The sequence below is a fragment of the Sturnira hondurensis genome, unplaced genomic scaffold (assembly GCF_014824575.4).
Source record: "Sturnira hondurensis isolate 20B ecotype Veracruz unplaced genomic scaffold, ASM1482457v3 Scaffold0001872, whole genome shotgun sequence".
Lineage (NCBI taxonomy): Eukaryota > Metazoa > Chordata > Mammalia > Chiroptera > Phyllostomidae > Sturnira > Sturnira hondurensis.
Genome location: NW_028074503.1, coordinates 13446051 through 13555049, shown reverse-complemented (window position 1 = coordinate 13555049; position 108999 = coordinate 13446051). Strand labels below are relative to the sequence as shown.

Genomic DNA, 108999 nt, shown 5'->3' with positions numbered 1-108999 from the left:
CTAAAGAGAATCAGAAGTAATTGGATGAGACCCTATACCCCACCTAGGGCCTACTGAAGGACAGCTGGACTAGCATGTTGTTCCCCAAACCGAATGAAAGGGGTGGGTGTGGGTAACAAGAATTTCTTGGAGTGGGGGGTGTCTGAAGGATGAGACAAAGCACCTCCTCTGGCTGGCTGATCACTCTACTGCTGATGTCCACAGACCTACCCTAGTGCCGCTGCCAGGTCAGTGCAAGGCAAGGGGGTCTGGAACACCTGGAAATGTTCCTCGAGTCTGGGGAACACAGAGTTTGTACCTACCCCTTTCACAAAGATTCTCAAGGTGGAAGGTGTGCTGGATCAGCCCACAAAATAAGATGAGTAGGAACAACAGCTCCTACTCCAGTTTGAATTCATTAGTGGACATGTAGAAGATTTAAGTAGTAATTAGTTCCCATGGTTCCGTGTGGGGGAAAATGGAGATTAGAGGAAAAGGCAGATTAAAATATGGACCAAAAGCTTATCCTTGAGGAGATGGGTTGGGGGGTGCAGACTGATAGAAAAGGCATGAAAAGAAATATCTTCAATGAAAAAGGAGGCATAAATAAAGATACGAGGTAGGACCCCCCCCGCCAAGGAAAGCCAGAATCATCTCCTGGATGGTGGGCCCCATTGTGGTACTGGCTTCCCCCACTAGACTTGTGATCCAGAAACCCATCCATCGGTGTACCCGCTGGTAGTGTGAGAGGCTGTTTAGCTTCAGGGAATTTTTTTTGAAGACTTTCAACATACTTGCCTATGTCATGCTGGGTGATCTCTGAGCACACCTGCCAACACTACTCTGAGTGTTTAGCAGTTTTTGACCAAAATTAGCATGACATTCATGCCCTTTTCTCCCTAGTCGCCAGATCTCATCCTTAGCAAATTTCTGTTGTTTCCCCAGAATAAAAAAAGCCCCCAGAGAAATGTTTTGCCAACGTGAAGAGATGAAACATTTTGTAAATAAATTCTGTTTTTGGGGCCCCCCCTCATATACAATAGTATTGAATAGATTCAAGAAATCCTAAAAGATTATGTATTTGAGAATTTTATGGATTAATTTTCATTCTGAAAAAAAGTATGAGTGTTAACATGGTCACCATACCAAACTTCTCCCCTCCTTCCTCCAAAACAAAGCATTGTTTGCATTGTTTACCAAAACTTCAACACATAAATCCCTAGAAATATTTTCTGGGATTAGAGAAAAAGAACATTCATTGTGTTCATTGAGGTTAGTGTTACCTTCATATAAAATTATGGTGAAAAAGACAGACTAGCTAGGACTCAAGACTCCCTACACATTTTTACTAGCTATGTCTCACTGTCGGGGCCATTTATCGGTGAATGACCTTGAAGAATGAGGTCTGAGACAAAGATCAGTCCTTGTATAACAGGTGAGTTCTGCAAAGCTCAGCTGCCTCAGAAACTCTCTTGTGCTGCATCCACCTGAGACCTTTTATTCTGCTTTGGTGGGACTTGCAGGGAGGCACTAAAGAGGTCCTGATGCAAATGATGCTCGCACCACTTGCTATGCTGTGAGTTAAAGTCCTCTGTCCCAGGAGTCTCATGTCTTCTGCCATTACCCATGAAATAGTAACAGCTAACTTGCAGCTTTAAGTTGTATGAAATCCCAGAACCTCAAAAAATCAACAATACAAATGAAAAGTGAAAGTGAGTGTAGATACAAGAATCCTAAATAGCAAATCAAACTCAACAGTATGTGATATGTTATGATCAAGTAAGGTGTTCTTAGGGATGCAAGAACAGTTCATCAGAAAACCCATTACTATAAGAGACCAGGTCAACAGACTAAAGAAAAAACAGAATCACAATGAAGTCAGAAATAAAATAATTCAGGCCTAAAGAAAAACACTTTTGCATAATATTAAAAATAGAAAATGTTTACATTTTCTATTTAAAACTTTGTCTTCTTGCTCTGGCTGGCATAGCTCAGTGGATTGAGGGCGGGCTGCGAACCAAAGGGTCGCAGGTTCTATTCCCAGTCAGGGCACATGCCTCGGTTACGGGCCAGTTCCCAGTGGGGGCCACAGGAGAGGCAACTACACACTGATCTCTCTCTCTCTCTCCCTCCCATCCCCTCTCTAAAAATAAATAATTTAAAAAATAAGTAGATATAAATATCTCAGCAAATAAATAAATAGATTGTCTTCTTGAATATCCCCATCCTATGAAGTCAAGGGTTTAAGGAAAGCAGGAGGAAGGGATAAGGTGCAGAGAGAGGAACTCATGAAGACCAGAAAGAGAAACTACAACTCCAAAAATGGAGTGACCTTGGGCGTCCCGTATAATACTATGAAAAGTATAAAAATTGAAAGAGGTAGCAAAACTGCCATAATTCCATAGGTTTGGTAAAATACACATAGAATTTACCATTTAACCCTTATTATATGTACGATCAGGGGCATTACATTCATGTGTGCAACCATCACCACAATCTATCTCCAGAACTTCATCATCCCATACCGACTCTGTCCCAATGAACAGTAGTAATTCCTCATTCTCCCCATCCCCCGTCCCTGGTAGCCACAATTCTACTTTCTGTCTCTATGTATGTAACTATTCTAGATACATCATATAAGTGGGAGTGTTTGATAGTTTTCCTTTTGAATCTGGCTCATCTACTTAGTATAATGTCTATAAGTTTCATCCATTTGTAGCGTGTGTCAGAATCTCCTTCCTAGTTCAGGAGGCTGAACAATATTTCACTGTATGCACATACCACATTCTATTTACCCATTCATCCATTGATTAGGAAGGGTTTCTCCCACCTTTTGGCGATTGTGAATAATGCTGCTATGAACATGGGTGTGCAAATATCTGTCTGAGTCTCTGCTTCAGTTCTTTAGAGTACATACCCAGAAGTGGAATTGCTGAATCATATATATAGTTATACTTCGAATATTTTGAGAAACTACCATACCATTTTCTATAGCATCTGCACCATTTTAGATTCACACTATTGTGTTTTTTTAAAAGCCCAAAACAAAGACATTTGCATTTGGAGAAGAATTATATTTTTAAATTATTTCTTAAGTTTGCTTTAAATTCTGTACTTCTGTTACAACTAATTTAATGGTAAGATTTTTGAACTGATTATAAAGTTAACCATCATTTGTAAAGCTGTTTCTAGGAAGGAATACCTCATAGATTTCTTGTGTTGGCTTAGAAAGTTTTTTTATACTTTGCAATGCCAATACTAGGAATATCTAGAATGTGTTTCAATCAGTTCAGTAAAAGCCAGATCAAGTGGAACCAGTCTGCCGCCTTGTGGAATTTTAATGAAACTTCCAATTTTACAAATTGGAAGGATGATTGTAATTTAGAAATGACGCTACTTGTGTTCAACTATTAGTTTCTTTTAATGTCAACTTAAAAAAGTTTTATTTAACATATCTATGCAAGATCTCTATGAGGACAACCAAATAGCTACTAATGGACACAAATATTTGAATAAACGTAAAGGTATTTCTGTTCTTGGCCAGGAGTCATGCACAAAAGATATGAATCCAATGGTCATGAAGAAATATGTTTTGCAGGATTTCTCACTCATAAGAAAAATTCACTTTAAAAATATAACTGTCTACAATATAGATGAATCTTGAAAACATTATATTAAGTGAAATAAGCCAGCCACAAAAGAACAAAAATACTATTGATTGTATTTTATTGTATGGTGTTACCATAAACTTTTTACTTTTGTTGTATCTTAGATGAAAATATTTGGCAAATGAGAAGGGGTTATAAAGTCAGAATAACAGCATTTATTAAAGTCTATCGTAGGCCTCTATACCAGCAATCTTCAACAGGCGTGCTGCAAGAATTTTTAAAACGTGCAATACCTGACTATCTTGCCAGGGACACTGACCTTTTTTCCTAGATTGTAAAATTAAAAAATGGCAGCAGCCAACACAATAATAGCTGTCATCTGGTGTAAATGTCCTGTATTGAACCATAAATATATAGGTCATATGACAGAATTGCATCTGATTGGTTAATTCTTGGTAACCAGAAATCCTTATATACATGTATAGGCACCTGATTTTTTTTTCAAGCAACTCTGAAGCAAAAAGGGTAGGTAATTACTTTTTTTTCCCATTTTGCAAAACAATCAGAATTATACCTATTTTTTGTCAGATTTGCCAGAAATAGTTTTGTGTGCTGAAGAATTTCACTAATTAGTGTATATGTGCCAGGAGATGAAAAATGTTGAAAATTGCTGCTCTACATAATTCTCTCAATCCACAGGAGAACCCTGCAATATAAATCTTATTAGTTACATATTACTGATGAGCAAACTAAAGCTCAGTAAAATGAACCAGTTTGACAAAGGTCCCAGAGCTAGTTCATGCCACAAAACAGCTTTAAACTGTCTGCTGGTCTCCAAAACCAAAAAATGTGAGTTCAGGTTGGGGACGCCCCATCTTAAAAGATTTTCCAGTGTGATATCTTATATTTGTTTTCTCTATTTCCTTTGAAACATGTTATTCCACCATCAGAAACATGGCACATATCTCGAGATCTGTGATGCTGTCTTGTTGAGTAATGGTGATTTTTTCCCTACTAAACAGGCTGGGCTGGCTTGGGCTGCATCATAATATGCCAGGCTTTCACCAAAGGAGAACCATCCAGTATTCTAGGACTTGGCTAGAATATACTCTATAATAGCTTTAGAGAAACCCTGCCAAATGGGCGTGTTCATAGATGTCAGACCAACATAGCCATGGCGCTGAAAACCATTCACTAGACAAATACTGAGCTTTTACTATGATCAGACACTGTTCTATGTAATATTTTGTAAATTAGCAAAATAGATAAAAACTCCCTCCCTGACAAGAGTTTCAAGCTTGTAAGAATAGGCAGACAATAAGATGAAAAGGTAAATTATATAGTGCATTAGAAAGTGATATGTTAATTTAAAAAATTACAGAATCAGAAGCTTCTCCTGAAAAGGCCCAAGGAAGACATAGGTAAATCTGACAGACAATTCTCATCCTCATCTTGTGTGAAGGAGCTTTGCCCACAGAGTCCCACTCACTGTCCGAAGCAGATTAGAATAAATCTACCAAGACATGATCTGCCTGGGAAGGAAAGGTGGCCACTCTCTCAAAGGAGAAGGACCAAAAGCCTTTTCCTCAATGGGTTTTTATTGGGTTCATTTTGCACATGAATATAGGTAAAGCTCATTAATCATTGTCAGGCAGTTGGATCAAATAATAGCATACAGAGAACTACAAGGGCTTCTTCTGAGTCTGGGTCTGTTAGCTAAGGGACTACAAAACTTTGGGAAATAAACTCATTTCCTACTTGGACCCTTATCATTTAATTGAGAGCATTCTTACCAAGCATGTTTCAAAGGATTTTATGCATTCTTTTTTAGGCCTGATTGCCCCAGGAACCCACCCTTTCCAGCACAGGGTGGTACCACCCTCTGTCATTGTTTCAGGCTTAAGTCAGGCAGGGGAACTAAAGCAGCCAAGAGATTAGGAGACTTCTCACAGACAGAATGAGGACTCAGGCTATGTCAAAGCTGAGGGGTGAGGGTCCATCACCCCCTTTCTCTTACAGCCCCCCAAGTCCTTCCCTGCCCCCCCATGATTGTGCCTATCTCAGGTCATCCCTCCCTTGAGGAATCTTACCCATCATTGGCTAACCTAAGCATTGGGGGCCAGCAGGGTGAAGTAAAAGGGGCAGAGGTGATGCCCCTACCAGGGAGATAAGCTTTGTCTCTTTAGTGGCTTTTGGTCAGAAGGTTGCTCACTCAACCTTTGCCATGGGGGGCGGGGGGGTGGGGGTGGGCAGTTACAGCTTCTGAAACCAGGCAGGGCGATTCCCAACAATCTTGGTTTGTTACCAGCATTTGACATGAGTGATCATTTCCTCCTCAGATGTGCATTCTTTGGGGTTCCAGGATGCCATACTACTGGTTTTCTACTAACTCAATGGCTATTCTTTTGGATATTTTTAGCTCATTCCATCTTATTTCCCCAACTTTTAAACATAAGAGTGCCCTTAACTCAGTCTTTCATCTTTTCTGCCAGTCTGCATTCCCCTGCTTGGTGATCTCGTTCAGTCTCAAGATTTTAAATATTGTCTATAGTCAAAAGATACAATGCCAGCTGAGACATCTCCTCTAAATTGTAGGCTATTCAATTACCCAACAGTTCCACTTGTAACTGCAAATTTAATATGAATTCTTGTTCTTCCCCCCGCCCCCCGCCAAAACCTGTTCTTCCACTGTCCTCCCTGTCTCAATTAACGGCAACTTCAGCCTTCCAGCTTCAGCTCGGGCTGAAAACTGAAAAAACCTTAATGTCTTCCTTTACTTCTCTTTGACCCTTGTCTCCCCACTAGTAAATCTAGCATGTTCTGCTTTCCAAATATATCCAGAATCCACCTGCTTTTCACTTCCTGTGTTCCCAACCGAGTTCAAATAATCATTTCTTGCTGGGTTGTGACAAGTACCTTGTCTCCCTGCTTCCTCCTTTGCCCTCACTTGCCCAATCTCTTCTCAACATAGCAGCTGGATTGTTTTTTAATTAAAAAGTAAACAAGACCATGTGACTTTTCTGTCAACACTGCCCCAAAACTCCCCATCTCAGAGTAAAATCCGAAGTCCTAGTAGTGGTTTGCAAGGTACTACGGGATCATTCCCTCCTCCACCTTGTCTTATTCTCCAGCTCCTGTTGCTCTTTCTCTGATTGCCCCACTCCAGCCATACGCGTTCTCCTTGCTGTTTCTTAAGCCACACAAGGCACACTACTGTCTCATAAACCTTTGCATTTGCTGTTCCCTCTGCTTGGAGCACCATGAAACAGCTGCATGGCTCATGCTTGCCTTCCTTTTGATCTTAAAATGTCATCCCAGTAAGACTGTCCCTGGCTACCCTCCACTCCCTCCCCGCTTGCTTTTCTTCATGGCACTTAACCTAACATGACATGTATTGCACTTAATACATGGTTTGTTTCTCACCACCATATAGATTGTACAAGTGGCAGGGATTTTTTTTTGTCTGTTTTATTTTTATTGCTGTATCTCCAGCACCCGGTTCATACTAAGTGTTCAGAGTGTCAATGCCATCCCACCTGAGACCACCAGAAACACACCTGCAGTTGAACAAATTGGGTTTTTGGATTTATTGCAATGAGGGAAACTGTACACCAGGGGGAACCATGCAGCGGCTCTAGTAAGGGGGGGTCTTGGCAAGAACACGGAGCATTTAGGCTTGTTAGGTGATTTGGGGATGGTTTCAAGGAAATGGGACTTTGCACTGGATTGGATGCTGCCAGGAAGCAGAAATAATGGTCTTATTGGTTATCTTAATGAATTTATTCTACACAAAAGGGTAGAAGAATGTGAGGTTAAAACTGTAATTGGTAAAGAAGTCACTGTTTTAGGTTGGTTTGTTATGCTTCCAGAGATAACCAGAGCACAATGAATTGAGGATGGCTTGCTTCTCTCTGACAGATTTAAATCCAAGGATCAACACATTGGAATTTTACTGTTATGTAAATTGAAAACAGCACTTGCTTAAGGTCTGTTCATTGACGTTATTTTCCGAGCTCCTGAAGAACCTTAAAAGTTCCTGGTTTAAGATCAGGTAGAAGGTGATTAGGTGGCTGATAAGGACGTGGCAGTTCACACCTGTTAGTGATTACACTAAACAGGCTTTCCATAACTTACTATATTTAGTACCGTTATCAGAATAGAGGATTCATTTATAATTGTCCTAAGAGTATTAAAAACATCTCCCGAGCCTTTAACTTAGTCCATAAGTGATGTTTTATTGTACATACCATCTATTTACAAGAATATTTAAACCCGGAAACCAATAAGCAAAATCTTTAGTAGGCTGCACATGAACATCGCTACCCTTCTTAAACCTGAGAAGTGCAACACCATTGAAACATATGCATATTAAAAGTTTACTTATACATAATTTAACTTAGAAAGATTGAACTTATTTTTTTAGCTTATAAGTTTTTATCCTAAGTTCGATAAACATAAAAGCCCCTATGGATGAATTAAAATATGGAGAATGTGAAATAAATTTAATAACTCTTATTAGACTTACCTTTTTTGTACTGAGGTAAAATGCACATAACATAGAATTAAACATTTTAAAGTGTACTGTGTAGTGGTATTTAGTACTTCTACAGTGTGTCGTAACTATCACTTCTATATTTATTTTCAAAACATTGTAATCACCCCAAAAGAAAATCTCCATTAAACAGTCACATCCCCACCCCCATCCCCTAGCAACTACTTTTTGTCTCTGGATATTTCATGTAAATGGTGAAAATTTATGGTGAAAAATATGAAATGATATTTCATATATTGTGTCTGTCTTCTTTCACATGGCGTAGTGTGTTTGAGGTTCATCTATCTTCTACCATGTATTACTATTTCATTCCTTTCTATGGCTGAATAATATGCCACACTATTGTGATTATTGTAGCTTTGTATGAAGTTTTGAAATCAGGAACTCTGAGTTCTCCAACTTTGCTTTTCATTTTCAAGTTTGTTTTGGTTATTCAGTGTCCCTCTCAATTCCATATAAATTTTAGAATCAGCTTTTCCATTTTGGCCCAAAAGGCCATTGGGATTTCAATATGGATTGCACTGCATCTGAAGATTGCTTGGGGTAAAAGCAACATTAACAATATGTCTTTTAATCCATGTCTTTCCACTTACTTAGGTCTTCTTTGATTTCTTTCAACAATGCTTCGTAGTTTTCAGTGTGTACCTCAAAATCTCCTTGGTTAAATTTATTCCTGAGGGCAAAAATAAATAAATAAACAAACAAACAAACAAATAAATAAATCTATTCCTATGTATTTATTATTTTTATGATATTGTAAATGAGATTGTTTTCCTAATATCATTTTTAAATTGTTCATTACTAGTATATAGAAATACAACTGATTTTTGTGTGTTCGTTACATGTCTTCTATTATGTTGAGAAAGTTCCCCACTATTCCTACATTGATGAGTATCTTTCTTATAATGAGAGGGTGCTGGATTTTGTCAAATGATTTTTTTTTTTTGCACCAGTTGCGATGATCATGTGTTTTTTCTTTATTCTATCAATATAATGTATTATATTAGTTTCTGTGTTTGAACTACCCTTGCATTCTTGGGATAAATCCCATTTAGTCATGACGTATAATACTCTTAACATGATGCTGGATTTGGTTTGCTACATATTCTGTTAAGGATTTTTGCATCAATATTCATTAACAATATTGATATAAAGTCTCTTCTTGTGATAGCCTTCCTTTTTTGTTTTGTTTTTTTACTTCCAGTAGTCATTCCAGGAAAGCCAAAGCTTGTTTATGAAAAAAAAGCATTATTCTAACTTTGAGACCTATATACGGGAAGACAGAATTAAGAAGTATAATCAGAGTATATAAGATATGAAAATGTCATAATTATCTAAGGGCATAAACCATTACAGTCACTATTTTGAAAACAGCAATAAGTAACAATGTCAATAAATGCACATCTAACAGCCCAGTGTGGAAATGCATGGTATAGTCATATATGGAATACTACGTGAGTCCAGAGCAGGGGCAGCCAAATTAGACCGAGGACCAAGAAAGACAGAAGACTTGGTGCTTTGGCTGAGTCATTGAGAGCAAAACTTAGCTGGGGAGAGAAGATATGAACACAATTATAAATAACATAGGCTAGTAGTGTAAGTGCTACATAAGGCATTCAAGTTGGTAAGTGACACAGGAAGTAACTTGTTACATGCATTAAAACAGTTGGGAAAGAAAAGAAGGTAGAATTTAAGGTGGTTTATAAAGTTCAGGTAGAACTGAGATAGACAAGGGAGTGGGAAGGATTGGAGTCTCAGGTGAAGACATAATTTGGGAGATGATATGTAGAAATCTTGGTGGCTGTGGATCATGGAAGGGAATAATACTGATGATACATTTAGGAATACAGATTAAACTCTGACTAAGTTAAGGTTGAAAATTAGGCTAAGTAGATCATATAAACAAAAGAATGAACAATAAGGGAAAGAGAGGAGTGTGGAGACAAATACATGTTGGCCTGAGAGGAAGAGACAGGAAAATTACTTGAGGTATCTCCAAACCTCAAGTTGTAGTGACATTAGAAATAGGAAAGATAAACCAAACTTGTAATCAAACTAGTAAATAAATAAACATATTTGATGCCTACTTGGTGCAGAGTTCTTGAACAGTGCTTCTCAAAACATGGTTTTGGAATTTCTGTGGTTTGTTATACATCTTTCTGGAAGTTTCCTGTATTAATATTTAGAATGTGACAGTAACTATCTGTTTCCACTGTGAATATCATAGACAAGTATGATGTCAAAATGTGCTGGATTCATTGAGATTATTTTTTAATTATGTAAGTGATGCATGACTATGTTCTTGTAAAAAAAATGGAGACAATATAGACACAGCTTAAGGACTCCAATTCTGATCCTCTCTCTGACACCACTATTGATATACTGTATATTCTAGACCTTTTGCAATGCATTTACATACTTAAGAATTCATAAAATTTTGTAAAGTATACTTTTATAAAACAAACGTTATACCGTACTTTTCCTTGTGCAATTAACAAACAAAACCCTATCCACCACTCGATTTATTTATCTTTTAAACTCTTCATAAGTACCACAATTAATTCAGCCGTGTGCCTGCTCTCAATGCCCCAACTCTTCACCGTGACTGAGCTGGACAGAACTAGTACATAAAGAGCTCCTTGTGCAATCACGCTGGTGTTTCCCTAGCATCGACAGCAATTAATGAAATTGCAGGGCCACAGGAAGGGGTATTTTAAAATATGTCATTCCACATAATCTTTAAAATGCCTGAACCAATTTACACGCCTATGTAGAGATTTTTAATCACCCCTTTCTCAGAACTGATAGTTTTCTTCTACTGAGAGCTCCAGGCCAGGCAAACCCCGCCCAACCGCCTGGCTCAGACTCCGCATGCCCCGGCCCACCCCGCCGGCGCCGGATTCGCCCTCCTGCGCCTCTCGGAGGTCCCGCCTCTCGGCCTTGCCTCTTCCGAGGGTGGACCGTGACGTCACTGCCGGACGGACGCCATCTTGCTGGTTTGCGGCGGGGCTTGGATGTAGAGTCGGCGGTGGCGAGGGCGTGGGGAAGGGTGGGGTGAGGGGGCGAGGCTGCAGCTAGTGCGGCGAAACTCTCCTCCCCTCTGCCCCACAGCGTGGGACGGCGTGAACCGGTGTCGGAGGCATGTCCGCCTTCTCTGAGGCGGCGCTGGAGAAGAAGCTGTCGGAGTTGAGCAACTCGCAGCAGAGCGTGCAGACCTTGTCCCTGTGGCTCATCCACCACCGCAAGCACTCGCGCCCTATCGTGACCGTGTGGGAGCGGGAGCTGCGTAAAGGTGAGTCGCCCGGGACCCCCAGCCCACCTCCTCGGAAGCCCCATTCCCCCAGTGACCCCAGCTCCGGGCCGCCTGCCACTCCCCTAACCCGGTTCCCCCGGCTCCCAGGCTCCGGTGTCCCGGGGGTTTGGAAGAGCAGCGTGCACTGCGCTTCCCGCAAAGTCGGCACTTCGTAGGTATCGCTGAATAAAGGAGCAAACGAGTTAAAAAGAGCTATTGATTAAACACAGAAATAGTAACCAGGGCCTCAAGACTCCGCACCTAATTAGGGCCAGAAATTCAGGCAGTCAGGTATTTTTTTTTTTTCATTCTGCACATCAGTAATGGAGGCTGGGTAAGGAGAAAGGTAGGGGAGTGTGGAAAGGAAAAGATCCGTGTGGGCTTGGGAGTTACTGCCATCATTTCTGTAATACATCGACTCAGTCGTGTAAAATCAATAAAGGGATCGGAGTTTTAGAACTGCTGGGGAGTGTACAATAAGATGTGTAATGCAGTGGAAGGACTCCTGAATTTGTAGGTTTTGCACTTGGATTGGGCAGATTTCTTAATTCGGTATTGCATTTTGCCTCACCTGAATGTGAGAGTTGGATTAAGTGATCTAAGGGCCTTTCTTGCTCAGTGATTATATGTGAGTGAGTCTGGGGCAGTGCCTTAGTTTGCAGAACCTTCGATAATGCTTCTGTAGATGAAGTTAACTTTTGAGCAGTAGTCTGCTGTCACTAAACGATCCAGAATCATTTCACTTCTGCACCTTTATCTGTAAGAACTGATTGTTTGTTAATGCGGCTGGAGTTTTTAAAAATTCATTTGCTTAATCTGGGTTTGTACGTTCTTAACTCATTGGGTAGAGAGAGTGGGCACTCTTCATTGCTGTTTCAGATATTCTGATGTAGGGAAAAGATTGTTATTTATTAATTACGGGGTTTAATAAACCATTATGAATCAAAACATGCCCGTTTACGGCCCATATGAAAGCTCTGTGATTGTATTAATATGAGAGCCAGTGTAGCATTGGCTATATAGACTGGAGACAAATTATCCTTCTCTTATGTGATTGCTTGTGGTTGATTCAGTAGAAGAAATTGATTTAGAGGTCCATTTTTTAGTTCATATATATGTGTATGTGTATTGACTCTCAAGGAGAAATTTATTTTCTGTGAGTAGCCAGAAAGGTTTGAGAAATCTGGATATAAAGATCTGGAAAATAAACTATGAACTTCGAGAAGGCAGGAATTATCTTTGCTTTTAAAGCTTACTAGATTTCAAAATCAGCAACAGGCTTATCCTCTTTTGGGGGCGGGGTAGAGCATTTAGAAACATATGTAATCAGTAATGGATTGATACCAGACTGTTTTGAGAAGTACCACAAGTCGACAGAAAAATGGTGTCAGTAGAAAAATGGCAGTGCGGTTAAAGGCATTTCACATGATAGGAAACTTGAAAGGCCAATAAGTGATACTCAATTTAATCAGAAAAAAAAAATAAAGCAGTGAAGTACCACTTTATATTCTTTAGCTTGCAAAATTTAAAAGTATGACAATACTAGGAGTTGGTGAGAATGAGGAGAAACACAAACTTTTTTATGCTGCTGGTTGGAATGTAAAAAGATCAGCTTAACAACCTCTAATAAAGTTGAACGTAATATATCCTTTGACCCAGAAGTTTTATTTGTTTTCTTTCTAGGAATAATATCCTAGAAATTAGTACTTGTGCTCAGGGAATTATGTTTATTGCAGTCTGTTAATAGCTAAATTAGTTATACTATGGACAAATAAACATATTGTGATATTTATACAATCTATACTGTCCAGCAGTTATCATAAATGAATTAGAGCTACATGAAACATGGTGGTTAAAAAAACAACAATAAACAAAACGTTGAGCTGAGAAAGCAAAGTGCAGATGGTATTCCATTTAGTAGTTTGAAACAGGAGAAAAAACCACTATGGTTTTCAGATATCTGTAGTTTCAGTTACACGCATACTAAGGATTAACACTATATTCTAAGATAGTGGTGGTGACAGAAACATACAAACCCATACAGAATTTTTTTTAAGATTTTATTTATTTACTTTTTATAGAGAGAGGGAAAAAAGTATGGAGAGAGAGAGAGGTAGAGAAACATCAATGTGCAAGAGATACATCCATCAGTTGCCTTTCGCCCACCACCAGGTACCTGGCCCTCAACCCAGGCATGTGCCCTGACTGGGAATTAAACTGATGACCTTTTGGTTTGCAGGCCAGTGCTCAATCCACTCAGTCACACCAGCCAGGTCCCTGTAGAGAATCTTTATTAGAGTTTATTTTAGCCAAACTGATGACATAGGGCAGAGAGCAAGATCTAAAATGCTCTGGGTAATAACAGTTTTACAGCTTTTGTGCATTTGAAATTCAGGAGGGGAAAACAAGGCAGGAATTGGATTACAGGATAGTTAACAAGATTATGTGTTCTCTTGAGGGTTATGTGTTCTCTTGAGAATACCCTTTCAGGGGTATTCTGATATTTCAAAGGTTTGTCAATTTAGCTGCATTAAGTACAATGCGCGGGTGGGGCTGGCTGAAAAACCTTCCGTTAAAGAAGTTACAGACCTGGAGCAGGACTCCCCACCATGATCTGCCTGGTTAGGAATTTATGATGAGATCACCCTGTGAGGTTACTTCCCATAGACCCCTTTTATTTGTCTATAGTGTTTAGAAGAAATGAAAATGAATTCATGTTATCTTATAGACCACATAATTTTAAAAAATTGATACAAATGTCAGAATGATAAGCTCTGTTATTTCTTAGCTGTGTTGATGTTTTCATTATGTATAAATGCTTATAATTAGAAAAGTTAAAGACATATAAATAGGTGCTTTAGGAGGAAAATGATGTTGGGTGATGCTGGTAGTGATTGTAATAGTGGCGGGGAAGGTCAGGATGCTGTGCCGGGCAGTTCTCAGTTCTGGGATTTTCTGCCAAGGGCTTCCTTTCTTGATTCATGACTGTCTTTGTAGGTGTAGCCTTTTCATCCTCACCCCTCTCTCCAGTTTTGCCAGTCATTTTAGGATTCTCCATCTCCTGTGGCTTAATGATAATGGCAGTAATTTACTGAATACAAGACATTGTTTTAGCCATTTTAATGTGGTATCTTGAATGCTCATATTATATCTGCAAAATAAGGATTTATGAAAGGAATAGATCAAATTTAAAATAAATAAACTAAGGAAAATTGGTTGAACATTTTCTATTAAGTTAGACCCTCTTTAGTTGCTTGAAGTGTTCAAAGAAGACAAAAATGTGACATTGGAAGGAAACATTACTGTTTAAAATATAAGAATGAATATGTAAAATATGTCAGACATGGTACTCCTTCAATTATGAAGATTTCCCCTCTTTTTCTACCTGCTTTATCTTTGTCTCCTGAAAGAATTTCAGTTTGGAGGGATATACCCAAGGCCTTTATGAAGACCAAGTAGCTGTACTACTTTCCCTGACAAATGCAATAGAGTGTGATCAGAATTGTAAGTGACCATTTTGTTGTTATGTAATGGCTTTATTGAGATATAATGAACATGCCACACAATTCACCCTTTTAAAATATACAGCTCAGTGGTTGTAAAACCATCACCACACTCAATTTTAGAACATTTTTTATCCTCAAAAAGAAACTCTATGCTTTTTAGCCCTCATCCCTCAAACTCTCCCCCCACCTTCCCTAGCCTTAGGCAACCGTCAGTTTACCTTATTTTACCATGTATAATGTGCACCCATGTTTTTGGCCTAAACTTTGAGGAAAAAAATCTTTAGTTCTAATTTTTTAATTCAATTTTTATTTATTTACATTAAGAAAAAATCAATTATCATATTCCAGGGTATTGTTTTGCATACAGGTTTCATTATTGTTTTCTAGAGTTACACTTTTAATGCATAAGCATAAATAAAAGAATTAAAAACATTTATATAGATATAGAATTAGTATTGCCCATGTATAATGCGCATCCTCATTTTCCCTCAAAATTTGGGCCGTAGTGCACATTACACATGGCAAAATATGGTACTTTGTCTCTATAGATTTGCCTGGTCTTACCATTTCATTAAATGGAATCATACTATTTGTGGTCTTTTGTGCCTGGCTTCCTCTGATTGACATGTTTTCCAGACTCATCCATGTTGTAGCATGTATCAAGTACTTCATTCCTTTTTGTGGTGCTATTATAACCCATTATATGAATTTTTCCTTCTATCAGTTGATAGACATTGGATTGTTTTCACTTCTAAGATGTTAAAAATAATGTTGCTGTGAGCATTTGCACACAGGTTATTGTGTGGATTTGTTTTCATTTTTCTTAGATAGATACCTAGGAGTAGAAGAATTAGGTCATCATATAGAAACTACATACAACCTTTTGAGGAACTGCCAGACTATTTTCCACAGTGACTTCATCATTATACGTTTCTAATAATGGTGCATGAGGATGCAATTTCTCCACATCTCTGCCAACACTTATTATCTCTTTTTTTATTATAGCCCCTCCCCCGTATGTAAAGTGATATCTTGTGATTTTGATTTGCCTTTCCATGATGACTAAAGATTTTGAGCATATTTTCATGTGCTTGTTGATTGGCCTTTTGTACAGTCTTGTAAGTGTTCTTGTAAGTATTCTACGTACATGTCACTTGTTGCATCTGTGACTTACAAAGATTTTCTCCCTGAGTAGTCTTCTCACTTTCAGAGCAGCAGTCCCCAACCATTTTGGCACCAGGAACCTGTTTCATGGAAGACAATTTTTCTTCAGCTGGGGTTGTGGGGGTGGTTTGGGGATGATTCAAATACACTACATTTATTGTGCACTTTATTATTATTACATTGTAATAGATAGTGAAATAATTATACAACTAACTCAGCCACATGCTAGGGTTAGCATGTGGGCTTACCAAAACTGTGACCGAGATAAGTGTGCAGTGCAGGAAAGAGGCGCAGATGGAAGTGATAAATAAAATAATAAGTGGGCCACGAGCAGACTGAAGTAAGTGTCAGATTATGACTTAAAGCCAGCTACCATGGCAGCAGTACAATTGAAGTACATCAGCTCACCTGCCATTGTGAAGTCTGCAAGCAGTGGATTTATTATGGCCTCTGTGCAGCCAGACCTCTCTGCTGGAGATAATGTGTGTTTGCAGCCGCTCCCCAGCACTAGCACCACTGCCTCAGCTCCACCTCAGATCACTAGGCATTGGATTCTCGTAAGGAGCAGGCACCCTAGGCCCCTCGCGTGCACAGTTCACAGCAGAGTCCCCACTCCTATGAGACTCTAATGCTGCGGCTGATCTGACAGGAGGCAGAGCTCAGGAGGTGACGGGAGTGATGGGGAGCGGCTATAAATACAGACAAAGCTTAGATGCCGTCTGGTCCTTAGCCTGGGGTTTGGGGACCCCTGCATTAGAGAATATTAATTAACTCTACTTAGTATCTTCTTTGTGTCAGGCATTGGATATTGTACTGATAAAGTTTTTGAGCCCTGGCTGCGCGGGCCTGCGAACCAGACATTCGTGGTTCAATTCCCAGTCAGGGCACATTCCTGGGTTGCAGGCCAGTTCCCAGCAGGGGCCAGTTCCCAGCAGGGGATGCACAAGAAGCAACCATACATTGATGTTTCTCTTCCTCTCTCCTTCCCTTCCCCTCTAAAGATAAATAAATAAAATATAAAAAAGAAAACAAAGTTTTTATGTCATATATTTTAATAAAAAAAAATAACAAGGAAAGCAAGTTTGTTCCTGCCTTTATAGAACTTATGGGAAGGGCAAAAAGCAAGAAATTTTTCATTAAGCCCATTTAAGGAGGAAAACTGTAAGTAGTTAAGATGGTGAGGGGAAATTATCTCTTTAGACTGAGTTTTACTAAAAAAACAAACACAAGAACCTTTTTGACCCAGCTATTCCATAAGGAAAGGGGGCATTCAGCCACTGGGAATATATGAAAATGCTGAGGTGAATTTCAGCCTTTGAATGTTTGTTATTGTTTTTCTCCCAGTTGGCAACTAAATGTTAGATTCTTTAAGGTGAGATTTTCCTTGTATTGTAATCATTTGTTAAAATCAGCACTTTGTTTTCAATAACACTATATTATACATTTTCACAGAACTAATTATCACTTTTTAAAATTGATTTTTAGAGAAAGAGGGAGAGGGAGAGAGAAATCGATTTTGCATTCATTGGTTGAATTTTGTATGTGCATTCATTGGTTGAATCTTGTATGTGCCCTGACCAGGGATGGAATCCACAGCCTTGATGTACGGAGTCAACAGTTTAACCAACTGAGCTATCCAGCCAGGGCCCTAATTATCACTTATAGTGAGTGCATTATTGGTAAGGGGGTTATGTGTTGGTTAGCAGTAGAAAGTGGGCCCCTTCAAATAGTGGTTTTCCTTTTTCAGTTTTTAGCCTCCATACCCCAGCCTATTGCCTTTGGTGAAGTTCTTAAATATGTTGAATTAACATTTATATTGATGAATATGGTTCGAGGTTTGTAAAATAATTACTGTGGTTTGAGGATTGAAACAATTACTGTGCATTCTTAACTTACTTGGTTTAAGAAATTTATTCTTAATTTATTTGGCTTTAGAAAAACAGAAAAGGCAAAGAACATTTTTGATGTTTTAAATACGTAGCGGTATAATCCTTAAAATGAAGGGATTCTATTTCGAATTGATACTTCATTAGCTTTAATACTGTCTGGTACTGTTACTTGCTTCTCTTTTAGGGTTAGAATTGAACAGGTAGATGGAATTTGTGTTTCCCCAGTTCTTAAACCTGAAAGTGTTTGGTGTGCTCAAACTGCATGGCTCTCATGAACGCCCATGTGGTCATTAACTAGCTTCAATTCTTTGTTAACAACTAAACAAAAGTTAATTTCTTAAAATATCATTAAATGTCTAGCCAGTATATGTTTCCTTGATTGTCTCCCATTTTATTCTTTTTTAGCCATTTGTTTGTATCAGGATCCAAGTAGAGTTCATTTATTGCATTTGATAATTGTATTCCTTAAGTCCCATTACATCTATGGATACCCTTTCTTTCATTTTAACTTATTCTTTGAAAAAAACAAATTGGTTGTTCTACAGGAATTCTCAGTCTAGAGCAGGGATTCTTAGACTGTATGATTTAAGGAGTTTTACTCTCTTAAATATTACTGTTATTTATGTGGGTTTATGTCTATCTGTAGTTACATTAGAAATTAAGATGTTTAAAAATATTTACTTATTTTAAATTCACAATACCGAATTGATTTTATGTTAACAAAATGATATTTTTAGTGAAAAATAACTTTTCTAAAAATTATTAGAGAAATGAGTAATTGTGTTACATTTTGCAAATCTTTATGTATCTTAGTTGAAGAGAGCTGGATTGTTATGTCTGCCTTCACATTGTCTTTCTGTATTATGTATCGCATGTCCTCACTGTATGCACGTGAGAGAATGAGAGTGTTGTGAAAATAGTTCTGATTTCATGGACCCTGTGAAAGAGTTTTGAGGACCCTAGGGATCCACAGACCCTATTCTGAAAACTAGGCAGTTTCCTATAAATTGGTGGAAATTGGTTTATCAAGAGGCTAGGACACATTGCTTTGCCTTAAGCAGACATGTTTCTTCCAAAATATTAATTCCTACTCATTGTGAACTTAAACTGAATTGATATTTACTTTTGGCCTATAATGTAATTTACTTTAAGTTCTCTTATTACAACATAATATTTTTTAAGTTAATGTTTTCATACTGGTTTTGCTGCTGCAAAATTTAATTTAAGCAATTTCCCTAACATTTCTAATAAAAATAAAGGTAGGCTCCTTCATTAAACAAACATAACTTGATAATCCCTAATTTTACAGGTGTATTTTGAATAAAATGAATTTTTCATTTGAAATCTATAAGGAAGAGTTTCTGTTGGTTTGCTTTGTTCAGCAAGTACGTATTGAGTTCCTGCTCCGTTGCTAGATCAAGGATGATTCAGTAGGTGAGAGAGACAGCTGTCTTCTTGGAGCTTACATGTCAGTCATGGAAATTGACTCTACTAAACTAGTAACTGCACAGTGAAACACAGGGGAAATATAACTAGGAGACTAACCATGTTAGGAATTAGGGAAAGCATCTTTGATTTGAGATTTGAAGTATGAGTAAAATTTACTAGGATCTGTATAAAGTATATAGACATAGTTTTCACTGTTGCTTTAATTGTTCAGGTGTGGTCTTATGTAGAACAGCTGTGTTTGACATTTTAAATATAAGATTTCAGTTCATAACTCCTTTTTGGACTTAGGCAGGATAAACTTAATGTATGTTTTTTTATGTTACTAAATACTCTAGTTATTTTATTAATGGCCTCAGCTAGTGATTTTAAGAGACCCTATTGATAGAAATGGTAGGTGTTAATTTATCACAGCCTTTTTTTGAGTTCATTATTACCCCCACCTATTTGAAATGGCTTCTTATCATATAAGCTTAGATATTTGCTGTATTTCTAGACTTATCATTCTGTTCCATTAGTCTATTTGTACCGCTGTATTATGTTTTCACATATGGTAGGACATTTCTCCTCTACCCCCACTCCTACCCTGCCCCCTGCAGATTGCTCTTTTTTCCCCCCGTTGAGTATTTTTATTTTGTTTTTCCATGTAAATTCTAGAATCGTCAAACTCTAGGCTTGTCAAAATCAGTATTTTTGGAGTTACCACTTCAGTTTACACATTAGCTTAAAGTGAATTCACATTTTTATGATGGCTAGTATTAGGCTGAGAATCGATAAGTCTTACTCTAATTGTATTTATTGTAATTATTATTTAAATAGTAATTACAGTGAATATTTATTGTAATAAATAATGGCTTTTGAACTTGTTCAGATGTCAGTTCATGATACTTGCAAAGCTCTGTAAAGACGACGATGAAATGTACACTTAAGATTAAAGTAACTGTTTAACTTTGCATCTGTCTAGTACAGGCTTACCAGAAGGAAGTGTCAAAGGATTATGCTAAAAGACTTAAAACTGAAAATGTGCAATTTTAATTAATGTATTTATTTAGTAATTTAGTAATGTGATTTGCATTGCTGATTTTTTGTAATGGAATACTTTGGTCCTGCTCAAGGAGCATCTTTTTGGTTCAAGAGCAAGGTTTAAAACTTTAATTTATTTAACAGATTTTGTCTACATCTTTAGTATTTGCATAAATCATATGTTCTATATTCTGTTTGATTGCTCTTTAAAACAAGTGAAATTTGCATAAGCAAGGACCATATTTTTGCTGCCTTATTATAAAAAATTTTAGATAATATCAAAATATCAAATAATATAATAATATTAACATATCATCAATAATATATTGTTAATATTAATAATAATATATTATCAATATCAATATTATTATAATAATATAATATAATAATATCAAAAATTAGTGGAGTGTAAAGAAAAGTATATCAAGAAAATGAGTTATTTTCTTAAACAGTACTTAATGATGGTTAATATTATATATCGAATTGACTGGGCTGGATATTTGGTCCAACAGTAGTCTGGGTATGTCTGTGAAGATGTTTCTGGCTGAGTTTTGAGGGTTGTTATTTATTTTCAGAGGGAGGGGAGAGAGAAAGAGAGGGAGAGGAACATTGACCGGTTGCCTCTTGCAGGCCCCCAGCATGCCTCCAACCAAGGACCTGGCCCCACAGCCCAGGCATATGCCCTGATAGGGAATCAAACCTGTGAACCTGTGCTTTGCAGACTAGTGCTCAATCCAGGGCTCTGGCTGAGTTTTAGCATTTGTATCTGTGGACTGAGTAAAGTACATTACCTTGCCTCTATCAGTTGAAGGCCTCAATAGAACAGAGGCTGACCCTCCCGTGAGTAAGAGGTAACTCTTCCTACCTGACTGCTTTCTTTCCTACCTTTGCACTCAAACTTTACTGGGTGTTGAGCCTGCTGACGTTCAGACTGGAATTACACTACGCTGTCAGCTCTCCTGGGTCTCCAGCTCACTGACTTTAGATCTTGGGAGTTGGCAGCATCCATGATCACAAGAGCCAGTTCCTTGTAGCATTATAATTTCTTTATCTGTACATACAAACCTTATTGGTTCTGTTTCCCTGGAGAAAGAACCCTGAGTAATATAGTGCTTTATCTAGATTCACTATAGTTTAATTAGTAAATTAATATTTATGATAGATTTAATTAAGTTATTTTAGAATTAAAAATGCAGTTGATATGCTGTAAGTAGCACATAAAAGATGCTTAATGTTTAAAGTAATTTCACTTTATATATTTATGGTTTGATGCTTTAGATTTTACTTCTACCATCCATATTTTGATGGCTCAGTGATCCTTTTTTTAGCCCTAGCCTCTATCACTGAATTGTATTTTTGGAGCATCTCAAATTCAACTGTGCAAAGCAACTTTTTATGTTATTTTTACCCATTCCATTTCACTTCTGTTACTCATTCTGTCTTTGCTAGTTCAGTGAAAGGCATTACTGTCTACCGGTTGCCTAAACTCAGAACTTCAGAATCATCTTGACCTCTAATACATACCTCACCTTCAGCTTTTTTATTGGTATTTTAGCAATATCTCCTTTCCCATTCATCACCTAGGTCCTCATTTTTCACTATCACTCTTCTAGTGATTAGTCTGTAATCCTGTTTGGGGGGATAATTTTCTTCTTTTGAATTCCAGTTAACATCTTAACTTTATAAAAATCTAATTTGAATTGATACCCACAGTAGCATGCAAAAAAACATTCCGATACAGCTTTCTCCCCCCTTTCTGTTATTGTCACATTATATCTTTATATGTTGTGTGCCCATTAACAGACTTATAATTATTGTTTTATGCATTTGTCTTTTAAATCAGATAGGAAACAAGAAGGAGTCACAACCAAAACTATAGTTAATACTTGCTTTAATATTTCCTTTTGTAGTTAGCTTTACTGGTATTCTTTATTTCTTTATATGGCTTCTAGTTACTATCTAGTGTCCTTTCAGTTCAGCCCGAAGGACTTCCTTTAGCATAGGACAGGTCAACTAGCAACAAACTCCTCAGCTTTTGTTTAGCTTGAAATGTCTTAATTTCTCCTTCATTATAGAAGGATAGTTTTGCTGGCTATACTAAGTGGACAGGGTATTTTTTGTTGTTGTTGTTTTTTCTTTCAGTGGTTCAAGTATGGTATCTCACTGCCTTCTGTCCTTCACATTTCTGGTGAGAAATTAGCTGTTGATCTTATTGAGGCTCCCTTATACATGACATGTCACTTCTTATGTTTTCAAAATTATGTCTTTTGATAAGTTTGATTATAATTGATCTCAGCATGGGTTTCTGAGTTCATACTTGGAGTTCATTGAGCTTCTTGGATTTGTAGATTCATGTCTTTCCTTAAGATATGGGGAGTTTTTGACCATTATTTTTTTAGATGTTCTTTATGCATGCACCTCTCTCTCCTCTTTCTGGGACTCTTAAAATGTGTATGTTTGTCAATTTGCTGGTGTTCTACAGGTCCTTAGGCTCTGTTCACTGTTCTTGATTCTTTTTATTTTTGCTCTCTCCAGACTCCATATCAATGGTGTTGTCTTCAAATTTGATGATTCTCCCTACTCTGACATTCTCCATGGCGCCACCTCCCAAGTACTTTTAACTACTATTACTGTAGCATTTATTATACTGTATTTTAATGGTTCTGCACTTAGTTTATTATTAATGAAGGACTAGACCTATTCCTTTGTTCCCTCAGAAGCCAGCTCACATTAAATATAGATGTCCAATAAATGTATTGAATAAGTTATTGCATGAAAGTTGAAAATAGGTAGAATCTGAGACTTTTAGAGCTGAAAGAAGTATTGCAGAGTATTTTGCTGTTTCTCCTAAAGATTTACCTGATTTAGGACCTTCTGATGTCTTTTTCAAATATTGAACTGTAGCCCTGGCTGGTGTAGCTCAGTGGATTGAGCGTGGCCCTGCAAACCAAAGGATCGCGGTTTGATTCCTAGTCAGGGCACATGCCTGGGTTGCAGGCCAGTTCCCAGCAGGGGACGCACGAGAGGCAACCATACATTGATATTTCTCTCCCTCTTTCCTTCCCTTCCCCTCTAAAGATAAATAAGTAAATATTTAAGAATAAATAAATAAATAAATAATGAACTGTAGTTATAAGCATTTCCTTGTTTTAAGAAGGACTACAATTTTTCAGCTTTTTCAGTCATTTTCTATATATATTCGCAGAGAAGGGGTTCTAAAGTGTGGTCAGCAGATCCCCATTGGCGGGTCACCAAGAAGACCCTTTAGAGTTTGTATGGGTCCACAAGATAAAAATTATTTTCATAATACTACTAAGAGATCCCCTGCCCCTACCTTCACTCTGTTGACATACACTTTGATGATGAAAAAGCAAAGGTGGGTAAAAACTGGTAGTGTCTCATCAAAGCAAAGCTAATAAACTATACTAATAGTCATGGTATTTTTTCATACCACATACTCGCAGCCAAAATATGTTTTGCTACTTTTCTGACTGTGCTCATCAAAGCATTTCAAATTATTAAATTTTATTAAATCTAGACTTTTGAGTGCATGTCTTTTTTATGCATGTTTTTTTCATCATGGTAAATTATACACAACATAAAATTTAATGATCTTTTAGCTCTTTATTTTTATTGGGATAAGCATAAAGTATAATCTTCTCCCTTGTAACCATTTACATTCTAAAGTTCAGTGTCATTAAGTCCATTCACAATTTTTTGTGACCATTTTCAGAACTTTTTTCATTTTCCCAAACTGAAACGCTATACCCACTAAACAATTTCTCCCCTTCCCACCCATTTAATGGTAACTCTCCATCCCCTCTTTCCCAGTCCCTGGCAACCAGCCTTCTACTCTATGAATCTGACTACACTGGGTAACCCTGATAAGTGAAATTACACAATTTGTTCTTTTGTGACTAGCTTATTTAATTTAACATGAGGTCTTCAGGGTTTATTTGTGTTGTAGGGTATGTCAGCCTATTTAAGGCTGAATAATAGTCCATTGTGTATATTTACCACATTTTATTCATTCATCCGTGATGGTAGGATTGTTTCCACTTGTGTCTATTGTGACTAATGCTGCTGTGAAAATGGGTGTACAGAAATCTGAGTCCTTTCTTCAGGTCTTTTGAGTATGTACCCAGAAGTGGAATTGCTGGTTGGTATGGTAATTCTGTTTAATTTTTATACCGTTCATAGCGGCTGTAATGTTTTATATTCCCCATTTTCTGCACATGCTTGTTTTGATTTATTTTGAAAAAAGTTCACCCCATTGGGTGTGGGATGGTATCTGCTTGTGGTTTTAATTTGTGTTTTCATAATGACTAGTGTGGCTCTATGTGAGGGTTTATTTCTGGGCTCTATTCCATTCCATGGTCTATATGTCTATTCTTACATCTGTATCATATTACATTTGACCCTTGAACAATGTGGTGGTTATGGGCACCAACCCCTAGTGCATGAAAAATTGGCATATGACTTTTGACTCCCCCCAAACGTTGCTAAGAGCCTAATGTTGACTGGAAGCTTTACCAGTAACATGAACAGTCAATTAACACATTTTGTATGTATTGTATGTATTACATACTGTATTCTTAATACAGTAAGCTAGACCAAAAAAAGGTAAGAAAATCATTCAAAAAATTTATTGGTAGTATTTTTTTTAAATTAGCATATAAGAGCACTCATGCAGTTCAAATCTGTGTTGTTCAATGGTTAATTTTATTCTAATTAGTGTAGTTTTATCGTACATTGAGATTAGGAAGTACAAGTTTCCAATTTTTTTTTAAAGATTTTTTTGGCTGTTTGGGGTGAGAATCTACATGAATTTTAGGATGGATTTTTCTTTTTCTCCAAAAATGCTATTTGTAGTTTGGTACTACATTTACTCTTCCAATTCATAAACATGGGATGTATTTCAATTTCTTTCTTTCATTTCTTTCAGCAGTATTTTGTATTTTTCAGTGTACAAGCTTTGATTGAATTTATTCCTAAATATTTTATTGCTTTTGTATAACTGTATATGCAGTTATTTTCTTAGTTTCTTTTTGGATTGTTCATTTTTTATTTAAGACTACAGTGTTGATTTTGTATCTTGCAACTATGCTGCATATGTCTTATTAGCTCTGAAAGTTTTTATTGTGAAATCTGGAGGGTTTTCTAAAAGTAAGATTGTATCATCTGTGAACAGAGATCATTTTACCTCTTTTTGTGTGTGTGTGTGTCTATATAGAATTTCCAATAACAGGTTGAATAAAAGTTGTGAAATTGGACATCCTTCTCTTGTTCCTGAATAATAGGGGGCAAGCTTTCAATCTTTGCTTTTAAATACAGTGTTAGATGTGAGTGCATATCTTTTTAATAATCTGTAAGAAAACAGGAAAGACACATATGTGTAAAGTACTGTGTGCTGAGCATTCTGTAGGAAATACACTTTTGTGATTGTTAGAGTATTGAGTGAAACCAACTGCTTTTTTCATGGAGCACCATTTTTATTTGGAGGGGGTGGGGATTGACAGCCCTGGCCCAGTGGTTAGTTGGTTGGAGCATCATGCTTTACACCTAAAGGTTGCAGGTTTGGTTCCTGGTCATGGCACATACCTAGGTTGTGGGTTTGATCCCTGGTCAGGACATGTATAGGAGGCAGCCAATTGATGGTTCTCTTTCATATCGATGTTTTTCTCTCTTCCTGGCTCACTCTCTAAAATCAATAAAACATGTGTCCTCAAGTGAGGGTTAAAAAAAAAGACAGGAACTCTGGTTATTCCGACATGGGTATTTGGCAGGTGTTTTCTCAAAAGTGAGTGTAGTGAGGCCGTTTTGTTGAGGAAGAAAACTGGCAGTATTTGTTTCCTGTTATGAAATTCAAGGTTTCAGGCAAAAGTTCAAAATTTGGAAAATCTGTATCTGTCACCATGAGCATGAAAACTTTCCAATACTTTTTAACTCTCTGCCAGTGAAAGCGATAGTGATATTTACAAATGTGATTTTTGATACTGCCTAATGTAATGTTTCAACAATTGGAACGTCTCTGTAACTCAGGGAACCATTTTTCAAAAGACCAATGCATGATGTGACAAAATTATGCATAAGTGAAAGATCCATTCAAAGAGCATGGCAGGCTAAAGGATTTTAATGTGACAATGTGTTTTAAAGTTTGTCGATATGTTTTCAGATTTTACATTATAATTTAGAATCTTAAAAACCACAATGTGCCCTGACTGGTGTAGCTCAGTGGACTGAGTGCAGGCCTGCAAAACCAAAGGATTGCGGTTCGATTCCCAGTCAGGCTACATGCCTGGGTTGCAGGCCAGTTGCCAGCAGGGGACCCACGAGAGGCAACCATACATTGATATTTCTCTCCCTCATTCCTTTCCTTCCCCTCTAAAAGATAAATAAATAAAGTCTTTAATACCGCCCCCCCCCACACACACACACAATGTGTTGGGTTTTGGAGTGGTTTCAGAGAAAGACATCCACAATTATCTGTGGAGGCTATTAAAATACTTTCCTCTTGACTGGCTGTATATCTGGGTAAGGCTTGCTTGTTTATTTTTTCAATTACATCCACCAAAACAATACATTGTGGGTAAGTTTTAGAAATTTACTTGTTTAACAAATGTTATTTATGTTAATATAATATTTTTCTGTTTTTGCTTTTGCATGAAATAATACATATTTTAAAATTTTCAATAAGTTAGGCATGGTAGGTATAGCTTGTGTGAACAAAAGCTCTTTGGAGTTCTCAATAATTATAAGAGAATGAAGGGGAATGAGACCAGAAAATTTGAGAACTGCTGTCAGATTAAGAGAGACCATGAATGTTTTACATTAATTTTGTTTATATAATTTTAACTTTGCCTAACTTATTGTAGTAACTTTCAGTTTTTAAAACATTAGCTTTCAGATCTTTTAGTTAATGGAGTGAAATGACTATTAATAATCTATAAAAATAGATAATGTCTGGAGTTTTTTCCAACCACCCTCTCTGGGAGTGTATACATAGTGATTCACATTAAGAGGTCTTAATGTGAAATTTAAAAAAAAAATACTGTTTGTTTTTAGATAATTGTAGGTTCGTACTAAGTTGTAAGAAACAATAGAGAGCATGTGTACCCTTTGCCGACTTCTTCCAGTGGAAACTGGAATCATGCAAAGCTAGTTTTCTATTATAATTTTTTAAACTAGATATTGCCAAACAACACCACAGCTGTGATATTGACATTGATATATGCAAGATATAGAACATTTTCATCATCACAGGGAGCCTTCATGTTGCCTTTTCATAGCCACATCCACTTCATTCCTGGCACACCTCCTACTTATCCTTGGTTTGCCAAATATTTTTCTTTCTTTTTTTTAAAGTATTTTGTTGATGTGTGTGTGTGTGGTTTTTTTTTTAAGATTCCATTTGTTTATTTTTAGAGAGGGGGAAGGTAGGGAAAAGAGAGGAAACATTGATCAGTTGCCTGGTGCACACAGCCCACAACCCAGGCATGTTCCCTGAACCTGCAACCCCTTGGTTGGCAGGCCACACTCAGTCCACTGAGCCATACCAGCCAGGGCTGGGTGTTAACTAAACTTACTGCAACAGTCACTTCACAATCTATGTCATCACTTCACCATTATGTTGCACACCTTGCATTTATACAGTGATGTTTGCCAATTATATCTCAATAGAACTGGTGGGGGAGCAGCTTTTTTAAAATTGATTTTTTTCTTCTCTTTTGTTTTCAGTTTTATTGATTTCTGCTTTTACTTGCTATTTCTTCCTTGTGTTTGCTTGGGTTTTGCCCTTATTCCATGTCCTTTACGTGGGGGCTCAGATTATCGATTTGAGATTTGTTTATCTCTTGTTTCTCAGCACTGCTTCAGCTTTATCCCACACATTTTGATACGTTGTGTTTTCAACATATTTGTATATGCTAGTTGAAGTGTAGTTATGAAGGCTGCCTTAAAAGCTTGGTCACATCATTCTACTATCTCTGCCATCTTCACGTTTGCATCTGTTCATTGTTTCCTAAAATTCACTTTGAAATCCTTCTGTTTCTTGGTATAATGAGTGGTTTTTAATTGACCTATATAGTTTTGGGGGGGGTGGTATTGTTATGAGGCACTGCATCTTATTTAATCTCGTTTAGCTGTATTCTCTAACACTACCCCATCAAGGGATGGAGATGCTTGTTATATTGATGTGTACAAGTGGGAGCCGCTACTCCCCAGTAGACTGCCTTTGGTGCCACAGCGTTGGGGGAAGGAATGGAGAGAGCCCCAGCACCATTGGGCCATGTGAGGGTCCTAGCTCACCACTGGGCCTTCTGCCCCACTGGGAAATGCCTCCTGCTGTTGGGTGGGGGTGGAAGCCCAGGCTCTCTGCTTTGCCATCTGTGACACCATTCTGGAGAGGTGTTGGGGCCCACATTATAGCCTTGCTTTCCATTTAGCCTTTGCTGGTGTGGATTGTGAGTGTTTACCTGGAGTTGATTAGTTATTGTCCAAGTTTTCCGTCTTACTAGGCTGCCGTTTTCCTGGTCTTTTGGCTAGACGGAGAAGGCTTCAGTTAGAAGTTTTTATGTCTGCACCTGTTACGATTTCTGGGTTGCTGGCTTCTTCAACTCCCAATCTGAGATAATAGGGCAAAAATAAAACCCAGGGGACTTAATTTGTGTTGTTCCTTGGCTCCCAAGGCCCCTTGCCAGTGTACCTTCTTTTTTTTGTCTGTAATTTTATTTATAATGCCCACAGTTTGTAATTGTACTTTGTAGAAATACTGGGGAAAAGTACGTCTGCTTTGTATTCCTGGAAGCAGAAGTCCCTACAAATGAGTCTTTATATTGGAATTGGGACACATCATTTGGAACTTGGAGACCAGTGTTTTCCAATAGTATTTACTTGTCTTTGATATTGTAGGATACTTTCTGGTTCTCATGTTGTATTACTATTTTAACAAGCTTACTTTAACATAACTGTGCTAAACACTAACTTTCTGTTGGTTTAAAATTTGCATTTGTTATAAAATTTAAAATAGAACAGTAGTATATAAAATTGATAAGTAAAAAGTTCATTGCAAAGGGATCATTTATGCATCCATAAATTCAGGGTAATCTATAAGGAATTTTGTTTGTTTTTATTTTTTAACAAAACTTTAAAGCTAATTCTAAAGATCAGTGGGAAAGGTAAATGTGGGAAAGAGCCAAGGCTGTTTTTATCTGTGAATTTTGACAGTTTTGAAGGGAAAACAGTAATGAAGGTAGTGTGCCTTGTTAGGTTATCATGCAAACTTCAAAGACTTTAAAATCAGAATAGCCCTGATTAGTGTGGTTCAGTGGATTGAGCACTGGCCTGTGAACCAAAGGATCGTGGTTTGATTCCCAGTCAGGGCACATGCCTGGGTTGCAGGCCAGTTCCCAGCAGGGGACCCATGAGAGGCAACCATACACTGATATTTCTCTCCCTCTTTCCTTCCCTTCTAAAGATAAATAAATAAAATCTAAAAAAATAAATAACACTTTTTTAGAATTAAAAAATAAAATAAAATCAGAACAGTATGGTGTTGATCCAGGAATAGGAATACATGAGAAAGGATTTATGAGGAGACCCATTTTATATGGGCATGTGGTAAACCAGGTACTTTAAATTCATGAAAGAAGGGATGAAATATTAATAAATGCATCTTAGATTCCTACCTAATACCAAATATAAAATTATCCAATTGAATTAAAGATATAACTGAAAAAAAATTAACTTTGGAATTATATAAGACGTGTTAGACATTTATAATTACTTCTAGTCTTGGATTATGAAAGGACTTTCTAGAGATCCAGGTCAGGAATCATGTAGAAAATATGTAGATTTGGCTACAAAATCCTGAATGTAGAAAAATACCAAATTTCTATGTAAAAAGCATAGATTCAGAGAAAATATACACAATGTACAACAAGGAAAAAGTGAATATTCATAGCTTATAAAATAGTCCTATGAATTAATAAGAAAAAGCAAACAGCATTGTTGAGAGACAGGCAACATGACAGAAACAGGCAATTCACATAAGATGGAATATAAATTACTAAGAAATCAGCTTCAGTAATAGTTAAGGATTTTTAAATAAAAACAATCATTTTACTCCCAAGAAGTTTAAATGTTAATAGTATTGTGTTGATGATGATGTAGAGAAATGAGCATTTTCGTGTTGTAGTTCAAACTGCCTTTTTGGCAGGCAACTTGATGATGTTCGTTTATATTTAATTGCATACTTTTTAACCCATCTCAAAGTCTGTTCTTTAGAAATACTTGGTCAGGTTTAAAAGTATAAAAAGTGGTGAAGATTTGGAACAGTTTATATATTATGTGACTAAGTCACTATTAAAAGGAATGAGACTTAAAAAGAGTTTGGTAAAAAAAAATTTATTTATGAATACAAAAATGTCCTGGATGTAAGAAGTATAAAGAAAGCTGTGAAACACTATGGGGAGCATGATCTCATTCATGAAAAAAATCCTAATATGTGTATCTGTGTAGATGTAAATAAGTATGTAATAGTTGCAAAGGTACATAAAATGATCCCAAAGGATGTATTCATTAAATAATTAACTCATTTATAATGAGAGGATGGAGGTGAAAGATTCTGCTGTTTGTTTACACTAAAATTTTACTTGTTTTTAAATTAACTTTTTATTTTAGATTTCTAAAATTATACACAGAATTGAAGACAGCAAGATACTGAACTTTCATGAACCCATCACCCAGATAGAGCGTTATTAACATCTCATCATCTGGTTTCACCTAAATCTTCCCCACTCTGACACCTCCCTTTTTTCCAGATTAGTTAAAGCAAATACTGGACCTCAGTTCTAATAACCACATATATCAATATATTTATTATAGATAAGTCCTGTATTCAAATTTTAATGTACATAGTCTATTAAACCTAATAGTTGTCTTTGGTTTCTGATTATTTTAAACCAAGTTCACATTCAGTATGCTGGATTCCCTTAAAGGTGTCTCATTATAGATAGTATTCAAAGTACCATCCATCTAGGTCCACTCATGATATCTGCTTAACAGGTCTCCTAAAATCATGAGGCTCCCCACCCCCCCATTTTTCGTGCAGTTTATTTGTTGAGGAGATTGTGTCACATGAACTGTAGAGTTTTCCTCCTTTGCATTTGGCTGGTTCCGTCCTAGTAGTGTCATCCCTTTGGGAGGGGTGTGCACTTACGAGATGTACCATGTGCACTTCATGTTTAAGGGAAAGATTGATCGATGGGTTCATTATGAGTCCATGATAAAGTTCGCCGTCACCTTTCACCCAGTGATTTTAGCAGCCACTGATGATGGTTGGTTTGACTCTTTATTTTATCAGGGGTCACCAAATTGTGAATTTCTAGTTCTTTCTGGTTCATTCTCCAGAATTCTTCTATAGCAGAGGTTCTCAAGGGTGTGAACCCCAGGCTACAGCATTAGTATTACCTGATAATTTGTTGGAAATGCAGATTCGTGGGTTATATTCTAGACCTACATCAGAAGTTATATGTATAGGAACCAGTAATCTATGTTTTATTTTTATAAATTAATTCTTTTAATTGATTCTAGAGAGAGAGTAAGGGAAGGAGAAAGAGAAGGAGAGAAACATCAGTTGGTTGCCTCTTAAAAGCGCCCTGAGTGGGAGACCAAACCTGCACCGCAGGCATGTGCCCTGACCAGGAATTGAACCAGCGGTCTTTGGGTTTGCAGGATAGTACCCAACCAAATGAGCCACACTGGCCAGAGCACTAATCTATGTTTTAACAAGTTCTCCAAGTGATTCTGAGGCAAACTGGAGTTTGAGGATTTGTTGTATGAGAACTTTCTTCAACTATTGGTAACTGAAATACAGTTCATACAGGCAAGGGAGAGAGAATAAATGCTTAATTTTCCCCCTTTGTCAACTGGATTATTACTTTAGCAACCTTTTTAAAGTATTCTTTTTGAAAAAATTATTTATTTATTTATCTTTAGAGGGGAAGGGAAGGAGAGAGGGAGAGAAATAATCAATGTATGGTTGCCTCTAGTGTGTCCCCTGCTGGGAACTGGCCTCCAACCCAGGCATGTGCCCTGACTGGGAATTGAACCACGATACTCTGGTTCACAGGCCTGTGCTCAATCCACTGAGCTACGCCAGCCAGGGCTTTAAAGTATTCTTAAATTTTTTTCTAAAGATACTATTTATTTATTTTCTGAGAGAGGGGAAGGGAGGGAGGGAAACATAGTTGGGCAAGAAAAACAATTGGTTGCCTCTCACAAGCCTCCAACTGGGGACCATCACATGCCTCCAACCCAAGTATGTGCCCTGACCAGGAATCCCAACAGGCAATGTTTTGATTCACAGGCCCTTGCTCAATGCACTGAGCCACACCAGCCACAGCTAAAGTATTTTTTAAAAAGATTTTATTTATTTATCTTTATAGAGGGGGAAGCAGGTAAAGAGGGAGAGAAACATTGATATGTAAGAGAAACATTGATTGGCTACCTCACATGGCCCCAACCAGGGATCTGGCCCAACCCAGGCATGTGCCCCAACAGGGAATTTAACTAACAACCTTTTCCTTTGCAGATTAGTACTCAATCCACTGAGCCACACCAGCTGGGGCTTTATGAATTTGTGGATTTTTGTATGTTTGCAATTCAGACCATTGGAGTCATTATTTTTAATGCTCTTTGTCTAGTGCCAGTCTCTTGGAGGGTTGCTTGTGTCTTTTGGATACAAGGCCAGTAGTGTTTGGTTTTTGTTTTGTTTTTTTAAAGGTTTCACTTACTTATTTTTAGAGAGAGGGGAAAGGAGGGAGAAAGAGAGGGAGAGAAACATTGATGAGGGAGAAAAATATCGATTGATTGCCTCTTAAACATGCCCCATCTGGGCACTGGGCCCACAACCCAGGTACATGCCCTGACCAGGAATCAAACCTGTGACTTTACTTTGGCGGGGACGATGCCTAACCAACTGAGCTAACAGGTCAGGGTACAATGCCAGTAGTTTCAATAATTGCTATATTGGTAACTGGGGATAACAACTTACCTTGTAAAGTTTTTAAAAAATAGATTTTTAGAGAGAGGAGGGGAGAGAGAGAAATACCAGTTTCTTATTCTGCTTATTTATAGATTCATTGATTGGTTCTTACATGTGCCCTGACCAGGGTTTGAACCCACACTTTGGCACACTAGGATGACACTCTAACCAACTGAGCTACTTCGTCAGGGCTGTATGGTTGTTTTAAAGATTAAATGAGGCACGTAGACTTTTAGACTTTTAGGCCATATTTCATTAAAAATTACTCAGTATTACTTTTAAAATATTCTTCAAAGCACAAAATGTTTTTGTCTTGATCCTATTCTAGAAGCGTGATGTGAATAAACAGTGGGATGTATTCATACAGAACTCACAGTTGACATTGCCTTCTATAGTATTCTGGTTTAGGATGAAGTTTGTTCTTTTCAAGATTTTAAAAATTCATTTGTTGCATATATCAATGTATGGTTGCCTCTCATGCATCCCCTGCTGGGAACTGGCCTGCAACCCAGGCATGTGCCTTGACTAGGAATTGAACTGCAATCCTCTGGTTTGTAGGTCCACGATCAGTGCACTGAGCTATACCAGTCAGGGCTCAAGAGGGTTCTTATATTTATATATGACACAGTAAAATTTTAGCTATTTATTCTATTTATACATTTTTCCATCTACTATGGTTTTAAATTTCAGTCTCTGTGGGAAAATGGGGAATTAAGTTAGATTTTAATATCTGCATTATGTCAAAATGAGTAGGCATATGGTCTGTACAGTATAAGAAATAAGTAATGAACTTGCCACTTCCTGATTATGAATAAATAAGTCTAGATTATAAACTGATCATGCATTAGTGAAATTAGATGCCATTTCTGTAATCTGATTGATTGTTTCATATTATTTATCTAGTATCCCTGACTCTGCTTTATGAAGACTGGTAATTGATCTTTTATTTGAATTATTTGTGAATTACTTTTAAAAGGCTGGATATCATATAGTGCTTACAAGTTTTAATGACATTTGTACAGGATAAAGTCACAGAGATGTGTTTTTGCATAGACACAAGGATCCCAGTGTATAGAAGTATTAGTTTGGGAATAGCAATAAGGCGAGCAATCATGGAAAAGTAGCTTGGTTGTCTTGGTAAAATTGCAAGGAAACAGAAAGATGTCTTATTGACTACCTCTGCTGCCTCTTCTCTTTTTTCCTCACAGGATTGACCTCCAGAAATCACAGAGAAATTATCTTGGAGAGTTGAAGAATAGTAACTTGATTTTGGTTGTAGAATGAGAAGCTAGGGTTGAACATGATAAATAATGGTTAATAGGTTTGTTGTAGTTCTCAAACTGCTTAATGGAGGTGTTGAGAGAGTTTGTCCAAGTTAAGTGAGGATTGTTTTAAGTAGATTTTTAAATTTTTTTATTTTTCAGCCAAACCAAACAGGAAGCTTACTTTTCTCTACCTAGCCAATGATGTCATTCAGAACAGCAAAAGGAAGGGGCCGGAGTTTACAAAAGATTTTGCACCGGTTATAGTGGAGGCTTTTAAACATGTTTCAAGGTATGATCTTTGTTTTGGGTACTAGGTAATCTGTTTGAAATGTATAATATGCCCTTTTGCAAAAATTGCCTTACATTTTTAAAACCCAGGGAATAATTTTCTTTGAAGTTTTTATTTGAAAAGACTTACCTATAAATGGCATTTGTAAATGTGTTACATATTTTCTGTGAAGGAAGTCTTTTGGGAACTATTGTTAAGGTAAGCATTTGGCATAATTGAATTACAGCTTTTTTAAACAGACAAAGCACCTTCCATAGTGGAATGAACTTTGTTTAAAAAAAAAAAGAGAGAGAGACAGTGAATTTGTTGAACTGAAAATTTGTGTGCTTATAAAGCTGTCAGTCTTCCAGCTAGTATTTCTGGAGAAACTTACTGTGTTTTCTTCTCATATTGCTTGTGATTCTAAGGGTTTCTTGTGTGCAGGTATATGTCTTACCATTGTTAAATGATTTGGAAATACGGAGTATTTAAAATCATTAACCTGTTGAAAAATTTTGCCACAGAAAGATTCTGAGTAGGAGTGTACTTTGGCTTATGCTCTTTTTAAATTCTTATTTTCAAACTTATGCAAATATTTGGTAGACTGTTGGGAAACATTATTGGGTTAGGCTGTTAAATCAGTTTAAATTATAGAATTCATGGTGAATGATGATTTGTGTTTGAATGATTTAAAGTGAACATATACTCACCATATGTCCTATTGTTTAAGTCTTAAATTGGATGCATTTTTTAAAAAATTACAGAACAAAATACTGCTGTATGTTGCTTTCTTAAGTACCGCACGCTAGCCGATTGTGCCACTGGAGCTCCTTCTCTCTCAAATAAATATTATTTATCTATGAAAAAGATACCTTCTTTTACCATCATTTTGTATGTTGGTATTTAATTCTTAAGAGTGCAGTCCTAGATCCTCCTCTGGGGTCATGTTCTTCACTTGCCCTCTGGATTTCATACACTGCATCTACTTAGTTCTTCTCTACACCCTGATAATTCACAGTCTTATGCTTCAGTGCCGGTATTTTTTCTTTTAGACTTGTCTGTCCAATTGCCTACTGAATTTCCAGTTGCATGCCTCCAAACAGCCCAAACTCACTGTGTCTGACACTGAATTCATTATGTCCTTGCTCCCAGTCAGACTGCCTCTCCCCTAGGTTTCACTCTCTCAGTAAATGATAATTCTGTTTTTCAGGTACCCATATGATAAATTAGGTATCATCTTTAACTCTCTGTGACACTTTGATTTATAATATATCATGCTCTCCTTTCTCCCCCTATCCCATATACTACATATAGTTCCCTCACTTCTTAAGATGGCTTTCCATTTCAATTAACCATATTGATTGTCATTTCTTTCTAATTGCAGTAGCTTCCGATATTGTTGAATCCGTTTAGGAAATTGTAGCCAGAGTTGCAGAGCTGATCATAACACTCCCTTGCCTGGGAGCGATTCTCATTTGTCTAAGAGATCAAGTCAAATGTTGTGAGCCGCCCTGTCTACCTCTTCAGACTGCTGTCTCACATTTCTTCCACGCACATAATGTATAGTTTGCAGTTTAAGCTAAACAAACTTCTTTTATTTCTTTCCATGTTATATCTCCTTAGAATTTAATAAAATATTTACTGACTGCTTATTATGTCACTGTGTAGGAGGGAAGGGTTCTGAGTTGAGAGAATACTTGGCAGAAACAGTAATAGAGCTGTGTGCAGGGCATGTTTGAGGATCAGCAGCGAAGTTTGTGTGGGAGAAGATATTTAGGGAATGTGGAGTGAGAGGTAGCCAGAAAGCAGAACCTGTTCATCCTGTGGCCCAGGATAAGGATTTTGGCATTATTCTTGGTAGGGTTGGCCCTTCTTAGAAGATTCAGAGCAGTGTGATCTGATTTACATTGGTAGAGAATAGTAAGAGAGTAGAGTCTGGAGGACCAATGAGAAGACTTAAAAAATCTAGGCCAGAGGTAATCATGGTTCAGTCTACAATGGTAGTGATGAAGGCTATAGGAAGTAGCTCTGAGTAGTCTGTTTGCTACTTCCCTGTGTATCCAATCTTTAGATCTTAGATTAACTATCACTTCCTGATACACCTTCCTGATCTCTCTAGAAATGAGCCAGGTCTGTTACACCTTGTTCTCTTTTGCTGCACTTACAAAAACAGCTGCTAGAAAGCCCCATTTGTCCCTCCTGAGTCAAAGATAGTGCCTTGATCAATAAATATTCCTTAAATAAATTTTGGAATCACCTGGTAGAAATCTTTTCTTAGCCTCCCATTCAGCACCCATTAGGTTAGGGACATCTTTATAAATCCCTAGCAGCCAGTACTAACATATTTGCGTTATTTGTAATTTTTTGTTTAACAATACGTCTATGAGCCTTTTAAAGGAAATGCGAAGTATGTCTGCCTTCATCATTGCACCCCTGAATTGCTGGTTAAATGGTGATGCTCAGTAAACATTTGTACAGGTTTTTCAGGGAATGTCTGGTTTTATTTAAAATCTCCATTGTGTTTTCAACAGTGCATTTTTACCATTAATATTTTTTCTTTAGTGAAACTGATGAAAGTTGTAAGAAGCACCTTGGAAGAGTATTATCTATTTGGGAAGAAAGGTCTGTTTATGAAAATGATGTATTAGAACAACTTAAGCAAGCTTTGTGTAAGTATATAATCTTTTATTATAATCTCTTCATTAAAATGTATTCTTTCACCCTGGCTGTTGTGGCTCAGTGGATTGAGTGCCAGCCTGCAAACCAAAGGGTTGCCGGTTCAATTCCCAGTTGGGGCACATGCCTGGGTTGTGTGTCAGGTTTCTGGTGGGAGGCGCACAAGAGGCAACCACAGATTGCTGTTTCTCGCCCTCTCTTTCATCTTCCCTTCCCCTCTCAAAAAATAAATAAATGAGTAAAATCTTTCAAAAAAAAGAAAAAAGATTGTAGACTTGATTCCCTCTAGGTTGTGGGTTCAGTCCCAGTAGGAGTATGTACGGGAGGCAACCCGTTGATGTGTCTCACCTCGCTGGTTCTCTCTCGCTCAAACCAATAAACATATCCTTAGGCTTGGATTTAAAAATTGCATTCTTTCATTAAAACTTAAATTTTCTTAAAATTCAGATGGCGATAAGAAGGCTAGGAAGCGACCCTACGAACAGATAAAGGTGGATGAAAATGAGAACTGTTCCTCCCTGGGGTCTCCAAGTGAACCACCACAGGTAGAGGTTTCTGTCTGCTAAGGGAATCACGTGAATCACTGTTACTTTGTGTAGCCACCGCACTTTAGTACTTTCAGTGTTTTACTGTTGTGAATGGATTTTTTTTTTGTACTTTTGGGTATAAGAAAGACTCTACGTGAAAATCTCATTTTCTTATTAACAGGTTGCTTATGTTTTAGTATGTTATGTATTGTATATTAGGGCAATCATTTTGTTTAGAAAGAGGATTTCTGATTGGTTAGTATGATTAGGTCTGGTTCGATATCCACTATTTAAACAGTTTCTTAAATAAATAAAACTGCTTATTGTATGACTTAAGTACGCTAAAAATTCCATTTCTAGAGATGACACTGCCCTTTGAAGTATTTTTGCTTTGAAACACTCATTTTGCAAAAATGAGTGTTAAAGTAACAAGTATGTATTTATATAGTTCTATGTAACTCTAATAGGACAGTGTAGTTCCATAGTAAGAAAGATAGATTAGACTTGTTAATACTCTGTGTCCTTTCAGGTTGGTATAGTATAGCATTTCTTACTGATTAGATGATTCCAGAAAGACATTTTTAACTTTTAATTATGTGGGCATTGATTCTTAAAGCTTCCTCCTTCTATGTTTCAAATATATAGGAGGGGCAGATAAAATTTAAAAGGAGAAAATGAAGACATAGCCATACTCTTAAAACAAGGTAATTATCATGGTGGGCTAGAATTGTTACAGAAACATAACTCAGTATATGAGCTAGAGTCTTTCTCCTGTTGAGCACTGATCCAGAGGCAGGCATGGGTTGCCAGAAGTTAGTATCCTAGAACATAACAAGAATTCACAGTGCTCCGTGGGAGTTGGAAGACTGGACCTGAACTTACTGCATAAAACCAGAGGCCGAGTGGGAGCTTTTTCCCCCAAGACAGGAGCTTGAAAGAAAGATACAGTCAATTATTTCCTAGAACTGTGGATTGATGTCATTGTTAGTCGTACTAGGGAGGCAGAAAGAATTTGATCAAGGTGCTCAAATAGGACCAGAGCCAAGTTACCTGTTGATTCAATGACAAGAATGCTGAAGCCCATTTGGTCACCATGGATAAGAGCTTGATAGAAAAGTAATAAGAACATAACATTTGGAACAGTCAAACAGTAAGGTTTATATTTCTTTCCATTTGGTAATAACACAGAATCAGTTGGTGTTAAGAGCGTTTTTTGGTTACGTGAATAGTACATATCCGAGTTCTAGACAGAGTCTGATCTCCTCTCCCTGATGAAACAGTAGCCTCGTTGTACTTCTTACAAGTATCTTTGAGCAACCGTCTGATTCTTTTCTAGTAGTGTATAAATGTTGTTTTTATATTGACCACTTTCACATTCCTTGTACTGCTTAATTCTCAGTGGTTCAGTTTTGTGGTCACCACTTTATTTATAAGTCATTCTTACAAAGAATGACTAAAATTTTCTTTGTAGGATCCAGTCAAAACTCATTTCATTCTCTTCTGTTAGAAAGTCCTAGGCTAGTGTTGATTCAGACAGCCTTTCTTCTCTCATCCATGACCCAGCATTGGGAACTGAGAATTAACTCATGTAGGAATGTGAAGATGTGATGGGAATTAGTTGTGGTTAAAACATGCATGCATTGTCAAGACCATAAAGCCAGGCTTCTTCTTAGAACTCTAGAAAATTTTAGAACTTCCTAAGGCTGATGGGAAAACTTTACACATGTCAATTGGGGCATGATGAGAAATAAGCTTCCTGTTAATTGTCATTGCTATTAAGCTCATTTTAATTGTAGAAGGAATATGTCTTATAATGAAATTATTTTTTTAGCATTGGAACTTGTAACATACAGTAATGAATTAAAAGCACACTTGGGCTAGTATATTTCTTGCTGGGTTCCAATCATTCTCATGATGTTTAATCACAGTATTTGCTAGACCCCAATAATAGCTTGCTTTTTTTGTTGTTGTTGTTATTAAGGGAATAGCTTAAAGAAAAATAAGTAACTGGCTATCAGTATGATCTTAATATATATAAAAATTGGTAATTCCCTAGATTTTTCTAGTATGTGTATAATTACCTAGTGACCCAGAATTTAGTTTTAGACATTAAGGAAAAAGAAAAGAAAGTATGTGAGATAGGATGGGGACAAGTGAAAAGAAAGTTTAGTCATTTTTCTTTGGAGTAAGTTTATAGACATCGTGAATTGTGAAACCACTGGGAAAGATTTGTCCTTCTCTCCTCATTATACCTAGGATGTGGAACAGTGCAGCTAAAATATTCGGATAAAATAATTTTTATACTGGTTAAGCATTATATAAATATTAGTCATCAGATATGTGGAATTTTGTAATATTTTGATGATCTTATTAACAAACTGCGGAATAGTTGAAGGCACCATATTAAACATGCTCCAAAACTACATTTTTATGGTGCTTTAATTTAGAAATAGTGTTGGAGACTCTTCTGTGTTGTGATAGAAGATGATTTGTATCCCGTGCTCTCAGTATTCAGTTTCATATTAGAAAGTCTCGTGTACAATGACAATATAATGAATATATCATATACAAAACTTGTATTCTCCAGGTTTAAGTTATAGCCTGTCTTCCCTTTTACCACTGTATTTGGCTTACAAACTAGTCACGTTAATTTATTGTGAGATAATTATTTTTACACTGTCTCCACCACTGGAATGTGAGTTCCTGGTGGCTAAGGGCCGTGTCTCAGTTGTATGTTTCCAGTTTATATATTTCCAGTACCCACCATAGTGTAGCTGCTTTTTCTTAATATATAAAATAAATGGAGTATCTTCTAAAGCAGTTTATATTTGAAACTTCGAACTAGTAAGTATAACTCATAAGGATTAAGAAATACAAAATAAATTTTGTCTTCTGTTGTTTGTTTAAGCTTCATTTGTTTTTGGTTCTAAAGTTGTATAATTTTTTAGACTCTAGATCTTGTTAGAGCATTACAAGATTTAGAAAATGCTGCTTCCGGTGATGCAGCGGTTCATCAGAGGATAGCTTCTTTACCTGTTGAAGTCCAGGAAGTGTCCCTACTAGATAAGATAACAGGTAAGACATTTGAAATGCGATTTGAATTTTGGGGGGCGTCTGGGTGAGTGAACAGTATATGGCATTGTTTTTGTTTTGTGATAATTTTATTCTGTGCTTTTCTTAGATAAAGAATCTGGAGAAAGGCTTTCTAAAATGGTAGAGGATGCTTGTATGTTGCTGGCAGATTACAATGGCAGATTGGCGGCTGAAATAGATGATAGGAAGCAACTCACTCGAATGTTAGCAGATTTTCTTCGTTGTCAAAAGGAAGCCCTTGCAGAGAAAGAGCATAAATTGGAAGTGCGTAACCTTTTCCTTCTTTAGTGTTTATTTAATTTATTTTGGTAGGAATTTTTAAGTATCTCGATGTTCCAGCACATTTTGCTTTTTTTTTTTTTTTTTTTGATGTAGACCTTTTTTAGACAGTGGCCCAGGTAAGCTACTACTTGCATTAATGGGTTTCTTTCTACTTGAATCAAATCAACCTGCCGAAGTATACTTAGAGATTTTAATTAGAAGAGTTGGTTGCATTTAAAAATTACTCATAAGAGATTCCAGTTATAATAATTTACCTTGTGAGTTTAAATCCTTATTTGCAAGAACAAAAATAATGGGAAAGTAGCAGATATTATAAATCTCATGTTGTGTACAGTGAATTATGGTTGGATGTATTTAATTCCTCTTCTGAATACATGTTGTCTTTTGGGTATACAATTAAGAAATAAGACTTTGGGTCATAGACTTTGTTGTGGGTATGCTAGTTCTCAGTCTCTTTGTTCTTGAACATCAGTTTTGCCCAGGAAGGTCATCTTTATGTTACTCCTTTGTTCCATTGCTGCTTTTAACATATTACAACCCTACACACCCCCACCCCAGTTCATACACACCCTTAGGTAGAAAGTCATTACTTCTTTAAATTGAATAATGATTGATAATGATGAGAAGCTTGGAGGTACAGCATTAAAAGGGGGGGGAGGCACTCCCATGTTTTTTTTTGAGCAGGGTAGCCATTGTCAGAAATGGATGAGCCAGATTTGGTTTTATAAAGAATTTTTCATCTGACTCGTTCTTGTTTAAATTGTTTACCATCTAGCAATTTCTTACCCTAATAATATGTAGGAGAATTTCAAATTAGTCTGGATTCCTTTATTTGGAGCTCATTCTCTGCAAATTTGTAGTTAAGTTATGATACTACCTTTCTTCACTTTTATTTATTAGTGCCCCCCCCATCCAGGGGTGTCAAGACCATATGTGTATAATTCCAGCATTTCTATAAGGTTTAGTTCTTGTTTCAGCGTACTGTACCTGTGCCAAAGATGGTTACATTTTTACATGTGAGAGCATTGTATTTGATGAAGTACTAACAGCAACGCTCTCACCCCCTAATTTCTTAGCTTTTAGTTTAGCATTACCTCTTTTCAATTTGTTCTTTCTCTGTTCACATACACACTCTCAGAACATAGTTGTTGACACCATGCGCTACTTTAAGGGATGATGTCCAGTGTTCCAGAGAAAGGAAAAGGGAGTTTTTTTAAACCATACTTTCGATAGTTAACTTACCAGTTTTTGATCCTGTAATGGAACTTCAACCTTAAACATATTGTCACTTGTTCTGTTATAAGCAGAATTAAGGGTAAGTCATGTCATACAGTTTTGTTTTCAGTCTTTCGGCATGCTTTCCTTAACTTCTGTTGAGCTTCTGTTGCAGGTATTGGACATGGCCTGTCTTCTAACGATGTCATCACCATTAGCATATTCTTCCTGCTAAAAATAAATATCAAACTCCAAAGTCTGTATTGTCTCATGTTTTTGAAAATTGAAGAGAAGACTGAAACTTTGTTATTCTGCATTATACTGCTTTCTCACTTACGTTGGTTATTTATTACTGGTTACAAAATAGAATTTGTTTGTTTCAAATGTAAATGTAGAAAATAGAACAGTTACTACCCCCCACCCTCTTTCTCCAGTGTGTGATGAAGCTGGTGATGATAATAATAACAGTAACATTTACCATATATATCAGATACTATTCTAAGCACTCCATGTATATCAATTCACTTAATCTTACATAGCAGGAATTATGATTATCCCCATTTTGCAGGTAAGGTAACTGAGGCACAGGATATCAAATAACTTCCCCAAGGCCACAGACAGGTAGTGAATTGTTTAAAACCCAGGGAATCAGCCAACAAAAAGACATACTTGCTTTTAATTTTTACTTACATGTAAAATTACATGTAAGCAAAACCAAGCCCCATCTCTGCAACTGTTTCTGCTTCCTTGAACTTCCTCAGAGGTAATCACTGTCTTGAAATAAAGTCTTCTAGGAGCTTTTTTGTTTTGCTTTGTTTTTCAGCATGAAATTTTATATTCGGAAGAAACCACAGGGTGTCCAACCTGTGGCCCGCAGGCTGCATGCAGCCCAGGATGTTTCTGAATGTGGCCCAACACAAAATCATAAATTTACTTAAAACGTTATGATATTTTTTTTGTGATTGTGTGTCACAATGTATTTAATGTAGGCCTAAGACAGTCTTCTTTTAGTGTGACCCAGAGACGCCAAAAGGTTGGATATCCCTGAATGATGTTAAACATTTTTTTACAAGTGAAGAAATACTTAGTTTTCTAATAAACTAGGAGGTTTATTCCACAGAACTTTTTGTAAATTATTATTTATAATTTATTCCTTTGTCATAAAATAGGAAAATGATTTGAGATAGATATTTTTTGCACTAAGAAGGTAGTACCACTTTGAAGTTGAGACTGAGAGGTCAAGATTTATACTTAAAAATCAGCTGAGATATAATCAGTTTTAAGTTACCTATTTTTGAACAACAGCTGTAATTTACTAGATAGTGATGTGTCATTAATTGTTTTGTTTTTTTTAATGGACATCTAAAGTGAAACTTCAGGAATTGGCTCTATCATTTTCTTAAGGAGGCCATTATTAAAGCATTTGTTAAGAATAAAAGCAAGTGGTTTTCTTTTTAATTTTAGAAATTATGAATTGTTATTTTTGAAATTTATGGCTAACTTTAGCTGGTTATTAAGTAGATAGCAAAATAGACTTGATTAATTCGTAGATTGCTGTGGGAATCATTTCAGCATTCAGCAGTTACAATTACTGCATAAATCATTCACTAAGCTTATTTTGAAGGCATTCATGGATTAGGGGACTTACAATGACATTTTGATTTGTGTTTTTGGAGAGGAAGCAATATAGAGATCAGAAATTCCTTCATAATGAAATAGTTTTTACTCAATTTTGAATACTTTTTTTTCATGGTGTACTTGGTATAATAAGGAAGTAGGCTTTTAGAAAATCCCTATGTGTCTCATAGTACATTGATCTAGTTAGTTTAAATTCCTAGGTTTCCATAGAAAATTGGAAATCACCATTTGATGGCTCTTAAAAGGAAAAAGTGCTCAGTTCCAAGAGGACAGTGTTTATGCTTTGCAGTTTTACATCAGTATATTCAGATTTAACTCATTAAAATGAGGGTATAGTATTTATTGTATGAATGTTGTTTGTTTAGTTTCTGTCCCTAATGGTGTCAGAATGCGTCCACTGAGTTGCATATTTTAATCTGTGCTTTATACGTCATACTGTAGAGAACATCCTGGTGATGACAGGTTTGTATAGTTGGGCGAGAATATCTGCAGGATTCATTCTCAGAAGTAGAATCGAATAACTATGTCAGAGGGAATGTGTGTTTTCAGTGTTTATGATAGAGTACTCAAGTCCTCCAAAACCTATGCCTTTTTAAATTCCTCGAAGTATGAGTGCATCTTCTCTTTTACAACCTTGTCCACTCTGTCAGTGATCTTTTAAATTCTTCTATTTTGATAGATCTGTTTTTTTTGTGTTTATTCATTTTGATCATCTTTTATTTTTTTCCCCTTTCTTTTTATTGTTGACACTAATACAGATGTCCCCGTGTCCACCCCTTTCTTTGTCCATTCCCCCATCTGGCCATCACCACACTGTTGTCTGTATGAGCTATGGGTAGATGTTCTTCGGCCAATCCCTTCACCTATTTTCATCCAGTCCCATTTTGATCATCTTTTAAAAATATTTGTTAGCCATTTTATTTCTACTGTAAATTTCCTATATTCTTTGAATACTTCTCTGTTTGGTTCTCAGTTTGTGTATTAATATTTGCCTCTGCTTTTATAGATTCTGGGCTTTCTGGATATAATTAAAATGGCTTTCTTAATTCATAACTATAAAAATACTACGCTAGTTTTTGTAGTTCTTTTCCTAATTCTATTTCTAGATTTTTATCTTCCTGGTTTGTATAATGTCAGGATATAACTAATAATTTTAAAGTGATAGTAGATGTCTCCTCATCAGTTAATGATTAAATTAATGGCTCAGTTTATCTTTTACTATGTTGTGAAGTGCCATTTATGTATGTTATACCTAACACCAATATCTGTACGTGGGAATGTAGTACTTCTTCTGTCCTACTGGTCCATTCTCTCACCCGTCTTTTAAATTATACAGTAGATTTTTGTTTGTGTTACTTTTTGGTATTGTTTGTATTATAATTTTAATCATGATTGTATATATGATTTTTACTTCCCATTTATTTTATACATATTTGCCTATATAATATTTTAAACGACAACATTTGCTAAGTAGACATTTTTTATTGTTATTTTTCAATTATGGTTTAGAGTTAAGTGGACTTAATTTATTTGGCTGTTTTGCTGTTTTTGGACATACTGTTTACATTTGTTTGTCCCTCTGTCTGCTAGGCAGTATATTCCAGGTTTTTGAAGAGTGCTTACTTTCATAAAGCTTTGTTTTTCAAAACATTCGATTTCCATTTTTAAATGCTTAAAAATAATAAATTTTGTTTTGCCCATGATATTTAATGATTAGAAATTTCTGTTGTGATACTGTCAATGTAGAAAATAAGAATGTCTTAGTATATAGCACTGAAAATGTAAATTTAAAAATCTATTGCACCCTGGCTGTGTGGCTCAGTTGGTTGGAGCATAGTCCTATACACCAAAAAGTTTTCAGGTTCCATTCCTGATCAGGGCACATACCTAGGTTGTGGGTTTGATCCCTGGCGCCTATGGAAGGCAGCTGGCTGATGTCCTTCTTACCGCTCTCTCTCCCTCCCTCCCTCTCGCTTGCTCTCATCTCATCCTCATCTCTTAACTCTCTTCCTCCCTCTCACTCTCCTCTCCTTCCCCACTTCCTCACTCTAAAATCAATAAACATATCCTTGAGTAAGGATTTATTTTAAAAAACCTATCTCATGCAGCCTTTTGATGGTTATTGATTTATCACTGTACCAATATTATTGAAGGGCATAGTAGTAAAAACATGGGGATTGATTATGGAATCTTTCATCTGTGATTCAGTTATTTTTATCTTACTGTTTTTCCATTGAAATCACTGATTAGATTCAGAAATAATTTAGTAAGGTGGAATTTAGTGAGTTTCTCAAAGAAAAACTTCTAGTGGCTCCTTATATTATTTTGACATCTAAATATCATTACATACAAATTTTTAATGGTTGATTTATTGATCTTCAAAGAATTATGTAATCGACTATTTTTATTATTTTTATCATGGGAAGAAAGCCACATAAGAAAAAGGCGTAGCGCTGTCTGTGTACCAGCTCTGTGTGTTGTTTTATGTGCTGTCCTTTCCATTTATGTGCTGTCCTTTCCATGTGACTTACTGTGTGCATCTTACATCACTGTTTTCCTTTTTAATGTATGGTCATAGCATAATTTGGTGTGTGTTTTTTATGATCAAGTGTTTCCATTGCTCTGATATTATAAACAGTATTGCAGTGAGTAACTCTTCAGTTAACCCTTACCCTTATATCTCCTGTGATAAATTCCTAAAGATGAAATTGCTGATTCACATTAAAGACTCAAGACATGTTCCCAGTATGACTTTCAGTAAGATGCTACCCGGTCATTGTCTTTGATGATTCCCAAATATCATAATCTGTAGGTCTTCTCTCTTCTGTGCCATTTTATTTTCTCCAGAGAAAATAAAATACTTCAGGTTTACCAGGTAGATGACATAAGGCATCTGTTTTCAGAGTAGTACCTTAGCTCTCATTTCTGTGTTTAAATTTCCAAGTACAGATCTCTCACTTGGTTTCTTATCCTACATCTTTTGGATCTGTGGGATAAGAGTTTTAATAGGACTAATACAAAGATTTTTCAATTGACCCTTATTGTCACCCTTAAGACTCACCATTACGTTTCATGGAGCTTTGGTATCTCAGAGTCATAAGCCTCTCCACCTATGGGCAGTTTCTCAGCATGAATTATATTACTTTTGGTCATTATACCTTCCTTCAGTTTTTTCTGTCTTCACTTTCAAGTTTCTTCACATCTTTGTTACTATGGTTCGCTCTCCAGCCTTGTAGGTTTCTGTTTTATAAATTGACTTATTAATTTAGTGGCATTTTTGGAGGGAGCTAAGCATGGGTTCAGTTTGTTATATAAATGGAAGCCCTTCTGTGTTTTATTAAATATAACTACAGTTGACTCTCAAACAACACAGATTTGAATCATGTGGGTCTCCTTATAGGACGTGCTGGGGGTCAGAAGTCATATGCAGATTTTTTGACTGCAAGAGTTGTCAGTGCATTAATGCCCATGTTGTTGAAGTGTCAACTGTATAACATGTCTTTCATAACTCTGCCAAACCACCCTAAGTGGTGGTTGTACACTGCCTGGGTATTAACACCTGATCTTCCTGTTCCCTCTCTTAAGTTTATACATCGCTGCAGCCAGTGATCTTTTAAGAAGACATCGGGTCTCGTCTCATCCCTATTCAGAACCCTTCAGTGTTTCCCATTACGTGTTTGGATCTTCCTTTAAACCCAGCACCCGTGTGTGGTCTGTGGGACTACAGGTCATGATTCGTCATTTAACCTTATTTTGTTGTGCAGTCTCCCAGACATCCGTTTTGGTCTACAAGCAGATGAAGCATGTTTTCACCCCAGGGTTTTTCTTTTCAGGTGGTTAACAGAATGACGAATGCTTTCTACTTATCTTCACTGGTTCCTTTTTCATTCAGTTTTATGTTCCCCTTTCACCTCTACATAGTCCTTTTTACCCCTTCATTTGGTCAGCATAGCTCTTTTCCTGCCCCCCTTTTCCTCCCACTGTATTACATTGTCATTTTGTTTTTTTATTTTTCGTTCATGCTGCTTCCACTGTTAAAATGTTTAACATTTGTATACTTAGCATCTGTACCTGGCAGTAGAAGGTGAGGTACCTGTGAGAGGAAGAACTTGGTGTTTCACATGCTGGGTCATGCAGTAACTCTGTTTCCAGTTTTAAAGAAACTGCCACACTGTGCCACACCATCATAGCAGCTGCCCCACTTTACATTCCCAGCAATGCACCGGGTTTCGGTTCCTCCACAGCCTTGCCCAAACTCGTTTTCTACTTCTATACATTCTGTGTGTGCACACGTACACATTCATACCTTGGGGAAATGTGGAAAATACCAAGTCCAGAGAAGACTAGAACCACAACCTACTATTAGTATTGAAAATACATAATTTGAAATAAAATAGCGTCTCTGAGTTCCTCTCTTCTCTTCCTCCTTACAAGTTTTCTTTGCAGAATGTTAAACCATTTTTGTAATTGTGTGATTGCCATTGTTCATGTATCACTTACCATTAAGAAATTTACTTGAAAAGCTATTTTAGTCAGCTATATCAAAATAAAGGACAGATACACAGCTCATAAAATGTAACAGAAGTAGTACAGGTCTCTGCATGTCTGAGAATGGCTTTCCTTTCTGTTCACCCATGAATTGTGTGTGTGTGTGTGTATCTACTGTACTTTTCTTCTTCTACCTATTTAATAAAACTTTGGTATGTACCTAGGATATTGATCTCTCATTAAGTTTGCTTGATATTTGTTGTGCCCTTTTATTGGGAAGACCTAAGTTGCTTTTTGTTTTTGTTTCTTTGGGTTTTTTTATAGTTTCTGCTTAAATTTTATTACATACGTATTGACTTTTCTGAATCAACTCCATGTTACTCATCTTTTCTCATCATTTTTTCTCATTTCTATTATTTTCCTGTAATATTTCCCATGGGTTTTTGTTATTGATTTTTTTTAATAGCATGGTTGCCTAATGTTGGGAGTGGGGATTGTTTTGTCAGATTTTTATGGTCTTGTTGAAAAAAAGGACTTACTGCAGATTTTATACTTGGCTAGTTCACAGATCGGCAATTCCAGGGCTGGTTAAGGGGGAGTCAGAGTGAGAAGGTGTTAGTGCTCGAGTTTTGTGAGCTTGCAGAGTCCGTGCCCACCTGACTGGAACCTTGCCTCTAGTTTGCCGCCACAACAGCCAAACCACTCAGTGCCCCTGTAGTTACTGTGGTGCCTGGACTTTCCCCATGCTGCTGGGGGTCCAGCAGGTGCAGGTGTCCTTGTTATAGTGGCTCATGGGAGAATTGGCAACATAAATGTCCATAATGACTGTAAAATAGTCATGCCTCTAAAGCTTAGTGAAGTGCACAGGAGTGCTGAATCCTATTTAATGTTTAATTAGCTACTCTCTACTTCTTATATACCTTAATATGTGTTTCTTTGTTGGTCAGCTGCCTATGTTTTTTATTGCTGGCAATGAATGTTCAAAGCATTTTCAGTTCCAACTTTTTTCTAATCAATGAACTTAGGAATTAGACAAGTAAATGTTGAAAGTATATGTTTGATGAAAGTATGGACTCTGAAGAAGGATCTAAGGATTCTTTCAATAGGAAAAGTACAAGTAAAATATGAGTCTTTATATTTTTTATTCTTCAGTATGCACCATAGAGAACATCTTTGTGACAGTGGAGCATTGGCTTTTTTGTTTGGTTTTTTTTTTGCTTATGTTAATGTTGGGAGTACTTCAACCTGTTTCTTTCCCTAAACTCGGCTCATTCTTGGATTTGTTCATCAGATTCCTTTTTTTTTAATCAGATTCTTATATAATTAACTTTTAAATACTTATTTTTATTATCTCATTGAATCTGTTTCAGCCTGTAGAGTTTTCTAAAGAGTTGTCATTTCTTAGTGCACTCACCCTCTCAGGAGCATGCCATGGCCTTTATTCCCTCTCAGGTGTGCATCTCCTAAAGGGTCCCACAAGACGTGCAACCAGGGGAGCAGTGGATAGCAATAGCTCCTCCTGGGCTAACCCCCTGAACCTGTTTCCAGGGCCCCCTTTTCTCTGCATCTCAGTGGCCAAAGCAGCCCTGCCTAGGCTCTTGTTGCCTCTTGTATCCTAAGCCTTTCCTTTTTTCACTGTCCCCAGCTTTATTTAATAAACGTACTCTCAAAAATAAAAAATAAAAAAAGACTTGTTTTCTTCTTTTGACTCTCTTGGCTTTGTGTCTTCAAATTTCTTAAGGACATATATTCTAAGTTACAGGTAAAAATACGTTTTATGTGTTGAAGAGATAAGGCCAGAAACCCAGACCTGTGGTTAGAAAATTTTGTTGGTGACTCTGGTCTTAGGTCAGTAAACACTTCGGGAACAGTTGGGCTTGGTGGTGAGGAGGTGGTGTGCAGGGGGTGTGCAGCCCCAGGGACTGTGCAACTGGGTTGCCTGAGTGGAAGTTCTGGCTTCAGCACTTAACTTCCTCAGTGACATTAGGCAAGAGTAAGTACTTCTGAAGTTCCAGCCCAAAAAAGACTTGAAGGTTTTCTGGCTAGCACCATTTAACCAGTGAATTTTGTGCCTTGTTTATAGGGACACACCAAAAGGAGTGTAAGATGCCTGCAGTATTTTAATATCTGTAGTCCTCTCACAAAGAAAATGTTTATATTCTTAGCATATCCATGATTGTACCTGGATCCCTGAGTTCTTTAAAGAATATGTTAATCCTTTTTTGAGATTCTGACTTATCTGCATCAGTCCCATTTGTCTATTATTTATGGCATCTGCCTCTTCAAGATTAGATACAGTATATGTTGGTGTTCACCTTTTTCATAGTTCTTCATGATTTTTGGAATTGTCTCAGTTCAAGTTAGTCTAAAGTGTTTCCTACCTTTTACCTCAGGGTCTTGGAATGTGATGGATTATGTTAAGAGACTTGGATTTTATTAAAGCGTGGTGTTCGCATGATTCCTGGCCTGATTTAGAGTTTTCACTCTATTCTGTAGAGAAAACAAAAGCAGAATAGATTTTGATCTCCGATGCTTTCTCAGTCTTACACACTCTTCCCTTGACTTCCATTTTAAGATGTTAGACTTAAGTGGCAGTTTTTCCCTCTTAGAACTTCCAGAAAATGTATACTAAAATATAATAAAACCTAGGATAGTCTGTATCATCTGTGTAATAAGGATTTGTATCTTATGTTACTATTTGTTGCCTTAATATATAAAGACAACGATAGGATGAAAAGAGAGGAGGTGAAATGGGGAGAGATGAAGAGACATGAGGGGTTGAGGTGAAGTGCAGAGGTACAGAGCTGCACTGTTCAGTAGGCAGCCGCCGGCCATATGTATTCTTTAAGTTAATTAAAACAATAAAATCTAAATTCTCAGCTATATTTCAAGTATTCAGTAGTCATGTGTGGTTCTTGGCTACTGTGTTGAGTAGTACAGATACAGGACATGAGCATTGTCTCAGTAAGGTCTGTTCATAATGGTTGATAAAGACGGCTTAAAAGATAGGTGTAAATGCAGTAGATATATAGGAAATGAAATTTACCATATGAGATGTATGTAACTGCTCTAATAAGAGAAAGAGTGCTGTGGGTTCCCCCCACATGGCTGTATTCTCAGACAATGGATTACTGACAAATGAATGGAAAGAAATCCCATTCTGGCATGTACCTTCCGAAAGGTGGGGACACTTACTCAAATGCTCTGTGCCCACAAGTGGAACACCTTGAAGCAGGAGGCTGGAACAACAGTGACTTAAGGGTACAGCAGTAGAAACAGGGCCAACCCCTGTGCATTCCTCCCTCTTGGGCCAGGTAGCAGTGATGAGAAGTCTGTCTGTCTGCAGCTGGGAGTGGAGGAAACCTACAGTGTGCCCTTCAGGCTGGTGAGGCCCAGCAGTAATGATAGCCATCTGTGTCTGGAAGCCAATTGCCAGTCTGATCTGTGTTGGGTCCTGTCCATGCAAGCAGGTAGTGTATACAGTCAGTCACTAGTTACATGAAGTTAACATCCCCGGAACCACCATGCATTTTCAGAAAGCTAATAGATAAGACAGCACACTTGGAAGAACTTTTCCCCTAGAAAATAGATCATAGGAAAAAAAAACCCAGCAAAGTAGTGTAAACTATTGAAAAAATGCCTAAATGCCTGGAGATCTCACCCCTAATTAGTATCCATGAGAAAACGTGTCCTCAGAGCCACGTTATGAAGAGCTTTTTACTTCTATTCATTTCAATAAAAGTTTGCGTTGGATTATTACTTTGTATAAGTTTCTGTTTTATAGCCCTATGCTTAAAAAAATTTTTAATCTTCACCTGAGGACATGCTTATTGATTTTAGAGAGAGGGAAAGGGAAGGAGGAAAACATCTGTTGGTTGCCTCATATGTGCCACGAATGGGGACACAACCTGCAAGCTAGGTTTGTGTCCTGACTGCATGCAGTACAACCGGTGACCTTTCGGTTTACCGGGGCATGCTCCACCCAATGAGTCACGTGAGTGAGGGCTGTACTTGTACTCCGATGAATAGAGGAATGTCTGGAGTTCTGGCTGTAACCGAGGAAGCAATGTAAGCAATGGCATCAAAGCCATAAAGGCCATAAAATGAGAGCAGGTGAGGTACATTTGAGGTTTTGGAAAACAGTGTGCTGGCGAAGTTTAAACAATATAGTAAGTCAGTATATCATCTTTGCACATGACACATTTCTAAAACAGTGAAAAATACTAAATTTTAGTAACAAAATCATGTATGGAACAGTTTTTCACCAGAGACATTTTATTTACAAAATTTCTGACTATAGTTATTGATGAATTTTAAGCCCTTCTGTGTCGAGGAGTAAAATTAGGTCATAGTTTTTTTAATTTTTTATTTATTTTTAGACAGGGGAAGGGAGGGAGGAAGTAAGGGAGAGAAATATCAATGTGTGGTTGCCTTGTGCATCCCCTACTGGGGACCTAGCTTGCAGCTCAGGCATGTGCCCTGACTGGGAATCAAACTGGCAACCCCTTGGTTTGTAGGCCAGCGCTCAGTCCACTGAGCCACACCAGCCAGGGTGACATGATTAACTATAAACAATGTAATTTTAAAATAACAGCCCTCTCGGATAAAAACGAATTATGTTTAGTAGGAGGTACAGATATTCAAGATGAGAGTGGAGTTCTTAGTGAATTGAACTGGAGATTGGAATGCTAATTTTGGTAGCAGCCCTGTCAACTCAATCTGTCAAGCAAAAGATCTGTAACAAAATCTTGTGTTTTTTTCATGAAGTGAACAGAAACAATACCCTTGTATTTGGGTTGCTGAAAATTTTTTTTTGCATTTGGAATACTGGAATTTCTTGATGCTGAATTCATCCAGTTTAGGGTTATAGTCACAGTCTGTTCTCATTTTTCTTTGGTAGGGAACATAAAGTCTACCAGTTGAGGTCTAGGTAGTATTTGAGTGAACCTAAACATTTGCCACTCTCAGCATGTCTAATTTCTACCCTTGTTACTTACCACGAACATCAGTACAGTCTGCTGTACAGAACTCAAATGCTCACTCTGGCATCATCATGGGGTAGCTTTGACCTGTTTGCTAACTAGTATGTGACAGCCTAAATTTGGTGTCCAAAAGAAAGCTATTCAGGATGATCTGTATGTAGTGTGTATACATAGTGTGTATTAGATACATTAGTGTACAATGTATATACATTTCACACAAGACAAACTGATGGTTGGAGATACCATGTAGATAATGCAGAACTGAAAATTTAGCAGTACAATTGTAAACGAGAATGTTAAAGAGTTTCCTTTGACCATAGGATACAGAATGCAACCAGGGGACAGAAAGTAAAGGGGGAAATGGACAGAAGGGAAACTGGGAAAAGGAAAGAAGGATAGCTCTCCATGCCTGACCAAATTTACTGTTCTGTCCCCATCCAGCAGCTGGCATTACCCTATTTTTTGGACCGTAAGACACAACCCGCCCGCCCCCATTTGGGAGGAATGATGGTGGTTAATGCTGCTGTTCTGTTTACATTTACATTGGTGAAGTATGTTATTTATGTTATAAAATATATTACTACATATTTTTGCTTCAAAAATTTTTTCCTGTTTTCCTCTAAAACCTAGGTGTGTCTTACAGTCCGAAAAATATGGTAGGTATGTCAGATGACTCCTTTTTCTCAACTACCCATCTACCCAGACCTGTGTTGAGAATTTATCGTCCTCAGGGAGGAGTGGGGTATCTGGATTCCTAATCCTAGTAAGGTGTCCTGAATTCCAGGGTGTCAGCTTGGGCCCTCCTACTAGATTTTATTCTACAGCAATCCCATTGTATTGCCTCTTTCTGACTAATCATTGAGTACCATGTCCCTTATTTGAGCTTGTGTAGTCAAAGTGAAAAAAAAACAAAACAACAAAAAAAAAACTGTTCATCAAGAAACTGCTTTTGGAGCCTCTAGTAGCTTCTTAGTGTCTAGATTCTCAGAATTCTTCAGTCTCTTGGGTAAAATATCCCAATACTACATACAGGAAATATTTCCATACATTATACGATGGAAACTTACCACTGCTTTATACCTATGCTGAAACCTGGCTATTGTACTTAAACTTCATAGGAGAGAGAATTTAAAACGTGTCATGAAGTAGTAAGTAGTACTTAGAGGGTACTCTGTGCCACACTAGCACCCTAAGTACTAGTTTTATTTATTTATTTTTTGCCACTCTGAGAGGTGGCTACTAGTGTACATCTTTTATGTATGAGAACAGGCACAGAAATATTAATAGATGCAAAGGAAATTTGAAAAAAATTAAAATGAGTGCATTAAAATCACTTAGCTCCATGATAACATTTTGATATATTTCCTTTAGTTTAAAAAAAAAAAGTCATGCATTAAAAACATTTTGAATAGTTACTACAAGTGTTTAAAAACTTGTAGTCACACCAGATGTACAGGTCTAGATCCTACTTGGATCTCTGTCTTGGCTAGTCTCCTGTGAGTGCGGAGTACGGATTGGAATAATGAACCGGGAATTAGGTTCTAGAACTTACTGTGCGAACCTGAAGAAATTGTGTAGTAACAAGCCCATTTTTTCATCTTCCAAATGTAGCTATTAAACCTAATCTGTATCTGTATAAGCACCAAAATTAACTTTTCCCCTATTTCTTGTAGTTGGGAACTTCTAAGTACTTAAGTTTAATTTGGCTTATAAAAGCAATATGCGGACTTTAAAATTTTCCTTGCCTTTCCCTCCCAAAACTCTACCTACATAAAAACAATGCGCATTTATAATGGGTAACTGAAAAAGCAAAACCAAAACCACTCAAGTTTACATTAATCACTGAAAACAAACATTAATATTTTGGTGTATTTTGTTCCACACTGTTTTGTTGTTTTACATAGTTCTAGACATTCAATTTTTATCATTTTAAAAGTTTTTTAACATTTTAGCTAACCAGCATTCATTGTAGGTTTTGTTTTCTTCATTTACTTATTGGACCTATTGAAGGAAGTAAGTATATGTGACAAATTAGTGGAAGATGTTTACTGTCAAGAATATTGGACATTATTTAATAAAAGCTCTTATGCCTCTAGTCCCATACCTTCAGGATGACATTTTAATTTATTGGAGGGGAGAATATTATTGGTAACTATACCATGTAATTGATTTATCTGCTCATCACTTTTGAAGTAAGATTTGTGTCAGAACTACAAATTGTATATCTGCATACACCATGTTTGTTCAAGCAAAATGTGAACCTCTTATGTAGTTAAACCAATAAAAATTTTAAGGAGAGCTTTATGTCATCTGTCAGGCTAACTTCCTGAAGCAAGTGTTCTCTGTAAAGCATTTCTCAGATCCGGTTTTGTTTAGACCAGGTTGTGGAGAAAGTCACTGCTTCAGAGCAAAGCCTGTTTTATTCTTGGGATCTTTCTAAGAGTCATATGCCAATATAAAGTAAATTGAGCATTTTTTAGTATTAACGAACTTGATACAATTTAAAATTTAGATAATTCTACAATAATACAATAAAATGAGCAAATACTAAGGCAACTTCAGTAAAGTTGATGAGTTTTGATAAATTATTAGGTGCTAGACACATTATACTACAACAATATGTTTTAAATTATAATTTGTAATGAGATTTTAGTTACCTTTTGACTGGGGAATATGTACAGCTAAGTGTTTATTGATTTTGAAATGTGTGTGTGTGTTCATGAAGCATCAGAAAGATTATTGAATATGAAAAGACTGAGCATTTTTTTTTATAGAGAGGGGAAGGGAGGGAGAAAGGGAGAGAAACGTCAATGTGTGGCTGCCTCTACTGTGCCCCCTTCTGGGGACCTGGCCTGCACCCCAGGCATGTGCCCTGACTGGGAATTGAACCAGTGACTTTTTGGTTTGCAGGCTGGCGCTCAAGCCTCAGAACCATACCAGTCAGAGTGACCATGGGCATTCTTAACCTTTGAATTGCAACAGCTTTGAGGAACGCACATGTGCACACGTTTGCTTATGACTTCAGTTGAATTAGGGCTGTTTCTGATACCATGGCTCACAGATTGACCTGTTGGTTCATAACTAGTGCAAATAGAATTGGATCAGTGTTGTCTTCTTTCTTTGCTTAAACACTCCCCACCGTCAATTACTACATTTAGATTCTCCTAACTGCATCAGTGCGGTCAGGACTCAATTAGGCATCACTTCACGGGAGAAAGCATTGGTCATTTAGCTGTTAGCATGGTGACATAGCTGGTATAAATAGTATTAAGCTGTCCTAGGTGTTCATTGAATGCTGGTTAAACCACAGCTGGATTTCCATATTTAACTCTGAATTTCACATTAGTAAAAGGAACCAACTTACCATTATGTTTCCAGAGGCAAGGGCCAGGATGGCAAAAGGAGTGGAAACAGAATGCCTTGAAGAACAGTTAAAGGAAATGGGGATATTAGAGATCAGACTTCGGGATAGTCATAAGTTGTGTGCTCTCTGTCTTCAGATTAAAGGTATCAGAAGCAGAGGTCGGGTTATATAAGGGAAGAAGGAACAGTGGATGTATTACATGTGACGACCATTCTGCCAGTTAGAACTGCCTAACATGAAAGGACTATTTAAGAAAGTAACGAGTTTCAGCCTCTTGACATCTATATCTACAGCAAAGCTTAAACACAGCCCAACTCCATAGATTAACATAAAACCTCATGGGACCTGTTTACCTCAGTTCCTGTGACCTGACAATCCTTTTTGGCTTTTGAAAAAATGATAATGCATACTAAAAAGCAAGAAAGAGTCTGCAGATATTTTTTATGCGAAAACAACTCATGTGACACAAAGTTTGGAATTATCAGACCAGAATCTAACTGATGAGTATGTTAACTCTAATGTAAAAGTAGACCCCATGCAAAACCAGACAATCAAATGCTAAAAATTAACACCAACAAATGAAGAGCACCTTTGATGGTCACCTCAATAGATTGGACACTGCTGAGGAAGACCTCAGAGCTTCATGATCAGTTAGTAGAAACTTCCCAAACTGAAATGAACAACAACAAAAAAAAAACTAGGATAATTTGGAAAGGTGTAGCACACAGGTACTTGGAATGCCAGGAGAACAAATGAAACAAGAAATATTTGAAATAATAATGGCCAAGCATTTCCAAAATGAATGACAACATCAAACCACTGACTGAGAAACTCAGAACACTAGGCAGGATACCAAAAAATCTTCAGTCTACTCTAAGGCATGTTCAAAGTGCAGGAAACCAAAAACAAAGGGAAAAACTTGAAGGAAGCCACAGGGGTAAAACATCTTACTTATAGGATGAAAATTACAGTGGACTTACCACAGGGCTGTGCGAGCCAGAAGAGTGGGGCAGAAAGTGTGAGTGAAAACCACCAACCTAGGGTTCCACAGTATGTCCACTCGTACATAAGAATAAAATACTGAGTTTGTTACTGTTGGAGGTAGTCTAGAAGAAGTTCAATGACAATATTAGGGCTAATGTTTGCATAACTATTCTACGTAAACTATTAGCTCTCAGAGATGGTAATGTGTATTTAAGTGATTTTTGAAGAATGTTACAAACAAGATCCCATTCTTGCAGCTTCCCTCTGGATATGAGCACAGTGAGAATTGGAGCAGGGATGTAGCAAAGAAACTTTTGCCCCCAAACAGCCAAGAACCTCTGATTTATGGCCTGTGGGATGTGTTTCATGGGCCACCCTATTTGGGAAACACCAGCCTAGCTGACCTTTATGACCCTGAGACAGTGTGATTCTTTAGTAACTGGATAATGTGTGCTAAAGGAGTGAGGGTTAAAGGCCACACAAAAGATGAGAGCAATTTAAGGACAGCACCATGAAAGTAGAAATGTAAATTTTGATTGTTCCAGGATTCCATGTAGAATATCACATTACATTTGTCATTGCTCCTTAGACTTCTTGGCTGTGGCACTTGGTACTTTCCATGTGTTGTATGACCGTGATAACCATGGGAATACGTCTCGGGGATTTTGTAGCATGTCCCACAATTAAGATTTGTCTGATGCTTTTCTCACTGACCGGAGTTACGTATTTTGGGAAGGAATCCCAGAGGGAAAGTGCCATTTTCATCACATTTTTTAAGGGTACATTCTATTGATGTGACGTAATGCTGTTGATGTACCCTTGATCAGTTGTCTTGGGTAGTGTTTGTCATCTTCTCTACTGTACAGTTCGCCTTTTGTCCCCTTTTCATACTCTGGAAATAAGTTGCCATGTGCAGTTCACATGTAAGGCATGGGAATCCATGAAATTTTCAAATATGAAATGCTTTAAGTGAAACTTTCAAATATCATACTCAGTCTTTTATCTAATTCTCTTACAAGTATTTGGAGAGCAGATACTCTAAGTTGGTTGAAGATAGCAACTGAGTTATTCAGGTAATGAATGTAAACAGTATTGTTCTCAGTGGATTGGATTATAGTCACAGCACCCAAAGTATCTGTTGAGAAAGGTAGTATTTTCCCAAGGAAAAAATGTTCAAATTTTCCAAATATATACTCACTACTTTCTTTCTGTTTTCCCCCCTATTTCTTTTTTTTTTAAAGATTTATTTATTTATTTACCTTTAGAGGGGAAGGAGAGAGGGAGAGAAACATCAATGTATGGTTGCCTTTTGTGCGTCCCCTGCTGGGAGTTGGCCTGCAGGGAACTGGCCTGCAACCCAGTCATGTGCCCTGACTGGGAATCGAACCCAGATCCCCTGGTTCGCAGGCCCGTGCTCAATCCACTGAGCTACGCCAGCCAGGGACTCCCCCCCATTTCTTAACACTGGGAACATTTCTGCATTCTGCCCTTAGCCTAATTCTCTTCCTTCCTGTATGATTCCCAACCAGAGAGGGAGGGAGGGAACTCACCATCCTCTTGTGCACATTGGAGTCATGAATGTGGTGTGCTATTGTGGTAACTCAGAAAATCCCATTTGATACTAATACATTTTTAAAAAATACATTTCACTTTTATTTACAAGTTAATTTCAAAAACAAACTAATAAACATCAGACAACCAAATGTATTTCTTCTGAAACTACAAAAAACAATCTCTGACAAAATTGTTGGTGTACAGAAAAGTGGAGTAGGAAGGCAAGATGGTTGAAATGAAGGAGAAACACTGCCATATTGGCTCATACACGTATCAGGGTTTTAGATAGACTGCTCACGATAAATTCCATGCTTTTATTTCCACCCCAGAATGCAAGAACCACATTTCCAAGTGCCTGAAAGTCCTAGGAATAACACTCAGTTTCCATGCTGGAAGCCACTGTTCTTACAGGAGTTTCTCCCATCTTTGCTATCCCAGATAATAGCACCTCCAGTCAATCATTCATTGAGCCTGAAGCCTCTTCACATAACCACAACCAAGTCCTACTGATCTTTCTTGCTATACATTGTTTTTGTTTTTTGAATGAAGGTATTAGTGTATACAATATAGTTTATGAAGTGCTGTGTTACTCCACTCTCACTTTGGGCTGTACTTGTTTCTTTGTTGAAGTAAACTAGCTGAGTTTCTTCCTAAGGTATATTCTATATTAGATCCACATTAATCCTCTCAACTTAAATGTGACCATATTTGACAAGGAAATTTACTTTGCACCGCGCACTACAATGATAGTGAGTTGCCATACGTGTACTGTTCTCTCTACTGTTTTATCTCGCTGTTGCATTGGCCTGTTGTGTTCTTCCCTCTTCTCGCCTTTGAAACCCTTCCCTGAACCCCACCCTCCAATTTTTGTATGTCATAGAAAGCAGTTTTTGCTTCTGATGGAACACAGCACACTTACAATTAATTCGCTTGCCCATTCAATTGTATATTCTGTGTAAGGACTATGATTCATCTTTGTATTTCCAGCACAATGACTGGCACATGCTATAATCAATGCTCACATGTTTGCTGACTGATGTATGAAGTCAGTTGAGACCTTCAAGCTCAGTACCAAATAACAGGATGCTATACTTTACAAATGTAAAAAATACACAGTAAAAGCTAGAATTTCAGGTCAGAAGACTCTAACTGATGTCTAAAATATTGGTATGTGAATAAAGAGGCGCTATGTTACATGCAGGTGACATATGGAAAGCAGTTATAAACTTTATTTTCTTTAGAATTGCTTTTGACCGCCTTGCCCATCACGTATGCTCATCACTGGGACTGCAATACTTGCAATAACAGATGTCAAATTGGTCTTTCCAGAAAACCCAGTTAGGGTCGGGTGGAGAGTATTGTGTGAGCTTGGTATTTACTGCATCTGGAAAGACCAGTTCACTTTCTTCTTTATCCATGTGAGTCTTATTTTTAAAGTGAATTTCTTACTAAAGTAGCAGAATTTGGAATCTTTTTCCATTATAAAAAATACTATTTGTGGTACTTCAGTTCTCAGACTAACTCACATAGCCTTCCCCCCCCCACCCCTCTTAACAGTTTTATTGAGGTGTAATTTACTTACCATGTAACTTGCCCACTTAAAGTAGACATTTTTTTCTTTAGTGTATTCACAGGATATTGCGACCATCACTACAGTCTAGTAATTTTAGAACATTTTTGTCTACCCTAAAGGAAACCTCTTAACTATTTCTACACCATCCTACCTCAAGCCCTAAGTCTCATTTCTGTTCCTATAAATTTTTCTATTCTGAACATTTGATATAAATGGAACCACACAGTATACATGGTCTGTTTGGCTTATTTCGTTCAGTATAATGTTTTCAGGAGTCTTCCATATTACAGTGTATCAGTACTTCATTTCTTTTTATGGCCAAATAATATTACATTGTAGGGATTTACCACATTTTCTTTATCTTATTGGTTAGTGGAGATTTGGATTTTTTGCTACTTTTTGGTACTTATCAATTATGTTGCTATGAACATTCATGTATGAATTTTTGTGTAGACATACATTTTTGGTTCTCCTTTGTATATTCCTAAAAGAATTGTTGGTCATTAGAACTCTGTATGACTTTTTGAGGAACTACCTAACTGTTCCCCACCTTGGTTAAACTTTTTTACATATCTACCAGTGATGCATTTTAAAAGTTTTAGGACTGTGACTTGAATTGTGCAGTCAGGTAGTTACCAGGTTTCATCCAGTTTCGTCTTCCAGCTAACCAAGTTGGTTAGCTTGGTAAACACGAAGCAGTTTACCAGCTATTTAAATCTGTCTTCAAGATGAAAGTAGTAGGAAGTTTTCCACTGCTACTCTTGATCCTAATGTGGGAAAGTATGATTTCATAGGCTTATGAAGGATAATAATCTCTTCTCAGGATTATTGAGAGTAGTAAATGAGGTCGTATTTTAATGCCTAGAATGTAAGAGATTTCATAAGTTGCAAATTTCATTTATGTTTACCATTTTTCATGTGTGTTTAATGTATGTAAACTGGCTGAAGGCTTTTAATTGCCACATCATTTTAATGAAAGCATTATTAGAAATCTGAATTGAAGATAGCTTATATGGACACTAGAAATTAGGGTGGGCAGTAATGACCACAAAAGACACATATGACGTGTGTTTATCAAAACACTTGGCCTCAAGAGAAGGCAGAGAACAATTGCTTTTAGCACATTTGAATCACATCTGAGTATTTTCTGTTGACTCCAGAGTGCTTATTCAAAAATGATTCAGCTAAGAACAGTGAGATAGGTGGAGATGTGTCTTCTGAGGAAGAAAGGTGCTAGATGTGGAGATGTGTAATGAGATCCAACGGAGAAGTCTGCATCTATAATGTGAAACACCCTGGTGTTTATCTTTTTTTATATGCCACTTGGAACTACTATGCTGGAACCTACCTGGTGTTCCAGTGTGTACCACTGGTGAAGAAGGGGAAAAGAGGAAAACTATGTCTTAAGATTATAGATCCCCATTAAACTATTTTATTTATACTTCGTTGAAAACCATGATGGATGAGAAATGCAGCTTATGTGTAAGACATGGCAGGAATTCACACCTCCCTTAATGTGCCCAAAGTTATCCTTGACTTAACCAGCTGCTTGTCAGTTTTGCTGGCTTTGTCTGCCAGTGCCCAGTTCTGCATGCGCCAGAAACCTTTCCCTCATTCTCTTAGAGCAGTTGGGCTACAGATACTCCCACTACAGGGAATGGGCCATTCCTTGTAAGGCAAATTTGTACAATAATATGTGCTTGACACATTAAGTAACATTGAATGGTTGGTCTAATAATGACCATAATTTTAAAGCAGTGATAAACGTAAACACTATTTCAAGATAGCTATAAAACACTGTAATGTAATCTTGAAGCAACTGGTGTCTATTACAGACAAATTCACGGGTACTGATAATACTGTGCTTTGTTGCCAACATTCCAAATCAAAAACAGTGTTAATTTTCAGTTTAGGTTTGTAAAAATAAATATGTAATTTGTCTTATCCAAGCTGAGGGGCACCTGAAAATCTTAATATGCTGAGGTTAAGAATATTACACATATGAAACAACAGCTTATGATTGTGGTGTTTCTTAAGAATAATAGGGTATACATAGTTGCGTATTTCCAAAGTCCCTCTTTTGATTCTAAAACTCATCATAATCATCTTTTCTTACTCAGCATTAACTGAATGTAGAACTGGGATTTATGCAAAGCATTAGCTAAATAGCACTTCTTTGAACTGCCAGAATTCTAATGAAAATTATTTGGTGTTACAGGAATACAAGTGCAAGCTAGCCAGAGTTTCCCTGGTGCGCAAAGAACTCAGGTCCCGGATCCAGAGCCTGCCAGACTTATCTCGATTGCCCAATGTCACTGGCAGCCACATGCACCTGCCCTTTGCAGGGGACATCTACAGTGAAGATTGATGACCAGTCTCTTTCTGTGGCCCAGGACTTAGCAGGAGATGGAGACAGGTTAGGTGGATAGTCCTGTAATGTTATTTTTGTATATTGTTGAGAGTGACACTAACAACAACAAAAATGACAAGTAATTTATAAAATTGTTTAAAATGTTGGTTTGTTTACTATTTTATTGGTAAGTTAACATGACTTGGTTTAAACGAAGTGATGATCTCTGTGTATTAATAAGCTCACAAATAGTGATTATTTTCAAAAGATCTTTTGTAAATTTTTTTGATCCAGGGCCTTGTGAGAAATTCCATGTTTCTATTTCTTCATGTATTTTTAAATGCTTCTCTTTATTTTCATCAATAATCACTGTATAGTACATAATTTCTAAAGGGTAAGAGCTAATCAGGAGTTGGTTGAGACTTGATTATGGTATAGTTAGGACTTGATTGTAGAAGAGATTAAATGTTTCAACTTAATCTTCACCCTTCTCCCTGACCAAAATATCAGTTCTCTGCCTCTCAATACCTTTGATTCCTTATTCCTTAGAGGCCAGTCATTTAACACTAAACATGGATGTCATTTTTAGAGTCAGATCAGAGCTTAGAGAATGTTGCCACAGTAGCACACTAGGGGTCCCTTCCAACTGCCAGAGGAGAATAAGAGGAGTGTTAAATAGGGACTCCCTTGATTAAACGGTTAAAGACAGTTGATTCGATTAATATGGAACGCTTGGGAAATGTTACAAATTTTGACATTCTACCAAGAGGACAACTTTCATTCTGGAACTGATTTCTGTCTGTCAGATCAGTCTCCTTTTAACATAAGTGATCTCTTTAACATAACGCCATCTATGGGATTGAGAGAAACAAAATAATGATACTTCTATTATTCCCATAGCCTGTAACTTTAAAAACTATGACCTTTTTAGCTCTAACATCTCAAGGACACAACATTCGTTAATGTTCAGTGAAGTAGCCTGGAACATTTGTAATGTTTCCTTAAGATTTGGAATGACTGTATATCTGGAGATTAGGCAGTGCTGCACTACAGGGTAGATCTGGTAAATACTCTTATTTGTACATTTAGAATCACCAGAACGTTGTACTTTTACCTTTTTTAACCCTGTGTGTTAGAGCAGTTGCATGCTCTCCTGCTTTCTTCTTAAATCACATTGTTAAGCTATGGATTTGAACTCAGTGATGACTTAGGATAAACTTTTTTATTAATTACATATTAGATATTTTTCTTTTCATTGTAAGCAGATTCAAATTAGATAGTCAATAAAACATCTTTAAATCCCACAAGCCAGTTATCTCACTAGTCTGAATGGCTTCACTCTTTCTTCCTCAGTATTTGAGATTATAGTTAAAATGAATTTATATGTGAAGGAGAATGCAAATATTTATTTTTAATAGCTAATAGTTCTGGAAACAGTGCTTTTTAACAATGTGACCTCTTTCCAAAACAGACACATATAAATGGTTCCCACTCATATATGGCTTATAGTCCAAAGTTTTTTAGTCATCTCTTGGGAGCTGAGGCACCTTTCCTTGAAGAGACAATTTTGGTTAGGTTCCCTGTGTACGCTGCCACAGGACGCTCACCTGGGAAGTTGTTGCACTTCACCGTGAACGTAGTTCGTGTGGACATAGACTAGTGGACACATTATTAATAGTAGTTAACAGTAGATCCTGACCAGCATTTGTAACGTTCTAACAGCAAATGGTGTGCAGCAGCCAGACCCACACACTGGGGAGTGTCCGGTGAACCTCTGTCCATCGGTGTAGGATATGTAAGAAAAAGATTCAGCTTGGCGGGTGCGTGTAACAAGTGCACAACAATAAAAACCTTGTTATCCCTGTTACAAAAGTATATCATGTAAGTTCTTTTTGTTAAAGTGAAAGCAAAAACTTGTATATTAATTTATTTTCAACATCTTGACCTATTTATGATATGCTAAAATGGTGATTTATTCATTCAAACTATTTTTTTCCATTTAAAACTAATTTATAAACTGTACTCCTGGGAGGATTTGAACTCTATTAGAAGTTTGCTGAAATATTTTCACCATTTAAGACAGACTTCTGACTTAGATACTGATTTTAATGCCAGTATCTGCTCTAAATATTTATTATAAAAATGCATTATTTTTTTAAAGAGCTTGGTGCAGTTTGTGAGAAGTGCTAGTACTCAACCTGAATCCTACCCCCAGCCCCACCCCGTGACCAGTCCTCCTCAAACCTTCAGTTGTTGGTTAATTCACTAACTGTGAACACAAATGATACGGTGTGGTTTAGAAGTTACATTTTCAGCCTTATGATACTTAACATGGTAAGCCTTAGCAGTACATAGTCTTCTTCTCTAAAAGGTAGAGTACTTCTCAAGAAATGGGGTTAGGTGCGGGTATTGTAATACCAAATTCTAAATCATGAGCATTTTCTCCACTGTGCATGTGAGGCAAACCATGCATCTCTGAGTGCAGTTTGGCCTGGCCCCTCAAAAGAAAAGCGTATCACCACACCTGCAGTAGGGGCACTGTGGCTGAATGGACACCATCACTCTTTTCTCCACAAACAGTGCAGAGAGCTGTCTGGAGTGGCAGTTTGGACAGATTCCCTAGCATTCCCTCTGCTCCTTCCATCACTACAGTAAGTAAAAGAACCACATGGGGGAACCTGGGAGTCTGAGAAAATCAGCTGTGCTCAGCAGCCAACCTCCCCTCTAGGAAAGTCGCCCAGACACAGCTATTTTGGTACCTTTCCTCACATGCACTCTGAATCAGGGTTTTTCTATAAGAACTCCTTCAGAATCAGCAAAAGCTGGGATGACCCGGTCATCTTGGTTTGCAGAATTAAAAGAACAAAACTCAGTTGTCAGTTGTCACTGTAGACGAGCAGCTCATCTGTTAGTTATTGAACTGGTTCTAAGAAATCTTTAGAATGAAAAAACTCAAATACAAATTAATTGGGAAAGTTAGAATGTCCTTTCTGAAATTTCTATTGTAGAAATTGATATTATATGAAATAACATAAGCTACTAAACTGCTTTGTATTCTATTAAGAAATAGCTCCTAAAGGTATACTCTTGTTTCATAGCTGTTGCACTATATGAAAGCTTTTTTTTTTTAGTGTAAACCCAGTTCTCTGTAGAAAGAGAACAGAGTTACCTATTGAATTTATTTGTGCAGAGCATTTGTTGCCCTCTGTAATTCCAGCCATCCACGCGTGAGTCTGTTCTGAAATGGCAATAGCACATGGAAGATGAAGTTTCCCTGTTTCTTTACCCTTTTTTGTTTGGCTGTATCTGATGACAATATAAGATGTTCTTAATAAAGTTTTATGTTCTTTTTGAAATGTGTAGATTATTTTGGTGAATCTGATTAATTGGATATGGGATGGGGAAGGGAGGAAAGTAATGGAAGTATTCAGCGATATTATGGTGGAGAAATGGCTGAAGATTCCTTTTGCTTGGCCAGTGGTTCCCAAACTTAAGGGAACCTTAGAATCACCTGGAGAGCTTATTAAACGATAGATGGCTGGGCCCCACCCTCAGAGCTTTGGGGTAAGGCCTGATAGTTTACAGCTCTAACAATTTGATGCTGATGTCACTGGGTTTAGGGACCACATTTTGACAACCTGCTATAGACCAACTAAGTCTGTGACTTGCTTCATGGTTTAAAATTTTAGGCAATTCCAGGTGAACTATATATAAATATGAACTATATTTTTATACATAGAATGAACTATATATAAAGTTCATTATATATAGCAGGTTCCTTAGAGGCAGAGAACAAGACAAAAGCTTCTGTGACTTAGTAGTTCTTAAGTGCTTCTGTGTGAACAGTTCACCTAGTACCTCAAACTCCTTCAAAGGACAAGCCCTCTCACCAGATCTTGAATTTAAAGCAGAACTGGGGAATACCAGAAATCTGGGAATCTTTGGCAGTGTTTGCCAAACTCCCTGGATAAGACTCACTTGGGACATTTGCAGAAGGGCACATACCAACTGAATCAGAACTTTCTGATTCTTACCATCTAGAAATTCTGGGAGATTTAGTCCACTGGCCATTGCTCTGGTTCTCCATTCCTGGATGGGTGGGTTACTTAGCTCTATACCCTGTAAATGTAGTTTCAAAATATTGAAACAAAAACACAAAACATGGATACTTAGCTCCATTACCCAATCTTCACACAAGCTTGTGTGATCTTTTCCTAAGTTCAGAATGAAATGGTAAAACAACTAATCTGAAATGACCAAGATCTAACGATTTCTCTGTAGAGTTTATATATTTAAAAGTTAAGGATTCAAAGATATACTTTGAGTATTATAAATTATAATGTATATTTAATACATATGTATATACGTGTGTGAATAATGTATATTTAATGTATGTATATGAAGTCCAATTTATCTAGTTTTTGTTGCTTGTGCTTTTGGTATTACATCGAAGAAACCATTGTTTTATCCAAGGTTATGAAGATTTAGTCCTATGTTTTCTATGAAGAGTTTTATGTCCACCCTGTAATTTTAATATTCATTTAGAGATGCCCAAAGATCCTTCTGCCAAACAGAAAATGAAGTCAAGACACATGGTGTCCTTCCTTTGAATTGAGATAATTTCAATTTATCTCAATTTACATTGAGATAATGTAAACAGCTCCCACATAGGGGTTCCTACTTTTACTACTACTTATTTATGTCCCTATCATGTGGCTGGAAAGGATGTGAGTTCTAAATCTAACTAGTGTGAACTAATCGGCTAAGGAATTTGCACTTACAGAGCGTGAACTAGGTACTGGGAGCACACCCGAGGTCACCCAGACATGCAGACAGCTCATCAGCAGTTAGGGACACAGTCAGAAACAGTAAACTACAGGGTCACAAGCACTATAATCAAAGAGTGGCCTTCATATTGCAGTGGGGTTGGAATAGACAGCATTTGCCGAAACCGGGTGGAAAGACCTAGAGCTGGCAAGGTGGCATGGCATGTTCTGAGAAATACAGAGGGCTAACTGACTGGCTAAGTGAACAGAAAGAGTTCAAGAGGAACACATGTTCCAGTAAGAGGTGAGCCAGAGAGCTCAGGTGGCTATTGTGACTACAATTAGGCTAGATGCTGTGGACATAAAGAGAAGGCCCAGCTTCCGCAGCTTGCGGTTCAGTCGGAAGTTCAGAATGATGACCCTTGTCATCCCTCTTTGAGGCTGACACTAAGTGTAACTTTGCTTCACACAATTATAAGACCAACTTGTTAATGAACTTGGCCTCTCACAGTTTACCATGCCCTAATGGAAGAAAGATAAGTTTTTAAACTTGTAGCAGCAGAGAGACTAGGAAACATTATAGTTTAAAGTATCTATTATTTATTTAAAGTTTTTAAAAAATAGGTTGAATACAATTCTTGTCTGTCATTTTAAAAAAGTATATCTGTGTTCCAGAGAAAATTTAAGAAAGCTAAACTCTTCTACTATGTTCTAGTATAAATTTTAGGCCTAGAAGTAATAAATTTTAGACTTTAGAGTAAATGAAAGGTCATGTATGGTGAATTATTATTACTAAAGGAATGACAGAAAGTTGTAAAAATGAAAAACTTTGTATCTGAGTGAATCATCTACAATCAAGAATATTTACTTTTGCATGCAAAATAGAAATAATGCTCAAATTTTACTAATACACAATTATTGCGGATGATTGTGGGAAAATAAGAACACCTATACTTGATCGTTTTTCCAAATTAGCATGATAGACAACTTAGAAAGGAGAAGACCCTCTCATACAGGTCTGATATCCCTCATGAAAGAAAATGACACCTGGCTGGTGTAGCTCAGTGGATTGAGCGCGGGCCTGGGAACCACAGGATCCAGGTTCGATTCCCAGCCAGGGCACATGCCTGGGTTGCAGGCCAGTTCCCTGCAGGCCAATTCCCAGCAGGGGATGCACAAAGGGCAACCATACATTGATGTTTCTCTCCTTCTCTCCTTCCCTTCCCCTCTAAAGATAAATAAATAAAATATTTTTAAAAAAAAAGAAAGAAAATGACAGATAATGAGAGCTTAATTAAGGGAGGAGAAAACAATACAACCACTCGATGTCCATATATATCTTTACTACTTACAGGGACCTTTCATCTATTTGTGATTCTTAGAATTACCTTGTGAGGTAGGCATGCTTTATTCATTTTAATGAAGTATTTTCTCCATAAACATTGAAGAATACCAAGAAAAGTTTGCTTTTGGATCCTAGTTTTCGTGTATTTAAAGAAAAAAAAAGTTTTAAAAAAGCTGTGTTTCTAACTTTAGTTTCAAAAATTGCATTAGACGTTTCTTAGTCCATCACTTACAAAGAAGATAAGAAATTTCTAAAGTCCACCTTTGGATTCTTTTTGGATTCACTCTGACTAAGCAACATTTTTAGTTGAGAGAAGTGCTTCTTTGTTTTGGCCACATTTTTTGAGGAGCAAGTGGGTGCTGACTGTCCAGATGTAGGTGTTCTGAAAAGAAACATAAAACCACACTCAGGAATACTGACAAAAGTGTTCTTCCTGCTTATCCTAAATTGCTGCTACTAGAAACATTTTCTACTCTTCTTCATCACGGCCATATAGGAGCAGTAGCTCTTCCCAGCAGAAAGTCCCCCAAACCTCCTCACTGAATAGGCTATACACAACATTTAGTTAGTCTGTTGGGTGGTTCTGGAAGCTTCTATCACACCTGAAAGAGAAGGCTAAAGTAAAATGCCATCAGGTTTGAGTTCCCTTTAAGTCTGACATCAAGATTCATGACAGTGCTAAGCAAGGACTTTGAAAACAGATTTCTTCACGGCTCAAGACCACTTCCTTTCTTAAAAGTGAAGAATCCGCCCTGGCTGGTGTGGCTCAGTGGATTGAGCACTGGCCTGCAAACCAAACGCTGGTTAGATTCCAAGTCAAGGCACATGGCTTGGGTTATGGGCCAGGTCCCCAGTATAGGGTGTGGGAGAGGAAACCACACATTGATGTTTCTCTCCCTCCTTAAAAAAAAAAAAGTGGTGAAAAATCCCAACCTACACATGTAGGTGCCATTCCATTGCGTCTTCCCCCTAGAACGTAAGTTCCACAGGATAAGCACTTTGTGCTGTTAATTGCATAATCCAGTGCCTTTTAACAGGGCCAGGCACAGAGGAGCCCTGTAAATATGTCCACTCAATAAATGGTTCTCCATCTGGTATGTGTATATTTATGCCTCGTTCTATTTTATTCTCTCCAATTGGGTTCCATCCCCCAAACCCCTATTTGGGGTAAGCCTGACTCGTCTTCTGCCTCTGAATCTATAAGATAAGTGTCAATATCTTTCTCATCCCTGCATATGTCTAAGAAGCACCCTGGTCTAAATGCAAGTAAATTGTTTTAAATACATCAAATTTTCTTTTACCTACTTTTATCCAGTAAGTAGAAACATCAATGATGAATTCCTATCATACCAAATATCAAAACAATTAAATCAAGAATACAGAGAAAACTGGACTTGAAATTTTAATTCTTAGCCAGTAAATCCAATACTTAAATCAACTCAGTAAGCAGAGTTAATAGGTCCTTCCTGAATTTTGTTATTTACGTTCATGAAACTATAAGACTCAGTTTCTTTTTTGTAACAAATGTTCAAAATCTCCTTGTAGTTTCTATAGAATTAAATGTATTGACTATAATAGTAACTCAGTATCAAGCATTACTAAAAATAAAACAAGTGCCCATATTTACTTTATCACTGGACAAATCCCTATTTAGTTAGATTCCCACAGGCATTTCTATTGGAGGAAACAGCAAGAACAAAGGAGCAGGAAAGTAAATTGTGAGCTGTTCAGTTTTGCTGACACAGGATAAATTAAGGCAAAGTAAGATAAGCAGACAGACTGGTCCCAGACACTGGGGGCTAGAAAGCCCAGCCGCAGCATTTGGACCACAGGGAAGAGTGAGGTGCTTCTAATCAGAGCTGTGCTTCAGGAAAATACCAGTCTAGAAAGGTTTAAACGGAGACTCAAGGAAAGGTGAGTAAAGACCTTCACAGATAGCAGCAGCGGGGAGAAAAAGGAGAGATGTGAACAGGCAGGGTTGCTAGGAACTGGCGGCTAACTGGACAAAGACCACCGCAGCAGTGCTCCGCTGTACTTGCCATTTCAGACCAGAATGTCTAGAAGGGCATGTTTATTCACTAAATAAGGAACTTGGGGAGGATGGGCAGGTTTGAGCAGTTAGCTGTGTGGGTGGATAAAGAAGTTGTATTTAACAGGCAGCTGGGAACAAACAGAGGTTGGAAGTAGAGGAATATACCTGAAAGGCATGCAGAGGTGAGAATGAGAGATATGGGAGCACGTGATACTAGAGAGAAAAAGGGTATGGAGAAAAAAGGGAGCCAAGACACCCGAACTGCATGGCAAGTTTATGCGGTGTATGTAACACAAAATTAGAATACTCAGGAGTTAACACTGGCAATTCAAATAACTTAATGAATTAAGATACCTGAAAATCAACGTTGGGCTCTTGCCTTTGGAACCTGACAGTCTATGATTCAAGTTTGCAGAACTGAGAGTCCTTCTTTCCGGTGTCTTCAGGCTGGATTTACTCGCAGGAGTGGTAGGATTGCTCTTCAGCGCAGACAGAAAGCTTCTACTTTTACCATAGTGTTTAACTGTTTTGTTGCATGTTTTACAAGTAATCAACTACCATAGGAAGAAGAAATATTTGGCGTGATTTCTCTTATAATGTACTCCAATATAGTACATGTTCATCAGCCCTGGCTGGTGTAGCTCAGTGGATTGAGCATGGGCCTGCAAACCAAACAACCGCAGTTCGATTCCCAGTCAGGGCACATGCCTGGGTTGCAGGTCAGGTCCCAGCAGGGAATGCATGAGAGGCAACCACACATTGATATTTCTCTCCCTCTCTCCTTCCCTTCCCCTCTAAAAATAAATAAATAAAATCTTTAAAAAAAGAATAATTGTGCTCAGCAATGAGATCTGAGAACAAGTGAGAGCTCATGATACTTGGTTTTCAGTAACTGAAAAACAAAACTAGGCTGTACTCTTGCTGAAACAGTGATCACCAGGAAAAAATTAGGTATATATTTTGACAGTCTCAATACACTACTACAAATTTCTGAGTAATGTTCAGGCTGATTCTTAACCTCATTTTAAGTGAAAGAAAAAAATCTTGTTTAAGAATTGAAATCTTACCAATATACTTTTGGAGTTTTTGTACTTTTCCAAAATTTTGGCTTCTTTAAAACTGAGTGTATAATGTCTTGTTTCTCGATTAAGAAGTTTCTGTATTCTGGGTGTCAGTTTGGGTTTGGGTTTGAGGCGCACCCGAGAATTATCCAGAACCAGCAACTGGAAACAGTATGGACATGTTCCTTCAAATGTGCCTTTAGCGTCTAAAATTACACAAATGAAATTCATGATTCAACGAATTAGAATATTTTGTTACCTCAAACACCCTGCCAATATTATAAATGTGAAAAGGGGTATATATTTAATATAAGCAAATACACATTATCCTTAAGCAAACTAAAAGTATAGGAATTTATTAAAAGATAAAATGGCAATAATTTGTTTTGCAAAACACTAAAACCATACCCATTCATTCCTTTTAGCAACAGAAAGGTAATCCCTCACTCTGTTGCTCATCACTTGTACTAAGTAAAAAAAGGCTGTATGCATCACCTATTTTACAAACACATTTATCAGAAAATAATAAAATTACTGTGACTTTGTTTTTTTTAAATAGCACAATTTTGTAGTTTGTGGGTTGGGCTTTGTCTGCAATTATGGTGTTATTGAGTCAAGAATGGCTCCAAGGTTTGGGGCTGATTAATTCTGAAGAGGAGTTTTTATTTGCTGAAATGGGAAGAACTGTGTTGTGGGGTAAAGGTCAGGTTTTGGCCTAACAGGTATTCGAAAGTTGCCCAGAAGGTATCTGAGTTTCAGTCTAGAATTCAGGGGAGAGGACTGGACTGCGGATATAGACTTGGAAATCCTCAGTGTACAGAATTTAAAGGTCATGAGACTAAATAAAAAACTGTCACCAAGGAAGTGAGTGCAGCTAGAAAAGAAGAGGTCCACGAGTGGAGTCCCGGGACACTCCAGCATTGTCAGAGACTGGGGAATTTAGGAGGAACGAGTAAAGCAGATCAAGACATTGGCTAAAGAGGTGGGAGATGACCTGAAGTCCTGAAGTCAAGTAAGGAAACCATTTCGAGAAGACTGATCAATGTGTCAAACGCCTCTAACACGTCAGGCAAGTTAAGGCACATTCAGCTCTATGCGGGGCATATGAGAGTAGTGAGTGGGTCGATCAGGTTTCTCCTTTGGATCATCCTGAGTGCTATGCGATGGAGAGGTGCGGGGCGGTGAGAACCTGACCCACGACCGACGGGCGTTCTCCCTACCGTGTGACGAACTGTAGGCCCAGCTGTAAAAGAGAAAGAGATTCGTAAGGAACGAGGGGACACCTCGCCGCTGGCCCCCCGCTCCCCCTCCCGCTCCGGGCCGGGTCTTACAGGAGATAGCGGGCCTGGCCCGGACAGCAGTCTTGCAGTTTCCGCGCCGCGGCCTCAAGGTAGTGCTTCTGCCTCATCTCCACCACCGACCCACGCCGTTAAGATCTGGCGACAAGAGGAGACTCCGGAAGCTGGGTTCCCGGCCGGGCGGACTTTGACGTCAGGATCCCAGCTCCCTCCGGAAACGGGCGCCCTGAAAGAGAAGTTCCGGTTTCTTTTGTGTCCGTCCCGCCCCCGGCCCCGCCCCGGCTCGGTCCCGCCCCCGGCCCAGCGAGGGTTCTCCTCAGACCCGAGCCTTGGCGGAACCGCTTGACCCCGCCGTGGTAGCTATGTAACGAGCGGTGTGTCCCACCGGTTCCTCTGTCTTTTTCTCCCGATATCTCCTTCTCTGATACCCCTGCTGTCATTTCTTCAGCCCATGTCGCTTTCTAGACTCGCGAGCTGGGGTATTGACTTTGGCCGAGGCTGGGGAGGGATGCAGGGCCGCAAGGAGACCTTTGGTCCAGCCGGCTCCAGGCACGTGTACAGAGACCTTCCCGCCAACTCCCTTTCCGTTTTTAATTGAAGTGAAATTCACAAAACATAAAAAGTTAACCACTTTATTGTGAAAAGTTCAGTGGTGTTTAGTACATTTACAATATTTTGCAAATACCAACGTTACCTTGTGCCTAAACATTTCTAACCCTAAGAGAAACCCCACGCCCGTCTAGCTGTTGCTCCTCCCCATTCTCCACTCCCTCCACCCCCTGGCAACCACTAGTCCGCTTCTGTCTCTATGGATGTACCTGTGCTGGACACTTCACGTACTTGTGATCTTTTGTCTGGCCTCTTCCACTTAGTGTAATGTTTTTGAGGTCCTTCACCTTGTATATTTGAATTTCATTTTTATGGCTGAATAATATTACATTGTATGTATGTTTATCCATTCATTTGTTGATGGACATTTGAGTGTTTTCTATCTATTGGCCATTGCAAATAGTGCTGCTCTGAACACATCAACACTTATTGTTTTGTTTTTGTTTTTTAATTCTAACCATCCCAGTGGTTGTCGAGTAGCCTCTCATTGTGGTTTTGATTTGCATTTCCCAAATGATGTTCATCTTTGCGTGTATTTTGTTGGTCATTTGTGTATCTTAGGAGAAATGTCTATTCCAGTCCTTTGCCCCTTTTTAAATTGTGTTGTTTGCCTTTTGCGACTAAGAGTTTTTTTAAAAAACATAATCTAGATACTAGGTCTTTGTTTACCCTTTATTTTTAATTTTAGAAAGGAGTCCAAGGACACAAAGGTTTGTAAAGAGAAAGTATATATGTATATCTGTATAGACATTTTAATTTTTCAAAAGAATAGTTAGTATGCCTGCTGCTCCTACCTTCCATCTTACTTCTCTGAGGTGATCAAGATTAGCAGTTGGGTATCTTCTCTGTCTATGTGCTTGCACACATAAGTACATGTATGAATGTATAAATACTGCTATTCACCAAACCCAGCACCAAAAAACCAAAGCACACACAATATACCAAAACCAGAGTGTTAGGATCTTACTACATAACTTGCCTTATTTCCTTTTTTAAAATATTTTTATTGTTGTTCAAGTACAGTTTTTCTGCCTTTCCTCCCCATCCCCTGCCTAATTTTCTTAATAACAGACCACAGACATTTTTCCAGGTCAGTATAGATAGTTCCCATACATGCTTTTTAACAGCTGACATTACAAAATGTCATCAAATAATTTATTTGACCGTGTTCCTATTGATGGACGTTCAACATTTTTTATTGCTTTGCTAGTTCAAACAGTGTGGCAGCAAACATCTTCTATATACTGGTGCTTTTCTTTCTTTTGTCTGAATTCCTAAGAAAGATATTACCAAGCAAAATGATATACACTTTATTTGCCAGATCATTCAAAAAAAAGGTTGTAACAATTCATGCTCCCAGGATCAATGTCTGAGAAAGCTGGGTCAAGTTGAATGGATAAAAGGCAAAGGCCATTGGTTCGCCTAAGTACTGGTGAGATAAAGCCTCTTTTCATGTATTTCCTGATGATTAGTGTTTTCTCTTGTGAAGAGAAATCTGTTGGGCTGTTTATCAGTTTCTAGGAGATCTTTGTCTTTTCGGGGAAATCACCTCCTGCATGTCATATGTAATACCATATTTACTTACCTCTTACTCATCGTGAGCACAGTTTATAGCATTTTCTGCCATACAGAATTTTGCATGTGGTCAAACTCTTTTCATTATTGGGTATGGGTTTTCTGTGGAGCTTAATAAAGGCCTCATTTATGCCAAGGCTAGACAACTATGTATCCAGATGTTTTTCTCATACTTTTCTAGCTTGATTTCTTCCATGCACATCTTTAATCAATATGAACTGCATTTTCACTTCAATATAAGATAGAGCATCTAACTGGCTTTTTTTCACACAGGTAGCAAGTTATGCGAAGACCTCTTACTAGGTAAATTTGTCTGTTTCCATTGGAATTGAAGTTAAAAAAGATGCAACAAACACAGAATGTGTGCCATGCACTTTTCTAAGCATCTTACTTTTATTAATTCATGTAATTCTCAGTTTATCATATGTAAGCTTTTTTAAAAAAGCGTAATTGCATCTGTCTTTAGATTCTTTACCAACAAAGCAGAAAAGGGGAATGCATAGTATGTACATGCACAAGTATTCCCCTTGCCCCTCAGCACATTTTCCTCCAGCTGTTCCTCTTTTCTCTCTGAGCACCACACTCCTACACTCAGATGCCTCCTAAGCATCTCTGTTTGCATTGCAACTTCTCTTCTCAGACTCAATGGGGCCCAAAAAGCACTCTTGATTTCTCCCCACCAACCTGCCATGCGGTCCAATTTCTTCCACCTCCACCTGACCAGGCCTCATTCTTGCTCTCTCTCTCTTGCTCCTTATAGCCGGTTCCCCACCAGAAGCAAATAAAAACTCTGGCCACTTTTCTTCACTCCTTGGTCCTGTACTGTGCTCTTTGTCCTGTACCATGGCCCCCTGAATTATTTTTCTGTTTCCTCACTTGGCTGCTTTCTCTCTCCCAGTCCGTTCTTCAGAGGGCAAAGTGGCCTTCTTAAAATTTAAGTCATTTTGGGGGACATAGAGTGCCCCTGCTGACCGTCCTCTCCAGGCTCCTCATTAATTTGGAACACAAAGTTCCTGGTCGTGCTCTCCAGGCCCCTGCATGCTGGCCGCTGTGTCACCCCAGACCTCACCTTGTCACAGCTGCCCACCCTCACCCTGCTCCTGCTACACTGGCCTTCATGACTCCACCAGCAAATGCAGCTACAAAACCTGGACTGAAGGAATAGAGCACCCAGAAGACAATTGGCAAGTAAATAGTAGCAGGCTGATTGGAGAAGACTTGGAGAACTAAAGGTGAGTTTATAATTTTTGTTGCTTTGGTATCTGCTGGCCTGAATGCAGTGCAGCCTGAAGCCCAGAGGATGGCATGCAATGTGTGCAGACAACTCCAGGAAAAGCCCTTCAGTTATGGCTGAGTGACAGGAAACTCCTAACACCCAGAGACAGAGTATGGAATTCTGCATGTTTTTTTCCCTTTCTCTATTTTCTTGAGCCGCAGCCCCCAAGCCATTCTGTAGTGGCGGCAGCAAAGGCCACAGCAGGACCTAGCAAGGTGCAAAAGCTCTGAGGAAGGGGAACATTCTGCTCCAACCAACCAATCTTTATTGCTTTTCCCCCGTTCTGTCTCTTCCACCACTTGGCCAAAGATAGGAGCAGTCCCAGAAGTGTACAACAGTGGAATAACTTTCTGACCCCAACTCCCTGCCTATAAAAACTGAAAAGGGTAATTGTGGGGAACTGGAAAGTACTGGGGAGAGAGTGGAGAGAGAGACACTCTTCCATAACTTTATGGGAAAATCCCATAAAATTGAATATGAACTTCTGGGCTCACTACCAAGCTGTGCACACGTGGATCAGTATACCAGTGACTTTAAGAACCCAGTTAACAGACCATCAGCCAGGTCCCACGCGACCACTGCGGTACATATTCTGGATCCATCCAAATGGCACTGCAAGAGCTTTGACAACTGAATTTACATTTGAACCACAGCTCACAGGAGGCAGGTTGAACCTGAAGCCTGAAACTAAGTAGGTCTATTGCCTAAAACAAAAATATGTAGATGCTACATAAGATTTTAACAAGACCTAGAGTCTCATTGCAACTTAGTTATGTGGCCTGACCAGGAATCAAACCTGCAACTTTTTGGTGGACAGGATGATGCTCCAACCAGCTGAGCCACCCAGCCAGAGCTCATGCATAATATTTAAAAGTTCCAGGAGACAATTCAAAATTACTTGGCATATGAGAAAATAAGAACTCATAATCAACTCACTTGAGGAAAATTAATTAATAGACACTAACAACCAGATTGACGCAGACATCAGAATTATCTTTCAAAGACTCTGAAGGAGCTGTTTATGAATGCTACAACAAGCAATCACAAACGCTCTTGCTATGAGTTCAAAGTCAGCAAAATTTCACCTGAAGGGCCCTGTAGTCAAGTATTTTAGGCTTTAAAATTTTTTTTTAAATTTATTTATCTTTAGTGGGGAAGGGAAGGAGAGATGGAGAGAAATATCAATGTATGGTTGCCTCTCGTGTGTCCCCTGCTTGGGAACTGGCCTGCAACCCAGGCATGTGCTCTGACTGGGAATTAAACCATGATCTTTTGGTTCGCAGGCCCATGCTCAATCCACTGAGCTACACCAGCCAGGGCAAATATTTTAGGCTTTTAAAGCCATATGGTCTCCATTGCATCTATTCAGTTTGGTGGAAGCAGCCACAGGCAGCCATAGACAATACGTAAACAAATGGCTGTTTTCTAAGAGAACTTCATTTGTGGGATTTGGCACGTATGCTATAGTTCACCAAGCCCTGGATTCTACTCTTGTCTAGAGAGTTCATATATTTATTGATTTTTTAAAATTCTAATTGTTCTACCAATTATCAAAAGCAGGGTCTTAAAATCTTTCACTGTGATTGTGGGTTTGCTTATTTCTCCCCTTAGTTCTGTTAGTTTTTCTTAAGGTATTTTGAAGCTCTGATATTAGGTACAAAACGCTTATAATTATTTTGTACCTAATATATCGATTCTCTTATCACTATGAAATTTTTCTCTTTATCTGTAGTAGTACCCTATTTTGCCAAATATTAGTATAACCACTTCAGATTTCTTTTTTTGTGGTAAAAACACATAATATTAAATTTGCCATCGTAACCATTTTCAAGCATAGAGTTCAATAGTGTTAATTATATTCACTTTGTTGTGCTACAGATCTTGAGAATAGTTTCATCTTGTAGAACTGAAACCCTATACCCATTACACACTAATCCCCTCCCCCTGTGCCCTTGGTAGTTGCCTTTCTACTTTCCGTTTCTATGAATTGGACTAGTTTAAATGCTTCATCTGAGTGGAATCATACAGCGTGTGTCCTCTTTCTGACTGACTTATTTTACTTAGCAGAGTGTCCTTGAGGTTTATCCATGTTGTAGCCTGTGACTGGATTCCCTTCTTGTTAAGTGCTGTGCAATATTCCATTGTATGTATACACCAGATTTTCTTTTTTCTTTTTAAGTGGTGCTTTAAATAAATGAGGACCGCTCCACTTTTTTAAAAAAACATTTTATTTATTTATTTATTTAGCTTTAGAGGGGAAGGAGAGAGGGAGAGAAACATCAAAGAGAAACATCAATGTATGGTTGCCTTTTGTGCATCCCCTGCTGGTAGTTAGCCTGCAAGGAACCGGCCTGCAACCCAGGCATGTGCCCTGACTGGGAATCGAACCACGATCGTCTGGTTTGCAGGCCCGCGCTCAATCCACTGAGCTACACCAGCCAGGGCTACACCAGATTTTCTTCATCTGTTTGTCCGTCAATGGACATTTGGGTTGCTTCCATATCTTGACTACTTTGAATGGTGCAGTGGACATGGGTGTGCAATTATCTCTGTGAGCTCCTGCTTTGCCTTCTTTAGGATAAATACCCAGAAGTGGAATTGTGGATCATATGGTATCTATTTTTAACCTTTGGAGGCACCTCCATGCTGTTTTCCATAGTGGCTGAACCATTTTATAGTCATTCCAATAGGGCAGACGCACTTTCATTTCTCCATGCCCTCACAACATTTGTTATTATCTTTTCTTTTTAACAGCAGCCATCTTAATGAATGTGACTTAATGTCTCACTGTGGTTTGATTTGCATTTCTCTTACGATAAGTGATGGTGAGCATCTTTTCATATGCTCATTATCCACTTCAGATTTATTATTCTTCCTCTTGCATAGTATAATTCTTTTTATATTTTTACTTTCAAACTATTTGTGTCTTTGTACTTAAAGATTTTTATATATAGTATATAATTTGGTCTTGCTTTTGTTTTGTTTTGAATCCAATCTGACAATCTCTGTATTTAAATGGCATGCCTGATGTAGTCATATTTAATGTAGTTATTGATATATAGAGTGTGACATCTTTGAGGGGTGAGAGGGCACACTCTGATAGGCAGCACAACGGCCCCCTCAAAATGTCCATGTCCTAATTCCTGGAACTTGTGAATATGTTACTTTACAGGACAAGAGAGATTTTGCAAATGTGGTTAAGTTCACTGACCTTAAAATAGGGAGGTTATTGTGGATAATCTGGGTGGACCCAATCTAATCACACAATTCCTTAAAATCAGAGATCCTGCCCTGGCTGGTGTAGCTCAGTGGATTGAGCACGGGCCTGTGAAGCAAAGGGTCGCCAGTTCAATTCTCAGTCAGGGCACATGCCTGGGTTGCAGTCCAGGTCCCCAGTAGGGGACACATGAGAGGCAACCACACATTGATGTTTCTCTCCCTCTCTCCTTCCCTTCCCCTCTAAAGATAAACAAATAAAATCTTTAAAAAAATCAGAGATCCTGTCCAGGCTGCGTCAGAGTTGAGGCTGATCTGAAGGAGGAACACAGATTTGAAACATGAAAGGGATCCCACCCAAAGTTACCAAAGTTACTGGCCTTGAAAATGGAGGAAGAAAGCCTCAAGCCATGGAATGAATGCAGCCGTGGGTGTAGGTGCTGGGAATGACCCTCAGCTGACAGCCGGCAAGAAGGCAGGAAGTTTGGTACTGCCACCACAAGGAACTGCATTCTGTCAACAACCTGAAGGAGCAGGCAACAGGTTCTCCTCTACAGCCGTGGAGAAGGAACACAGCCTACCAACATTAATTTTGATCCAGAGAGGCCTACACAGGACTTCTGACCCCCAGAACTGAAATGTAATAGTTTTAACCACTCGCCTGGTGATAATTTTTTATGGCGGTCTTAGAAAACTAGTCCAACACATATTTCAGGGTTCATTCTCTCCAGGGATGTCTCTCTGGGTTCTGCGCCCCCTAACTTTTCAGTTCTGCTGGCCTCAAACTGTTTTCTCTCCCATTGAAACCAGTTGGGTTGCAGCTCTCTGCAGCTGGAGCTGCTCATGGATTGCAACTGCCCTCAGGTGTCAAGTCACCACCTCAAATCTCAACAATTTCTATTCCTCTTTCAAGGGCCATTCCTCCAGTTTCTGCCTTCTTTGGGTCAATCTCCAAGGCCTTCAAATAAATTTTAAAAATGTTTTACTCAGATTTTATCATTGTTATCTGAGGGAAGGTTAGTCCATCTTTGCCAAAAGCTAGAGCCTCACTATACTCTTCTGCCTACTTGCAAATCTGCAACTTTCCATAATTTTAAACAGAAAAATGGGGGGGAAATGGTTGTGTGTCTCAGTTTTTCTCATTTTCACTAATCTGGAGGCTAAAATGAGTTTCCCTCTTTTAATATGGCATTTAAAAAGTGAAATGAATAAAACAGAAAGTTTTCAAAACTTTTGATGTGGGGGTGGGGGAAGAACCCCAACCTCAGCTGATAGGCAGGAAGGAAACCTTTGTTCCAGCTTTGGTCCACCACATGCAGTTCCTCACAATCATCAGCAGGGGGAAAAAGTAGTTTTCCGTTTCCGATGGGTCCCCGCGCCTCGCCGAGAATTCCCTAACCAAAGGGAAAGAAGGAAAGAGCGCCTGGGAGATCTGGGTGAGGGTACAGAGGGAAAACTGGCCTAGAGGGGTCCTTCGGATCGCCCAGACCCGGTGTAAGAGAGTACACCTACTCCCGGCAGCCGTCCTTTCCTGGAACACGGGATAACTTGGCTGTAACTCCCTGCTGACCTCAGCCCCGCTTGCACGGCTGCAGCAGCTCGGAGCCTCCTCCAGAGCGGCCGCAGCGGCACAGGCACTAGGGGCAAACCCAGGTGGGCTCCGCCGGTAACCAGGTGAGCCCGTGCCCGAGTCCCGGCGTGGTCCGCGTGAGTGTGCGCCCGAGTCCACGAGTGACCAGGTGAGCCCGCGTCCGGATTTGCGACCGAACCAGGTGAGCCCCGCGTCCAGCCACTCTAGCACGTTGGTCGGAGTCAGGTCACAGGACTCAAGCAGTCAGTGGGCAAAATGGGTTGAAGCGGAGCGCGAAGCCGGCTGGTGACACGGGCCTGGGTACAATTGTGTCTTCCAGGGCTGGGTCGGGAGATCGGAAAGGACCTCCTTCTTCCAGGTGCGTTCATAGTATTACCAGCCTTAAAAATAAGTCATGCTGATGAGATGAAATGTGTGGGAGGGGCGGGAGAGTGCTTATTTCTTTAGTGCTGAACACTAATCATTTTCTTAAGGTCCTTGGCTAAACCGTTTATTTTGTAGCCAATGGTAGAGCCTGTCTGTGCCCCTGAGTTTTGAGTAACTGCGTGATTAAATGATGAGCGGCAGACGGGAATAGCCACCACTTCAGGGGTGTTTGAAGATTGAGTCAGTGGATGATGAAGCAGTGAGAGAGATTGGAAATGAGAAGCAAAGGACAGAAAGATAAGAAAAGATATGGAAATTTTTAAAAGGAAAAAAGCCCCGTGGACACGGAGTCCGGTGGATCCCACAGCTCGGCGGGGGGCACAGGTTAGGGGCAGGGCGCTGTGCGGGTTAACGTCTGTGTTGTGGGGGTGGGGGTGGGGGCGGAAGGAGGAGGAGCATGACCCCGAACAGATCACTGGAATCAAAGGAGGTCATTGGTTAAGAATCCATTGGCTACCGCTGAAATTTTAAGGTTGTCGTAGTTGGAATAAAAAAGTATGCAACATGCAGGTAACGTGTTTTCTTCCGACAAATGATTAGGCATAAACATTTAATTGAGTTAGGAAATAAGTTGCAAGGAGCTGCGATTTTCTACCCTGATGAACATTCAAAGAGGATTCTCTAGAAAAGCATTTGGCGTAAGTAATTAGACTTTAAGATTAAAGTGTTGCAAAACAGCACAACAAATTATTACTCTCTCTTAATAATACCGTCTATAGCAGCAGTAGTGCTCCGATTATACAGGGGTGGCAAACGTGGTTTTACAGTTGCGAGTATGTGTGTTTATTCTTATTTTTGTTAATTATTGTATTATTTATTTGTATTGCAAATGTAAACCTACTTCTGCCCACCCCTGTATTTAAGTATATCTTAAGAAAATGTCCAGCCCTGGCTGGTGTAGCTCAGTGGATTGAGCGTGGGCCTGCGAACAGAAGGTTTTCCGTTCGATTCCCAGTCAGGGCACATGCCTGGGTTGCAGGCCAGTTCCCAGCAGGGGGCGCATGAGAAGCAACCATACATTGGTTGTGATATATCTCTCCCTCTCTCTTTCCCTTCCCCTCTAAAGATAAATAAATAAAATCTTTAAAAATATTTTTAAAAAAGAATGTGTCCACTTGTTTTAGGTAGCTAATTACTGGTTTAAAATAAACAGGAGTATAAAATACTCCAGTAACTTGAAATCTATGCAAAAGTCTAACAAAATACTGCCAAACCCTACACAAAAATGAGTGGAATAATAACATAGCCAAGCTCAGCTACTTCTCAAAAGAAATGTGCTCCGATGCTGCCATTTCCCCTGTTCTTGCACTTGCTGCCTGGAGCAGGGGCAGTGGGTCAGTGTGTGTGGCCCCCCACCCCCACCCCAGGCTGGGAGTACCTGAGAGTCCTAGAGTTCTGTGGACACCTGGAAAAATCCTATTCTTTATTGTAAAACTTGCCTATTTACTACTTAGTGTTTTAAAAATTTGGAATGGAGCTCTGGCTGGGTGGTTCAGTTGGTTGGAGTGTTGTCCCCATTCAACAAAAAACTGCAGTTTGATTTCGGTCAAGGCACCTACCTAGGTTGCAGATTTGATCCCTGGTCAGCACATGTGGGAGTTTCCCTTTTTCCCCTTTTTGCTTCTCTAATCAACAAAAGCATATCCTTGGGTGAGGAGTAAAAAAAAATGGAATAGGGAAGAAAAAAGCTACATTTCCATAAATCAGACATGGCAACAAAACTTCACCTATCAGAGAGGGATTGTTAATTGAATGGGAAATAAGAAGCTGAGAAGAATATGGGGACCCCATTTGCTCTGTGTGCACTATTTCTTCTTAAATGGTGGCGAGTTCAGAACAGACAGTCAATCTAATTTTTGGTTAAAAAAAATTAGAAGTGTTCATCTGAGGAAGTATTTTATACAGAAGTATTAAGTAGCCTCTTAACAATTTCTCCTAGGCCCAGAAGCTGACTCCCAGCATCTTAGAGGTAAAGTACTTGTCACTAAACCTTCACCTTAAATCTTACTTTAGTATATTTTATATGGCTCAAACAGAACTTAATCAGAATATGTGCTATTAGTTATATTTTTAAAAAACAGGAAATGCCATGGTGTTGGCTATGCAATTTTTCTGTTGTTCACATTTTAGCCTATGAACACTGGAAAAACCAAATAACCATTGCTTAAGTAAGATAGAGGTCTTTGTTTTTGTTTTTGTTTTGTTTTTAATAATGTGTAAACACTCTGGAAGTAGGCAGTCCCTGGCCAGTATAGCAGCTACTCTGTCTCCCCAAGAACCTAATTTTCCTCTTTTTTTTTTTGCTATTCTCAGTGTGTAGCTTACATCTTCCAGGTTGCCTCATGGTTGCAATATGACTGCTGAAGTTCTAGTCATTGCACCCACAATCTAGGCAGGAACAAGAAGGAAAGGGACATGGTAGTTGAGTAAGATTTAAAAAGTTCCACTTACGTTTTATGGTAGATTATCTGCCAAGATAGCGGTTAATACTTTTTGTATGTTCATGTCACTTTTCCTATCAGGCAGTGGAGTCTATTTTCTCTTTGAGTTGGGCTGGCCCTGTGACTTGTTGTGACTGATAGAATGCACTGGAAAGCCTTACCAGGCCTTGCTACTTCTGTTTGCACCCTCCGGGGGTAATCCAGTCCCCAGCTACTCCAGCTGCCCCTGCTCAGGTGTCAGTCATGTGCATGAAGACATCTTGCATGTTCCAGCCCCACATGAGCTTTTGTTGACTCCATGTGGAACACAAAACCCAGCCAGCTAAGTCCTGCAAACTTACGGAGTTGTCAGAAATAATAAATCATTGCTGAATTGCACTGAAACACAATCATTTGCCTTCCTTCTTCAAAATGCCAGGATGGCCAAGAAGTGAGGTTCATTAGTTGGACCTTTGGCTTTATTGGACATGGTAGAATTCCATCCTTCCTCTGTTACCATAGAGGAAGGGGATGGCTATCCTGGGAGAAGAAGGGAGGTAACAGTTTTCCTTAGCCACCAGTCATCCAGTAGCAGCTCAGAACAGAAAAGGCATCACTAGGACCTCAGGAGCAAGGTTGTGTGAGATCATTACTCTTGCCCTTTGGTATTAATGAGATTGGACTATCCACAGAGCTCCTGTGGTCCCTTCTCCCTCTGCTCCTAAGAGTCTGTGCCTGCATGACCTCAGGCCCCCTCTCTGGGCACATTGTGAGCTCCCAGGTCCCTGGTGCTGTCAGATCACTTAGCTCCTGTTCTCAGAGAAGAAGTCTAATTGGATCAGCTTACTGTCCAGCCAGGCCACTGCAAGTCATTGCTGTGTTCTGAACTGGGTGCATATCCCTTATGCCTTATATCTAGTCAGCCCTGTCCAGAATGAGACATGGCCCCTGAGCTCTTGAAGAACTGGATCAAGTCCTTGCTACACCTCTTCCTGGCTGTGACCTTGAGCAGGCTTTGCTCTTTGCCTCAGTTTTCTATCTATAAAATTGTGCTAATGGTATCTACTTTGTAGGGTGATTGTGAAGGTTAAAGAGAGAGTGCCTGTGAACAGTAGTGTATGCTCAATAAATGGAAGCCATGACTGTTACTGTTTTACTTTAAGAAGCAACTGTGTGCTTTCTTTGTAGAATTGATGATCTTGATCAATCAGTCAAGTGATACTTTTCCCATAGATGTCTGTCGTAAAGTGAGAATTCTTTTCCACTGAAAAGCTTTTCACTGATGTTACTACATTTAAAAGCTTCTTTTAAAATTCTGTAAAACTCTTTTTGAAATCATGAATTGAGAGGAACGTTATCTGATTATGTTGGCTGCAAAATGGCACCAGAATGTTACTGGTGATTGGACCCTCGGTTCATCAACCTGGGTACGTAAGTTCTGGCTAAGAAAGGATTCAGAGCCAAGACTCAAATAGAAGCAAAATTTTAGGTAGTAAGTCACAGAGGTAGAAGAAGTGAGCTAGCTGGGCTGCATGGGCTCAGGAAGCAAGTTACAGAGGCAAAAGAAAGGCCCTTGAAACTTAGGAGAAAGAAAGCAAGGATATATCTATGTGCCCGGGGAAGGAGAGGGTGAAAGGCTCCACAAGTTTCGGAGAGAGCACACGCTAGGGAAAGAAAGGGGTGGGGAAAGGCACCGGTGTGCAAGAGGGGAGGTCCCAGGGGAGGACCTCAATAGAATATTCATCAGCCTTCTAGGTGTGTCCTTTTGGGATTGTGGTCTCTGCTGATTGGTCAGCACAAGGTAGGGGGTCATTAGGCTTTGCATATAATCCTGAGGCAACCACAGCATTGGCCAGCCTGGCTTTGCTGCTTTTCTGGGGCTGAAGCTGAAACAAAACTGAGGCCTGGGTGTTATCTCTGCTTTGACCCAAAATCTGTCTTGGTGGTAAATAAACCTAAGGCCTTGTTCCTAAGATTATTTGATGCAAGTCAGAACCTCATTGTCCTGGGGTCTTAATGCTTAAGGGAGTGGTTGTGCAAGGGTTTGTATGGGAGTCCTGTGAGGCTATTCTCCAGCCCCCGTGTTTCTCCTCTAAGGAGGTCTACCACGTGACTAGCAATGCGGAAGTTCAGGGGTCTAAACCACATGACCAGTGATATGATGGGAGGCGAAAGGTCACTTTGGGGGCGAGGTCCCACCCTACAATTGTCTGATAGGCTTTTTGCCCTGGTGATCTTCTGTACCTGGCCTATTGGTCCTACTTGGTTCACGCCTAGCTGCCTACTACAGTCATATACCAAGGGTAACTGAAAGTCTCCCCATGTTGTTTGTGCCTGGTTTTGCTGTGTCTGGGCTGAGTGGGAGGTTGGAAGCAATGGGTGTTTCCCTGTGTTCCCCACACGATTCCCCAATGCTGCTTTGGGTGGGATTAGACAGCTGTCCTGTGACGACGGCAGCCTGGGAGGAAACACCAGCGACATGCAGGGGGTTTTGAAGACACACTTGTTATTTGTTCTAGGCTGTGCCTTAACCAAAGGTGTGTGTAATTGTCCGTGTGGGGAGGCTTTTGAAATTTTTGTTAAGTGGATTCTTTCATAATTGCTTATTTAATAGCTATGGGCAATGGTGTCACAAGTTGTCGGTGCGTTTATTTGATACTTTTTGTAGGTGTTTATAGTGAGGGCAGGTTTGCCATTCTGCTTATGATATGCCTTTAAAAGTACTGCTTGCATTATATATTACTTCCATAAAGACAGATTTTTCACAGAGGACTTTTTGCCCTTCCTAGACTATAAAGCATTCTATGAATGTAGGCATCACAATAATTCTTTAAGTTGGACACACCTTTACTTGGTTATGACATACCTTCCGAAGGGGGCAGGTGGTGCTGCGTGTAGAGATTGATGATTGATTTTGTGAGCCTGAGGCTGACACAAGCTTTATAACCACTGGTCAGAGTAAATGCTCACATCTCAGTGCAGTCTGTTCATATGAGGCAAGGGAAAAAATTGCTTTTTCTAAAATGATTAGTTTTCACTTTTTATAAGCTACTCTCTACTCTCATAAGGTTCCGGTAGGATAGGAGGGTATGCGACCTCCCCCCTACCCCAAAGAGGTGGACAACCACTGCTCAGAGCCTCCCACCCTCCTTGCAGCAATTTTCTGTGCCTTAACCAACACACGGGCATGCTTTGTTTCTATTTTAAGTGAGATGATGTCACACTCTATGTATTGTTGTGGTGTGGGTTTTTTTTACATACCTCTAGGTCTGGAATGTATTTCTATTGCAGCATATGGAGCTCCACTTCATTCTTTTTAACTCTTCCGTAGCATCCCTTGAATGGCAGGACCATGATGGACTAATCCCATATGACAGTCCTTTCCAAATAGGCTATATCTAAAACTAAAAACTCAACTAGAATTATTTATCCAAAGCTGAGGACAGTGAAACAAGGAAGGGCTTAGCGTAGACGAGGCAACAGGAAAGAGCCCACGTGGGGCTTCTTTGGCTCACTGGAAAGTCAGGGAAAGAGTGAGTGTTAGAGACAGACGGGTTCAGGGGGTGGGCTTGGGATGAGCTGCCGCTGTCCATTGCTCTCCTGGGTGCAAGTCTCATGGGGACCCTTCGAGCTTAGGAGATGTACACTGGAGAGGAAGAAAGGCACGGGCGTGCTCCCAGTAGGAGGAGCACCTCTACTAGAGTTTTTCAGAGTTACTCAAACTTTACAAATACACTATTTGGGGTATAATTTTAGATTCACAGCAAAACTGAGCAAAAAGTACAGAAATTTCCCGTATAACCTCCTGCCCCCACACATGTACAACATCCCTAATTAATATCCCTCACTAGAGTAAGGTATTTGTTGTAATTAACGAACCTACGTTGAGCCCTGGCCAATGTGGCTTAGTTGGTTGGAGTGTCGTCTGGTAACTGAAAGGTTGCAGGTTCAATTCCTGGTCTGGGCCTATACCTGGGTTTCGGATTCGGTCCCTGGTGCAGGCACATACTATCCCAGGTCTGGACATATGACCCCCAGTATGGGTGTGTACAGGAGGCAACTAATCAATGCGTCTCTCTCACATCAAAGTTGCTCTCTCTCCCTTCTTGTCTTCCTTCTTCTCTCTCTAAAAAGCAGTGAAAAAAATGTTCTTGTGTAAGGATTAAAAAAACTAAAAAGAACCTACATTGAGACATCATTATTACCCAAAGTTCATAGTTTACCGTAGGCTCACTCTTGGTGTTGCACATTTTATGGGTTTTGACAAATAGATAATAACAAATATCTACCATTATCATATCATAGAGAGTCATTTCCTTGCCCTAAAAATCCTCCATGTTCCACCTATTCCTTTTCCTACTGCCCTGGAAACCACTGATCTTTTTACTGTTTTCATAGTTTTACCTTTTCCAGAATATCATATTGTGTAATTCTATAGTACATAGCCTTTCAAATAGACTTCTTTCAGTTAGTAATATGCATTTAAGTTTCCTCCATGTCTCTTCATGGCTTGATAGCTCATTTCTCTTTAGTGCTGAATAACATTCCATCACTTGGATGTACCACAGTTTATTTATTCGTTCACCTACTGAAGGACATCTTGATTGTTTCCAAAGTTTAGTTATTGTTGTTGTTATTATTTTGCTGCAAAAAGCTTTATAATAAAAACAATATTTCCACTTGGTTCAATGCATGGGAGAGGGTCCTAGGGTCATTAAAAGGGTGACTAGTGGTTTTATGGAGAGGCTCAGGCAAAAGCCAGATGCCAGGGAAATGCAGAGGGGCCCCTCAGAGGCCTCTGGGCTCCAAAGGCTTTCTAGTTGTGCTTGAGGGTGAGACTTATGAAGAGATACTCGCCCATCCCAGCCTGGGGGCCGGCAGCCTGTGGATGTTAGTCAGGTGGTCACCCATCTTCTTGATGAGTTTCACCTTCACATCCAGGAAATGGTTCCCCAAGAAGTCACAGAAGTGAGGGTCTGTGCAGGCAGAATCCAGGGCATGCCGATCCAAATGGGCCTGATTCAGGCTCTTCTCCAAGGCCAAGGCAACTTCCTTGCATCCAGAGTTTGAACTCATTCCTCTTGGGAAGGCTTCAGCATGTCTTGGAAGAGGATGCAGTCATAGTGCTGGTTTTGCCGTTTCAACAGATGCTTGGCACCCTCATGCTTCTCCTTGGCCAACCCTTGGAACAAGTGGCCCATGCCCTGCAGAGCCACATTGTCATGGTTGAAACAGAAGCCCAGGGAGAGGTAGGTGTAGGAGGCCTGCAGGTGCAGGTTGGCCAGGCAGTTGATGGCAGCCTCCACCTTGTTGGAATAGTTCTGATGAATTTGGGAGCTCATGGTTGTTCACCAGTGAAGAACTAAGGTCAGAAAAAGTTTTGACTAGTCTTGGAGGCTGAGGATGGCTGAGATGGTTTCAAAGGTGGTGACTAGAAAATAGATTGGAGGGTAGTTGGAAAGAAGGGGCGCCCCTAGGTCTGTTCCATCCAAACCCTGTTGAAGCAAGAGGCAGATCCCGGGACTGGTAAGGGCGCTATCCAAAGTTCAGCAATTGTGGATAAAACTGGTATAAACATCCATGTGCAGCTTTTTTGTATGGACATAGTCTTCAACTCCTTTGGGTAAATGGCAAGGAGTATGATTGCAAGATCATATGGTAAGTGTGTATTTAGTTTTGTAAGAAACTGCCAAACTGTTTTCCAATAGTGGCCGTACCATTTTGCACTCCTACCAACAACGAATGAATGTTCCTATTGCCCCACATGCTCGTCAACACTTGGCGTTGTCGGTGGTTTGGATTATGGCCATTCTAATAAGCTCCAGGGTATCTTATTTTAATTCGCAATTCTTTAATGACATACAACGTGGAGCATTTTTCATATGCTCATATGCCATCTCTATATCTTCTTTAGTGAGGTATCTGTTTATATCTTTTGCTTATTTTTTATATTTTTTTAATTGGGTTGTTTTATTTTTTCATTTTAAGAGTTCTCTTTGACATTCTTATATCAGATATATCTTTGACAAATATTTTCTTCTAGTGTGTGGCTTGTCTTCTCATTCTCTTGACTAAGATTTTTTAATTACTGAAAAAGTTATGTTTACCATAACAAATGCTAAAAAGCAGAAATATGTGAAAAATGCAGTAATTTTCTCTTTGCCTCTAATTGTAGTCTTTGAGGTAACTAATCTAAACAACATAATTTATAACCTTCAGCATCTTTCTCTCTGCTCAAATGTGTGGGTGTTTTTTATATTTTTGTTTAAGAATAAGCTTTTCCTCTGCACATTTCTCCATAATTGTCCTTCGTCTCCTCTCCCTAAATAATACATCACGGGTATATTTCTAGGCAAATATAAATAAATGAAACTTATTCTTTTTATGGATGTATAATATTCCTTCATAGAGGTATCATACTTTTGCCAGTCATTCCTCTATTGTGGACATTTAGGGTGTTTCCAGTTTTATTTTTATTTGACATTATAAACAAAACTGTTGCTTTAATTCATAGAGGAGAAATTCCCCAGTGATACTCATAGGTCAAAAGTGATGTGTATTTCTTTCTTGTATTTTATTTTTAACTTTAATATACAATCTTTATTACATTTTTTTCCTTACCCCACCCCCAGCAATCACTACCCTGTTGCCCATGACCATGAGTCTTTTTTCTTTTTTGCTCCATCACTCTACCCGCTGTCTCCCCCCCACCACTAGCTGTCATCTGCTCTCCATCTATGAGTCTGTCTCTGTTTTGCAAGTTATTTCGGTTTGTTAGATTCCCCATATGCGTGAAACTGTAAAGATTCATATTCTCACCAGAAATGTATGAAAAGTGCCTTTCCCTACATCCTCATCAGTGTTGGATGTTGGCAGTCTTTAAAACTATTGGTATTGTTTTTATTTGCGCTGTTTTTACAACTAGTGGCGCTAGGTATTTCTTTATAGGCATGTGGCTTGGTTGTTCATAGCCTTTGTCCATGTGGATTGAGTGTGGCCTCCTTTAAAAGACTAGAGTAGGACACAGTAGATGGAGCAGATAGTCCAAGCACCAGGTTTAGGGTGGATGGGGTCCCATCCTGCCATATCACAATAGGATGGTGATGGCCACCATTAGCACATCCTGCACCCATCTGGGTGTTCATAGGCCACATCCAGGACCTCTGGGAGGTACAACTCAAGGCCATGTTCACATAGTGAAGGGACAGTGCAGGGAGGAGTGAGATTCCCATAGACTCCCACAACTGTGCCCCTTAGCCTTGCGCATTGCCTTTGTCCTGCTTTGGTGACAGTACTTAGAGAGCTGCAATATAACCTGTGTGTTGGTTTGCCATTTTTTCAGATCCTGAGCTTACTAAACTTGAATCCTCAATGCCTAGTATAATGCCCATCCCATAACTGAGCCTCCAAAGTATTGACTAATTGAATGACTAAAAGTGTTATCAAGAGCTGGCAGGCCCTAGAAGGAGGTGGTGGTGGTGGTGGTGGTGGTATATGTGTCTGTGTGTAAGTGTCTGGCATTAGGGCTGGATCTTGTGTGGGGCTGATGACAAGAAGCTCAGCATGAGCGTGGAGGAGAGGGCCCAGCAGGCTGGAGCTTCCTTCTACTTCCCTCCACCCCCTTCCTTCTAAGGCCTCTTTCTGCTGTCCCCTCTCTCTCTGACTTTATGTTGGAATCGCTGTCCTTACTTGAGAACTCACACCTACCCGCTGCTTGAGGGGCCTTTCCACACAAAGGCCCCGGGACTGTGTGAGATAGAGACAATTATTGCTCAGAATACTCCTCCCATGGAACGAGAGGTCTGCAGACCAACCATTGACTTGTGTGTGGTTCAAAAAGAATTGGCCAAACCCCAAAGGCATAGTTCAGAAAAATGGCTATTAATGATTAAAGAAGCTAATTGTATGTGTGGGGCAGGGGCGTGTGCAAGGTGAAGAGGGTAGGGAAAAGAAATTAAATGGGCAACAAAAGCTAGACAGAATAACATTTTAGGCCCTGGCCCGGTAGCTCAGTTGATTAGAGCATCATCCGTATACACCAAGGTTGTGGGTTTGTTCCCTGGTCAGGGCACATATAAGAATCAACCAGTGAGCCCTGGCTGGTGTAGCTCAGTGGATTGAGCGCAGGCCTGTGAAGCAGACGATCGCCGTTCAATACCCAGTCAGGGCACATGCCTGGGTTGCAGGCCAGTTCCCGGCAGGGGCCAGTTCCCAGCAGGGGATGCACAAGAAGCAACCATACATTGATGTTTCTCTTCCTCTCTCCTTCCCTTCCCCTCTAAAGATAAATAAATAAAATATTTTAATTAAAAAAAAAAAGAATCAACCAGTGAATACATAAATAGGTGGAACAACAAATTGGTGTTCCTCTCTCTCAAAATCAATAATAAAAAGAAAGTTATTTTAAAAGAATAACATTTTATTCATTTATTAATTTTCTTCCATTTATTCATGTAACAGATTTTAGACAGGTTCAGGATTCACAACTCTTTGAGGTCAAGAAATTCTCTGAAACGTCGATGAAAATAGTAGACTTCTCTCACAAAAGCATGCTTCATTTGCCCAAACATCTTGCATACAATTTCAGGGCTTCACCAATGACCTGACAGGTCTAAGTTCCTTGGTTCCTTGTCTGAAGAGGCAGAGGAGGAAAGATATCCTAGAGGTATCTGACGTCTTGAAAGACTATTACCACATTATAATTACTTTTTTCCCCAAAAGCTAATTGAAGCACCCACAAAGCATTGAAATTTCCTTAGTTGGGTTAAGTAACAATGGATAGAAGTGTCTGTTGCCAGAAGCACATGAATGCCAGGTGAAGATTAGAAAAACCTTCTAAGAAAGATGAAAGGCATCGTTTTCACTTTGAACTTGAAAAACATTCACTGTGCACAGAAGCAAGTGGCCAAAGCTAAAAAACGACAAAAACGAACAACAGAGTTCAGAACTGGAGTCCTAGGCAGCGAGAGCTGTGACGGAGTTTAGAACGTGTGTTATGCATGTACCCTATGGCATTCTTGTACATTTATTCCATAATTTTGTTATATTTTCTTCTCTCAAACCTAAATCCCCTCTTTATCATCCTTTGCTAGGAAAAGGCTGTGCACAGTGTGCACACCAGAGGCCACGGACCCCTTGTGTGACTGCAGGTGAGGAGGCAGGGGTTGGTGCAGCCACAAGGCCGGGCAGGGAGGTGGGGGAAGTGCACGGAGGGCCTTTTTCTCCTTGGAGGGGCCAGGATTTTCACCCTGAGGTTTCAAAAAGTCCTCACCCTTCCAGGCATTATCTGTGAGTGCAAATCTTCTCATAGAGTCCATTTTTCTAGGATTTGCCAACTTTCTTTTCTCAACTCTCAGGAACCCCTTGACTATTCAGGGTCTTTGAATGTAAATTTTCTGGATTAGTAAGTGTCAATCTGCATGTCCTGTGTCTTTGAACAGAAATCATTCCAAATACTTTACTATGTTTTTGACCTTACTCAACCGAATGAATTATTTTGTTTGGGAGCTTGGGGAGTGGCCCAAGGATTGCGGTGGGTCAGCACTTGGGGAGGGGCCCATGTGGGCTCAGAACAGTTCCAAGCATCGGCCAGCTTTCCTCCTCCTCACAGAATGCAAAGAACAGGGGTCTGCAGACTTGCAGGCAGTTTAATGTGCTGCTTTCTTCAACATGAATAAGTCACATGCAGACACAATCTTTTCAGACAATGCACAACACTTTCTTAAATGCCATAAAAACTCTACCTTTCCTCCTTCTCTGCCATTATCCACGTCCTTTCATTTTTCCAGTAGTATTCAAACATTATCTGTTGTTTGTACATCTCTAACACAATACATTTCTGCAGCCTGCCCTTGTACCTGGTTGATACTGGAGTTGCTAAAATGAGGAGGCACTGCATCCCTCACCATCTCCAGTTTTTATCCAAAGCTCACCTGCGAGCTGAGAGCACTTTTGACGATATAATGGAAGGCCACAGTTCCTCCATAGCTTCCCTGATGTTTCACTTTTTCACTGAATTGCAAGCACAGGAAATATTTGAGAATTAGAGCTTTAGTATTCTGAGGATGATAGTCTTGTGGAGTGCTATGTCAGTCACTGAGCTGTTGTCTCAGCTTGCAAACTCCTCCTGTTCTCTGTGATGCTGGGGCTGGGATGCTGCAAACCGCATTTTTGCTTTTCAGGCTGATACCCAGTAGGCTCTACCAATAGGGAGCACTAGATGGAAACTACAAAGCTGCAGGAGGAAGGGACTTTCTCCAGGCCCCCTCCCCCGCTCGTGCTTCCTGTGGGCATCTCTCCAACACTGGTTCCTCACACTGGAGGCAGTTGGATCTTCACCGTAGTTTTTGCAACATTTGCAAAGCCAGCTTCATCCTGCCCCTCCGAGAGAGACTCCAGCAGTAGCTACCCCAGTACCTATTCCTAGAGCTCTGAGTTCTAGGCACACTGGGCCTCCATCCAAGCTCAGGGGCCCCAGCACTGACTGGCCAGTATGCCCTCCTCAGGGCACAGGGTCTCGGGTCTGGATCCCGTCTTTCTGTGTGCAGCTAAGAAACACCAGCATTGGTGGCAGCTCTCACTCTCTTGCATCTGAGGAAACTAGCCTTTCCTTGCTGGAGAACTTTCTCATTAAATGTACCATGAAATGAAATTCTTTAATAGCGTATTATTTTCTGAATAATGTCTTGTACCATAAGTTGAATCATTGAGGTAAGAGTGATAGATAGAAAATCAAAATAATCTTAGACTTTCCTTGCTCAGGCAGAGCCCCCGCATCCTGTCTGGCAGTAGACTCGTTTGCCATCCTCAGAGAAGCCCCTGTTCTTTAGTGACCGCTAGACGCAGCTGCACAAATACAACACAGTCCTGAAGGGTCTCTTTCTCCATGCATTGTCGCACACTTTGCAGACAGCTGGTAAAAAATGGGACACCTTTTTTTATTTTAAGATTTTATTTATTTATTTTTAGAGGGGAAAGGAAGGAGAGAGAAAGATCAATGTACGGTTGCCTCTTGTGAGTCCCCTGCCGGGAACTGGCCTGCAACCCAGGCATGTGCCCTGACTGGGAATCGAACCGCGATTGTGTGGTTCGCAGGCCCGCGCTCAGTCCACTGAGCTACACCAGCCAGGGCAAAATGGGACACCTTTTGAGACCTTGGAGAAGATCAGATTTCCTCCCAGGCACCAAAGGTTCTGTGTTATGTATGTATGTATGCATGCATGTATGTACTTAATGGGTGCCTGTAGCCTTAGAATATGCAAAAGTCAGCCATGCCCTGTTTTTCCTGCTTCAGATCAACAGCCTGTGCTCCACTAGGAGGGAATGGGCAAGTAGCCCAGCAAAGGCCCATTCCATCAGCCTTTTGTATACGACTGCCCAAGAGAGAGTGCACCTTGAAGTGCATTTACTGAGATCTTCACACATGGTCCCAACAGCTCCAGGGTCTGGTGACCCCCGTCATGACATTTTTGGAAACAGACAAGTCAACCTTCAGAAAATACGTCGTGTGGTCAGCCGTTTGTCCACTGAAATCTTTGCCTTTGGCCGGGCGCAGATCTGTCGTTCCCTGAAAACTGCTTGCTCCTCTGCAGCCTCACTCTCCAGATGGAGCGAGGTGGTGGTCAGTGCGTTTAACAGAAAGAACCTGAATCTGCCGAGAGTTTGATGGCTGGTCTCTTCTGATCTCTGACATCCCTTGGCTGAGGCCTTCTCTCGGTTCGTTTTGCTTTCTCCGGAGCCGGAGACAAGGGCTTTGCTGCAGGCAGTGTATTTGGGAGAGGATTCCAGGAGCAAGGAGAGTGCAGCAGGGAGGAGAACAGGTGAGTATGTGTGTGGAGGTGAGCCCTCTGGGTGGCTGACTCTGTCAGACCGTGGGAAGCAATGTTTTTCTCCCAGAGCTCTCCGCCCCTCAGCGCTGTCTGCCCGAGGCCAGGGCCTGGAGCATTCCTCTTCTGGCTCCTGTGGCCTGTTGATTGAAGGCTACCGGGAGCTCTTCACTGCTTTGTGCTTCTGGGCTGCAGCGAGAGTAGGAATGTGTGGGAATGAGGGAAGGTGCAGCACCAGCTGGAGGGGCTGTCACAGCTCACATGGGACTGTCCCTTGCTGCATGGGATGGACATGGGTGAGCAGTGGGCTCTGCAACCACTGCAGATCAGACCCCTAGCTCCATCACTGATTGGCTGTGGGATGGATCTCTGTCAGAAATCCAAGCACCACGTTCCTCATCAGACATTATTATCCTTGTGGGGATAATAGCAGTACATTACCTCATAGCACGTCATGCTCGGTAAAGATTAGCGATGGTTACCCAACAACAGGATCCTAGTCCGAATTGTGTCCAGGGCTCCCTTTTCTCCTTCAAGGTGAACCCAACTTCTCTGTGTCCACATATCTCTAGGGGAAAGTGGAGCTCTGTGTCAGCAACTCCAATGAAAGACACTTTCTCCTTCCTGCTGCGTACATCAGGGGGCTGCAACTTAGCTGCCCCTCTGAGGGCTCCCACATGGTTTCCCTTCTGCTTTTTCATCCCTCTGCTTCTCCACCTTCCTGCCCTGTTTGTCCTCAGGGCACAGAGGGGCTGCGGAGCTCAAGCCCTCAGTGTGCCCTCTTGTCTCCTGCTGCTGCTAGCTGCAGCCCTGAAGTGCTGGTGTCACGTTGCACTTTCTTCAAAAAGTCACTGCAGCCCCCTGTACTTTCTTGCAAGTGCTGACAAGACATTTCTCTGACAAAATCTTGTAACATTCTGACACTGCCAATACTTAGATTAATGTTGACACTTTCGTTGACCCTCTAAATACAGATAAGCTGAAGTGATTCAGCTATGTCAGCATTCGGGGGCCTAAACTTTCCAAACTGACTACAACCACTCTGGAGCTCACTTGCTGCTGGAAAAAAGTGTCCTGTCATCTTCCAGACAGGGAATTTTTTCAGATAAGAGTTACATAAAAATTCAGCTACTCTTTTTTTTTTTTCACCTTGGCTACTTGGATGCTCTGTACGTTCCAGTTTAGCAATTATATTTCACAGTTGTTTTTTGTTACGTTCATTTCTTCTCCTGGATATTTCTTATTGTAATGCTGCTAATGCGTAGGTCCTTCTATTGTGAACCGACTCAAATCCTCTTAGAAACAGTGTGTAAGCAGAAAACGATGCATGGATTGTTAGAGGGGTCACTGCCCCATGAACATACACAGTGCCTGTTGGGGGTTCGGTCTTCCTGAGTCCGACACCTTTCAAAGCCAGGATTTCTAAAGCCCCTTCTGCAAGATGACGGTTGTTTCCATTCTGTTAATGGTTTAATAGTTCTGAAGACAAGTTGGGATGTTTTTGGTGCAAGCTACCACAAATCCCATCTAGTGCACAGGCTCGAACAGCAGACCCACGTGCTTCATGGACTCCAGGCGTGATCTGACCACATTCCTGCCTCTGGCTCTATTTCTCTTAGCTTCTCCTAGCTGGGTTCTCCTCTGTGTCAGGTTTTTCCTAAGGCTGCTTTCCTCGGCAGGGGTGGGGACTGCCAGCCGCCCCTGATGAAGGCCCTGTGCTTTGCTCTGTTTGGGCCGTACTCCACAGGGGCCTGTCCCTGAACCGGACACCACAGCCAGGGGAAGGGGGTGCTCAGATTGCCTGCAGCTGTGAGCTATGCACAGGAGAGGGGGGTGGGGTGGAGTGGGAAATGGGGGAAGATTCATTGCTCTCTCCATTTGACTCGTGGAAGAGAACACAGGAAGGACTTCGACCTACCATGAGGAGGACTGCTGTAAAGCTGTGTGTATGTGTGCTTATTTGGGATGGACATGCCAGGTTGTCGCTTACCAGGATGGGCCTGGTAAGTTCTATCAAAATACTCATTCTTTTGTTTGCCTTGGGGTGCCTCTAGAATGGGCAGGTGGGAAGCATCCTGCAACTATATTCCTTATACGCACCGTTTTTCCACTGTAAGTTTGTAGTTTTGTAGAGTCCTTCAACCAGTTGACAGCTGATTTGGAATGTGAGTTCCACGCATCAGAAAAGGAGAGTTGAGTTCCACATGCCCAGAGAGCAGATTGGTGCTTGACTCAGTGTAGCCACTAATTGCTTTACTCCAGAAAGATCCTTAAAGGTATGAATATACTTCTGCAGAGTGTGCTCAGAGGGGCTTCTGGACATATTTTCCTCTCAGTTAGCCAAGGAATAGTCAAATTCTTTTAAATATACACTTTTATTCAGTTTTTTTATTTTCTGATATCTGGCTGTCATTTATGTGTGAAGGCTATCAGAAGGCTATCAAAACGTAGGGAACAGAAGAAACCCAGTGCACATGCCCACACAGACAGCTGTTTCCTCACCTCCAGCATTTTTGTCCCCACTGGACTAAAGGTGGGAAGGACAGTGGCTTCTGTTAGATGCCTTTTTTTGGAGGAGCACTGTGGCCTTCAAGTTCCCTTGCACAGCTGTGGCTTGGCTGTACACCACAGCATAGGCAGCGTTGGGTTCACAAGTAAATGACCCAGAGTGGAAGAAGGGGCATACTGGCTAGCTGAGGATGGGACGTGCCCCAGGAGACAACCGTTGCCATTTCTGAGCCCAGACTCAGATGTCTTGAGAGACTGTCTGCTGCTGGCTGAGGCCAGGGTCCCTGCATCTTCACCAGAATTTGGAGCAAAGTATAAACTTTGGTGGTTTTGTCTTCAGCGAGAAAAACCAGGCCAAGGTGCTGGAAGCTCTCTGTAACAGGAAGGGTGCTGTGTACTCTGGGTGGTGGTGTTGTGGTCATTTCAGGAGTTATTGTCAACTGCTTAACACCTCTCCCCACCTGTCTTCACTTCCTCCTGATAAAGCAGGGAGGAGGAGATCAAAAGGCCATTTGTTGACTCCTTTGTGTTTCTGGTGATGGCATAAGAGAACAGAGTGAACCAGGACTGTTGCTTGCCCTGAGAAATGCTGCTGCATGCCCCTGCCAGTAAATGGAAGTCCCACCCAGAGGGAGCTGGTTGGTGGAGGTGCGTGCAGATGCTTAGGTGAGCTGAGTCACAGGGCTGCCAAGGAGGACATGGGGAGGGTGGGAAAGGTGAGTGGGGGCTGGGGAACAAGACCAACTAGGGGCTGCCCCTTAAAGGGACTGGTTGACCATTCAAACTGTGATGTTCTAAGGGTTGTAGATTGATTGGTTCAAAGGCTCTGCACTGGTCTGGCTGGGACATGAACCAACTCCAGGTTGAAGCTGCAGTTCTTGGGCACCAGGGTGTTGATCAGGGCCCTGAGGCAGAAGCCCTATGCTGTGAATGCTGTGAACCCTGGAATTTCTAGAACAACCCTCAAGTAGGCAGATCTGCCTGGAAGACCAATTGCAAATATACACAGTCTGGTCTTTAGCAGAAGCCTGGAAGACGACCGAAAAAGGCTGTGGAATCCATCTGCAGCTCCGCCTGCCAGGGATTCAACCGACTGGGCCCAGAGTCCTGCAGAACTGCTTTCACCTAACTGCCATCTCAAGGTCAGGCCATCACCCTGAGGTTGATGAGGACATTCATTATGTGACACCGGCTTTGCTTTACCGGAACCCTCAGGAGAAATGTGACCTACTTGAGGAACAGGAAACTGGCACTTCTTAGCGTGAGACTTATTTTTATCTTAAGGACACTGTGTACCTGGTTAAGTGTTTTCTCTCAGCATTGGAAGTTTCTTAAAGCCAAATGTCAGTATTAAGTCCAGGTATAGGACTTTATGGTATGCATTTTTATATTTATGAACTCCTGGCTCGATTTTTCCCCCTGCCCTCTATTCTTGTCTCATTCCTTCTTTCTCACCTCCTTTTTGATTATGTTATGGTGATGCATGTGATGTACACTTTTAGATTGCCTTCCAGCCGTGTGCTAGAAACTTCGTGTTTGTTAAATAATCAGGAATTTTGTGAGTCTCTTACTAGAGCGTTGACAGCTTCAGATCAGCCACAGTGAGAGCATTTACACCATGGATATAGGCAGACACTACAAAATAGGTCTTTTTTTTTTTCCTTCCAGAGAGCTAGTCTACCAGCACACCACTGTTTAAATTCTTTCTGGAAAAAGTGGAAAAGGTGGAGTCTTAATCAATATGTAAAAATATTATGAAATTATCTACCTTATTTAAATAGGAAATATAGTTTTAAATCTTAAGAGCAGTGGTACTGTTTTGAGTCTAAAAACAGTTTAAATATGTTTCAAGAGTAAATAAATTTATAAAATTGTGTTTCATTGGTGGCAAGGAAAAAACAGGATTCATCTAAAATGTGCCTTCTGGTCAGCTTGGCTGCTGTGTAGCTGTTTTGCATAGTCGTCAGCACATACAGATGTGATGACAACTATTTACACTCCTGCTGATCACATTTTAAGTGGTTCTCTGGTAGAGCTAGGATTCTGGTACATCTAGCAGTGTTAGAAGCAGGTTGATATCCTATTCAATGTGGGATGGTTGCTAAGGGACCAGTCAATGCAAATGAGAAGTAATAATAGCACCTGTTTAAAGGGGCAAAGATTTAGGGCTGGGAAGGGAAAATGACTCCCGACAGAGGACAGGGTTTTTGCAGTGACGAGTGTGGATGCTTGCTACACCACTCTCCTTTCTGCTTCTGCCTTGGGCCAGAGAGCCAGCGAGCAGTGGGGACAGAGCAGAAGACGGCAAAGCTGCAGCCACTGCAGGCTGCTCTGGCCTCGGCTTGCCCTGGAAGAAGTTCAGAGAGCCACAGAAAGGAAGTTTGTTATCCAGAGTTGGCAACCCTACAGTCATAAACTTTGGCAACAACAGGAAAGAGAAGCAAAAAAAAAAAAAATCTCTGATAGTCAAATAGCAATTCCTGGGCCACAAACAACGATGCCGAAGAGAGCTGGGAGGTGCCCCCAACCTGAAGCTCCTCAAAGGCATTGCAACGGTCCGGTTCATTGACCACGGAAGAGCTAATGGTTGTTGCATGTACAGCCTAAAAACAAAGTGCTAATAAACACTGCCCTTGATTTAACCCATTTAATTCTCACAACAGAAGAAGAAACTGAAGCATGGATGGGTCTGCTCTGCTCTCAACTGCTCAGGTCAAACAGGAAGAAGGATTTGTATGGATGGTGATGGTGTGAAACGCAGCCATCCAGCAAGGGTAAATGAAGAGTATGGAGGTAAGTGGCATGAGGGGTGGGGACAAGACAGGGTCCAGTTCAGGAGGCCTACAGCCTTGAACCAGAAAGAGACAAAACCCTAGAAAACCTAGACAATCTGCCATTTACTGGCCAAATAGCACCATATATTCAGGCCACCACCGAGCCTCCATACTGTTAACAGCAGCTACCGCTGTGGGTTTGAGGGGTTGGGGAATTCGTGGAAAAGCTGGCCAAGGCCTGCCTCTTCTTTCCTGTAGTTGGTACTTCTGTGTTCAGGGAGAGCCCATGGTGGTTTAGGGCAGTTTCTTGAGGAGACCATGCTGAGCTACCTTTTGAGAGCAGTGACCTGCAACCCAAGGGGCAGATTATCGTCACATAGGGGATCCTATTAGACAGTGGGCTGGGACAGAGATTTCAAATTCCTGAGACAGCCAGGAGCAAATCCCAAAACCACTAAGCTAACCCTTAAAGGAGAAAGGGGAATCTGTGGAACTGGAACAGGACGAATGCTGAAAATTTGGGTGGGTAAGCACAGCCTTGGTTCTTCCTCGTGAACTCCATCTGTTTATTCCCGAAGATTGTAACTAATTATCAAGAGCACCAGCACCACCACATTCTTTATTAGCTGATAAAAACCTCTGTGGATTGATGGTCAAGTACAGCAGGTCCTTGAATAACATTATTTCATTCAATGTCATTTCCTTATAATGTCTATGAGATGCCTTAGGAACTTAACTCTTGTTTATATCAAAATTGTTTTATTATGGTCATTTAGCTTAAAATCACAGAAGCTATCGAAGACACGAAGTGAGGACTTACTGTAATTCTAGATTAAACCACCACATAAACACACCAGGTCCAGACCTTGCTTTGTTGGAGGAGCTCGTAGCCGCTCAGTGGATGGAGCCCTGACTTCTGCTGGGTGACTCTGCTGTTTCCATATTTAACAGTACACGAAAGCAAGCTCTGGTGTCTGTGAAGTGCACTGGAGGTGGCAGCATCCCCCCGCCCCTCCCCCCACATCCTCCCACGTAACCCGTGTCTTCACCAGTGTTCTCTCCCTTTTTAAAAGAACAATTTTATGAGATGTAATTTCCATTCCATAAAATTGTATGGTTTAAGTGTGCGTGTAATTCAATGTTTTCTTGTATATTTTGTACATATATGACAAACCTAATTTTAGAACCTTTCCATCACCCCAAAAAGGAACCTCTTGGCCCATTTGTATTCATAGCCCATTCTTACCTGCAGGTCCAGGCAGTCGCTAATCTACTTCCTGTCTGAACAACTTTATGTGCTGGTGAATGAAACAGGGGATGTTTTGCAAACACAGCGTCTGCTCTGTACCCGCGGTGGAGCAAACATAGAAAAGTTGACTATTTTTTGCATGAGCTGATGTTCATTGCCATAAAATAAAAAAATTGGTAATTTCACAAAATGAATGTGTTCAAAGATATAATTAATTATCCATTGCTTATCATCTTTGAATATATTCTGTGAAAGATAAGAGTCATCAGCTGACTTAAAGGTCCAAACTTTTATATTGCTAGATGACTGCAGAGCTGCCCATGAAAAGTAGGGGGAGTGTCTTGTTTGTTTGTTTGTCTGTGTACCCATCTTTTCCCCTCTGAAATTCCATGTTGTTGATGTAACTTCTACCCTTGGGTGCTCCTCAGCATGTGAGCTGCTATTACAAAGCAGACTTTGTGGGGAAATGGGTCCAACGGTAGACCTCCTCGGAACGTCACAGATACATTTGAGTCTTGCTTGTAGTATTCGATGGCCAGGTGTGGACCGCTTCCTCTCTTCTCTCGGGTGGAGCCCTTGCTCCTGCAGCTCTCTCCATTCTCTCCTGTTCTGTCAAGTTTTCCCTCTCCACCGGACCGTTTGCATCAGAGCGCATGCTTTTTGCAATTATTGCTATTTACACAAACCCTCTCTCTGACCTGACTACCCCCCTGAATGTTGCCCATTATCCCTGATTCCCTTTTCAGAAAATTCTGTGATAGAATTAATTGTCTCTCGTCGCTGTTGCTCCCTCTTCTTTAGTTCCCTCTTGAACCCACTCTGGGCAGGGCTCTGTATCTGCTCATCCACCAAAATGGCCAACAGTGCAGTTGCCAGGGACCTCCATGTGGCCAATCCAGAAGTCGACCCTCAGCCTCTGATAGCTTAACCGCTGCATTCGACCTGTCGATCCTTCTTGCCGGGAACGCTTTCTTCTGGCCTCTGCAACAGCAGTGTCTCTTGCTCTTCATCCGTCTCGCTGCTCCTTATTCAGCCCGTTGAGCTGGCTGCTGCAGATCACATCTCTAACATGTTTAAATGTTGGAAAGACAAGTCTTGTTTCCCCACCTCTTCTCTCTTCTGTCCAAGGCGTCCTCCGGGTGATCTCACACAGGTCAGTAGACATGTTAAATACTGTCTCTGCTCACTTCCAGATATGTGTCTCCAACCCATCCCATCCTCAGACAATGGAAGTTCAAGATAATTGTTCTTGGAGATGCTGGAAATGTTAGAGGGCCCAATGGGCTCTGGCCTCGGACCCCTTCTCTCCTTTCTCCGTACTTTCTCCCTTGGTGATCTTATCCAGTCTCACAGCTTAATTTTAATGAAGTCCAGCATATTAGTTGTTCTTTCTTAGACTGAGTTCTCCCAGCCAAGTACTAACCAGGCCTGACCCTGCTTACCTTCCAGGATCAGACAAGATTAGGAGTATTCAGGGTGGTATGGCTGTAGACTGGACCATGTTCTTGGTGTTGCAACTGAAAATTCATCACTGAACCCAAGGCCAAAGATTTTCTCCTAGAAATGTTATGGTTTTGCATTTTATTACATATTGGTCTATGATCTGTTCTGAGTTAATTTTTATAAAAGATATAAGAAGTCTGTGTCTAAGTTCATTTTTTAAAAATATGGACATCCAGTTGTTCCAGCACTATTTGTTAAAAAGACTATCTTTCTCGACATAATTGACTTTACTTCTTTGTCAAACATCAGTTGACTATATATGTGTGGGCCTATTTCTGGGCTCTTTATTCTGTTCCATGTTTCATGGCTTTGAACACCGATGGCTCTTTAACTTACATGTCTAAGCTGACTTCTCCCCTGACACTCATACACATATACCCACTGCCTCCCTGGTATCTCCACTTGACTGTCTAATAGACGTCTCAGACTGAACACATCCAAACTTAGCACGCTCTCCCTCCCCCCACCCAATCTGCTCTTCCTCCTCCCATCTTAGTTAATGGCAACTCCATCTTTCATGTTCCTCAGCTCAAAAATCTTGACTTCTCTCACTCCCCCCACACTTCTCAACAAATAGGGCAGAAAATTCTGTTGGTGTACTTCAAAATACACCAAGAATCCAACCATTTCTCACCATCTACATTGCTACCCTGCCGGTGAAAGCCACCAGCATCCCTTGCCTGCGTCACTCAGCAGCTGCCTAACTGGTCTCCCTGCTTCTGCTCTTGCTTCCATATAGTCTGTGTGATGGAGCAGCTAGAGGGATCCTGTCAAGGTCATACCACATCACGCTTCTGCCCAGTTCTCTCCAGTGTCTTCCCACTGAATTCAGAGGCTTTCTAGTAATCTATATGGTCCTTTATCACTTTTTCTACCCTCCCACCTCTTCAATTTCACCTCCTACTGTTCCTCTTGTTTACTCTGCTCCAACCACCCAAGCATCCTTACTGTTCTTCAGACATTCTGCACAAGCTCCTGCCTCAGGGCCTTTGCATCAGCTCTCTCTGCCCTGCCTACCTCTTCACCTTTGTCTAGTCTTTGCTCAGATCTCACCTTCTTTGTGAGGCCTTCAAAGAACACCTCATTTTATCCCTTGCCACTGGCACTTTGTTTCCCAGTTATCTTACTCAATCACTTCTCCCCTTCCCTTTGAATATATCATTTACTTATTTGTAAGTTCCACAAGAGTAGGATTGTGTGTGTTTTCTATACTCCCAGGACCTCAATGTTGGTCAGTGATATATGTTTGCTGAGTGAATGAATGATTGGAAGAAAGGACAACTGGCATGCCATTCTCTGCTCTGGTGTTCACATATGCAGCACCCTTGTTGGGTAGGAGGCTGAGAACCCATGAGAGCTGCAGTGATAAAGAATGGAGCAGCCTGAAGGCCTGCTCTTCCTTGGGCCAGAATGGTGGAAGTTCCCCTGGGTTGTGGTCATTGAGTTGCTTACTGAGCCAGGCAGGTAGAAACGAGGAAGCCCATGGAGGCTGGAGCTGGGGTGAGGTGGGAAGAGACTGAGCATGGCAGGCTTGCCACATTCCCAGGTGAGGGAAGAGCATAGTGGGGAGGTCCTGCAAGCCTGAAGGAAGCTTGTCTAAGTCCTGGAGTCAGCCAGCATTTGGATAAGCCCCTCCAATAATACTAACAGCAGGGTTGCCCTTGAGGCACTGAACAGGGGAGACCTCTTGTCCAGCTCCTTGCAGCGCATTCTTCTACATCACCCGCCCCTTGCCCCCAAGTGGAGACCCAGTAGAGGGAGGGAGGAGAAGCGGGTGCTCCAAGTAGACCCTGCCACACTCCTGACACCTCAAAGGAGCCTGGTCAGATAGGAGGAGGGAACCTTGCTGCCGGAGGCTGAAAAATAGACCATGCTGAGAGTAGGTCTGAGCTCTGCTCGAATATCACTGAGGGAGGGAAAGGGGCCATTCCACTGAGTGTGGCTGCTGGCAAAGATTATGGAGGATGACAATGTGCTGCATTAGCCAAGCAAAGCATCTAAGAGAAAATAAACAATATTTAGGGGGCTGAATTTACAAATCTCAATCCAGGAAGAACAGCTTTTGCTTTAAGAGCTTCATTCAAGTAAAAAGGAATAAAAAAGCAGAATACATAATTCCCTAAAACTATTTCAGATGTTGCCCCGGGTCTCTTCCCAGTAAAATGTAATGTACTAGGTTAATCTGGGCGGGGGAAACACTCTGAGGGCCGCAGGCCCTGGGCTCAGCCCCACGCTGTCTGGCTCCCCCGGGGGTGTCCCTGCCGCAGCCAGAGATACCGCTGGGTCTGAGCTCCCTTCTCACCCAAAGTGCTGGGTCACAGAATCATAGAATCTAAGAGCTGAAAGGCGTGAATTAGTTCAATTCTCCATAATACACACGGCGAGGCAGGCTCAGAGAGGTGGATGGTTTGGTCAGGACCACACAGCAAACTAGAGGTTGTGATAAGCAGAAAATGGCCCCCCAAATAGCCACATTCTGATCCCCAGAACCTTCTGATATGCTCCCTTATATGGCAAAGGGGGCTTTTCAGATGTTATTAAGTTAAGGATTTTGAGATGAGGACACCACCCTGGGTGATCCATGGACAGTCACAGGATCTTCATAAGAAGGAGGCAGGAGGGCCAGAGCTAAAGAGGAAGCTGTGACAGCAGATGCCGATGATGCAGCCGTGAGCTGAGGAGTGCAGGTGACTTCCAGAAACTGAGAAAGACGAGGAAACAAATTCACCCCTGTAACTGCCAGAGGAAATGCAGCTCCACCAATACTTCGATTTTAGCTCCGTAAGACTCATGTTGAACTTCTTGCTTCCAGAACTGAAAGAAAATAAATCTGTGTTGTTTTAAGTCATTAAGTTAGTGGTATTTTGTCAACAGCAGCAACAGGAAATAAATCCATTGACAAAGGTAGCAGGAAAGTGCCAGGGTCCTGACTCCGGTTCCCCCAGCCTTTCTGCCCTCATTCTGAACCCAAGATGAAGCACAGTGATTCCTTGAGTAGGTCAGAAGTCCCAGGCCCTGGCATAAATGAGCCCTGTGCTGTGACAAAGGTCTGGCAGGTGACAGAAGATCTACCAGGCAGGGAAGCCTCTCTCCAAAATGTGTGGCCAGCGCAGGGGTGGTTCGGACAAGGACAGCTGCCAGCGTTTAGAGACCTAGTATCTAGGGTGGTGAATGCTCAGACACTGGGGGAGGCCACTGAGGGCTCTCTGCCCAAGTGTTAATGGGACTCTGGACTTGGGGTCAAGAGGCCTTCTGGAGCAGAGGCAGCAGGACCTCTGCCATGGGACATTACTCATGGCCAGAACCAGAGCAGGGTAAGTGGGGTGCCTGGGTGCAGAGGGCTGGCCGTCTGGGCATGAGAGTTTTGTGACAGTCACTAGCATTAACGGCAGTGAATGAGACTTGGGGACATGCAGGAGTCAGCCACGGCCACTCATCTCGGAGCGGAGTGTGGAGGCTGGGTGACTGGAATCACTTCCCTGTCCAATTTGGACTGCTGAGGTGGGTGGGGTTGGTAGGGGCGGAGGGAGGAAATGTCAATGAAGGCCACTTTGGGAAGCTGAACAAGACAGAGGCGGCTGAAATGTGGTGAAGACTGATATTTCCCACCATTCTCAGAGCGGAATTCTAACAGTCACAACAACACACTGGTAATGCAAAGTCCCGCTGCCGCAGGACTATGGCTGTAAGATAAGGTCACGTCTCATTTTAAATACCCAAATTCCAATAGCTCAGCAGATTTTTAACTGTGGCCGGGTACTG

At 39.8% G+C, this 108999-nt stretch overlaps 2 protein-coding genes and 1 pseudogene across 4 annotated transcripts; 1 reads left to right on the top strand and 2 right to left on the bottom strand.

Annotated features, from left to right (window-relative positions):
- Nucleotides 1–11155: 11155 nt before the first annotated feature.
- On the top strand, nucleotides 11156–66698 carry RPRD1A (regulation of nuclear pre-mRNA domain containing 1A). 3 transcript variants are annotated; one of them, XM_037033074.1, is made up of 7 exons: nucleotides 11156–11431; nucleotides 34929–35058; nucleotides 37600–37706; nucleotides 38161–38258; nucleotides 41189–41315; nucleotides 41422–41601; nucleotides 43006–43966. In XM_037033074.1, the coding sequence occupies exons 1-7, from the start codon at nucleotides 11281–11283 to the stop codon at nucleotides 43230–43232; spliced, it is 1020 nt and encodes a 339-aa protein (XP_036888969.1). In that variant the 5' UTR covers nucleotides 11156–11280; the 3' UTR covers nucleotides 43233–43966. The 3 variants fall into 3 exon arrangements, with proteins under 3 accessions (XP_036888969.1, XP_036888961.1, XP_036888952.1); XM_037033066.1 differs by having other exon boundaries at nucleotides 11160–11431; nucleotides 41422–41597; nucleotides 43006–43210; XM_037033057.1 differs by lacking the exon at nucleotides 43006–43966 and adding an exon at nucleotides 63632–66698 and having other exon boundaries at nucleotides 11161–11431; nucleotides 41422–41597.
- A 3159-nt stretch (nucleotides 66699–69857) lies between these two features.
- Nucleotides 69858–74480, bottom strand: RMP24 (ribonuclease MRP subunit p24). The gene is made up of 5 exons (XM_037033045.1): nucleotides 74299–74480; nucleotides 74188–74210; nucleotides 72974–73173; nucleotides 72261–72460; nucleotides 69858–70256 (listed from the first exon to the last, which is right to left on the bottom strand). The coding sequence occupies exons 1-5, from the start codon at nucleotides 74373–74375 to the stop codon at nucleotides 70103–70105; spliced, it is 654 nt and encodes a 217-aa protein (XP_036888940.1). The 5' UTR covers nucleotides 74376–74480; the 3' UTR covers nucleotides 69858–70102.
- A 15547-nt stretch (nucleotides 74481–90027) lies between these two features.
- On the bottom strand, nucleotides 90028–91000 carry LOC118977865 (ferritin light chain-like; annotated as a pseudogene).
- Nucleotides 91001–108999: the final 17999 nt, after the last annotated feature.

Excerpts from the sequence above, each read along its gene's own strand:
- RPRD1A (XM_037033074.1), top strand. The coding sequence starts at position 11,281 with ATGTCCGCCTTCTCTGAGGCGGCGCTGGAGAAGAAGCTGTCGGAGTTG. Across the intron at positions 11,432-34,928 it reads GGAGCGGGAGCTGCGTAAAG|CCAAACCAAACAGGAAGCTT; the intron begins GTGAGTCGCCCG and ends TTTATTTTTCAG. Across the intron at positions 41,316-41,421 it reads CCTACTAGATAAGATAACAG|ATAAAGAATCTGGAGAAAGG; the intron begins GTAAGACATTTG and ends TGCTTTTCTTAG.
- RMP24 (XM_037033045.1), bottom strand. The coding sequence starts at position 74,375 with ATGAGGCAGAAGCACTACCTTGAGGCCGCGGCGCGGAAACTGCAAGAC. Across the intron at positions 74,211-74,298 it reads GGCCAGGCCCGCTATCTCCT|CTGGGCCTACAGTTCGTCAC; the intron begins GTAAGACCCGGC and ends TCTCTTTTACAG. Across the intron at positions 72,461-72,973 it reads AAAACTCCAAAAGTATATTG|TTGATTACTTGTAAAACATG; the intron begins GTAAGATTTCAA and ends TTCCTATGGTAG.